This window comes from Vigna umbellata, chromosome 3, assembly GCF_029865625.1.
Source record: "Vigna umbellata cultivar VRB3 chromosome 3, Vumbellata_1.0, whole genome shotgun sequence".
Lineage (NCBI taxonomy): Eukaryota > Viridiplantae > Streptophyta > Magnoliopsida > Fabales > Fabaceae > Vigna > Vigna umbellata.
The window spans coordinates 47,368,941-47,511,841 of NC_142167.1; the positions used below are offsets into that span (position 1 = coordinate 47,368,941).

A 142,901-nucleotide genomic window follows, 5' to 3' on the forward strand; every position below is an offset into this window, starting at 1 on the left:
TCTGATGTTCACATCATGGATACTTCTTTAGCAAGGAATTCTGTAGTTTATCTAAAATCTTGTCAAGAAGTTTGTTTGCAAGATTTTTCCATTATACTTCAGAGTTAAACCAATTCACTTACGCAAAGAGATTATTAAACTATTGAAAGCACTCAACACCATGCGCATCTCCATTGCAGGTTGTGAGCAAATCCGCTAACATGTATCCCAAAGATCCAGAATTCCCACCTGCTGGTGTGGAAGATATGACAAGACTGGCATATCTGCATGAACCAGGAGTTCTTCAGAATTTGCATATTCGATATTCCCTAAATGATATCTATGTAAGATGTCAAATTTATATTTCGGATGTGCTTTCTTTTGCTGCGACACTCACTACAATGAACTTTTAACTTTTTGTGGTGGTGTTTGCAGACTTACACAGGAAATATATTGATAGCTGTGAACCCTTTTCAAAGGTTACCTCATTTGACTGAAACTAGTACCATGGCAAAGTATAAAGCTGCGGCTTTTGGTGAGCAGAGCCCGCATCCTTTTGCAATTGCAAGTTCTGCATATAGGTACCTTGTTGCTGCTCTCAGTTTTCTATGCTTTGGTTGGCGGCTTTAACCTGTTTCTATGCTTTGAAGACGATAACAGGTCTAGATAATTAAGAAACAAATAAGTTTGGTGTATCATGGAGCGCATACCATTTGAGAGTTTTTATTTTTAGCTTTTGCATGCAACTTTTGCCAGTATTAAGGTTCATGGCAATTGCCAACGATATAAAATAAAGAATAAGACATGTCTGCTTTCACTAACTAAGATAACTGTCTACAGAAAGATGATAAACGAAGAAAAAAGCCAATCTATTTTGGTTAGTGGAGAAAGTGGAGCTGGCAAGACAGAGAGTACAAAGATGCTTATGCATTATCTTGCTTTTTTGGGAGGGAGAGCAGCAACTGAAGGACGGTCTGTGGAGCAACAAGTTCTCGAGGTAAAAAACTAAATCATGACCTGCATTTTGATTATGTTTCTGCTTTTTGGTTTTCTTGTCCAACCACGGGTTTTTCCAAGCTCACTGGACCAGATATTAATCCCACTCACGGTATTATTATGATTGTCAACGGTCCGATAAGTTTAGTATACATTCTTGAGAAATTTAATTTTGGAGTATTACTTATTTTTCTTGTTCTTTACACTTGTGCAGTCCAATCCAGTTTTAGAAGCATTTGGCAATGCAAAGACAGTTAGGAATAATAATTCTAGGTACTGAGTTTGTTGTCCAGTAAGATCTTTTTTCCTCTTCTTTTCAATTTCCTCTGCACCCTCTTTTGCCTAAATTGATTTAAAGTCTGTCCTAAGCTTACATAGTATAATTTCAGTCGTTTTGGTAAGTTTGTGGAGATTCAGTTTGATCAAAAGGGGAGAATTTCAGGAGCTGCTATCAGAACATATTTGCTGGAACGATCCCGTGTTTGTCAAGTTTCTGATCCTGAGAGAAACTATCATTGCTTTTATATGCTGTGTGCTGCACCAAAAGAGGTACATTATTATTCTTCCTTGTTTTGGTACAACAATGACAAAGAGGTTTAAATTTTATAAGCTCAAATTATCCAATTCCCTCGTCACTACCTTGATCCAAGTAGCTTACAGGATTCATGGTTTCATAACAAAAAGTTCATGAGCATTCTCTACATGCATATGAGCTTCAAAAGTTGTGTTTTGAAGTTTATTAAGTTAGCTTATAAGATTCATTGTTTTTATTTGAGTTTTCCCATGTCTAGGAATCTGGTAAGTACAAATTGGGAGATCCAAGAAAATTCCATTACCTTAATCAATCAAATTGCATTGAGTTGGATGGGTTGGATGATTCTAAGGAGTACCTTGCAACTAGGAGAGCTATGGAGGTTGTTGGGATCAGCGGAGATGAGCAGGTACCCCTCAGTAACATTCCCATTGGAGAGTGTGTGTATGTTTCTTCTTTTTTCTTTTTATTGTTGTCATTAGAAAAATTCCTCATCCCTCTTCTCAGGATGCTATATTTCGAATAGTAGCTGCAGTACTTCATTTAGGAAACATTGAGTTTATTAAGGGTTCGGAAGATGAGTTGGATTCCTCTCAGCCCAAGGATGAAAAATCCATTTACCACCTAAAAACAGCAGCCGAGCTTTTGATGTAAGTGAAGTCGCCAATTTACTTGTTTCTTACGAAGATTAATCTTCAAGCTATTGCATCTATGGTTATTTGTTTGATTGTGGAAGGTGTGACGAGAAGTCCCTTGAAGACTCTTTCTGCAAACGTGTTATGGTGACTCGTGGTGACACCATAACAAAATCACTTGATCCAACTGCTGCAGCCCTCAGCAGAGATGCATTGGCTAAAATAGTTTATTCAAGGCTTTTTGACTGGTATATCTATGATGTTCAATAAGTTTACCTGTCCTTATAAAATCTAATTTCAATATGTTTAAGTTTTTGTAATTCGATTTGTGCAAACATTTGTTGATGTAGGATTGTGTGCAAGATAAACAACACTATTGGGCAAGATCCAGATTCAACTAAATTGATTGGAGTTCTTGATATATATGGATTTGAGAGTTTCAAAACCAACAGGTGCTCTTCCATTTGCCTTTTTTTCCCATCTGTTTCACATGAAGTGGGATTATTAACTATAGGAACTTCTGTGCTCTGTGTCAGTGAATTATGATACACAAGTTCATAAAGCCATTAATTTCTTTCTAAAGCATTAGGTTACAATATTCACGAATGTGGGTCTTGTCTTCTTTGGCTGCCATAGATTTTGTTTTGCTAGATGGACACAAGATAAATGGTTCAAAAGAACACTGAAGTGATAATGGGACAAGATTTAATGTAGCATGGCTTTAACTAAAGTTGTTGTAAAGATGACAAAAATAGTGTGTGTTGATAGTCATGTTAAGTATTGCTCTATTGTCAGTGTCTCTGTCACCATTCCGGAATTATTGTGTTTCTGATATTACACTCTATAATTAGTGATTATCATTTAATTTTTTGGATCGACCTTTTTATGTGCCTTGTTACTAACTTTTGGAACTCTTCTATCTAATGGTCACGCCCAGCTTTGAGCAATTTTGTATCAATTTAACAAATGAGAAATTACAGCAGCATTTCAACCAGGTTAGTTTCTTTTGTTTTCTCCATCTTGTTGGAATTCATTTTTGTGGTAAACAATTTCTGAAGGCTCAATTAACATTTCATTATGCAGCACGTCTTCAAGATGGAGCAAGAGGAGTATACAAAAGAAGAGATTAATTGGAGTTATATTGAGTTCGTTGATAATCAAGATGTTCTTGATCTCATAGAGAAGGTGTAATTTACACTTTCATCCATTTTTCAATTGTAGGAGAGTTTTATCAATTTGGCATCTCATGATTTTATAACATGCATTTTTATTCACATTTCGATGGCTTCACCATTTACATAAGACAATATTAGTGATGATAATACATGTATTGCACAACATTTTCATGATGTCTGTTTTCTAAAACTTCCCATCCAAATAAAAACTTATCAGTAACGTACATTTGTTGAGAATAGTGAATAGTCGTTATTGTATTAATGTTATAATTACATAGACTTTCTTATAAAATGAAGTAAATTTCTTTCATCTTACTAGCTATTTACAAACAGAGTGCATTGATTGCTTGTACATCTAACTTCACATGTATTTGAACTTTACCGAGATGTACTTGTTTGTTTGGATTCTACATTTCTAATTGATGTATTCCTATAATTTCAGAAACCTGGTGGTGTTATTGCTCTCCTGGATGAGGCCTGGTATGTATTTAATGACTGAATAGTTCAAATACCTGTCTTATGGTTATTCTTTTAGATATGGAATGACTAATCTGATACATTTTTCATTAATATTCATCTATATGTTTTGAGTAATGATATCTGCATATGCATATCCTCTGAGATTGTGAGGTTGTCCTGCTTATTCTTTGTAGTATGTTTCCAAGATCAACGCATGAAACATTTGCTGAAAAGCTATACCAAACCTTTAAAGACAACAAACGCTTCAGCAAGCCAAAGTTGTCTCGCACAGACTTTACCATTAACCACTATGCTGGTGATGTAAGTGAAATACATTTCTGTTTGCATAGTTATTACCATTAACAACATAGGAAAAAGGATTTATATATGATGATTTTCAATTTCAGGTCACTTATCAAACTGATTTTTTCCTTGATAAAAATAAAGACTACGTTGTTCCAGAGCATGCTGCTCTACTCAGTGCTTCGAAGTGCCCTTTTGTTTCAGGGTTGTTCCCTCCTTTACCCGAGGAAACTACAAAATCGACAAAGTTCTCTTCTATAGCCACTCAGTTTAAGGTCTGTTTTGTTTTGCCAAGCCTATAATGCAAATTATCTGCGTTGTACTTATCTGTATTATTCTTGATGCATGTTTTACGAAGCTACAACTGCAATCTTTGCTTGAAACACTAAACGCTACCGAGCCTCACTATATTCGTTGTGTAAAGCCAAATAATCTTCTCAAGCCTGGGATATTCGAGAACAATAATGTGTTGCAGCAGCTTCGGTGTGGAGTAAGTTCAATGCCATTTTAGCTGTGTTCTCTTGTCTGACATGATTATTCTGGCCAAGTGAATTGAGACTTTGTGGATGCCATTCACAGGGAGTAATGGAGGCAATTCGGATAAGTTGTGCTGGATATCCCACTAGAAAGTCCTTTGATGAATTTGTTCAACGGTTTACCATCCTGGAACCTTCAGTTCTGAAAGCATGGTATTTTCATCCCTTTCCATTTTCTGTTTTTCCTTTTCCATTCATCTTATATGAATCTGATTGTGGTTCATTCAAAACCTGAACCATGTATTCACAGCCCTGATGAGGTGACGGCTTGCAAGAGGCTTCTAGATAGAGCGAACCTTAAAGACTACCAGGTGCCAATTTATCCAACCGGAGTTTCTGTTGATCTCAGTTGTAACATTTAAATTTCTTGCTGGTTACATGGATGGGAATTAAATGTTTTTGAAGACTTTCTTTTTTCCTTTTCCAATGGTTTAATTAACACCATGGAGAAAACAGGAGAAAGTTACTCTTGCTGACTGAACTATTCCCATTGCAGATTGGAAAGACAAAAGTGTTTCTAAGAGCAGGTCAAATGGCAGAACTAGATGCATGTCGTGCTGAGGTCCTAGGATTGTCTGCAAGTGTTATTCAGAGAAAAGTCCGCACGTTTCTCTGTCGGAAACAATACGTCTTATTGCAGTTGTCGGCCATAGAACTTCAAAGGGTTGCGAAAGGTGTCATTTATGTGAATCCTTTAGGCCTTTTTCAAGTGTTTTACCATGTAATCAATGAAAGACAATTATGTGTTGATTACACATTTCTGTGCTCTGCATTTAATGCAGGACAACTTGCACGACGTCAGTATGAATGCATGAGGAGGGAAGCCGCTTCTATAAAACTTCAGAAAGATTTCCGCATGTATATTTCCAGAAAGTCTTACAAAACTAAATATGCCTCAGCGATTTGTATTCAAACTGGTATGCGAGGGATGGCTGCTAGAAATGATCTTAGCTTTAGGAGACGGACAAAAGCTGCAATTATTATTCAGGTAGGACAGAGGAGAGTTTTCTTCTTAGTTAAGAGGACTACTGTCTGAAATATTACCTTTGTTTTCTTTCAATCATGGGTATTAGGATGCAAACTTTTTACCCTCCATTGACACCATAATGGAAGGAACTTTGTTTACTGGACTCCCCATCATATATTGATATTCAATTTCTCTGTTAAGCAGATGTTCAACCCAAATGTGTCTTTTACTTTAAGCACTGGAAAGTGTTACAGCAATTGGTTGTCTCAACAGTGATCATATATTCCTACTATACGATATTTGGTGTGTTATACATAAAATATGATTAATTTAATTTGTTTTTTCCTTATCATAGGCTCGGCAAAGATGTCATTCGGCTCGTACTTATCACCTGAAGCTAAAGAAAGCAGCAATTTTTGCACAGTGTTCCTGGAGGAGAACAATAGCACGGAGAGAACTTCGAAAGCTTAAAATGGTGCTCCCTCTTCCCTCTTGATTACTTTACTTGATTCTTCAAACATTAGCGAACTTCAAGTGTTTTTCATTTTAAAAGTAACTGGCATTCTTAAACAATTTGATTTTATTGTCTCTCATAAATTCATCAGTTTTATTGCCATAAATTTCATAATATCACTATTGTATACTACTATATGTTGCTTTGCTCTTAGATTATATAATTTTGTAAAGAAGTCAGTTATGTGGCTATTCTTTGTATTATCTCATGCTTTTAGAGATAAGGGTTGAAACCAAGTTCAATTGGGCTTTGTAAGCTGACGATTGTCAGTTACTAGAGTTAGTTAAACTCCAGTTCTCTATTATACAGTAACTCTGACAGATGTAACCTAACAACATATATACTGTTGGGTACATATAAAGGCACTGACAACACTGCAACTTTTAGATTCCTCATTCTCTCTCTTTCAGAGTCCTCTCAATGCTGTAAACCAGTTAGCACCAACTAATTTAACTATGAATCTGTTTGAAATGATTTTAATGTTTGGAAAGTGTTATTTTATCCCTTTAAATGTGAAAATGCCGTGCTATATCGATTATACATGTGTATAAGATTGCAACAATGGTTTTGTATATGAAAAAGATCTTAATTTTAACTTACTGCAGGCTGCCAGGGAAGCTAAAGCACTTGAAGAGGCAAAAAATAATCTGGAAAAGCAAGTCAAAGAGTTAACTTCAAGTCTAGAAGAAGAAAAGGCGATGAGGGTAAATTATTTATAGTAAATGAAAATGCAGAAGCATGATACAGTTTCTTCATGCCTACTATTGCTAATTTGGTTATTTTTTTACCTATAAAGCATAGCTTTAGTGGTATTATTTCAACAACATTCTAAATGTTTCGGTTCATTGTGATATTGAGGAAGCCAAGACACGGGAAAATGAAAAACTACAGCAAGCTTTGCAAGAGAAGGAGCTTCAATTCCAAGAAATTAAGGAAGCCAATACAAGGGAAACTGAAAAACTACAAGAGGCTTTGAAAGAGATGGAGCTTCAGTTCCAAGAAATTAAGGAAGCCAAGACACAGGAAACTGAAAAACTACAACATGCTTTGAAAGAGATGGAGCTTCAGTTCCAAGAAATCAAGGAAGGCAAGGGCCAGGAAACTGAAAAACTACAAAATGCTTTGAAAGAGATGGAGCTTCAGTTCCAAGAAATTAATGAATCCAAGACACAGGAAACTGAAAAACTACAAAATGCTTTGAAAGAGATGGAACTTCAGTTCCAAGAAATTCAGGAAGCCAAGACACAGGAAACTGAAAAACTACAACATGCTTTGAAAGAGATGGAGCTTCAGTTCCAGGAAACTAAGGCAGCGCTCATTCAGGAACAAGAAGCTGCCAAGAAATTAGCTGATCAAAACCCAAGTATACAGGAGAAATCTGTTAATGATGTTGACAATGAATTGATCAGTAAGCTTACAGCAGAAAATGGTCAACTCAAGGTAACCATTGTATAAAAGGTGTTTGATAAATTTATGCTGCCAAGTGCGTCATAGTATTCAAAGTTATCATTATTCTGCATTCTTTACAGGAACTGGTTAATTCTTTGGAAAAGAAAACTTTGCAGGAGATACCTGCTAATGTTACTGACAATGAGTTGATCAGTAAACTTACTTCAGAAAATGAAAATCTTAAGGTATAAATTAAATGTTAAGTGTTTGAAATCTATGTACTATCCTTATTGTTATCATTATTATCATTATTTTCTCTGTTTTACAGGAACGGATTAATTCATTGGAAAAGAAAACTGTACAGGAGTTTCCAGTTAACCTTACTGACAATGAGTTGATCAATAAACTTACTTCAGAAAATGAAAACCTTAAGGTATAAATTATATATTAAGTGTTTGAAAGTTATGTATTTCCATTATTATTTTTATCATTATCATTATCATTATTTTTTCTGCTTTACAGGAACGGATTAATCTTACTGACAATGAGTTGATCAATAAACTTACTTCAGAAAATGAACATCTTAAGGTATAAATTGTGGTGCCACTATAGTCAGGATGGCAAACAACATAGTTATGCCTTAGCACTCTCATTTATTTTGAAAAAAGTGTTTGAAATTTACGTTGCATCATCATTGTTATTTTTTATGTTTACAGGAACGGATTAATTCATTGGAAAAGAAAAGGGTACAGGAGTTTCCTGCTAATGTCACTGAAAATGAGTTGATCAATAAATTTGACTCCGAAAAGGAAAATGTTAAGGTATGAATTAAATAATAAATGTTTGAAATTTGTGTTATGGTTATTTTTTTGCTTTGAGAGGAACTGACAAATTCATTGGAAAAGAAAACTGTACAGGAGTCTCCTGATGTTACTGAAAAAGAGTTGATCAATAAACTTGACTCAGAAAAGGAAAATGTTAAGGTATAAATTAAATAATAAATGTCTGAAATTTTTGCTACGGTTCTTTTTATGCTCTAGAGGAACTTACTAATTCATTGGAAAAGAAAACTCTACAGGAGTCTCCTGTTAACGCTACCGACAATGAGTTCATTAGTAAACTTAAGACAGAAAACGAACAGCTTAAGGTAAAAATTGATGAAACAGAGAGGAAATATGAAGAATGTAACAAGATTAGTGAGGAGCGCATGAATCAAATCATAGAGACAGAATCAAAGATGATTGAGATAAAGACAAATATGCAGAGGTTCGTATGTTGGTGTTTTTTTTTGCAGATATGCATTATAAGGAATATTAGATGCTCTGTTTGGTTTGATTTGTAGCTTACTTATGTGCTAGGCTTGAAGAAAAAGTGTCCGATATGGAAACTGAGAATCAAGTTTTGCGGCAGCAAACCTTGTTGAGTTCATCATCATCCAGAAGAATGTCAGGAAAGTTTTCCCCTGCTAGCGTTCCGGTAAATACAAGATCATTGCTTATTAAGTGATGTTGTTGGTACTCTTAGTTGTCTATATACATTCCCCATCAATTTACTTTTAATTCAAAATTTTCAAATTATCCTCAATTAAATCATTTTTGTTTAATGCTGGTCCTAACTCCTATGTAAATTGTATTCTTTGTTGTCTATTCACACCTTGAGGACAATTTGAAAATTTTCAATTAAACCAAGTTAATGAGTAATGTGAATTAATAATTCTTTGTCGCCACAGTCACTGACTATCATCCTTGTTTACCCTCACTGGAGATTATATTAATGTCTTTTTCTGCTCTTGCTACTGTAGCCTGCGGAAAATGGCCAGGTAATGAGGGCCTTATATTTGAAATCCCTTTTACTTTTCTTGTAATTTATGCGTTTTCTTTGTTTCAAAAAGAGAAAAGTTTTCCACCTGTCCTTTTATAAAGATTTTGAAGAAAAGTTTATTTTCTATAGGCGCAACAGACTTCTGCTCCTGCAAAAACATTTGGTTCAGAGGATAGTAAAGTAAGAAGATCTCTTATGGAGAGACATCAAGTATGCTATTGTAGAACAATTGTTTCTTAATAATGTATTTAATTATACTTTTATGTACTTTTGTAGCATTTATTCATATTATCTTTTTGTTTGATTTCTTTGTCTATAGGAGAGCATAGATGTTCTTTTCAAATGTGTGACAAAAGATCTCGGATTCTGTGAAGGAAAACCTGTTGCAGCATTTACCCTTTACAATTGTCTGCTACATTGGAAATCTTTTGAAGCAGAAAAAACCAGCATATTTGATCGTCTTATTCAGATTATTGGTTCTGAAATAGAGGTAATTTTTTATTTACTCAATCTATTTTTGCATTTGTCTTTCAGAGGTAAAGTTTAGCACATTTAGTCTTTGAAAATTAATTCAGCCATGACAATGAGAACCTTTAATAGTAGAAAGGATTTGTAGTTACTTCTTAACACCTACTCAAAGCGAATAATATTCAAAATACTGATGACTGACTTGTATTACTGTTGGCTATCCCAAAAAAGGATGATTACACTCTTGTATATAGAATACATTACATTTAATTAAGGAATTTGAAGAGATTAAAAATATGGACAATAATTCAGAATAAGCTTGATACCATGTCAGATTTCATTTTAAATTTGATTAGCACCAAGTGAAGTTGCTCAATAGTTATATAAGGCGGACGTTCCAAGAATTGAGGCTGATAATGTGGAACTTTCTAACATTTAGAACTGCCACTTTATAGAAAAAAAGTGATGTGTAGTTTATTTCAATGTGGTCTCACATGATATTCAACTTAACAATTTTGCAGGATCCAGACAAAAATGATTGTATGGCTTATTGGCTATCCAACACATCTTCTTTGTTTTTCCATCTTCATCGATGTTTGAGAGTACCAACAGCGCGGAAACCTCCCACTCCAACATCATTTTTTGGGAGGATGACGCAGGTATCAAGTTTCTTTATTGCTACCCAAGTTAACATGTCTTGAGCATAAGCTCCATATTGGGTAATTCTGCAGATCAATATTTCATTTGTAGATATGATTGTTTAGGTGCTATATATTATATGCTATTATGAAATTAATTAAACTGTGAATGAAGGTTGTCAATAGGATGTGGTTTTCTCCTTATTGCCTGTAGCATGCTACATGAATACACTTTTCTCTGAAGCATGTAAGTGTCTAAAGTTCAATACTAATAAAGGCCAAAGAAAATGAAAAGGAAACTATGCAAGAATTGCTACCCAAAATCAGTAAAATTTCAATTATATTTCTATTATACACCTTGTTCTAGGCTAACAACTTTCTTTTATACAAAAAGTAATAAATTAATTTCTTGGTCTGATTTTTGTCTCAAATAAGAAGCAAAAAGGACTATTCTTGTGCTATAGTATCATCCATATACATTGTTCTTTTCATTTTAAATAGACACCAATAAATAATGGTATTTTACTTAACAAATATTGTGACTATTGATTATAGAGATAATGCCCTTAAACTCACTATATGGAATTTGATGTTGTTTCTCAGGGTTTTCGCTCATCTAATAGTCTTTCCAGCAGTGCTTTTGATGTAGTGCATCAGGTTGATGCCAAGTATCCAGCTTTGCTTTTCAAGCAACAGCTTGCAGCTTACGTGGAAAAAATATATGGAATCGTTCGAGAAAATTTCAAGGCAGATTTGACACCTCTGCTTTCTTCTTGCATTAAGGTATGGAGGATGTGTAATTTATTATGGAATATTTCTTGGTATTCCTATTAGAAAGTGAGCTTTAAGCCTAACTCAACCCCACAAAACCGGCTTGTAAGGTGAGGTTTGCACCTCACTTATATTATAAATAGGCCTTATCTCTAGTCGATGTGGAACTTCCAACACACCCCCTTCACGCCGAGGTATAGACATCTCGTGCGTAATAGTAGAAATTAATGGGTGGTCCGATAGTGGTCCGATAACGGGTGGAAACAGAAATGCCCACTTAGAACTCGCTAGGATAGGCTCTAACCATGACTCTGATACCATATTAAGAAGTGGATTTTAAGCCTAACTCAACCTCACAAAACCGGCTTGTAGGGTGAGGTTTGCACCCACTTAACTCTAGTCGATGTGGAAGTCCCACATCGACTAGAGAAAAGGCTAATTATAATATATAAGTGAGGTGCAAACCTCACCTTACAAGCTGGTTTTGTGGGGTTGAGTTAGGCTTAAAACTCACTTTCTAATAATTCCTATGCATGTGGTGCCTGTGTGTAGCAAATTATAGGCCAGTAGGATCAGTAGGTGGAATTAAGTGGAGGTAGCAAGAATCTACATACTGTCAATTTCACTATGCTTATTCCACTTAATTTAGTTGACTATAGATCTATTTAGATAAATTTCACCTTAAGCATTTATAGGAGAAGAAGAAATGGAAATAATGTTTTGAAGAAGCTAAGAGAACTTCTGCAAATTAACTTTTCAAAAAGTTTACTTTCTTTTTTCTGTCTCAGAAGTACTCAAAAAGAAGTTTATCTACACTTTCACTATGCTTATTCCGCTTACTTATGATAATATGACTTCAGGCAGATAGAGAATCAAATGACAGCAGTCAACAAGCTGGTTCTTGGCTCAGCATTATGGAATGCCTTAATAAATATCTCAAGATTATGAAAGAAAACTATGTATGTGAAGGTTTGACAGTACAGTGAATTGGTATCTGTACAGCCCTAGACTTCCAAGTCCTTTTTAATGTTATAGAGCAAACTGATTTTAAGTCTTGCCCCAGGTCCCTACTGTTCTAGTTCAAAAGCTATTTAATCAAATTTTTCAATACATCAATGTGGAACTCTTTAATAGGTAAACATGTCTTGTTTCATTCAACCCTTTTTACAGTAATGGACTAATTATAGGCATTGCATCTGGGTTGACTTGTTAATTGGAAATGCTATGTTCTCCAGCATTCTTTTGCATGGAGAATGCTGCACATTCAAACATGGAGAATATATAAAATCAGGTTTGGCAGAACTAGAAGGATGGTGTACTGAAGCAACGGAAGAGGTACACTGTGTCCACCCTTTTATAACTTTCCATTGCACACTGAAGTCACTTACATTATGCGAACAGTGATTTAAGAGTGTCTCCAAAAGTGTCAGAGTGTGTTCTAGAACTCTAATTCTTATGTAGCTAATAACTATCTCTGTTGCAGTACATTGGCTCATCTTTGGATGAACTCAAACATGCAACACAAGCAGTTAAATTCTTGGTATGCCTAATGACCTCTTCTGTGATTGGAATACTTTTGCTTTTTAAACAGACTTCATACGTTGGATAAATTTAACCCAATTCATTAACATGTTACTCTAGACTTTCTCCCCTATTGAGAAAATAGTGAGATGACATTGCCTTGTTTCTATATTATTACTGCAAACATATACATGAGAATTGTCCTAAATCTACAAACACTCATTCCTCTCCCTCCTTTTAACTTTTTTGATGAAATCACTTTTCCAGGTTGCTGAAAAGAAGGAAGACCTATCTTATGATGACCTTACAAACGACCTATGCCCTGTAAGTGTTTTCGTCTTATATGAGTGATTGATAACAATCAATATGAATACACGATCGTGCTTGTGATATAAATATGAACAGCAAACACTCAATATCCAACATTATCTTATTACAAATCCAACCGTGATATGCAACTTTAACTTTGACTAAATCTTTTCTATATGAGCAAAAACTGGAAAAGATTTTTCTTTCTATGTCTCCTGTGTTTACAAAGAAAGCTTGTCTTTCTCTCAACACTTTGTATTACTGATTAAGAGGTGCACTTCAGCTTAATATAGTACCCTTAATAGTTATAAGACCAACAACCTTCTTGCCTTATCTCACTGAGATCAGCAACATGAATAAGACACATTGTACTCACCAAATATAATATAGATTTAATATTTCTTGATTCCTTCAAATATGGAAAATTTACTGTATTTGAAACAACTTTAGACACTTACATGCTGCAAAGCAAAGAGTACTTACTGTATTTGAAACAACTAAACTTTTACAAACCTGTAATATACATAACAACTAGGTGCAATGTTTCTGTCACTCTAACATGTACATATATGTGCTGAATTTAGGTCCTGAGTGCTCAACAACTTTATAGAATATGTACACTTTACTCTGATGATGATGATGACAAAAAACAAAGTGTATCAACAGATGTAAGCTGCATCTACCTATCTATCTATCCACATTTTTTCTTCTCAGTCATTGCTATGTAGCTATTGTGATCACTGCTATGTACCTGTGTAGGTCACTACTAGATTGAAGCTTCTGATGACAGATGATGCAGATGAAGATAGTAAAACCTACTTGTTGGAGGACAACACAAGGTAAACTCGCACATATACACTAGGATCAGTTACAAGAAAATCTACTTTAATTGAAACTGCACTCTTCACCTTTCACTGTTTCCAAACTGCAGCCATCCTATCATAGTTGAAGAGATTCCTTCTTCTCAAGATAAGAGCACTCCAAAAGTAAAACCGCCTGCAGAACTTCTTGAGAATGCAAACTTCCAATTTCTGCATGACTATTGCTAGTTCCCCTGTGATGCAGCTTAGCTTTTAAGGCTCAAAATGTGTTCTCCAATTCAACATCATGTTGTAAATCCACCCATTCTCACCCTGGCCCCTCCTCTTTTTTTCTTGTATTTTGTGAGCATTCATCCTGTATTGGTTGTGTTAGCAAAAAAGCAGGGTAGGTTTCATAACATCTGTTCACATTTTCTTTTCACCTCTTTTGTTATTAGATTATTTGGATGTTCACAAGGGGCGCAATTCTTTGTATTAGTGTGAAGAGAGAAAAGTTACCATTTGTAAAATAATGCTAGGAGTTGATCACTTAGATTTTGTTCTTCTGTCCTCAAATTTCACGTTGTAGAAATCATTATATTACCATTTTTGAAAGAGCATCATTCTTTGTACGTTTGTTAAACTTTGTCTCTTTCTTTTTGTTAATTTTAGATCTATTGTTAAACTTCATACATTTACTGTCATCGCTCCAGGGTTGTTCTCACAACTACTTGTGGACTCAATCACAAAAAGAAATATGGTTTTGTATTCATACACAAATAAGTTTTAATTATTGTTATTCTAATTAAGTATGTTCAATTGATTGAAATTCCGATGTTTATGACTTATTTTTATACTAAATTCTAATGAAGGATGTTTGTTCTTACAAATCTCTTTGACTTCAATATTCAAATATAGTTTTTACAAGAGAGGAAACTTTTATTTCTAGGCTTTAGAATTCGTCCAGTAGTCATAAAAAATAGGTAAAAGTAATGTGAACACAAGATTAAATAATCATTAGTGTGAACACAAAACTAATAATTACATTAGTATGAACATAACGGTGATCATTACACTATGATTACACAGTTAATTGTCTTAATCATTGTTATAGAAAATTCCAACATCATATGACTTTTATTAAGTGCTAAAAAAAGGTATATAAGCATGACTATGCTTCTTCTGAAGGACGATTGCTTAACAAACAACGGAACATGAAGATGCAAAGTGTTTTGTTTGGAAAACAATACAACACTATATAGTCTTATTTTGCATATGACAAAACACAAATGCTCTCTATTGATAAAGCACATAAAAGTGAACAAACCTTGTACTAAAATAAAAACACAAAAGATTATCATATGTTGCAAGGGATGTCTACCACATTAGAAGGAAAACAAAGAGCTAAAACTGATTTTTCTCACCAAATCCCTGAACAAAGCATTGTTAACTCTGGAAGAACCGTTTACTTCGTAGGGTGTTGGAGTTTAAGATAAATCAAGGTAAGGCACATTATCCAAGACGGAGATAAGTACATTCAACTATTGGAATGTTGCTTAAAGGAAGAAAGAGAATTTATTATTACATGGAGTGCATTAAATTCACCCATCACTATCAAATGAAAGGAATGCATTCAAAAGAGCTATCAAATTCACCCATCACTAAACTGCTACCTTGTCAAAAACAACTAATGTTGTATCCCTTCCCTTCACTAGTGTAAGCTGGAACTCAAGGAAGCATGATTGGACAAAAAAGAATGATTTTTAGACAAATACCCATTTTAAAGGCACTAGAATCACAACCAAGGCTGAAAAAGTGAAAAAAAGACTCACATGTAGGATGATACTGCCATAGACTGTCCTCGAAACACCAAAACACCACCATCGAGTGTCATGTTGGGCAAAAATGACAGCCTAAACCTACAATATTCAAGTCATTGGATGAAAATATGGCTCACGAGTCACAAATTGGAAAGCATTAATTTTTAGACCTCACTGAATGAGAATGAAGCTGTTAGGCGAGTCTATCATCGTAGCTAATGTTTTTTCGCTTAGTCACCTATTGATTTTAGTATTAAAGTACCTTTTGCAGGTATCATCCGAATAATTTGGAAACATGAGAGACTCCTCAGACTAAGCAACAGTTGGATTTGGAACGACCAGTTGGAAACCAACTAATTAACTTGAAGGCCGATTAGAGTTGACTAGTTGACATGAAGACTTGTCCACTCATCTCAAAATGTTATCTTTAGTAATTGCATTTGGCATTGGTAAGAGAAGTTTTATCATCCTTATTAATTAATGGTGTGACTACTTTTAGCTAAATCAATACACCGTACTTTTCTTTTTATATTAAAAAGGAGAATACATCTTTTGTGATATTAATCATTCCTAAAAATTAGTTTTTATTTTTTAAATATTTGTTGAAACCCTAATATAGGGATGGACAATAGTACGTAAGGCCACACAAATTAACAATGCTATACATTAAAACTAAACTCTTGTATTGCATGGAAATTCTTTATTTTTGTAATTGGTGTGATGAAGAGAAGCAAATTAAATAATGAATAGTTGCATTCATGAGTTGAGTCGAGATTCATACATACCATGCAATGCTATGCAAGTGCAACACAAAGGGTAAAAATTGAAAAGCAACGTTCGGATTGAAAAAATAGAGAGAGAAAGAGAAAGCGGCACAAAAACAAAAGGGAAGAAGGATCATAAAAACCTTCCCATTTGCTTCCAAATACTATACTCCTTCCTTCCAAAGCAACAACACTCTTTGGAACCAATTCGCCGTTCTCTCTCTCTTTCTCTCTCTTTGCATCTCTTCAACAAGTCTCAGATTCTCTACCTATTTATCTCTTCGCCATTGTCAATGCTGGCGGCCTCTCCGTGTGCGCCGCTGCTATAGCCGGAGATTCTGCGCCGGAGATTCTCGCGGTGGTTCCATCGGATTTTTCTAGGGTTTTCTGATCGTTCGGTTCGCGCTCCGTGGCATCAACGCCCTAATGCCTCCGCCGCGCCGACGCGGAGCGAACAAGGCGAAGGCCAATGGTCACTTGAGATTGGGCGATCTCGTGCTCGCTAAGGTTAAGGGATTCCCGTATTGGCCTGCCATGGTGCGCTTTCGTTTATCGAACTTTTTTTTCTCCGGATTGTCTTTTTCGAATTTTGTCTATATTTTTTAAATCTTCTTTATTCGATTCCGCACGGATGGGTGTAGTTTCGAGAAATTTTGCGTGTGAGGGTTTTTTCATTCTTGGTAGGGATTTTCTTTTCGTTGAGTGAGTGCGCGTACTTTTCATTTTTTTCATTTTCTTGGTACTTCGATTTATCCCTGATTTTTGTTTTCTCGTTATATAATTTGTAGTAGCGTTATAAGTATGCTTCATCTCTCTGTTTTTGGTGTTTTTCTGTATTGTTAAATTGTTAACTAACTTGCCGTTGAGGTTGAATTTTCGATTATTAGTTAATGCTGAGGTTCCTGATTTTGTTTATTCTGTATCTTCAGATAAGCAGGCCTGAAGATTGGGAGAAACCCCCTGATCCAAAGAAGTATTTTGTTCAATTTTTTGGGACCAAAGAAATGTGAGTCTCTTATTTTAGTTCAAGCATTTCTAGTTTACCACATGGTTTTTTAAATTGTAGTTGCGGCCCATTGTGGTCAATGTGGTTCGCAATAATCCCTAATGTGGCTACCACTGTAGCTGAGACATTACAGCCAAATCATGCAATGTAGTCCACAATTTTAGCAATTTTAAACATTACATTAACAACATGTGAACAGATAGGTTGTGAAGTTATTTAGTGGATGTTTTTAAACTCTTCAGTAGCTGATAATGGCTACGTTGTCAAATAATTGAATGAACGTTGACATATTCTGTAGTAATCAATAGAAAGGCCAGGCTGATGCCATGAAGCTCCCCACTCACATGGGGGCAGGTCCACTAAGTTGGTCTATATTAGCAGGCAACCTTACCTGATTCCATGATCTGAACTTGCAGCCTCTGAGTCACATAGATCTAATTCCAAATGTTGCACCCAGGCTATGATGAAAATGAGAAAAATGGTTATTATATGAGAACAGGAGTAATAATAAATGTTAGTGGACACTAATGTTGTTTAGAGCTGGAAAAGTAATACAAATGACTACTGGAGTTTGGAATTAACATCCTGACACTTGTTGGCTCACAGTTTCTCAAGTGGCTGTCTACTCTAATCTCTTTTGGTTATGATTATTGCTAGATGAAGCCCAAATACACAATTATGCCACACAAGAAAAATAGAAAGCCCTAGATTTTCTACGGCCTAGATATGTTAGCACAAGTTCATTAGAAAACTATACATTTTCCATATATGCACAATACTTGTGAAAAGACATTGATCATTTCTTATCAATGCATAACCATATCAGTAGATGATAATCAACAATCTACAAAAGGATGGTTGGGATCAGTAAAACAAACTTTAGCCCATACCCCTACCCATATCAAAAAATATTATTTGTTCAATAAACATGTCTCCAAAGAGTTGTTCCCAAGCGGTAGCATCTTGTAAGAGAGGAGGAAAGAAACCGATGGATACTATTAGTAGTTACGTGTGTGCTAATTAGGTTAGTTGAGCCGGGTGAGACAGTAGAAGAAACAAGGCATACAACATATATATAATAGAATCAAGAGCTTGGAGGAAAGAAACCGATGGATACTATTAGTAGTTAAGTGTGTGCTAATTAGGGTAGTTGGGCCAGGTGAGACGGTAGAAGAAACAAGGAATACAACATATAAATAATAGAATCAAGAGCTTCAATCTCAATAATTTTCAGAGTTCGGGTTTGTTCCTAATTCAACCGCAAAATTTAGCTCATGAGACGAGGGTTGCTCCTCACTTACATGCACTAGTTTGGTCAAAAATCTGCTCTTCAACACAACTCAACTTTACCTTTAAATTTTGATGCTTTAGAATTTTTTTAATGTGCTACTATGTGCATGTGTGGGCAGCACTAGTGTTTATTTTATATTTTAAATTAAATTGCTGTTTTTATTTAAGAGCACTTAGTTTTCCCCCTTCTATTTCCTTTTTGAGTTATTTTCTGTGTACAGAAAATGTGACTCATTTGAAAAATATGGCAACCCTCCCTTGCTTAAGTCTTAAGCACACAAATAGTACATTAGTCGGGCATTTCCAAGGTCATGTAATTTGTTTACCTTTTTCCAAATACCTGAGTAATTTGTTTTTATGATATCTATTATGCTACTTATTTTACATCACCGTTTATTGTTAATTAGATTGATCATCTTGCTTTTATCTTCTTACATTGTGTCTTTTTTTTCGTAGAGCTTTTGTTGCCCCCGCGGATATTCAGGCATTCACCAATGAGACTAAAACTAAGTTGTCTGCTCGGTGTCAAGGAAAGACAAAGTACTTCACCAAAGCCGTGAAGGAAATCTGTGCAGCATTTGAGGAGTTAGAGAAACAGAAAGTTAGTGGTGTGAAAGAGGACACTGATGATTCACATATTGGTTCGGGAACTCCTGTTGTAGGGGTAGTGGCTCACCCAAAGGATGCCACAGATGCTGTGGTACTAAATGTAGAAAAAACTGACACATATGTGGGAGATGTTGGCTCAAATTTGGAGCAATATACACAGAAATGTGAAGAAAGTGGTAGCCAAGATGCAAAACCTTCTCTATCTGGTCATCCAATTGACAGTGCGTCTCCAGTGTTGTCTCCTGTGATTGAAAGCAAACCATCAATTGGTGAAGAACTAAATAACTACAGTAGCAAATCTGGCCTGGATGAACAATCACATCGTAAAGTTGAAGACTCTGATATTGAGGATTTGTGCAATGTTAATGACTTAAAGCAAGCTGATTATGTACAGAGTGTTTCTACAAATGGGAACAACTCAAGAAAGATTGTTAGTGGCTCAAGGAGAAGAAAGATTGCAGATGATAGAAAAAGAAGTGGTGAAATTAGTAGAGCAGTTTTGAAGGATGAAAGCTGTGCAGGTTATGCTAGTTTTTCCAGGTCTGGGGAGAAATTGAAAGATAAAAAAAAGGGGAAAGATTCATTTTCTGTTAGGTCAGATTCTTTAGATGCTCCAAAATCAGACTCTGATATTAACAGTGGAAGTAAAAATAAGAACCTGCTGAAAGTTAAAACAAGTCTTAAGGTTAAAAAAGAGTTACAAGAGAGCTTTGAATGTTCTGAGGCTGAGAGAAGAAAACCTCTTAAACATAACAAAACCCATGTTCATGGAAAACGTAATTTGGGAACATATGAAACCTCACATGCTACCAAGAAGTTGAAGTTTATGGATAACAAAGACAACAAGACTTCAAAATCTCTCTCGGAAGATGGGAATAGTGTTTTTCCTAGCTCTCCTGACAAAGAATTCAAACAAATAGAGTTGAAAAGGTCTACATCACGTTTGAAATCAGAAAAAGGTTTGTCATCGAGGGGTCAGATCAGCATTGTAGGTTCTGATGATTCTGTTGGTGAACTGCTGCCCGAGACAAAACATCGTGTCCAAGTCCTGCAAGCTATGCCTGATTCTGCTAGTGTTGCAACTGGTGGACATACAGAGATAAGTTCTCTTGGATCGCAAGGTGACACAAATAATGTTGCAATTAAGCAAGCAAAGAGGAGACGAAGAGCTGTTTGCGTTTCTGATGATGATGATGAACCGAAGACTCCTGTTCATAGAGGAGCTGCTAAAGATATTAAATCAACTTCTTTTGTTTCAGAGGTTATGAAGAGCAGTGATACACTGCTAGAGAACACTGATGTTGCTCAGCTGGCTACCAAAAACCCTATTGCACTTGAGGATGTCCATTTTAAAGAATCCACTTCTGAATTACAAAATGACAATTTGTCAACTGGGCATCCTCAAAAAGAGACTGATGAAGTTATTCCTGTTCAATTACCTCATAGTCCTGGGAGATTAGGTTCAAAGCAACTGCCTCCCAAGGTGGTGGATAAATTGAGGTCCATCTCTCCTGTAAATTCACCTCGTTCTCTTCATACAACAAAGTCAAATGCTGAGCAAAATAAATCTTCCAAACGTATGCTTCAAGTTTCCAGTAATTCTACTCAAAAGAAGGTTGATAACGTGTCTTCAAAGAATTTAAATAGCTTCAGCTCTTCACCAAGTCAGGTCACTACTCATAAAAAGAAGCCTGCACCTTCAGCTGAAACTTCTAAAACTACACCAAAGACATTATCACAAGCAGTTGAAGTTCCAGTTACAACAGAAAATTTAAAGGAATTTGATGCTTTTCATGTTGATAGGTACATTTTTTTTTTAATTTTCTTTTGTTTCTATATTTTATTTTTTGTTTTTTTTGTTTCCACTTCTTTATTTATATTATTATAGAATTGTGGTGGGCATGGAAGAAGTAATGTATGTTTTGTTTCTAGGACTCCAGAAACTCCTAAGACTATGAAGAATCTTATTGCAGCTGCACAGGCAAAACGGAGACAAGTAGCTCAAGCTCAATTTCAGCCTCTTTCCACTTACTATACTCAAGGGGGAACACCAAGCCCCTCTACAATTCAACCATTTTTGTCTGCCTCAAGTAATTTTGATCAGGCTGATTGGCAGGAAGTTCTTGAACACCCAACATTGGCTTCTCCATCAACTAATGGGTATCAATCCATTTCTCAAAATGAACTTGATGCTGTAGAAAATGAGGAGAAAATAGTTAGTCCAGTGCAAAAGGATGTAAGGGGTTCTCTAAGTGGCGGTACTGATGCCGCTATTGCTCGTGATGCCTTTGAAGGAATGATAGAGACTTTGTCTAGGACCAAGGAAAGTATTGGGCGTGCAACACGTTTAGCTATTGATTGTGCTAAGTATGGCATTGCCAATGAGGTATGCTATTTCATATCCTTTCTATTTCTAAACCAATGAATCAGATAACAACTAAAAACTTTATTCCTTATCATCCACATCAAGTATGAGTATAAGATTGCTTTTAGTGTGCAAAGATACTGTCTCAACATTAGTTATTGCTAGCTCTGTTGGAGTGCTTTTCTACCAGTTGGTGGTATACCATAAGTCAGTATTGTCACATGGGTGAAGGGTAAGCTCAACTAATGTAGAAAGCTAACCCTCATGTTTTTTAAAAACGAAGTGTTTTTTGAGCATTGTATTATTATTATTATTATTATTATTATTATTATTATGATGATGATGATGATGATGATGATGATGATGATGATGATGATGATGATGATGATAATGTGAGTGCGTGTGTGTATTTAAAATTAAACTATTAGGTTTCTTGTGTGCTTCTGTGTTCAATTTGTACTTGTAGAATATGGCAATGCAGATTTTTGTACATTTTAAGAATTATGATGTGAATATATTTCTTTTAACAATGTTATTAGGCTTGTACAACTACTTTTTTCCTATGATTACGATATGCATATTGGATACAATATGTATCTTAAATGATGATATGATACAATATTCTAAATATATACAAGATACATAACATGTAAGATACATATCATCTTAGTATGTATGAAAATTCATAAAACATAATAGATATATGATTGAAATTCTACAAATCTTAAGAACAATAATATCACAAAAAAGTAAATCATTCTCATCTTAAGTTATTTCCTATTATTTTAAAATATAATAACACTGTCAATCTCATTCTTTCGGGAAACCATCCATAATGAGAACAATTTTCATTATTTGTTTATCATACAATGGACAATGCTTTCATGTTTCTATATTATACATGTTCATACTTTGTTGTATGTTTTGGTGAAGTATCCAAAAGTATCAATGTCAAATACATATCAAAATAGACATGTGAAGCAAATTGAAGTGCCAATTTTGGCATCAATTTGATTGTTATTTTAATTGTAGTGGACTTACCTTGAAGTTATGTTCAGGTTGTTGAACTTCTTATTCGAAAGCTGGAAAGTGAAACTAGTTTTCATCGTAAAGTGGATTTGTTTTTTCTTGTTGATTCCATCACCCAGTGCTCTCATAATCAAAAAGGTGGGAGTATGTACTTCATAGTAGACTGTTTAGTTGCATTTATTATGGCTATGTCTGCATCTCTCTTTTCTGTTACCTACAAATTTGCAAGTCTTAGGTAGTGTCTTTAATGATAACTTTGAACTGTAATCATAGATATACTTTTCAGGCATTGCAGGAGCCTCATACATCCCCACAGTTCAAGGAGGGTTGCCACGCCTTCTTAGTGCTGCTGCTCCCCCTGGGGCCAGTGCTTCTGAAAATCGTCGTCAATGTCTCAAGGTAAGCATTTTGCCTGCAAACATGTTTTATTTGAGAGGAAAAAAAAGCCAGTATGAAAAGGAATATAATTATACTTCAAAACAGAACAATAAAATCAATAATGTGAATCAATAATGTGAATTGCCTTGAAACAGCTACAAATCCTCAAGGTAAGCCATAATTACTATTTAGATCTGTCTTGCCAGACTATTTTTTATCACTTATAAACTACTTAAAAGTTAAATCTATAAATAAGAGTTTTACATTTAATGTTGAAGTTGTTTGGTATTTTTATAATTTTTAAGCTTGGAAGTTACTCTTTGGTAAAAAAATTCGTGTAGCGTGACTGTAGACCTGAAAATTTGGAATAAAGAGGGAGTGAGAGGGCAAAAGCTTATTTATCTTTATTATTTTCATTAAAAAAAACACTGTTTTGGACATCCTTTTTATTTGCCTAGCTTCTCCTTCTAAGGAAAAGAGAAGCCTAAAATGAGTGGGCCAAACACTACCTACTACCCAGTGTTTGATATGCTAAATAAATTGAAAAAAAGTGACAGAACTGATGTCAAAACAGTGAGAACATTGAATTTATTAGAGAATAAGAGGGTAAGATTTTCCTAAGAAAAACATTATATTATAAAGGATTCAATTTCAAAAGGATATACACATTTTCTTTTCTCCAATGTCAATTATCAAAAAAGGAATTATAATTGCATGAATCTCAAGTCAGAGTATCAAATATCAATTGGATAAAGGTCAAATAATTATAAAAAAGTGTAAAAATGATCAAATGTGTGTCCTAAATTACAAAACTAAGGACTAAGAAATACAAAAGTAAGAATATAAAGACGAGTTTTTGTGAGCAACAAGATTTCTAGTCATGCCTGTGATTCTTCCAAAATGTCCTCACTCCTTTTCTTCTGTATCCATGCACTCATCAATTAGAAAGATATAGCTTAGGTAAAGCTTATGAAGCTTTGACAATTCTCACCTTATAAGCTAGTTTTAGACTTAGGTTAAGTTTTAAGCCCAATTTCTCTGAGAAACCCATTTAATTTGACAACTCCTTTACTACAAATGTGAGACATCCTTAGCTGATAAAGGGCACATAAAGATGAAGAAATTTGCATGGTTAGAGAATCAATGAACCCCTACAAAAATAGGATCCTTGACCTTGGCTTTAGGAAGGCCATTATCTAGATGCATATTGCTCTTTTAAGTCACCGTATCTTTAGAAGTCTTAAGAAGTAGACTTTTAGTCTAATTGAATTTTACAAAAATAACTTCTAAGTTGAGGTTTGCATCTACTTATATATTGTAAATTTGTCTTATTACTAGTCGACATGGGATCTCCAACCCACACTCCTTACGTCGAAGCATATTCATCTCGAGCATGAGACTACATATTTATGGGAAGTCTAACAGCAGTTCAATAGCAGTGACACGATAGGCTCAACAAACAATAAATCTAGCTAGGATAGAATTTTAAATGGCTATGATATTATCATGAGAAGTGAACTTTAAGCTTAACTCAATTTTACAAAACTTGTTTGTAAGGTGAACTTTTTATCCATTTATATAATATAAATTGCTTTATTACTAATCAATGTGGGATCTCCAACAAGAAGAAGTGACTCTGGATCATCACCAAAATTTCCTAGTAAGTGGGAAGGTACCACAGTTTTTGGCACTCAGGGAAAGCAATGAAGGAGGGAAAGGACATTATTATTGTACTCACTTGTGCCCACAAAACTTTTAGCAATTGATACTCTGGACTAATTTTAGTATCAGAGAGAATAAAAGAATGTTCTCATACCTACCTCAATTGTTCTCAAAAGAGAAATGTGTCATTCACATACTAGGGTTAGACACCATAATTTGCTGTGAACCAACTCTGATCCCCTTGACAATCCTCTGTCAACAGTTATTAGGAACATCTGTTTCAAATTATCACCAAAGTAAGCTACAGTGTAAATTGCCTCTCCCAATCTGATTTCTTATTGTCTGTAGAATGAGGAGAGGATATTTTGTAGGATTATCTATTACTTGATTACAACTTTTTTTTATAGGATATAGACAAGGGTGGTTTTCTATAGGAATGTTTTTGTGCCAGTTTTTGGTAAGTGGGTACACTGTGTGCATGAGGGATATTAACTTGTTTGTTTTTACATTTATGTGTGTGGAATGCAGGTTTTAAAGCTGTGGCTTGAGAGGAAAATTTTCCCTGAATCAGTTCTTCGTCGTTACATGGATGATATGACAGTTACTTGTTCCTTTAGGCGTCCTTCTCGTGCTGAACGTTCTCTCGATGACCCAATTAGAGAATTGGAGGGCATGTTTGTTGATGAGTATGGAAGGTGTGGATGTTTTTAATTAATTGATCTTATTAGCTTGGAAGTTCATGTTTTGTATCTAATCTCATTATTATGAAGTGTTTTGTTCGTAAGAGTCACTTGTTATTTATAGACTATTGATCTAGCTTAAATCAACAAGCTATTGTGAATGTTAGATCCTTAAAGCAAGAAAACAGATGCAGCACAAAATGGAATATATCCATTTGGACTTATTGTATATCAATGAGCTTTACATTGTCATAAAAAGAAAGAAGTGGGTTGAAACTAGTGTGATTAGTCTGTATGAATTTAACTTTTAAATTGCATTTTTGTCAAAATTGTTTTGAATAAACAATCTTGCAGGATTTTCTCTTCTGACCTACTTTGACTGAAATCTAACTGTAGATTCTTGAATTACATGTTGATTGTCAAAATGGAGCTGAAAGATTCTGGTCTAGTGGCAGTGGACTGCACATCTAGACCCCACTGATAGAGGAATGATTTCGGTTGGAAGTAGAACACAAGGAAGAGAGAGAAGAATAACAAATCCTAGAAACTGTGAACTGCACTTCATTATCATTTTACTGTCTAAAATGTACAGCCACCCTGCTCTAATTAGTGCAGCTATCTCACAGCTTACCATTATAAAATCCTGACTAATAATAGCTGCCCAACTAACCAGTCAACATTCTTATTTATATTTATGCACCATGCCACTCTAATTACCATTATAGTGCAGCTATCTCACAGCTTACCATTATAAAATCCTGACTAATAATAGCTGCCCAACTAACCAGTCAACATTCTTATTTATCTTTATGCACCATACCACTCTAATTACCATTATAGAAAACAGGAAATTGTACATGGAACATATTTCATTTTTGTTTCTATTTGTAGTTTCCTATTTTATATCACTGGACTTGCAATTAATAATATCAGGAATCTCTTTCTTCGTTTTATGAAATAGAACTGTCATTAGTTGTTTTTTTATTCTATTGGTAAAGCTTTCTAATTCTAATTCTTCTTTTATATCTGGATGTGTACCAGTAATACATTTAAGCTGCCTGGCTTTTTATCTTCTTGTGTGTTTGAAGAAGATGAAGACAATGATTTTCCAAGTAATGCATCTCCAGCAGATGCGATGCGCATTGTTGGGGATTCTGAAACTTCTACGCTTACCCCAAGTGACAAGCGCCATTGTGTCTTGGAGGATGTGGATGGTGAGCTGGAAATGGAAGATGTTTCAGGTCACCTTAAGGAGGAAAGACCTTTATCACTGAACAGTCCTTCTGAAAAGGATTCTCAACTTCAGAGCTCGGAAAGGATTTTAGTTCCAGCATCAAACATTTCTGCTGAGATACCTGATGATATTCTTGAGGGCTCTCCTCCTTTGCCATTAGATTCACCCCCTTCTCCTCCACCTTTGCCTTCCTCGCCTCCACCCCCTCCTTTGCCACCCCCAAGCCCTCCACCTTCACTGGTTCCTCAATCATATGAGCCTGTTCAGCCTCCACTTTTCTCCCAGACAATAGTGCCACCTCAATTATCGCATCAGTCATCACCATTGTCAGGGTTTCAGCAGAGTGTACCTCATGATTTTAGTGGCTCAACCAATGTAAGATGTTTTGGCTTTCAAATATCACTGGTTTGTTTTGGATTTCTTTGCTTTGATGGTTTTGACAAATGGAGTCGTCCTCCCTACAGGGCAACCAAATAGGTCAAGTGGCTGGAAATTCTTTCCCTGGAAGTCACAATAGCTCAGTTGTCAAGAATGAAATATTACAACAGCCATCTGCTTGCTTTCCTGCAATGGCAGGCTGCAACTCTCAAGAACCTTCTGGTTTTAACCCTCCGAGGCAGTTAGAATATGGACAAAATGATATGTATCTAAATTCTCAAGGCCCTCAACCTAATATTCAATTTCAGCCAGCTAACCCACCATTTGCTCCAAGACATGTGCATCCTGCCCTACCCGAAAATTCATCCAATCAATACTCATATCCAAAGCCTACAATTCCCCAGCACCTTCCACATTCTTTCCTTCCCCCCTTCTCATTGCCATCAGTTCCAGATGGCCAGAGGCAATTTGGTGCTAATGAGCAATGGAGGAGACCATCAAGTGAATTTATAACAAACAATCAGCAGGGTCTATGGATAGGGAGAAATCCTTCATGTCCTGCTCCTCCCTTTGGGCAGGAAGGTATATTCAGCTTACTGAATCCAACTGATTATCAAAGTTATTGATGTTTTTTGCTGTTTAGTTAGTTTGTATTTCTTATTCTTGAATGTTTGTTATTAGCTTTAGTTTTTCATAAAGGCTTGCATCCATCTATTTTTAGTATTTCTGTGCTGTGAGATACAACTGAATGTTATAAATGCTATTTTAATGATGATAATGATAGGTTTTTTTCGGCCACCACTAGAAAGACCACCAATAAACAACGTAGGTTTTCAGCATGCAAATCCTAGCAACATACCTACTCATCCTATGACAGGTAGTTTTTGTTATTTTGCATTTCCTCACTGTTTTATTGGTTTCCCCTTTTGAGCTTCCTATTGTTAATAAACTACATTTATGAATCAAGATCATTAATTCTTTCTTCAGGACATGGTGTTCCTCAGATGTTGTCCTGTAGACCAGATATACCTGCACTTAATTTTTGGAGGCCTACCTGATGCTGATAGAAATATTGTAAAATTCATCTGTACAATTGGTGGGTAAGGATTGGTCATTGGATTCATATTTGTAGCTTGCTTGAAATGTTTACATAACTTTACGTTAAGAGGAAAATTATTTTGAATTAATGATCATTATACCTGTCTATTCATGGACTCAGTATCTTTCATAATAAGAAATTAGGTCATTACATATGTACTATTCTTTTTCTAGGTTTTTGGTCAATGTTTATTCTGAAGAAAAATATTATTTCTTAGTTCTTAGTTGCAATACTTAATGATGATTGTCATGCTACCTTTCAGTGTTGATGCTTGTGGATCAACTATCGAGGTCACACATTGTGGTTTGAAGTTAGATTCACTTGTGTAGAACATATGGACCACTACCCGAGGAAAGTTTTGAAAACTTGTGGAGGCTTTTGGCAGGACTGTGTATATTATAATTTTTCCTGACAATGTATCCCAAGAACATATGCTTCCAAGTTTAGGTCCTTGTTTCTGACTTGGTTAGTTTGTCTGTTCTCATCCTTTGTAATTATTACATAAGATTGCTCTCTTTATATTGATGAGTTTCATGCGCTCAATTTAAACTACAATAGTGGAATGTTAATTCTAGCCATTGTTTTCTCTTCTCAAATTTTATTCTCTTGATTCTTTTAAGTGTTTTGCAATTTTGAAATGTTTAGTGTGTTTCATCTGCTTCAGTGTCTGACCTGTCGGTATGTATCAATTGAGTTATGAACCATTCCAATGATACCAATCTTTTAATGGATTGAAAAGAAAAAGTGCACTAACTGATGACAAGTGTTATTACTTTGTTTTACTGAAATATTATTGCTGAATATTTGCTCCATTTAAAAATTGAGTCAATTCATATTCATTCATGCATACTACCTTTTTCTCCTGCTGTGCTCCCTGCAATTGCCATCTTAGAGGACCAATTCACATCTAAACTTAAATGATATTCAATATTTGATTCAGAATATTGCCCACGATGCCTATACTGGGAAACAATAAATAATATTATTGCTGAATATTCTGAATCAACATATATTTCCCATTATGTGTTGTATAAGACTAGTTTGGAAACAGTTTTCGAATTTCTATTTTTTGTTAGGCAGCTACCATCGGTGATGGTGACCGATCTCTCCCTTTACTAATGGATGAGACAGGGTTTTGTTGGCCTATAATTGTTGGGCTGAGTTTCTTCTTATATAGAGATTGCACAGCTTGCATTTTTTCAAGTTTGAGCTTCTTGAGCTAACTGCTTACTTTTTGTTTCTCTGCTTTGAACCATAATCTTATCCTTTTGAAATTTCCTTTTCTGTAATAATTTTTTCCCTTCCTTTTTAAAGGTTTTGGAGTAGAGGAAAGCTGGTAGGTTGTGGAGTTGATGTCTTTGCTGGATGTATGATTTGGTTTAAAAAGTCACATTTGATGATTGCTAACATATATCAAACATGGCCCTGTGATGTTTATGGATTTCGTGTTGCTTGAGCTAGGGTTACTTGGTAATGTGTTTAAAATATTAATTTCCTGGGTTAGGATGGTGTTTGGTTTGTTTTATATGTTCATATTTAGTTTCTATGTTGATACTTTTCTTTTGTTTCATGTTTTAAGGATTTTGTGAAGAAATAGAGAAAACAAGATTATATTATTTTGCCATCTTTTTAAAAAATATTTTTTGTACTTTATGAATAAAGCATCATTTCACAATTAAAACAACACAAATCTGATACATCACATATCCTTCAGATCTACGTGGTGTTGAAAGGGGAGAATCATATAAAAAAAATTGTGGGAAGTTGTCATCAAAGAGCCTTGCTGTTAAATTCCAACACGCCGATTTTCTATTGATTAGCTGATCTCAGAAATGGTATTTAATGCGCGTTTCATATTCTCTCTTCTTAAACTTGTGGATTGAAGGTATGAACACTGTAATGTTAATGATCATTTACATTAAGGGTTTGTTAGAACACTTACCGGATAAGAAAATAATAAGGGAAAATAAAATAACTTCTTTATAAGATAAAATTAGTTTATACATTAACTAATTTGCAAAAAATGGTCCTATGTTAGCCTTTTTTTGAAGTCTAGCTTTTAATTCCTGGATAAGTTAATCTTAGTTTATAGGATTTCTTTTTCAATTTTCTTTTCTTGGAGATGTTTATGGAAGAATTTCTCCGAGTAAGCTTTAAAATTATGACCATGAGTGCATGCTCACGTGTTTTTAGTAATTGAAGCTCAAGTGACTTTGAAACGCATATATTAGAAACTTCAATGCAATATAAATGTTTGTTTATAAACATTATTATGGTGAGAAATTTTACAAAGTGAACAAATTCTTTAGACATGTTAATTTATTGCACCTTATTTATTCATGGATTTTACAGAGTTATTGAGAAGAGCAGGTACTTGAAGTTTTGCTTTAGTACAAGAGCTCATTGCCATTGGTGAAAAACAGGTTGAACTTTTTCTGTTGTGTTTTCCTATCATAACCTTTTAAATTCAGGCATAGCCGTATTGATTGCTTTGCATGGATTGTTCCTTGAAATTGTGAATGATTGTGATAGGACAGTCATGCCGTGGCTTTGGATTGCGATACAATCATGGACACTTTTTACCTTGATGTCATGTCATACTCTTCAGTAAAATATATAGTCCTATTTTTGGGTTCAAGCACGTTATAATGCTTGAGTTGTCTGTTAACCTTTCTATATTGCTGAAGAGGAATTTTGAGTAACTTGAACATTTCAGGTTTTTCCGTAAGCGGAGATGGAGATTGGTTTACCTTTCTCATGTTACAATGTGGTTTCTGAACAACGAATAAGGTCAGACACTCAGATTCACATTGCATCCGAAACTGTAGATCTTCGAACTAGATAGTTGACATGGAGGAACATAATTTTTTGTTATGTATTATACATGAAATTTCGATGCGACGACATTTATAAGGATAGCTCTCATGAAGGGCTTAAAAAATTTAGCAAAATATTTCTGATTTGCACATTACAATGTTTAGATAGTTATACTGTGTAGCACTGATGCCTGCACATCTTCACAGTTCTAGTTATTTTGTATACACAAGGAAGAATCTTGAACAGAGAGCTTTTGGTACTTCACTGTAGAAATAATTTCTGATGCCTGGCATTCTGCCTTCCCCATCAATGTTGATATGCCAGGTCGATGATGATTTATTTACAGTCTCTTCAACGGATCATTTATTTTCAAGTACCTTATCTCATGCTTTATTATCAGAGTTCATTATAGGGAAGATAACAGAGATTGTTAGAATCATATTCTCGACTATCATATCAAAATTGCAAGAGGGTTTTCCTTATTTGAAGAATCCGATTTTTAAGCATCACAAAAGGAAGCCTGAGAATTGGTCTCTTCTGGGACCTTACATTTAAACAGTCTTTTTAGGGACCAACTTCATTCAAGTATATTTATTTATATGAATATTTTTAGTCTTGATTTGTTAATTAATATTTTTAATTGGATGAATGAAAAGGATTGGTATTTTTATGATGAATTATTCAATTAAATTAAATAATTGAAATTTATATGAAAGTGTCCATAATTTAAATGACAACTTTTTACGTTTGTATTCCTGAGACAATACAATTGAAAAACAATTATGGTCAAGGAAAATTCTCATAAATCTCTTTATATATAATAATAGATTCTTTCGGACATATCTTACCGCATTCTCATAATTGTATTTACATCTTTATGGTTTATGGGATGGTAAAATGATCAGTTTGCTTTTATCTTTTTTTCTTATCTTCTTTTATCTTCATATGGAATTTCATTCAATAATGTATGGATTTATGAGATCGAGATTAACGATCTTTCAAGTTTTATTCGTTCAATTAAGTTTTCTCATAAAGGTGCCTGAAAAAGACACAGAAAAGGTTGTTTCTTTTTACACACTCGTTTTTTTTCTTGCTATCCATGAAATTCAAATCTCAAATTATTTTTTAATAAATTATGAATTGTATATTTCAAAAATTACTTTCGAATATAAAAGCATATTTCAAAACATTTAGAAAATATATATGTATTTCGAATCATATCTGGATTTGAAAATATGTTATGAATTTTACAATCTAAAATATTTAAAAAAAAAATTACATTCTAAAATACATTTTGAAATATGTATCTCAAGATGCATTTAATAAAACTTTCGGAATAGGTGTAGGTAAAAAGGTGCAGGATAGAGAGAGATTAATCATTTAGGACTTTTAATATAATTTAAATGAGAGGTAAAATGGAAATATCAAATATTATATGGGTGCAGAAAGAATAAAGGAATTACGAGGGTATGAAAATCAATTGTTCAACTTAGAATGAACTTGAATTCTTGGAAAATTTTTGGAATGTTAACAGAAGTCTAATGGTAGGGATTAACATAATACGAATTAGTCCAATCGCACTTTTACTTTATATACTGTTGTACAATTATTTTGTCAGCAACAAGAGTTTTTACATTGAGCTTAACCCCAATGGTAGAAGAAGCAAAGAAGAATAACTAGCAAGAAAAATCCAACACAGGACAACAGCAACCTTCATTATTTAGCTTCCATTTCCATCTTCATAAACATCCTATAAGCGATCATCAAAAGAACTCCATGCCACAATTCAACAATCTTCCAGGCTAAGAATTTCAAATGAATTCACTATGTAACTTCAAAACGCGTACTCCCAAATAGTAAAAATATCCATTCTAAAGGATAATCCCTTACAGAATATTCAAATACGTTTCAGATTCTACGTTTTGAAATGGCTTTACTGGCTTCCGGAATTGCTCCTGCATCTCAATGATTTTTCCCAAAGGGATAAGTCTTCTGCAAAGGTGTTGAATTCTCTCTCGAATAGGTTTCCTGAAAGGGTTGTTGAGTTCTTCGGAGTTGATTGTCAGGGAACATGAAAAACTTGGGTGTTGCACCCTGTCAAATTTCTTTATCCATCCCATCAAAAAAGTTACCGAATTTTTTTTCCGTAACAAAGACGATTGCTATCCGAAAAATAAGTTCCAGAAGTGTAAGGATGCAGAAAGAAAAACGACGATGTGCTGGAAGCTATTCCCGTAAAATTTTAGTAAGAAACAGAAGTCTAAATTCATTTCATTTTTTTTTAGAGGTGCAGGCTGTGTAGGAAGAAATAGCCGTTCCAAACTTGTACATTCACCAATCTTTGTTTTTCCAAAACCCACAAAAGAATCACTACAACTAAAAAAATGATTATATGAAACCTAAGGTTGGGAACTCTGATCCTTTCAGCCCTGTATTTTCTTTTAAGATGGACAATAGGAAGCCAAGACATTTAAAAATAAATAAATAAATTGAAGTATTTTCTGGCATAAAAGCAATGCCCCTATTCGAAGAAATAAATGTGATATTTGATTTTTTTTATGTCCTTTCTACATTGTTTTACTTCCTCCAATCTATCCACTGGTGTAGCAGCTAATGATTCCATAACCTCTCAAACGGGGTCAAAATTGTGTTTGATATGGACACTATACATTAATCAAGTGCAGCTTTATTTTTTCGACCAGTTATTGGCTTGGGCAAGCCATCAAAGATTGGTTTTCCAATGGCTGCAGTTGAGAGGGCCTGCAAATCTGGTTTCAAATTCCACATTGAGGTTGGCCAAATGGATGAGGAGCCACTGTTATCTTGATCATGTAAACAGGAAGTACTTGATGATTTCCTCACCCTGGATGAACCTTCATTTAATGTAGCATCCCCCATACCCATTGCCGCAGGACTCAAACCATTTTGCTCGGCATCAGTTGCCAATGTAGTTCGGCTAGCTACTTTCTGTCTCAGAGCTAAGCCCTTTCCAGTTCTTGGTGGAAGAACACCAGTGCTGCTATTATCCTCCCTCAGAAGCAGCTCAGGTATCCTGCTAAAGTCCGCCACAGATTTCTGACGTCTCTGGACAAGATTGTAATTCCATTTGCTGGAGTCAACTTCCTTGGTTATTGCAGCTGATGCCTCATTTGATTTTTCCATAATCTCTTCCAAAATTACATTGACCAAGCTTTTAGATTTCCGGTGATGACTGAGAGGTCTGCCAGACGTAGGTAAGTTTCTGGGGAAACCATCTTCTGAGGGAATTGAGGACCCTTTAAGTCCATAGAAACCCTGTAATGAGCTCATGGCTGGTGAGACCTTCCGCTCAGATGACTTCATTTTAAGTGATGGGAATGAATCAAGCAGATCATGGTGTGCCTGAGTAGTAGGAGAATTGTGATCTGAATTACCGTATCTGAAGAGACAACATTTATGGCCATAAGTGATTTAAATGCTAATTGGAAAGAAATCACAAGGTAGTGATGATATAAAAAGAATATTGAAAACAGCATAAATAGTGCATATTATAGATCTATTATCTTTAATTACAAATTCTTCTGAAATTTCTACATAAGCCCCCAATTCCTGTTCACAGAATTTCATATGGTAAGAAGAAATTAATACAAATGACAGGTTACAGTCATAACAAGGCCCGAAGGATACCCAATTACAGTGTAATTAAGATAAAATGAAAATCTTAGGCAGCAAGTTTAAACAAAAGAAGCATTTAAGAAACAGAGGAATATATCTTCAAGCAGCAGAACAAATTTCAACACTATGATGAGCAATATTATCCACCATGTAAATTTCCTATGACTGATTAACATTACCAACCCATTTTACACTGCATTATAAGCAATCGTTATTGCCACAACCATGGCCCTAATTTATTCTTAAACATCCATCAGAAAACAGATTCTGTACCCAAGTCCAATATTAAGCCTGTTGAACAAATAAAGACCTGGCACCTCAAATGTATAACAACAAATTATACTCATACTGGTGAATTCACAGTCATCAAAATGACAATCTTTAAAACAAGTATACAGGATTCATCCATAGTAATTATCTAGAAAGCAAGTACACAGACATATTATAGAAGAAAACAAAGGAGCCATACATAAAGGAAGAAAAAAACATGATAAATAGAAGAACGTGTTCAAAAGATAACAAAGCAGAATAACAGAAATCTCAATGATATTATAGAAACAAGAAACTAAAAATAAACTGACCTAATGATGGAACAAAGCTAAGGATTTAATTTTGCTCAATTACAGCATACAAAATGGTTTTACAATGACAACGAATACAGTCTTAAAACTCCAGTATTGAATTTCATTCTAAATGTGTTATCAGTTTCTCACCTTAATCTTCATTTTCTGCTCAGGCTGTACAAGCATGCCCAAGAAATACACTAAACCAAAATATCAAACTCCCTATGAAAGCTCATATAAGGTAAGAAATCAGAAATTCCTCACCCACCACCTCCCTTTTGTTGTATACAAGATACTTTTCTCAAATATTTAAGTAGCACCAAAACGTATGAGGTCGCATTTGACACACAACTAAAACATACTGGAATATTTTTTATTACATTCTCCTTAGCTCCACCCGTTAAGAGGAACCAAAATATACTAAATGAGTTAAACTTATGTCCCCTATTCTATACTGTTTTTAAGATATACCAAATATAGAACATGACCAACATGTGATGCTCTGTCCCGGCCTAAACTGTTCATCAAATGCTCCCTAAGACTTAGTTTCTTGTATTTAATGCTTTTCCTCAATCCAACAAAGATAAACATACCCAGGAGTACTGGAACCATTTGATAAACAAGGTGATGGGGGGTGTCTTCCAGGTAGCGGAATGTGGAGAGTTTTAAGAGCAAACATTTGATGGTCCGTAACAAGGTTATTCAACCTTTTGACATCTGCAACCTACAATTTTCCAAATAAAATAGAGCAGAAGAAATTACATTTCATTGTACAACTCAAATTGATAAAAGAAAAAACTTCAGAAAAAAGAATTCAACACAGTGCTCCCACCAAAAGTGGTGCCAGAGAAAGGCAAGCAAAACGATAAACAGTTCAGCAAACATTCGGAACCGACTAAACCAAGGAAATCGACAAGGAAATAATACCAGTGCAAAGAAAAATACCATAAACCATTTAAAAACAGAAAACAACGTGAGTTTTCACCATTATTAATAGTATCTCTTCGTCTTACTTTTGCCTCAAATTTCCGGTCATTTAACTTTTTCTCATACACAAATGATGACTCTGCCCGAAACGTCTCAAGAGGAGATCATATCATATCACATCCATCTGCTAAATCCTAATTCAATATCCCCAGGTACAGTTTCTGATCAGAATTGAAATTTCAACTAGATAATCCAAATAACAAACCTTTGCATCAAAGGTCATGGTACATTATCAATCAAACTGCAATTCTAATTAGAAAACAACATCAAAAGCACCTAAAAAACTATATCTAAGTTTTTTCAAAACATAGTTTGCACCCCCATCTCACGCCACAAAATTTACGTGAATTTGACTTTTATAGCACCCTTTCATCACCGGATCCCCTCTTGCGTGAATTTGACTCATATGGTACCATTCCATCATAAAATTCCCGCTGGCACGAATTTCACTCATTAACGACCCTCTCTCATCATTAAATTCGTCCTTGCATGAATCTTACGCACACGGTACTTTTTATTCATCAAACCGCAACTTCCGTGAATTTGGCTGATTATGACACCCTTTGATCATCAAATTCCCCCTTGTACGAGTTTGACTCATACCCTAAAATCTTATGCTCAGCTTCCCGGATGGGGCAAGACACAAGCGCGTGCACTTAAACCATCAGCAACACAATTTCCAATAGTTTCTCAAGCAATCAGAATCAAGCTGATAGAGAGCAAAAATTATAAAAAGAACAAGTAAATAAAAGAAAAAAATTAAACAATAAAAGTACCTCAACACCGTACTTGATAGCTACACCAGCCAATGTATCGTATTTGGAAACATGGTGTTCAATGTATCCAAGTCTGGGAGGCGAAGAATTCAGCGAAGAAGGCTTAGCAGGACTACGTTCTGCGCTGGGTACCTCTCCGTCGTAATCATCTAACACAAACCTATCGTAACAGTATCCATTGGTGTTACTATAGTTATTGCTATTGCTATTGCAATTCTCTTTCCACTTTTCCCTTTCCATCGCGTATTTTCAACCCACGCTTCAACATCGCAAACCCATTTTCATATGAATTGGAATCGATCAATCGATTGATCAATCAACGAACGAACGAATGGACGAATGCCGCTTCGTTCGAATTCACGGATCTCTGTTTGTCAGCGTTTTCTTCCTTTTTCTCGGAAAACGAAGGAAATTTCTTTTCTCTCTCTTCTCTTTCTTTTTCTCAGTTTAAGTTAGAAAGATTTTTTTTTTGTTTTGTTTTAAATAATAAATATTCCAATTAATATTAAATTTAGAGAAACAAGTTTTTGAGGAAGAAAAATACAAAATTAGAATATAGATTTTCGGTCATTAAAATCTTCACTAGATATTACGTGCTAATTTGACCTTAGTTTTTTTACACAGCTTTAACGATATAATCATTGATAATTTTAAATTCTCAACATTTAGATTAACGAATAATAATTTAAATAATACACAAAATGTATTAAAAACAAAATAGAAGATTGTAATGATAGCAAAAAATAACATGGAAGTCAAAATTGAGTTTACGGAAAAGAGAATAGAAATTAAAATTATTTATGTAATTAATTATTTCTTGTTTTATACATCAATAGTTTTTAATTTATATTCAATTAAAGCCTGTTTAAAATAATATGCATATTTTACTATTAGTTAACAAACATAAAAAATTGTAATATTTACTATCATTTATTTTTATTTTATTTTATTCTTTAAATTACACAAAATAAGAATTCACTTTAATCAAACTAGTGAAAATATATGAGCCTGTGTGTTTTTACATTTTTATAATAAAAAATAATAAAATTATTGTTATTACTTAAAAGATTAAAATAGTTTTTCTAATTATTTTAAATAATTGTTTTTTTATTTTGTAGATAATTTTATGATTAAAAAATAATTAAATTTAAAATTATCGTCAAATAAAAAAACACTTAAATGAAACAATCACTTAAAATAATAATTTTAATCTAAATAATATTTATTTTTAATTTTATTGTAAAAAATATTTGTTTATTTTGTAAGTGGTTTTATAATTAAAAAATGATTAAGTTTAAGAAACGGTTAATTTTAAAGAAAATATAACTAGTAAAATTCATAAAATAATTATATTAATTTAGAAATAAAACATTTATTTAAATGGTAAAATTAGAAAATAAATATAGATTAAATGAAAACAAATCCTCCCTTACGTGCAACAATAATCATGCTTACAATTTCGTGTGAGAACTACTTCGTTCTTCCATCAACCACAAATCCTCCCTTACGTACAACAAACCCTAAATCCCTAATTTCTAGAAATCCTAATTCTCCAAATTTCAGAAACCCTAAATCGTCAACCATGAGAACTCCCAAATTCGCAAAACAATCTCTTGCGACTTTCGCCTCCGTTAGAAACCAAATCGCACTCATAAGAACCTCGCGAGCACCACCGCAAACCACTATTCTCCTTCAACCTTCGAGCAACACTATTCTCATGCAATCATCCTCTTCCACCATGAAATCGCACGGCAACAAAACTCTCAAATTGTGCTGCCACCATCATTGAGCTACAAACAACCACAAATAAACATACAAATTAAAACACAAAGGAACCCTAACCACTTTGAACACACCTAACGAAACTAGGGACCAAAATTGGTATTAAACCAAGTAAAAATGCTCTGAAAAATCAATCAGACATTGGATAGAAACATGAATTTGATATTAGTGGTAATGGAAGAAAAGTTAAATATAACCATTGCTCCAAGATTATGAGTGAATGCATATTTAGATTCAAACATCATCTTGTTGGAACAATGGAGGATTTTGAAGCTATATAATTTTATGAGTTTATTTGAATTAATATGTTATTCATATCATTTTTGTTTTCATGTAAATTAAACTCTTATGAGTTTATTAAACTCAACTCTTAAATTTAATAACTTAGGTGTTAAGGGACTGATATTTCCATTGACTTAAATGATGTATGCGTGTGGCTTCATGAAATATGAGTTAAAAGGATTAACATGTGAATGTGTAGTCTTTCTTGAGAGGAGAAAAATTACTTTGTGTATAATCATATTATGATGTATAAATAACAGTAGATGTGTGCTGCACATCATCCTACCTTTGCTACTTATTACAATCATGAAATAACTAGTTGGGTGAGTTAAGGAAGATTTATATCTAAAAGGTTGGTAATAACCATTCTCAAGTAGATTTAAATTTACACTACCATATGGTTGAATTTTTGATACAAAAGAATTATAAATTTATAAATGATAGGTGCACTATCTTTTTATACTAATTTATACATCGATTTTTCGAAGATTCTGTTTATGGTTAATTAAGATATGAACGAGTTTATTAGAAACTGAGCTTTAAATTTTGGTTGTATGAATTATAAGTGGTGTAGTTATATTCTAAATTTATAGATATGTAATTGGTTATTTTCTATTATTTGTAATTTGTGCAGTTATTTACTTGTTAATTTTATTATCTTTTTATTTAAAATCTTAAGTTTTTAAATCAAATTTTAGCTTATCCTTTCATTTTTTAAATGTATTTGTTTTTGGATGATCATGTGTAAATACAAGAGTAGAAGATATAGGAGGTGAGAGTCTCGACAGTGCTATAATTCAAGAGTAGGAAAACATTTCATAAAAATTATTTATAATATTGAAATACTTTATTATAATTAATATAAAACCATAGGAAATTTTAATTTAGTTAAAAAATTGATATTAAAATTTGTGCCTGGAAATTAAATTCATAATATTAACAGAAAGTTATTAATATCACTAAGTTTTCTTAAAAGAATTTTGCATATTAGTTTCACACTTTTTTTTTCATTTATGTAGCATTCTCCTTTTATAGTCAAATTTAAACTATTACTTTAATATCCATGTGAAATTTTGTAATAATATTTTAATACCCGTATGTAAACTTTTAATATTAATTTAATTCCCATGTTCAAATTTTAATATTATTTTAATATGTAAAACTATTTTAATATTTATGTAAAAACTTAATAATTTTTTAACACCATGTGTAAATATAATTAATTTAATTCTCATGCACAAATTTTAATATTATCTTAAACTTAGCTCATTTTTTAAAACTTTTAACTAAATTAAAATTTCCTATAATTTTACATTATAATAAAATATTCAATATTATAAATATTTTTATAAAATATTTCTTGGGTCTTATATTTTCTCCAACGATAAAAATTTGTATTCTCAAAAACTATTTATTCCAATAATTTATGAAAAGAATGTGCACTTTGATGAAAAACTTAGGTTTAATAGATTCGGAAGTCCTTATATCTGTGGGTTCGTTTCAATTGGGTCCTCCAATTTTGAAAGTGATCAATTTGGTCCCTAATTTAACAAAATTGAGTCAATAATACCCTTTTCGTTAAATGTAATGGACCGCGTTAACTTTTTAAACATGTGGCATGTTGAGGCATCCTTTTATTTGCAGGTTGCACAGTTTTATTTGAAGGATGCTTCAACATACCACATGTTTAAAAAGTTAATGTCGTCCATTGCATTTAACGGAAAGGGTATTATTGACTCAATTTTGTTAAATTAGGGACCAAATTGATCACTTTCAAAATTGGAGGACCTAATTGAAACGAACCGACAAATATAGGGACCTAATTGAAACGAACCGACAAATATAGGGACCTAATTGAAACGAACCGACAAATATAGGGACCTCCGAACCTATTAAACCAAAAACTTATAATATTTATGTTAGTTGTCATCCAAAAACAAGTGAATTAATGAATAAATTAAGGGGAGAAGTGAAAGGGTTAAATAAATCTAATACCACCAGAAGGAGGCTTTAAGACCCATTCAGAGAATATGGGTCACACCATATTTCATAGGCCCCGTGATACTAAACACGCATACTTTCATCGTAATTAAACAATTAATATTTGATTACAAGTAGAAGTTTCACATAATTAAACAATTAATATTCTATTACAAAGTACAAGTTTGAGCTATGAATATGAATTAGAAAGTATTAGAATATTAATAATTATGCTCTTACCTATCCTTCAATTATGTTGATCAAGTCCTCTCTTGAGATGTTCAATATGAAAGGTGGTTTGTAATGTAAGAAGTTATTATTTTAATATTGAAACATTGATCAAGACATACAAGCCTAAAACCATTTAATAAATTTTTCTTTCTTTCTAATATTTATTAATGTATTTTTATGGCCACAAAATAATTTTAAAATATTGTATGATGCTTAAGCTTGAGTTTGAGTCTCCTCACGTAGTTGTCATATTTTTCTTATTTTTTATTTTTCACTTTTGACTTCTTCAACTTTGGACAATATGTTTTCATGTACCCTGATTTTCTACATCCATAGCAGATAACCTCTTGATTGTATTCATCTTTTTTTTTTTACAGTTCTCAGGAGCTCATCCATGTGAGATTCTTCATGTCTGCACCTCCTAAATGGCTATGGTTTTGAGTTTCCCAGTCTTATATGTGTTTATCAATGGCTACTTTAGATATTTTTAATTTACTACGAATAATATATCTTAGTAAATGAATTTTAACTTAATTTTATAATTTATTTATAAGACAACATCCATTTATATATTTTTAATTTATTTTATTTTTAGTTGACGTGGAATTTTTAATAATAAATAAAATAACATATTTAAAAAAAAACAACAAATCTGGTTAAGATACATTTTAACAAATGATTCTAAAATCATGTTAAAAAGTAAATTATAAATTTAACTCAAATTTATAAAACTGAGTTGTAAAGTAAAATTTGTATCTATTTATATACTTTAAATTATAGCTGTCAAAATGGGTCACAACTTGTGGGTCAATTCGGTCCACTACGGATTCAAGCCGGATTCAGTTTGAAAAAATTGTATTTTTTTTATACGGGTCAGATTTCAATTCGGCTCATTTAAACCCGGCTCATGCGGGTTGAACCCATGGTGGGCCACCAGCTACCTAATTTTATTTTATTTAATTTTAATTTTATAAAAAAATATTTATTATTTTTTTTTCTTGAAAAAATTATTTAAATTTCTTATTTTCATAATTAATTAAAAACTCATGTTGCGAGTGAAATTTGTTTAGATTTGAATTATAGAAAGTTTGTAAATTATTTTTATTTAAAAAAATTGTAATTAAGTGAATTAGTGAGTCAACCCGTTTACCCACCAATCTGTGGTGGGTCGGGCCGTATTGGAATTTTTCTTACTCGCTAATAAATGATCCGGACTGGGTTGATTCACTAAGTGACCAACCCGTGGTGAGTCGGACTGGATGGCCCGTTTGACAACTCTACTTTAAATTTGACATTATTATAGTCAAAGTGAATTTCAAATAATATATATATATATATATATATATATATATATATATATATATATATATATATATATATATATATATATATGAAGTTTAAAATATTTATTTAAAAAATGAGTAAAATGATGAATTATATTTACATAACTCATTTTGGTTAAAAGTACGATAGGGATTAGTTTTTTTATTTTATTTTTTTGTGCAGAAGCTTTCAGGATAGTTTATATTATTTTGAGATCTTTTGGGGACTATAAGGTAAAAGGAATGAGAGGAAATTTGAGAAAAATGAGAAGGATTTGACGTGAAAGTGGGTGATTGCTTCTGTTAATTTGAAGAAAAAACGTGCTTAGTTATTAAGACAAGTTGACTTTTGATAAACTTTAGAAAGTAATACATAGAGGAGAAAGAAAAAAAATGCTTTGGTTTTTACCTTCCCACTTGCATAAGTTTCGCGTTATTCATCTAAAGTTGATGTCCTTTTAAAATTATAGGATTTGTGAATTAAAGATACTTAGTTATATATTTTGACTATAATATACTATAATATAATAATTGATAATAATTTACGTGTCTTTACTTACACAACAACTTGAAATTTGGATTGAAAGTCCGCGAGATCTCATTAGAGTGATTTGTTTAAATTTCAAAGTGACAGATGTTGATTACCTTTATAGTAAAATTAACAAGACAAAAATAAAAATGAAACTTGTAGACCAATTGGTTCTGACTAATTTGAAATATAACGGGTGAAAATTATATTTCTTCGTATATCAAGATATATAATATTGAGTTTATGTTTTTATTATCTATTTTGAAGATTTTTCGTATATTTAGACAACTTGTCATTTATGTTGGTCTATTTATTGTTGAGATCATTGTGAAATCCCGGTACTCTATTGATTTTGTATTTTGGTTGTGATACCTGTGCATGCTCTTATTTGGATTGATGAGAGTGTCTGCGATTTTTCTCTATTTTACGTTGGGTTTACCCACTTTGGTGTCTTTCGAGCTCAGCGTTGTCATGATCGGAGTGGTGAGAACGTCCTCAGGTTCCTTCCGCTCTATGATCGACTTAGTTGTTTAATCTTCTTGAGCTATGCGTTGAGGAGAGCAATTCTAGCTCCCACTTGAATCCCGTCAAGTTGACAAGTTGTCTCTCGTCTGAGAATTCCAGCCGTCCTTTTCTTGGAATCAAGGCGAGGTTTGAGGGATGACCTCTCATTCTCAAGGTTGGTCAACCTTTGTTAAAGCTTTTTTTGGTTCGTTTGTTGCTAGGTGCGTAGGGCCTCAAGCTCGACGTCATGTTGCCTGTGTTGTTCATCATGTTGTTGTATGAACAATTGTACTTGCTAAAGGATTGTCACACGGTTGACTTCCATAGCATGGGAGAGTTGTGAGAACCTTCGACTAGTGATCATATATAGGAGGCTAGGTCGGGGAAACGTTTTACCAAAACCCCATGTGGGTGCTAAATGATCTTATAAAGATCTTAATCGTGGATTTGCATACAAATGACAAGATCCTAAGTGTGATTTTGAGAGCTCTGGTTGTCTAGAAAAGGTCTCTTTACTGTTGAGAGGAGAAAAATTGACTTATAAAAAACTATTCAATGTTAAAGTGAGTAAGAGAGTTAGTATTTTTATAAATATTAAGTATATTAGTGTTTATAGTGAATTAAAAAATATTAATTGTATTTCTAAAATCATCATAAATTTATATTTTTATTAAAATAATATTTATCTAATAAATATACTAACATCAAACTGGTGAAATTTAATTATAATACATGAATATAACTCGACATAAATTTTGATTACTTTGTAATAAAATAAAAAGATTTAAAGAATTTTACTAAATCTTATATTTTTAACATAGCTATTGATTCAGACAATAATAAATGTCCATTTTTATTACACATGTTTATAAACTTATTTATTTATTTACCAATATTTTTAGTGAAAGAACATTGAAAAGATCTAATATAATTAATTATAATGATGTTTGACAATATGGTGGGGTCAAACAACACGATAAACAATATTTTAACGATCAAGACACACCAAGCGGTGATCATAATCTTGTAGATATCAGAACAGAACCAAACGGACAAATTAAACGTGTTATGAAAGGTTTTGACACGGTACATAAAAAAAATCAATTAAATATTTTATTAGTATTCAAAACTCCTTAAAGTAACTACACACGTTATTTTAGTTGTCTTTTCTTTTCTTTTACTTCAATTATTATAATTTAACTTTGGAGTTGTATATTATCTTCTTCTACCATTGTCTAATTTTAGTTATGTAGTCAAGTGTGACACTTGCATCAATTCAATTATATTATCTTTACAGTAGTATCAGATAATTCAAAATTACATATACCCGGATCATAACAAGAAAATCAATTTAACCAAACTGAAGTAGTAGCAACATAAAAAGGTAGATGCATTTTGAAGACAAGAGTAACATAATAATTTTACATATTCATGAATTAGAAAATTTATTTAATTCATCACATCAATTAAATCAGTTATGATTTTTCTTTTTACTTCCATTCACTTTTTATTTCTATTCTTTTTTCCTTTCAGTCCATCGAATCTACCGGTGGTCCAAACACACCCTAAAATATCATGAACTTACCTCAACTCTCAGTTATATATATTATATACCGAAAAACAATGAATGAGATCTGAATTATACAAGTTACTCTGCTGGATCTGCTGCACTTTCTCTTACACAACATATGAGATGGAGACAAACTCAACATTGTTCTTCACTTTCACAGCCCTTTTGATCACCATCATCACCTTTCTGAAAGCCCTCAAATCACTTTTCACTCCAAACAAAAGCAAATCAAACCTTCCACCAGGCCCTAAGGGTCTTCCTCTCGTGGGAAATCTCCTCCAACTGGGTGCCAAGCCCCACCAAACCCTGGCCACCCTGGCCAACATTCATGGCTCAATAATGAGCCTCAAACTGGGCCAAGAGACCACCATCGTGATGTCCTCAGCAGAAGCAGCCAAAGGGGTGCTCCAAATCCATGATCACTTTCTCTCAAACAGAAAGATCCCTGATGCAATGAGAGGTGCCAGCCATGACCACTTCAGCTTGCCCTTCATGCCAGTTTCACAACAGTGGAGGGAGCTGAGGAAGCTGTGCAATGAACTCTTGTTCTCCAACAAGAACTTGGACGCCACTCAGGGACTCAGAAGCAAGAAGGTTCGAGAGCTTTACAGTGACATTCACCATAGCAGCTTGAAGGGTGAACCTGTGAACATTGGAAGGTTTGTATATGTATCAAACACACACACACATAAAATTATTAGTTAGGAAAATTGTTTCCTTTTCAAATGTGTAATTTTACTTTTTGTGAGGTTTTGATCATATTAACATCAACTACATAATTTTCTCTTATTTCTTCATGTGTCTTCTTTATTTTCAATCTGTTTCTCTGTCTTTGAACCGTATTTTTCAGGTTGGCTTTCAAGACGACAATAAATCAGCTGTCAAACACAATCTACTCAGAGGATTTCCTTCAGTCGACTGAAAAAGCTGGGGAGATGAAGGAGTTGGTGACCAACATCATGAAAGAGGTTGGAAGGCCAAATTTGGCTGATTGTTTCCCAGTCCTGAAGATGATTGACCCTCATGGAATCAGAAGACGCACAGGAAGCTACTTTTCGAAGCTTTTGAACATATTCAAGAGCTTGATTCACAAAAGGCTGGAACTGAGAAAAGATACTGCTGGTTACTGCACCAAAAAGGACATGTTGGATGCCATGCTCAACGATGCTCAACATAAGATGGACATAGTTAAGATTCAACGTTTGTCATTGGTATTTCCTTTTCCTGCACTTAATCTTTCTTATATGTTCAATATTACTTATTTTCTTATTTTCCTTGTACTGTTCTCCCTTTTTACTTTCTTACCTGCAGAAGAAAATATTGAAGGTTTATGTATATGTTTTAACCTAAGAAATATATGAAAAAAACTTTTACATACAGAAAGAGGATACTTTTGCTAATATTCTATAATCATATCTAATGTTCTATTTTTGTAATAAGTGATGCATTTAATAAAACTCATTAGTAAAATAAAACTTTAAATTTGATTGAAAAATCATACCATGTGCATCTATATTCTTGAACTTTGCTTATTGAGAGAAAAGAACAGAGTATATGAATTTGTTAGTACAAGTTTCTAGCCACATGCAACAAAAATAATAAAATATCTTTTTCATAAATTAAAATTAACTTGTACACAAAACATTATGTGACAAAATCTTTATAAATTCATTACATCTAGTTTATTTTTTCTATATTTCTTTGATAAAATATTTAAAGAAATTTGTCCTATCAAATCATTATAAAAAAACATGCGCCAGTGATTCTTCTGATCTTTATCAGTAATGGTTGGCCCTGCCTTAAAGAGGAGCATTGGGTTGAAAACTATGGACAGGGAATTGATGACCCAGGGTGAAAAACAAGGTGGACCCAACCTGTTTGTGAAAATGACAGAAAATTTTTTGTAGGCTTAAATACAAATCTTCTGGTCAATGGTTTTGTCCGGACTAACCTTGCAAAAATGTGTATTTTGTCAGGATTTGTTTGTGGCAGGAACTGATACAGTGACATCTACGGTAGAATGGGCAATGGCCGAGTTACTTCACAACCCACATGTTATGTCAAAGGCAAAAGAAGAGTTAGAGAGGATTATAGGAAAAGAGAACCTTGTGGAAGAGTCAGACATAGCGAAACTCCCTTATTTGCAGGCAATAGTGAAAGAGACTTTCAGGTTGCACCCTGCAGTTCCACTTTTGCTACCCAGAAAAGCTGAAGTGGAATTTGAGATGCATGGATACACAATTCCAAAGGGTGCACAAGTGTTGATTAATGTGTGGGCCATAGGAAGGGACCCTAATTTGTGGGAGAAACCTAGATTGTTTTGGCCTGAGAGGTTTTTGGAATCAGAAATAGACTTCAAAGGAAGGAGTTTTGAGCTTACCCCATTTGGTGGTGGGAGGAGAATATGCCCTGGTTTGCTATTGGCCATAAGGTTGGTGTTCTTGATGTTGGGATTGTTCATCAATTCCTTTGATTGGGAGCTTCAGGATATTCAACCAGAGGATATGAACATGGATGAAAACTTTGGACTAACCTTGGAGAAGGCTCAACCTGTTTTAGCTGTTCCAATCATTCCAAAACATTAGATATTCATCTTCATGGTCATTGTATAATTTATTATTCAACTCTTATTACAAATATCTATTTCCACAACATTTGAGATGTTTATTTTTTACTTTTTAAAGTAAAAGATGTATTAAGAATTTCATATTAATTAAAATAATCTTAAATTATAATATATATATATATATATATATATATATATATATATATATATATATATATATATATAAATTATAAGTATTGACGGTTAGACGATTTATATAGATTGTTACACGCTTGATTTATAAGGTATTGTTTAAACCATAATGTTTAGAGATAAATTTTTTTAAGCGTTTAGTAAGACTGCAGCAATTAAGAAAGACAATTCTTAAGGAAATAGTGTCTGATGACAAGATCGTTTATCAATGGTTAATTTCATAAGCAATTGCACTGTTTATAAATGGTTAACTTAACTGAGCTAACTATCAAGTGTTTGAATTCTTTTCGGAATGTATAATAAATCAGATTGTTTACAAGTCTTAGATGATAACTCTCACAGAGATTATGTGTTTACAATGTTAGGAACAAGGCAATAAAAGATGAAAGAGAGAAATAAACGACACAAGAATTTAACGTGGTTCACTGTACAAATGCCTACATTCATGACTACACTAGGACGTATTTTTATGTTCGATGTATCTTTCAAGCTTTACAGAAAGTTTTTATATAGTTAAAAAGAGAACAACATCTCATAGTATTAAGTGATGTGAGACTAAATTAAGTTTCACAATACTAACATACAATACAACTCAACCAATAAACCTTGTAGGATTTTCTCTCTTCTTCTCGATGTAAGCTTATGACTCTATGAAGCTTGAGAGTGTATTTTTAGAATTTTTGTTCTTGCACGAGTGTGAGTTTCGCTTTAATCTTTTCGTTATTTGTATGCTTATCCTTTCTTTTTTTCCTTCTTTCCAAGGGATCTTCTAATTATAAGCTTCATGGGAAAAAATATGTTAGACAATTTTTGTCTTCAATCTTCATATCTTCGTAGCCTTTTTGTAGGTAGCAACCATATGTTGAAGTCAACATGTCAGACCAAACATAGGTTGTGTAAAATCTTCAACACGATTTTTCATGGAGAGAATACTCCATGAATGTCTTCTTTGTTTCTAACCTCTACTTCTGATATGGAGCATGTTGATACTTGTAATAGACATATCTACACAAAGTAAAGTAGAAATGCATATTGACAGATATGTTCTTTTTCTTATTACTTTTGTTGTTTGAAATGTTGTGCATTTAATGTTTTGCATTGCGTTTTCAAAACAACTTTGTCAATTTTTCTATACATGTAGTTTAAACACTTTTTGAAAAAATATTAGGTACTACTGATTCATAAAGGTTTCATTGTTGGATAAAAATATCGTTTTGTGTCAAGGTATCGTTTAACCTTTTAAAGACGTTTAGTAATATTTGTTTAGTATGAGAGTGCATTTAGGAAAATGTTACTCAACATATTGTTTTTGGAGCACTATTTATAGCTTTAGAGCATCATTGCATTGTTTAGAAAGTTACATAAGGATTGCGTTTAGTAAATATATCATGTATCATATTGATGCGTTTGCCAAAATATCATTTAATGGTGCGTCAATTATCACACTAGTGCATTTACTTAAATATCATTTAATAACACGTTAATGCAATTACCTTTTTATAATAAATAATCTTTTAATAATATTGCATCTACTAGGATATCACTTGGTCTTGGCAATTTATTGAAGTTTAAATGTCGTAAGACTTGTTTCATATTTTTCATTTAATGATATTATTTCTCTAAGATAATATTTTCAAATAATCGTTTCGTTTATGGTTGTTGGTTAAACTTTAAAATATAAAAAATTTATAAATCCTATGTTATAGACAATCTTAAAAAAAATACTCTTATTATATATAAACTACCCTCTCACATTATAAATATACGAGGAACTGATATTAAAAAACAGTGGTTTTTTAACAATTATCGAAGTGTAACATACACAGGAAGAAAAAGAATAAAATAATGATAAAAATATTATTTATAATTAATTATTATAGTTAATTTGAGTTGAAAAACATCGGAAAGTCAAATGTAAAATATCAAATAATTAGTTTTATGATTTATATATAATTAATATACATAATAAGTCATAGTGAAATTAATTATTTCATCAAAGCACTTTTCAGTTTCTACAGTTTATGTAATATACATGTAACGAAGATAATTTTTAAGTGTGTATATATAACTTTTTATATATCCCGTGCATGCTTTATAGATGACTCTAATAAAATAGTTATATGGTCTTTTCTCTTTGTTAGTTATGATATTTATAATAATTTGTTTAGTAATTATAATACTATTAAATAGATTATCATATTTATAAATTTGTTTAATAGTTTTATACTATTAAATAGGATGTTATATTAATAAGTGCAAAATTAGTTATAAAATGGATGTTGATTAGTGCAAAATTAGTAAGAATAATGTTGATGAAACTATAAATTTTGAACATTTTTATAATAAGGTGAAAAACTATGGTCATTTGGACAAGTTTTCTTAAACTTCTTTTTGAAAGGAAAATTAAAATTAGTTTATATTCAGCTTACTTAAGTTATGCATTATTCAAAAGTTTTACCTTTATATTTACACAAACTAATTTAAATTTATGAAAAATTTATTTTATTTTTTATCCTGTAAAAATATCTATAAAACTCGTCCAAATTAATATATTCTTAATAATAAAACTAGAAAAAAAAATTGAATAATCTTATAACATTTTATAATATTCATAGAAAAAAATGGTTTTATAATCTCATCCAAGGTCAAATTATTATAAAAATAAAATGGAAGTTACTACTCTGGGTAATTTGTAATTCATATTTTTAAGAGTTACCAGGAAAAATATTATATTTGGTAGTCAGAAATATTAATTAAGTTTGACATATTTAGTAATGAGATAATTAAGATTATTTTGCAGGGTGGTGGTTGTGCTATAAATAGGGTAGAGCATGTTGAAGTGTGAAGAAACACCAAATATCTGTTTCCTTGTTGTTATATGAAATCAATGGTGATGACTCAAAGCAGAGTCTTCATTTTCAGTGTTCTCATTTTCTGTTGTTTCGAAATTGATCATGTAGCCTCTGCTCATAATCATGATTACAAACAAGCACTCAGAAATAGTTTGCTGTATTTTGAGGGCCAACGTTCAGGGAAATTGCCACCCAATCAGAGAGTCACCTGGAGAGCAAATTCAGCACTTAAAGATGGCCATGATGCTGGAGTAATATTTTTTTTTCAAATTTGATTATTTTTTATTTGATTTTTTAAAATTTGATTGTTTTTTTAACTAAAATAATTATCTCTAATAATACCATAAAAATAATATATATATATATATATATATATATATATATATATATATATATATATATATAAATTATTAGATGAAGTAACGATATGCTGTTGAAAAAAAATGGTTTTATTAATATTGTTCGTTAAATTATTTTTGTGATAATTACATAGAAATATTTGTTATTTGTTATTTGTTATTTGTCAATTGATATACTAATTGTTTTGAATGTTTTAAAATGATTTTGTCCTAAATATTACTATTAACGTTTCCTTAATTATAAAAATAAGAACAAAATCACTGCGTAAAACCGCATTCAACATGACGTAAGTTACAATTAACTTAAAAATATTTTTATCTAATGCAAACATTATGATTTTTACTATCATTATTTCCTTATGTCAGTTTTCTTTTTTCTTTTAAAGCTTCACTCATTATTCAGCCTGTTCCTAAATTTAATCCATTGACTCAAAACGAGAACATAAAACGCATACGAAATAGTCCAAACATTTTCATAACTTGAATATCTCATGATAATTTTTATTTTATGGTTCATCAACTCATACAATTTTTTATCCCATGAGTGATAAGATTGAACACAGTTGATAGAAAACTATATGTATAACAGATTAATTCAATGTGTATATCTGATTTTTGGAAAAAGAAGAAAACTATACATAGCGTCCATAATAAGAACTGAATTAATTTATTCTTTTTATTATTATAATCTCAATTTTTTTTCTTTTAAGTTGAAAAAATTGTTGGACAAGAAATATTTTCTACGAAAATTATTAACTAATAATTTTTCCGGCAGATTGATCTTGTGGGAGGATATTATGATGCCGGAGATAACCTGAAGCTAGGGTTTCCACTGGCATTCACCATAACCATGCTTTCATGGAGCACGATAGAGTTCAAAGACAAACTTTCCCAGCAGAAGGAACTCCAAAACGCGCTCAGCGCCATCAAATGGGGCACAGATTATTTGATTAAAGCACACACAAGTCCTGATGTGTTATACGGCGAGATCGGAGATCCAAATTCCGATCATCCCTGTTGGATGCGGCCGGAAGATATGACAACTCCTCGGACTTCTTACAAACTCGACCGTCAGCATCCTGGTTCCGATCTCGTCGCAGAAACAGCTGCCGCCTTAGCAGCTGCCTCCATAGCGTTTCAATCCGTCGATAAAAAGTATTCCTCCACCATGTTACTTCATGCAACGCAGGTTCGTATACACATTAACCCTAAAAAAACTTTTACAAAACGTAAGCTATAATTTATTATGTTGAAGATATTTTATTTCTTCAAAAAAAAGTTAAATATACTATTACAAAATATATATATATTTATATATTACATAGTATAACTGATTTTTTAATTTATGGTTTTTGTTTGCAGTTGTTTGACTTTGCAGACACTCATCGAGGTAAGTATTCGGACAGTATCACACCAGCAAGGGAAACATATTCCAGTAGCGGCTTCGAGGTCTGTATAAATGAAATTATGTATATTTATTACTTTATTTTGATATTTAAGTAATAAAATATTGTATTTTATTATGTAAAACGTGGAAATTTATTTGATTGTTTTAATTACAGGATGAATTGGTGTGGGGAGCTGCATGGCTTTATCGTGCGACCAACATGAAGAAATACCTTGATTATCTGAGAGGAGTGAGAGATACTGGTGGTGTGAGATCAGTGTTTGGTTGGGATGATAAGTACGTGGGTGCACATATTCTTGTAGCAAAGGTATCATTCGATTATCATAAATAATATTCAATATTTGTTTAGTATGTGAATTTTGACTTTTTGCTTTTATTTTTCATGAAATCTATTTGGTTGATAGATGAAATTTGTTTTGAATGTGATGCAGCTTGTTTTAGATGGTAAAGTGGAGAAATCAGGGATATGGGCACAATACCGATCACAGGCAGAGGAATATATATGTTCCTGTGCTCAGAAATCACACCAAAATGTGCATAAAACAGCAGGGGGTCTCTTTTGGTTCTTACCATGGAACAATAATCAATACGTTGCTACTGCAACATTTGTGATGTCTGTTTATTCCAAGTATTTATCTTCAAAGGGTTCATCCCTCCACTGCAGTGGTGGTGTTGTCAGTCCTGATTATCTCACTTCTATTGTTCGATCCCAGGTACTTCATCTCTTCTTAAATTAAATCTTTAACTTTTTACCGTTAAATTAACACAAGTTTATCCGTCCTCAATCATGTATTTCTAGTAGTAAACAGTGTTTTTTTGTTTTCCTTATAGGTTGACTATATTTTGGGTTCTAACCCTAGAAGCATGAGTTACATGATTGGATACGGGTCAAATTTTCCAAAAAGAATTCATCACAGAGGAGCGTCAATTGTATCGATCAGAAAAGATCCTACTCCAGTAGGATGCAAAGATGGATTTCAGGAATGGTTCCATAAGGATGCACCAAACCCTAATGTGTTGGTTGGTGCAGTTGTGAGTCCAGATGGGAATGATAACTATCAAGATAGTAGGGATGATTATCAACTAGCTGAGCCAACAACTGTTACCATGGCACCTTTGGTGGGTGTTCTTGCTCATCTAGCTTAAGTTGTAGAGTTTCACCTTAATTATAATCCTAAAATAGTATATGTAATTGTGATAACGAAGGAAGCATTTTGAATAATATTGCCTCTCTTTCGTACCTCTTCGTTTACACCAGAATTTTGATATATGCAATTTAGTTGTTTTTGTTTCAGTTTGGAAACATATGTAAACACTACTATAAAAGTTTTTTATAGTTCTTTACGCTTGTTATTTTTTATTTTTGACGTCTTAGTTGGAAACGTCAATTTATTGGAGTAGAAAATATCATCGAATAATGTCAGTCCTAAGCCAAATTGATGTTTATTAACGATGGACACCAAGGAAATCGACGTCTAGGAATGTGGGGTGTACTTTTTTGTGAACAATTTGGCACTCGGTGGGAGAGGGGCATCTTGAGCTCGCTTTTTTATGAATGCTTTGGCACTCAAAAGGAGGGGACACTGCTAAGTGCACATTTTTTCAATGGAAATAGGGGGTTGACGTCGACTATGGTAAAAGTCGACATTAATTAACGTAGGTTTGACGTCCATGTTAGCTTTTTTTTTCTAATAATTTATTCGTTTTTATAATTTTACCAAACCTAAAAACAAAAAACCAGCACATTTGTATTGAATGTTTCCGACATACAGTTTGAAGATTAAAAACTAAAGTTATCAAAACTAAAAGAATTAAAACTAAACTAATGAATGTCCTCAAGAAAAATAAAATTGCTACTATAATGGGTCTTTGGTCCTAATTCCATCGCTCCAGAAGATACGTTGGTCACTCTTATCATATCTTTTTCATTGTGTCCTTCGTTATTAGTGATGAATTCTTGAAGCGTTGCAAAAATAACATAACATTAGTACAAATTAGGGTTTCTAATGTGTCTATTACACTTCAGTTTCAACAAAACCGAAGCATAAAAAGGTATAGTGACAATTTTGCAATTTTAGCGAACATATAGACCTCGATTCATCAAAAATCGAAGACATGGTGTTTTTGGCCTCGGTTAAATTAAAACCGAAGCCTAAAAGGGTGTGTCACATAAGCAAACCTTTTAATGTTAATGTCAGAGTAGGGCCTATGACATTGATTATTTACAGAACCGCTGCCATCAAGTCCCGTGAAACTGATAATTTGAGAAATTTAAGACTTTTCAACTAACAGAGCTTTATGCAAGGACTATGGCTTCAGTTCATTGCAGAACCGCTGCCATAGGATCCTGACGTTGTATGTTGTCTTTTCAATTTGTAGCCCTATGGACAACTCTATGACCTTGGTTGTTTTGAAAATTGGTGCCATAGACTCTTTATGCTTCAGTTATACCGCGAACCGAGACATAAAGTTTGAAACAAATTTCAAAATTATAACTTCATATATATATATATATATATATATATATATATATATATATATATATATATATATATATATATTCGAAAGACTTTAAGTAGCAGTTCTTAGTAGAACCAAAGCCATATTGCCATTATTGGTTCGATTAATAGAATAACTGAGGTAATATGTGTTTCCAAGGTTAAATTTTGCAAAATAACATAGCCTTCACATGCACATTTCTTCTTCATTTTCTCTTTGCGCTTTTTCTTCTTCTCTACTAAAACCCTTATAAGACGAAGCTTTCAACGACCATTATGACTAATTTTTCTTTACACAAATGTACATTGATTAACTACTATGGGTATGATTTTCTTTTATTTTGACTAATTAGTTTCGTGTACATGTACTCTTTGGAACATAAACATTTCCTCATAAGTAACGATTTATGTTGGCATTGAAACCACCTTCATGGTTAGTTTCGTTTTGGGCTTTGATGAACTTTCATTTTTGTTTGTTGTTCATACACCATATACATCCAAAAATAGATTAAAAGTGAGAATATATTCAAAAGACTCTAAATGACTTTGAAATTTTTTCAAAGCACCAAAATATCATGAAAAACCCTCACCAAAAATTTTGGATCAAAATTCAAAGTGTAAATATGTGAAATATTTTTGCAAAGTTTGAAAAAAACAAAATAAATTGATGAAAAATAGTAAACACCCTGTTTTGAAAATCTAGAAGGAACAACCGGCTATGCAAGCTCCCAGTGATTGAAATTTTTTTTCTATCCCAAATCAATACATAATACTGTCAAATCAGCCAATCAGAGCAAATGTTATAGTCGTTTAAAGATTTGCGACTATTTTTATTTTTTATTTATTTAGGAATTGCTGCCAAAAACCATTTTTTTATTTATTGTTCGGTTCTTTTGAACCGAGGCAAAATCATGACTCGTTTTTTGCTTTAGTTGTTAATCGAGACCAAAGCTCCCACTTTTTTATTGTGTCTGAATATACGTCAGTTCGAAAATCGTTATCAAATGTCGAAAATAACCGTTGTCGTAACTCTTTGATGCACTAGTCTAACTTCATTATTTTTGCATACTAATGTTTAAAGATTAATGTGATTTGTAATATGTAAAATGTATATATTATTACCTCATTCTAATAATCTCTAATTCTTTCTCAAATGATGGTTTTGATTCAAGACATGACATAGTAGCCACATCCCTAAATATGACTTCTTCTTACACTAAACATAATAAAGAAAATAATCACATATCCAGGTCATAAATTACTCTAAGCTTACTCATAACTCTAATTAAATTTGAAACATACGTTAATATTAATATGACTAAGTAGATGAAAAAATGTAACACTTACATTTGTAACATATATTTCAAGTCAGGTTTCATCCTCTGTGCAAGGTACAAAACCATACAACTGTACACTATCTTGGTATGATGACCATCAATTGACAATGAACTCTATCATAAATCACAAATAGTTAGTTGATTAATTATAATTAGTTGATTAATTAAACCTTCATAAAAATTTACATTTAGTAACACATACCCATCAATGTATGACCCAATGTACATCTTTTAACTAAAATATTCGTGTTTGCAAATATATTTGCTTGTGGTAAATTTTGTTTCTAGAAGGTTGAATGGTCTAAGGTTTAATAAATACATATGTCTTCTTATAGAACTTGAGATAACAAATATTTTTTACAAAAGGATTTCCTCCGTATAGATTTCAAGATCTTGTAGACAAGTTGAAAATGATTGATATTCATTTACCAACTTGAGGAAAAATGTTGTAATTAGAAAAAATAATTGATATTCATTTACCAATATAACCATGCCCTTCTACAAATTTGATTAGGAGAGGGGTATATTCCCACTAATAAGTAATAACAACTCCAACAATCCAAAACTCTAAAACTTGATCAACAAAAATCAAGGACTTTATTAATTCAATATTATAGAACAAAAATCATGCATATCTTAATGTGAATACCCTTTTAACTAGATATATGGAATTAGATTTATGAAACCAAAAAAATAAATATCTCTCAATCTTTTTAAATACCTTACTATTTAACCTAAAGAAAGTATTCATTATTATATTTAACATAGAGAAGGAAATGAGAAAAATATGATATTTTCACTAAATGAAGAAAAAGGAAAAAAAAAAGACTTTCTCTCACACCAAAAATGTACATTCCAATTCAAAATAAGGAGTGAATAAAACATAATTAAAATTAAAAAAAAAAAATCTGTCACAAGCGTTGTGACACAAGGAGGTTTAGGTCTGAGTGCTACCACATGAATTTTCCAGTAGCTCTATCGTCATTGTCTAGAAATGAAGACCAGTTCCAAAAGTTGAAAACGTAATGACACGCAAGCAAACATCACCGTCAATAAAATAAAAGCTACCCCCTCAAGTCTCTTGAAAGAGAGAACCCAACTACTCGAAAACAACCGCGAAATTCTTCTGACAACAAAATCACCAGAATAAAAGAAAGTTCTTCTCTCCTTTTCTCTTTTTCTATTCTCTCTTTCTCTTTCTGTTATTCTTTTTACTTGGACGATGAAACTGAATCAAAATTAAAACCTATCGCATCATCGGAATACCATAGTCTTCGTATGCGCAATCGAGCGCCGTAGAACAATGGCTCCGGAATCGATCTTTCTAGAAGATTTCGGGCAGACGGTTGATCTCACTCGCCGCATCCGCGAGGTTCTGCTGAACTATCCGGAGGGAACCACGGTCCTCAAGGAGCTCGTACAGAATGCAGACGACGCCGGCGCCACCACCGTCTCGCTCTGCCTCGATCGCCGCACCCACCGCGGCGACTCGCTGCTCACGAACTCTCTTGCTCAGTGGCAGGGACCCGCTCTGCTGGCCTACAACAACGCCGTTTTCACCGAGGACGATTTCGTCAGCATCTCCAAGATCGGCGGAAGCGCCAAGCATGGACAGGCCTCCAAGACCGGTCGCTTCGGGTACTTTCTTTTTTCGCCGCGGTCTTATCCAACTTGTTCAATTGAACTGTGATTATGTTGATTGATGTTGTTTATTTGTTTTGTGTTGATGTTTGGTTCAATCCAAGGATTTAGGTGTGAAGTAATTGTAGTTGTTGCTGGAATATAGCGAGAAGTGATGTGTGGTCGTTGACAACGGAATTGTGTTGTTATGTTCTATTTTTTTATAAGTGGTTTTGGTATTTTATGCGTGTTTGTGAGAAGTTAAAAAATGTAGTGCACTGGTTTTGGTGTAAAGTTTTTGTTGTTGCAGTTTTAACTGGAAAATATGGTGAGAGAAGTGATATGTGTTTTGTTCTAGATGATTGACGAAGGAGTTGTATAATTGTGAATTTTGATTGTTTTTTCTAGCTTATGCGTGCTCTGTGACAGCTTCAAAAATATAGTACGTTTGTTAAATTTTTTGTTGTAGTTGTAACCGGACATTATGGTGAGATAAGTGATGTGTGGTCGTTGACGATTGATGAATAGAGTTATGGAGAGTATGAATGCTTTTAGTATTTTATGTGTTTTGTGAGAATGTAAAAATGTAGTGCGAAGGTTTGTTTTTGTTGATCTTTTCCCTTTCATGTGCGAGTGAACTGTCGGAACTGAAGCTGGACTTTCTGTACTGCAATGTAAAGGCTCTGATAATGAGATTGACGTGTGAGAATGCCATAATGATTTTTATTCATAAACTGAATGGGGGATGTTCTTCATTTTAGTGTTTGTCATTTAGTGTACCTATATATATGGTTGCACTCATTTTTAAAAAGAAAAGGAGAGTTGTCCTAGGACACTTAAATGGTAATTCACATCTAGAGAGAAAGAGAGTAAAAAGAGAGAAGTGTAGGAATGATAGGAAGATAGAGATAGAGAGACGGGATAGGTGGTAATGAGGTGCTTGATTTATAGGAGTGTTTTTATACCATTACTCTTTCAAAATTGTCATTTTGTTCAGTAACCAACGCTGCCAGTTGCCAATTTCCCTTTCTCCGTCTATCATTTTTTTTTTTGGAAAAAAAGTCATATTAACCTGATGTTTGGGTTCTTTGCATTTCTCTAATTCTTGTTGTCATTTTGTTCTGCATATACATTTTAGGGTTGGCTTCAACTCAGTGTACCATTTGACAGATCTTCCCTCTTTTGTGAGCGGCAAATATGTTGTATTGTTTGATCCTCAGGGTGCTTATCTTCCAAGAGTTTCTGCAGCAAATCCCGGGAAGCGGATTGATTTCACTGGCTCATCTGCCCTCTCCTTTTACAGGGACCAGTTTTCCCCATATTGTGCTTTTGGTTGTGACATGCAAAGTCCTTTTTCTGGAACACTGTTCCGTTTTCCTTTGAGAAATGCAGACCAGGCAGTCAGAAGTAAGCTCTCAAGGCAAGCATATTCACCAGAAGACATTTCCTCCATGTTTGTTCAACTCTTCGAAGAAGGAGTTTTGGCACTTCTGTTTCTTAAGAGTGTGCTGTGCATTGAAATGTATTTGTGGGATGTTGGAGAATCTGAACCTAAGAAAATTCATTCATGTTCTGTCAGTTCAGTATCTGATGATACAGTTTGGCATCGACAGGCACTGGTCAGATTGTCTAAGCATTTAAATACTACAGCTGAAATGGATGCATTTCAGTTGGACTTTGTAAGTGAGAGAATAAGTGGTGATGAAGCTAAGAGGCAAACCGAGAGATTTTATGTGGTGCAAACCATGGCCGCAGCATCTAGTAGGATTGGCTCTTTTGCTACTACTGCATCAAAAGATTATGACATTCACTTGCTGCCATGGGCATCAATTGCGGCATGCATTTCTGAAAATTTATCGAATGTAATTTTCAATATCTTATCCTTTTGCTGTTGCCCCAACCTCTTCTCTCTCTCTCCCGTGCATACACATTGAATTCTTGTTACTATAAATTTAGATTTGCTTTTGGTTCTGCCCCATTATTAACTGTCATCTTAGTGTGGATGTGAACACAGTTGAAAGGCATGGACCATTTACGAACATTTTGGTTCATCCAGCCCTCCAATTAATTTTGACTCCAATTGATGATTGAAAGTAAAGCATGTAACTCTGTTTGAAGTATAAAAGGTTATTGGGCTCGTCCAATGAGTTTGAAAAGAGTTTACTCCTCTGGTCAGATGTTTTGGGAGATCAATGGGGTGGTTGTTTCAGAGAAAAATGCAATGAGGCTGTTTCTTGTTTGTGTTCTAGATTTGGCATTTAGATCAGTGATGTATCTTTAATAGGATATCAAGTGGATTAGAGCTCTATACTTGATGTGTTACAACTTTGTATGTTTTTTGGTCCTTTGCTTTCCTTTCTTTCCCTTTGTTCTTGTAGGATACTGCATCTTCGTGGTATGTTTATTGTTTAAATTCTTGATTGCTTTTGTGGTTCTAGATTTATTTTTAGTTTATTGCTTACAACAAATAGCCATCATGGTGAATTTATTATGATATGTTATGTTTTCCATGATGTATGATACGTCCATTGGAACTTGCTTTTATTTTATAGGTGTCCCAGTGTAAATAAGAATATGATCAAAGTGATAAAGTTACCTATGAAAAGATATCACATGCAAAATTTCATTTAGAAAGTAGGAGTTTATTGATCATAGAACTTGAATCTTTTACAGGCAATGTAGACTATAACAATGCCTTCTAGGTATATACGTCGGAGTGATGGTGCATCCCAATCTTTGAAACTATCTTATTTGACTTCATATACAATGCTACCTACTGTTCTACTGATAGTGTTATGATTTGCTTTTGGTACAAAATGGAGATCTTTTTCAAGATTTTTTGTTAGTTGTTTCCAGTTACATGAGATACTTCATTCCTGTGCCTCTTAACAAGCTTTGGATCTCTCTACACAACTTTTCTCTACTAACCTTCTTATGGACCGAAATTGTTATAATTTAGGGTAGAATAATTCATTTTTTATGCTGAGAATACAATCTATACATACAAGGCTAGAAAGCTATTTTAGGAAGTATAATAATAGCTCCTAGACAACCATATCCCTATGATTCAGGGATATCCCCATCATATACTGTAATTATAATCTCCTAAATAAGGAAACAATAAAACACAAATCCTAACAGAAATAATACAGCTAATAAAACAGATTCTAACAGAAATGAAGTGAATAGATATATTTTCTGATATCAACATGGCTTGGTCAACTATTTTAAATCATATACATATTAATATTTACCAAGAGGTATTTTGAAAGTGCAACTGAGAATGAGAGACAACTAAACATTCTCTGAAAGGAGAGATTGGTTTTTGTGGTTTGAACTACCAGGGGAAGAGAAAAAGTGTTTCTTCCTTTTAATTTGTATCTCAATCCTTTTGGGATAGATTTGAAACCCTTTAATATAGGATAGAAGACACAATAAAATAACATTTTGGTTAAAGACCCTTTTATGTCTTAATCATACATAAAAAAATTAATAGAAAGATAAAAAGGAAAATAAAATGGAACAAAAGTAAATTCATTAAATTGATTGAGCCATTTTTAATTGAATAATATACTAATGCTTTCATACATTCAAATCAGAGAAGTGAAAAGGTGATTGGTCGTCCAGGTTTTCAAGATAACACCGGGAAGTGCTCTCCCTAGTTACCCTTCTTCTCTTGCATCTAACTTATTATACGAAAGTTGACACAACTTTTGACCCTTTTCATAGAAGAACAAATGCAGTGTACACTATAGTTTTCACTTGCTTTTTTGGAACTCTTTGTTTATATACATTGTCCATTCCTCTTATTGCTGTATGTGTTTTTTTACAGAACAATATTCTTAGGACTGGTCAGGCTTTCTGTTTTCTTCCACTACCTGTTAGAACTGGCCTTAGTGTACAAGTCAATGGATTCTTTGAGGTCTCATCAAATCGACGTGGCATCTGGTTTGGGGATGACATGGATAGAAGTGGAAAAGTTCGTTCTACCTGGAATAGGCTTCTTCTGGAAGATCTTGTTGCTCCTACTTTTATGCATATGCTACTTGGTATTAAAGAATTGTTGGGCCCAACAGACCTTTACTATTCTTTGTGGCCTACTGGCACTTTTGAAGAGCCATGGAATATATTGGTTGAACAAATATACAAAAGTATTGGTCATGCTACAGTTATGTATTCAGATGTCAATGGAGGAAGTTGGGTATCACCAAGTGAAGCCTTTCTTCATGATGAAAAATTCTCCAGAAGTGAGGACCTTGGTTTGGCTTTGATGAAGCTGGGAATGCCAGTTGTGCATATACCTAGTTCATTGTTTGACTTGCTTTTACAGTATAGCTCAAGCAAGGTGGTTACACCTGGTACAGTACGCCAATTTCTTAGGGAAAATGGTAGACTTAATTATTTGAGCAGACAGTACAGGTTTCTATTGCTCGAATATTGCCTAGAGGACTTGGTTGATGATGATGTTGGAAAAGAGGCTTATGATCTTCCTTTACTTCCTTTGGCTAATGGCAATTTTGCATCATTTTCAGAAGCATCAAAAGAAGTTTCTTATTTCATTTGTGATGAATTAGAATACAAGCTTATGCAACTGGTTTCTGATAGAGTAATTGATCAGAACATTCCTCCCAATATATTAAGCAGACTATCTGCTATTGCGATGTCCTCAAAAACCAATGTCATTCTTTTTAGTATTCACCATTTTGCCCAGCTATTCCCTGCATTTATGCCAGGTGACTGGAAATATAAAAGTAAAGTGTTCTGGAACCCTGACTCTTGTCAAAAGCCAACATCATCATGGTTTCTGCTATTCTGGCAATACCTTGGAAAGCACACTGAAATATTACCACTATTTAGTGATTGGCCAATTTTGCCTTCCACATCAGGGCATCTGTTAAGACCTTCTAGACAATTGAAAATGATCAATGGAAGCAAAATCTCTGATATGTTACAGGGTATCCTTGTGAAAGTTGGATGTCATATATTGAATCCAAATTATGTAATTGAGCATCCAGATATATCTAGTTATGTATGTGATGACAATGCAACAGGTGTTTTGGAATCAATATTTAATGCAGTTTCAAGTCCTGAAGTTATGTATGCTTCACTTGATAGTCTAGCAACTGAAGAGAGAAATGAACTCCGGAGATTTCTTCTTGATCCTAAATGGTATGTTGGACCCTCTATGGATGAATTTAGCATAAGGTTTTGCAAGAGATTACCTATATTTAGAGTCTACGGAAGAGAGTCTGCTGAAGATTTCCAATTTTCTGCTTTAGAAAATCCTCGAAAGTACTTACCACCATTAGATGTGCCGGACATTATTCTGGTTGGCATTGAGTTCATGGTCAAATCCTCGAAAGTTGAAGAGGATATTTTGTCGAGATGTTATGGAGTCGAGAGAATGGGTAAAGCACAGTTTTACATGCAACATGTTTTTAATAGAGTTAGCGAGTTGCAAGCTGATGTTCGGGATAGCATAATGTTATCGGTTTTACAAAATTTGGCTCTTTTGTCCCTTGAAGATGCATATATTAGGGACTCATTGAAAAATTTGAAATTCATACCGACACTCACTGGTGGTCTTAAGTGTCCTTTAGTTTTGTATGATCCTTGTAATGAAGAACTATATGCATTACTAGAAGACTCAGATAATTTCCCTGCTGGTGCTTTTCGAGAATCTGAAATACTTAATATTCTACGAGGCTTGGGACTTAGAACTTCTGTGTCTCCAGATACTGTTTTAGAATGTGCTCGATGCATCGAGCGTTTGATGCATGAGGATCAACAAAAGGCATACTTAAGAGGGAAAGTGCTTTTCTCTTACCTTGAAGTTAATGCACTAAAGTGGCTTCCTGATCAAGTTGTTGATAATAAAGGAGCAGTTAACAGAATATTATCACGAGCAACAACTGCTTTTAGGTCTAGCAACACAAAATCTGATCTTGAAAAATTCTGGATTGACCTAAGGCTGATTTCTTGGTGCCCAGTTCTAGTCACTAACCCTTTTCAGTCATTACCATGGCCAGTTGTCTCATCAATGGTTGCTCCTCCAAAACTTGTAAGGCCACTAAGTGATTTGTGGCTTGTCTCAGCTAGCATGCGGATATTGGACGTCGAATGCTCTTCCACAGCTTTATTGTATGGTCTAGGATGGATGTCCCCACCTGGAGGAGGTGTAATTGCTGCACAGTTACTGGAGCTTGGGAAAAATAATGAGATTGTGTCTGATCAAGTTCTTAGGCAGGAATTAGCTCTGTCAATGCCGAGAATATATTCAATACTGACTGGAATGATGTCTTCAGATGAGATTGAGATTGTAAAAGCTGTTCTTGAAGGATGTCGATGGATTTGGGTGGGGGATGGATTTGCAACTTCTGAGGAAGTTGTCCTAGATGGTCCTCTTCATTTGGCTCCATATATTCGTGTTATCCCAATTGATTTGGCAGTTTTCAAAAAATTATTTCTTGAACTTGGTATTCGTGAATTCTTGCAACCTGCTGATTATGCTAATATTCTTCATAGGATGGCAGTTAGAAAGGGATCATCTCCTCTTGACACACAGGAGATAAGGGCCGTCACACTAATAGTGCATCATTTAGCTGAAGTTTACCATTATGAACAAAAAGTCCAGCTCTATCTGCCAGATGTGTCAGGTAGACTATTTCTTGCTAGTGACTTGGTTTATAATGATGCCCCCTGGTTGCTTGGCTCAGATGATTCCAATGGCTCATTTGGCAGTCCTCCAAATGTGGCTTGGAATGCAAAGAAAACAGTACAAAAATTTGTGCATGGAAACATTTCTAATGATGTAGCAGAAAAGCTTGGAGTTTGCTCTCTTCGTCGGATGTTGCTGGCAGAGAGCTCAGATTCAATGAATTTTGGCCTGTCTGGAGCTGCTGAGGCTTTTGGACAGCATGAGGCTTTGACTACAAGGCTCAAGCACATACTTGAAATGTATGCTGATGGACCTGGGACCCTATTTGAGCTGGTACAAAATGCAGAAGATGCTGGAGCTTCTGAAGTAATATTTCTTTTGGATAATTCTCACTATGGGACTTCTTCTATTCTTTCTCCTGAAATGGCTGATTGGCAAGGTCCTGCTCTATACTGTTTCAATGACTCAGTTTTTAGCCCCCAAGATCTTTATGCAATATCGCGTATTGGTCAAGAAAGTAAACTTGAGAAGGCTTTTGCAATTGGGAGATTTGGACTAGGATTTAATTGTGTCTATCACTTTACTGACATCCCTATGTTTGTTTCGGGAGAAAATATTGTAATGTTTGATCCCCATGCCAGTAATTTGCCTGGGATTTCTCCTTCACACCCTGGTTTACGAATTAAATTTGTGGGACGAAAGATTTTGGAGCAATTTCCTGACCAATTTTCCCCAATGCTACATTTTGGCTGTGATTTGCAACATCCTTTTCCTGGTACATTATTTCGATTCCCTCTTAGAAGTGCAGGTGTTGCCTCTCGGAGCCAAATCAAAAAGGAAATTTATACACCTGAAGATGTCAGATCTCTTTTTACTTCTTTTTCTGAGGTTGTTTCTGAAACATTACTTTTCCTGCGCAATGTGAAATCTATCTCTATTTTTGTGAAGGAAGGAACAATGAATGAAATGCACCTGCTGCACCGTGTATGCAGAACCTGTATAGGTGAGCCTGAAACTGGATCTGCTGAAGCCCAGGATGTGTTCAATTTCTTCAAGGAAAGTAGACGTGTTGGAATGAATAGAGTTCAGTTTCTGAAGAAACTAAGTCTATCCATTGGCAGAGATTTGCCTTATAAATGCCAGAAGATCATAATTACTGAACAAAGCACATCATCTCGTACTTCACACTATTGGATAACCACAGAATGTTTAGGTGATGGGAATGCTCAAAAGAAAAGATCTGAAACAGCCAATAGTAGCTATTACAATTTTGTTCCATGGGCATGTGTTGCTGCATATTTGAATTCTGTCAAGGTTGAAATTGACATGGTTGAAAGTTCAAAGGGGGAGAATGATTGCACGGTTTCTCCTGATCTGTTTCAAAGTGTTAGTTTGCCTAATCATCAGTTGGAGAATTTTGAAGGTCGTGCATTCTGCTTTTTACCTTTACCAATCAGTACTGGTCTTCCTGCTCATGTGAATGCATACTTTGAATTGTCATCAAATCGCAGGGATATCTGGTTTGGTTCTGATATGGCTGGAGGTGGAAGAAAACGCTCAGAGTGGAATATTTTCCTCCTTGAAAATGTTGTTGCCCCTGCATATGGTCGTTTGCTTGAGAAAATAGCATCAGAGATCGGCCCTTGCAATTTGTTCTTCTCGTTATGGCCAACAACATTAGGGTTAGAACCTTGGGCATCAGCAGTGCGGAAACTCTATCAATTTGTTGCTCAGTTTAATCTCCGTGTATTATATACAGAAGCTAGAGGAGGACAGTGGACTTCAACCAAACATGCTATATTTCCTGATTTTACTTTCCCCAAGGCAGCTGAGCTTGTAAAAGCGTTGTCTGGGGCTTCTCTACCTGTCATTACTCTTCCACAGTCACTTTCTGAAAGGTTTATGGAAATCTGTCCATCATTGCATTTTATGACTCCTAAGCTGTTAAGGACCCTTTTAATCAGAAGGAAGCGCGAATTCAAAGACAGGGATGCAATGATATTGACTCTTGAATATTGCTTACATGACTTGCAAAAATCCTTGCAGTTTGATGCCCTATGCGGCTTGCCTTTGTTACCAGTTGCAGATGGTTCCTTTACATCAATTGATATGAAGGGAGCTGGAGAAAGAGTTTACATTGCACGTGGTGATGAATACGGCCTTCTGAAAGATTATATTCCTCATCAACTTGTAGATTGTGCTATTCCTGAAGAAGTTCATAGAAAACTTTGTTACATTGCCGAAACGGATGGAACAAACATTTCTTTCCTGTCATGCCAGTTGCTTGAGAAACTTCTTGTGAAGTTACTTCCTGTAGAGTGGCAACATGCTCGGCAAGTAAGTTGGACTCCTGGTATTCATGGCCAACCAAGTGTAGAGTGGTTGCAACTACTGTGGAACTATCTGAAATCATATTGTGATGATCTTATCATGTTTTCTAAGTGGCCTATATTGCCAGTTGGGGATGACTGCCTGATGCAGTTAGCACAAAAGTTGAATGTGATAAGAAATGATGGATGGAGTGAGAAGATGTCTTCTTTGTTAGTGAAGGTTGGATGTTTATTCTTGAGACATGATCTGTTATTGGATCACCCTAAATTGGACTGCTTTGTGCAGTCAGCAACAGCAAGAGGTGTACTAAATGTGTTTCTGGCTATTGCTTTGGAACCACATAAGATTGAGGGGATCTTTACAGATGTATCTGAAGGGGAGCTTCATGAACTAAGAAGTTTTATTCTCCAAACAAAATGGTTCTCCGAAGAGCAAATTGATGACATGCATATTGAAATCATCAAACACCTTCCAATATTTGAGTCTTACAAAAGCAGAAAACTAGTTAGTTTGAGTAGTCCTATTAAATGGCTTGGTCCTACTGGTGTTTGTGAAGATCTCTTAAATGATAATTTCTTAAGAACTGAATCAGAAACAGAGCGAGTCATTATGAAAAGGTATTTAGGAATGAAAGAACCAACTAAAGTGGAATTCTACAAGGATTACATTTTCAATCACATGTCAGAGTTCGTTTCAAGGCAAGAATTTGTTTTGGCCATTCTGCATGACGTGCAGCATTTGGTTGAAGAGGATCTCTCTCTCAAGTCTTCATTCTCGTGTGCCCAATTTGTTCAGGCAGCCGATGGATCTTGGCAACAACCATCAAGGTAATATCCTATTTTTTAAAATAAAATTACAATATCTATCAATAAGTTATCTTCCTTTATTGTATTTTAAGGTGCATGCATTTTCTGTGATTTTTCTTCTAAATGGTCAGTACCAGAATAAATTTTTCTTCGGTTAACTGAACTGTGAGTGAAAAGAGAGAAAGAGAACTGAACACGAAATGAATTTTTATTATGTATTTTCACATCTGAAGGTATGAGTACAAGATGTATTTATAGGCACTGCTTACTAACAGCTATATAAGAACTAAAAGCCGTACAAAGTAGCTTACAAATAAACCTATAGCTGTTCAAAGAAAACTTACTATTAATACATCCACAAACTATACAAACTGACTTGCTTTGCTCCTAAGAAACACAAAACGAGTTGAAGACAGAGTCTTGGTTTGAACATTCACCTATTGATCAAGAGCTGGAATATGATAAATAATAGTTGCTTGGCCATAACCTTCTCTCTGACAAAGAAAACATCATCTCCATGTGCTTAGTTTGATTATGAAAAACTGGATTATGAGAACAGACAACACCTTGACTGTCACAAAAAGGAGTTGTAGTAAAAGGAAATTGCAGTTCAATAAGCAACGTAGTAATCCATGATAGCTCATCAGAAGTTTGTGCTAAACTTCTATATTTTGCTTATTGGAATGAACAATAACTTGCGGCTTGTGAGACTGCCAGGATATCAAATTAGAACCAAGAAAAGTTGTTGCTCCTGACATATCTTCTATCATCAATACCTAATGCCCAATTGGCATCACAAAAGGCTTTCAAAGATATAGAATGTCCCAGTGATAAAGATTGAAGGTGTAATTTATGAAACAATGTTCCTTTAAGGTACCTTAGAATGCGTTTAACTATAGCCGAATGAGAATCAAGTAGGTTAGCCATAACTAGCAAACATTGTTTACAACAAAACTAATTTCTTGCCAAGTAAGATTGACATATTGCAAAGTACCAACCACTGAATGATATGAAGTAAGATTTGAAAAAAGATCAGCACCATGTTTAGACAACTTGCAACTGAAGATCATAGGGTCTGAAATTGAATGAGATTCAAGCATATGTGTTTTATGAAACTAGTATCTTATATACTTTGTCTGTGTCATGAGAATAGAATAATCAGATAAATATTTGTTCTGAAGGCCAAGAAAATAGTTCAGTTGACCAAGTTTCAAGGAAAAAATTGTAGAAGTCTGGCTGTAATATTCTGAATGAGAATAACAGAGCTTCCAGTTATGATTGTATTATCAACATAAACCAAAAAGTAGACAACATCTGATTCCATTTGTAGATGAAGAGAGGTATCTCTAGTGCTATTAACAAAACCAAACTGATGAAGAGTAGTTTGTAAATGATTGAACCAAATTTTCGAGGCTTGTTTTAATTTATAGAGTGCTTTATTCAACATACAAACAAGAGATTTATCACTTGCTTTAAAACCATGTGGTTGTTGCACATAAATTGTTTTAACAAAATAACCATTCAAAAAGGCATTATTGACATCAAGTTGAAGCAATTGCCACCCATGAGAGAGAGCAATAATAAGAATAATTCTGATTGTAACAGGTTTTAGTTTTGGAGAAAAGGTTTCATGAAAATTAAAAACCATGGACTTGATGAAAACCTTTTGCTGCAAGATGAGCTTTATACTTATTTATTGAGCCATCTGCATTTTCCTTGCTTGGAAAACCCAGTTACAACCAACAACCCTTCTATTAGAGGCTAAGGGTATCAGATCCCAAGTCTTTTGTTTCATTAGAGCATCATATTCTTGTAGTAATGCAACCAGCCAATTTCATCTTTAAGAGCTTGTTTGACACTGGTAGGATTAGAATGAGATAACAAGGATGGATGAACTCTGTTTTGAAAAATACCAGATTTAGGTTGAGTTTGCATAGGATGAGTATTAAGTAAAGGTGCAATAGGAGATACTAATTCAGAAGAAGATGAACTAACACTAGTAGACATAGAGGGTGTTGCACCAAAATTTGATGTGAGGGAAGTACTGGACACTGGATTTACAGATGGTTGAGGTGGTGATAGATTTGAGTTTAAACTAAAATACTGGCTAAGACCTTTGATAGAGATTGGTGTAGAAGGAAAAAGATCAAAACAAGTTATGGATAGTTACTTGATATAATTGTAATTAGACATCAAAGCATCTGTAAATTGTTTCAAGTAATTTATGTAAATAAACACTGAATTTTCAGCTGCAGCTTTCTTGTACTGATGTTTTATCCTTGAATAGTTAAGCTTCTTGATTAAGTGTTTTACTTATATAAAAACTGACATTTGGATTGCTGACTAGAATGTTATTGCAGGCTTTATGATCCTCGGGTTCCTCACCTTAAAAAGATGCTTCATGGAAATGCTTTCTTTCCTTCTGACAAATTCTTTGATCCCGAAATTTTGGATGCTTTAGTTTGCCTTGGACTTAGGACAACTCTAGGATTTACTGGCTTGCTTGATTGTGCTAGGTCAGTTAGCCTCTTGCATGATTCTGGGAACATTGATGCCTCCAAACATGGTGGAGAGTTACTGCATCTTTTAGATACATTAGCCTATAAGCTCTCAAATAAAGTTGGAAGTAAGAATGATGATCAACAAGGTGGTGTGGCTCTGGAAAGTAGCAGCATAACGGATGATGCTTTTGTATATGATGGTTTCCCTAAAGAAGAGACCTACCTGACTGATATTGATTTATTTTGTAGCAGCTCAGCATTTGATATGGTAGAAGAAGAATTTTGGTCTGAATTGAAGCTAATCTCTTGGTGTCCAGTAATTTCTAATCCAGCTGTTATGGGACTTCCGTGGTTAAAATCCAATAACCAAGTTGTTGCACCCCCTACTAGTGTGAGGCCTAAATCACAGATGTGGATGGTATCTTCCTCAATGTTTATTTTAGATGGTGAATGTGACACTACATATCTACAAACTAAACTTGGGTGGATGGATTGCCCAAATGTTGGGGTTTTAACAAGGCAGTTAGTTGAGCTATCTAAATCCTATCAGCAGCTTAAGATAAATTCACTGCTGGATCCCAGTTTTGAAGCTCAGTTGCAAAAGGAAATACCTTACCTTTACTCAAAATTGCAGGAATTTATTAATACTGAGGATATCAATAACCTGAAAGCAGGGTTGGATGGTGCTTCATGGGTTTGGATTGGTGATGATTTTGTATCACAAAATGCACTGGCATTTGATTCACCTGTAAAATTTACACCTTATTTGTATGTTGTTCCATCTGAACTATCAGAGTATAAAGATTTGTTGATAAAGCTGGGAGTTAGATTGAGTTTTGGTATTTCAGACTATCTTCAAGTATTACAAAGGTTGCAGAATGATGTGCACGGGGTTCCTCTGTCTACAGATCAGTTAAATTTTGTCCATTGTGTCCTTGAAGCCATAGTAGAGTGTTGCTTGGAGAAGCCACTTTTTGAGACTTTTGATAGTCCCTTGTTGATTCCTAATGATTTTGGAGTTTTGATGCAAGCAGGAGATCTTGTATATAATGATGCACCTTGGCTGGAAAACAGCTCCCTTATTGGTAGACATTTTGTGCATCCAGTTATAGGCAATGATTTGGCTGACAAGCTTGGTGTACAGTCAGTTCGATGCCTTTCTTTAGTCAGTGATGATTTGACTAAAGATCTGCCCTGCATGGACTACAATAAAGTAAATGAACTTTTGGCGCTGTATGGAAACAATGAGTTTTTGTTGTTTGACCTTCTTGAGTTGGCAGATTGCTGCCAAGCCAAGAGATTACACCTGGTTTATGATAAGAGGGAACATCCTCGCCAATCCCTGCTGCAGCACAATTTAGGTAATTTTTATGTTTTAGAAAATTTGGATATTTTTGTTTAGGTAATGTATAGTCATTTGTTTCAACAAAATGACTGTTATTTTTGTCGAGGAGGTCATGTGAGGAGGAATGATACACTGGCTAACAAGAGTAGTCAATAATTTTGGTTTTCTATAGTGGAGAGATAATGGGCTGCTGCCCTTCCAGCCCACCATGCCTAGTGAGTCAACCTACTTGAACCATAAATTTTTATAAAGGACTACCAAAGACTTGGTTCATTGAATAGGAGGATATTTCTCGATTGATGTATCATGTTTGGATGTTCTTCTAGAGCTCTAGGTGAATTTTCCCTTCTCATCAAGCAGTTAGGTTACTGCATTGTGCATTGTGGCATCAAGTTCGAGTCCTAGAAACAACTTCCCTGCTCAGTGGGTTAGATTGTTAGAGGCTGCTTATCCTGACTATCCTCAGACTCCAGAATTAGATGTGTGCACAGGGACTTATTTTCTTACAATGTTTCCAAATATCATTGGATGCCAATGTTGGCTAGCTTAACTTATGGAATACCCATAGATAGTCTCTGTTGAGTGTGAGATGACCATACTGTGTTTAGCTGTTTTGGATTACTTTTCTAAATTGCAGTTAACATGGTATGATTTCTTTATACAGGTGAATTCCAAGGGCCTGCCCTTGTAGTAATCTTCGAAGGTGCTTGCTTGAGTCGAGAGGAATTTAGTAATCTCCAGCTCCGTCCTCCATGGAGATTGCGTGGCAACACAATTAACTATGGTTTGGGATTGGTTAGCTGCTATTCCATCTGTGATCTTCTCTCAGTCATGTCTGGTGGCTTCTTTTATATGTTTGATCCTCGTGGCTTGGTACTTGGTACACCTTTGGCAAATGCCCCGTCAGCAAAGATGTTTTCTTTGATAGGTATACTGTGCGCTAATCATCTGAGTTAATGCAAAATAATTAAATAGTTTCTAACGTTTTCCATTTCAGACCCATTTACTATCTTTCACTTTTCTACTACTGATAACTTTATGGAAGTGTACTGTGAGTACTCTAGGTTGATCTCTTGCAGACATAGTTTACTATGTCAGATGGTAGGGACTGTTTGACTGGAGAATTGTAGAGCACACAACTTGTATCATGTGCTTTTATACCAAAATGTTAAAAAGTCGTATAAGTATCATTTTCCCAATAACAGAGCCAAGTCAGAGAAGAGAAAATGCAAGACTAATGGCAATAGTTCATTGAAATATTTTCTGTTCTCTTTACCCGTCCGTCAAGTTCATTGAAGCCCTCAAAGTTTATACTTTATTTGTCTTGCAAAAATCTTTGTTAAATTATTTTTTTCTTTTGGAATTGAATAATCCCTGACTTGGTTAATAATGTTCAAACAGTGGTTAGTGAGTAGCTGGTTATTGTCATGGTTAGTCGTGCAAAGGTTAATTGTTCCTAAATTGTAAAGCAACTTCCAAAACTTTTGTTTTTTGAGTAATATTCTTTGATCCTTTTCATGGTGGTTAGTTAATGGTTACTTATGAGAGGTACCCTATTGGCTATGCTTCAAGATTGGAAAGCCTTTTGGTATCAGTATCCTTGATTTAAGTTTATTTTAATATGCATTTTCGTAGTGTTACTTTTGTACTTCTCCCTTATGTGGAGTATTTTTTTATAAAATAAAAGTTCATAAGTATTCTCTTATTTAATTTTGAAATCTAATAGCCAAATTCCTATACAATTGTAGAACATAAAGTTGTTTACTCTTGAGGTTGCAGGTAATGATCTGACTCAACGATTTTGTGATCAATTTAGTCCAATGCTCATTGAGCAGACTGACTTGTGGTCATTAGCTGATTCTACCATTATTCGGATGCCTTTATCATTTGATTGCTTGAAGGATGGACCTGACCTTGGATCAAACAGAATAAGGCATATTATTGACATATTTATGAAGCATGGATCTAGAGCACTCCTGTTTCTGAAGTCAGTTTTACAGGTAAATTTAGTACTGTTCTATTCTTCATGCAGCAAGGCAGAACAAATGGGATTTAACAGGTTGAAATTAGATTTTCTTTGGGATTCGGGATAGAACTTGGGGAATTAAATGTTCACATGGAATGTGGGGAAATATTTGTTTGGAGGTATTTGGTTGAGTTGAGGTTTATGGGATGTGAATGAGCCATGCATGCTAGATTAGGTTGTGACAAATTCAAGCAAGAAATTCTGGTGATTTGATGTGGTGAAAATCTAATGCTCTTTGGGGGGAAATGGATTTGGTTTTTTATGAAACTTACAATGTGAGGAAGGAACTCACTTGAGTGTTCAAATGTGATTTGGGAGGTGAAAAGGAGGAAGATGAGCAAATATACATGGAGAAAGACCCACATACCCATCTATTAAGGTTTTGGGTATAGAGTGGTGTCTTGGTGCCTTGTGAGGTTGGTTCCTAGCTCTTTAGTCAAGATCTCGCTGATGGTTCCCTCGAAGATCCCAAAAATTGGCAATGTCTATGGGGAAAATGTAGGAGAAAAGTCTTCCAGTGGGGTGAGGTTACAATGTGTGAAAGGGACTAATAGTTAAAGGTGAAAGTTGTTGGTTTTAAGTGAGTTGGAAGTCTCACACGTTTATTATGCTCCATAGTCTATCTTATCCATACCATATATTAGAGATGGGAACTTTATGTATAAGTGCTTTTACATTATATTTGCATTTCACTGTTAACTCCTTTAGATTTTCTGTTGGATTTAGTTAGCTATCTGTTAATTTGTTAGCTTCTTCGTCAGCAACTCATATGTACAGCTACTAACACCTACATTAAATACCAACTACATATATATAATACATATTCTAACAAGTACTAATTACATGGCTAATTAACTGTTTAACTACAGATCTGATCAAGGACTACTTTTTTAGGGAAGAAATAGTCAAGAAGTAATTATGATTCTTGGTGCATGTGCATGTGTCTATTTATATATGTGGATGGCTTATCTCTATTATTGAACTCATTATCATCTACTATTGTTAGAAAATTGTTCATACAAAACACCTGTATACTTAATATGTCTTACTTGTAATTTCTACCATATGAGAGGACTCTTGTCTGGAACATTTTCATGATTCTATTGAGCCAGAGTGAAATTGCATTTCTTCTAGGTATCCATATCAACGTGGGAAGAAGGACATTCTAATCCAAGGCGGAATTTTTCTATAAGCATTGACCCATCATCTTCTATTTTGAGGAATCCATTTTCTGAAAAGAAATGGAGAAAGTTTCAATTATCAAGAATATTTAGCAGCTCCAATGCGATGATAAAGATGCATGTAATTGATGTGAATTTATATTCAGAAGGAACTACAGTCATTGATAGATGGCTTGTTGCACTCAGCTTGGGTTCTGGGCAAACCAGAAATATGGCTCTTGATCGGTATGGTTATATTTGAATTGCATGGATGTCAAAAACTCATGTTGATGTCTTACAATAACTTTTGTATGATCTGTGTCAATGCTTTACAATAACTTGGTTGCCATTTTCCTTTTATTAACTTAAAAACCTTTTTACTTATCGATGGCGCAGTTTGAGGATGCATCCAGCACTTTTTCTCTCTAAAATACAAAAGAGCCATAGAAAACACAGAAGTTTATGAATGTGGAAGCTATTTTCCATGGTTTCTTTATTTCTTGCAAAAAACTCCTTGGCTTTGCACATTGCTTCTTTGTCTTGATCTTAAGGGAGGGTTCATACTGAAGCTTTTTCATTCTTTATTCCTCTTTTTCAGTTAGAGTTGGAAGGACAGTAAAGAAGTCTTAGTTTATATTGAAACTCATTCAAGCGTAATGATTGAAGTTTTATGTTCCATATGTTATGTTTATCTCATGAAAGTTTTGTTTTGTTTGGTAATATCTATCAAAATTCAATTTTTTTTTTCTGTTCAGGAGGTATCTTGCATACAACTTGACTCCCGTTGCTGGAATAGCAGCACTTATATCCAGCAATGGCTATCATGCCAATGATTTCTCAAGGAGCTCAATTATGGCCCCTCTTCCTTTGTCTGGTTGTATAAACTTACCTGTCACTATCATAGGTTGTTTTCTTGTGTGTCACAATACGGGTCGTTATCTCTTTAAATACCAAGACAGAGGGGCTTCTACTCAGGGACACTTTGATGCCGGAAATCAATTAATTGAATCTTGGAACAGAGAGGTGATGTCTTGTGTATGTGATTCCTATGTTGAAATGGTTTTGGAGATTCAGAAGCTAAGAAGAGATATTCCAAGCTCATTATTTGATTCGAGTGCCTATTCTGCAATCAGTCGCTCTTTGAAGGCTTATGGAGATCAAATCTACTCCTTCTGGCCTCGATCTTGTGAGAGGAAAGTTCTGATTGATCAACAAGCTAATCATGATGACAACCCTCCAAGTCCACCAAGAGTTGTTCTTAAAGCAGACTGGGAATGCCTTAAAGACCGGGTAATACATCCATTTTATTCTCGTATTGTTGACCTTCCAGTATGGCAGCTGTACTCAGGAAATTTGGTCAAGGCTGACGAAGGCATGTTTCTTTCACAGCCGGGGAATGGATTGATTGGTAATTTGCTTCCAGCTACAGTTTGCAGCTTTGTAAAGGAGCATTATCCTGTATTTTCAGTACCGTGGGAATTGGTGACTGAAATCCAAGCTGTCGGTTTTTCAGTGCGAGAAATTAGACCAAAAATGGTTAGGGATCTCCTAAAGGTTTCTTCAAAGCCATTTACTCTGCAATCAGTTGACACGTATATAGATGTTCTTGAATATTGCTTGTCTGATTTTCAGAAAGCAGAGTCATCCACCTCAGCCAAAGATAATGATCCTGATACTTCCAATGCTTTTTCCCGAGAAATTGATATCCACAGAATCACTTCTTTTCAGCGTAATATTCCAGGCTCCACTACTCGGGGAGAAGCCAGTTCTGGAGATGCATTGGAAATGATGACAAGTTTAGGGAAGGCTTTATTTGATTTTGGTCGGGGTGTTGTTGAGGACATTGGTAGATCAGGAGCACCTGGGTCTTACAGTAATGCTATGACTTCCATTGGTCAAAGTAGGGACGAAAAGTTCATATTAATTGCTTCAGAACTCAAAGGCTTACCATTTCCAACTGGAACTAGCAATTTAAAAAAGTTGGGCTTAAATGAACTTTGGATTGGGAATAAAGAGCAACAGTCATTGATGCTTCCCTTGGGAGACAAATTTATTCATTCTAAACTAATAGACAGGCCTCTCTTAGGTGGCATATTTTCTAATTTTACCCTCCAGTCTCTATTAAAGCTGCAAAACTTCTCCCTTAATTTACTGGCCAATCATATGAAACAAATTTTCCATGAAGATTGGGTGAACCATGTAATGGGATCGAATATGGCTCCATGGCTTTCTTGGGAGAAACTTCCTAGTTCTGGAAGTCAAGGGGGTCCTTCACCTGAATGGATTAGAACATTTTGGAAAAGGTTTAGGGGCTCAGAGGAAGAATTATCCCTTTTCTCTGATTGGCCCCTAATTCCGGCATTTCTTGGTAGGCCAGTCTTGTGCCGTGTTAGAGAGCGGCATCTGGTATTCATTCCTCCTCTTTTGGAGCACTCAAATTCGACAAGTGGGATTTCAGAAAATGAATCTGCTGAAAGTTATGTGAGTGGTGTTAGGGTGCCAAGGGATAATACTTCTGAAACTGACTTAGCAGAGTCCTATATTTCAGCTTTTGAAAGATTCAAAACCAATTATCCCTGGTTACTGCCAATGTTAAACCAGTGTAACATACCCATATTTGATGAGGCATTTATCGATTGTGCTGCTTCAAGCAATTGTTTTTCTATGTCGGGTCAATCTTTGGGCCATGTCATTGCATCCAAACTTGTGGCAGCTAAGCAAGCTGGGTATTTCACTGAACCAACTAATCTCTCAACTTCAAATTGCGATGCACTTTTTTCACTCTTTTCTGATGAATTCTTCTCCAATGACTTTCATTATACCCACGAACAAATTGAAGCTTTGCGTTCTGTCCCAATATATAAAACAGTTGTTGGTTCTTATACTAAGTTGCAAGGTCAAGATCAATGCATGATCCCTTCAAATTCATTTTTAAAACCATATGATGAGCGTTGTCTTTCATGTGCCACTGATTCAAATGAAAGTTCATTTCTTCGAGCCCTTGGAGTGCTGGAGTTGCATGATCAACAGATCTTAGTACGCTTTGGCTTACCCGGCTTTGAAAGAAAATCTCAGAATGAGCAGGAGGAAATATTAATACATATTTTTAAAAATTGGCATGATCTTCAATCAGATCAGCTGGTGGTTGAAGCTTTGAAAGAAACTAAATTTGTTAGAAATTCTGATGAGTTTTCGACTGATCTGTTGAAACCATTAGATTTATTTGATCCTGGTGATGCTATCTTAATCTCTATATTCTTTGGTGAGAGAAGAAAATTTCCAGGAGAAAGGTTCAACACAGATGGGTGGCTTCGAATACTAAGGAAACTTGGGCTTCGGACTGCTACGGAGGTAGAGGTAATAATTGAATGTGCCAAAAGAGTTGAGTTTCTTGGAATTGAGTGCATGAAATCAGGTGATTTGGATGATTTTGAGACAGACATAATAAACAGTCATTCTGAAGTTTCACCAGAGGTGTGGGCATTAGGAGGTTCTGTAGTTGAATTTGTTTTCTCCAACTTTGCTCTTTTCTTTAGCAACAACTTCTGTGATCTTCTTAGCAAGATTGCATGTGTACCTGCTGAACTGGGGTTTCCTAATGTCGGTTGCAAGAGGGTGCTTGCTTCGTATAATGAAGCTATTTTGTCTAAAGATTGGCCTCTGGCTTGGAGTTGTGCTCCTATTCTTTCCAAACAACACACTGTTCCTCCAGAGTACTCGTGGGGGCCTCTGCATTTACGGAGTCCTCCTGCTTTTTGTACAGTTTTGAAGCACTTGCAAGTAAAAATGATACTTTTGGTTTATGTTTTATATTACATTACTTACCTACACGTATTTTATGCTAGCTTTCTTTTTCCTAGGTAATTGGGAGAAATGGAGGGGAAGACACTCTTGCTCATTGGCCCATTGCTTCAGGAATGAACATTGAGGAATGTACCTGTGAAATTTTGAAATATTTAGACAAAATTTGGGGTTCACTTTCTTCCTCAGGTTCTTCTCTATTCTCATGTTATTCCATTTTGCTAAGGGTTGAGTAGAAAGGGTGTGACTGATATGTTTTTTGTATTTATCTCTGATTCTTCTTACTCAATGCACTTAATATATGACCAATTGGCTTACCATATTCCTGTGAACCTCCAATCATTCTGTTCATTTGATTAAGCAGGTTTGCTTAGGTTGTTACATGGAATTTCTAATTACTTGTGCTATTGCAGATGTGGCAGAGCTACGCAAAGTGGCATTTCTTCCTGTTGCAAATGGAACGCGCCTTGTGACTGCTGATGCTCTTTTTGCTCGTCTGATGATAAATTTGTCTCCATTTGCTTTTGAGCTTCCTACTGCATATCTCCCATTTGTAAAGATTCTTAAAGATTTGGGACTCCAGGACATGTTAACACTCTCTGCTGCAAAGGGTCTTCTATTACATCTTCAGAAAGCTTGTGGATATCAGCGACTAAACCCCAATGAGCTCCGTGCAGTGATGGAAATTTTGAATTTCATCTGTGATCAAATTGTTGAGGGGAACACATTGAATGGGTCAAACTGGAAATCAGAAGCCATAGTTCCAGATGATGGCTGCAGACTTGTTCATTCAGGATCCTGTGTCTATGTGGATTCTTATGGTTCTCGATATGTAAAATGTATTGATACTTCCAGGATTAGATTTGTTCATGCAGATCTTCCTGAGAGAGTATGTATCATGCTCGGCATCAAAAAATTGTCTGATATTGTCGTAGAGGTAGCAAGATTTCAGGAGCATTTTCCTATTTATTGTTATCTAACTTTTGTCTGCCATAGGCTTTTACTTACTGGAATGTTTCTGTTTGGTTACAGGAACTAGATGAGGATCACGCACTACAGACTTTGGGTTCTCTGGGGTCTGTTTTCCTGGTGACCCTCAAACAGAAGTTATCGAGCAAGTCTCTTCAAACTGCTGTCTGGACCATTGTTAAAAGCATGGGCAGTTACATTCCTGCATTCAATAGTTTTTCATTAGATACAATAGAATGCATATTGAACTCTACTGCGGAAAAGATGCAATTTGTTAAGTGTCTTAAAACAAAATTTCTGCTATTGCCCAATTTAGTAGATGTTACACGTGCAGGCAAAGATTTTAGCATCCCTGGGTGGAAGAATGATTCTGCACATCAAACTCTTTATTTTTTGAACCAATCAAGATCCTGTATTCTAGTTGCTGAACCACCAACTTATATTTCTCTTTTTGATCTCATTGCCATTATAGTCAGTCAGGTATTAGGCTCTCCAATCATATTGCCTGTTGGGCCCTTATTTGGTTGTCCTGAAGGATCTGAGATTGCTGTTGTTAATGTTTTAAAACTCTGCTCTGATAAGAAAGAAGTTGAACCTATAAATGGGAGTAGCAATATGGTTGGCAAGGAAATATTGCCACAGGATGCACGTCTTGTGCAGTTCCATCCACTCAGGCCCTTTTATTCTGGTGAAATAGTAGCTTGGCGGTCTCAACAAGGTGAAAAGCTGAAGTATGGTAGGGTTTGGGAAGATGTTAGACCATCTGCAGGTCAAGCTCTGTACAGAATTAAAATTGAAGTTGCGCAGGGGGATACACAATTTTTCCTTTCATCACAAGTATTTTCATTTAAGAGTGTATCAGCTAGTAGTCCTCTAAAAGAAACACTGGTGCATGATAGCCCTTTATTGAGTAGTAACATGCCCAGTGTTGATTTCCCAGAGAGCTCCTCAGGAAGGGGAGAAAGCTATTCTCAGGTTTATCCCTTGGAACTTTTCACTAATTACTAGTATCATGTATCGTAAATTTGCATTTATTACAGGCATTGCAATTTGTGATCCATCATCCTATGCTTTCCATTAAAGCATGAATAATGTGTCAGCAAATGAGAGATATTTTTGGAGCTTTTAAGGTTGGGATGAAACCAAAAGCTTGAAATTAAGAAACTTTTTTTGTTTAGTTTGTGGCTTATTCTCAATGCTATCTACCTTTAACTGTCACATATCTTGTTACCATTTAAAAATAAGCATTCTGTTAGGTTTTTTGGTGACAAGAAACCTAAGCTCTATTTCAGTTTAAGAAAAACAACACAGATTTAACACCAACAAGGTAGGTCAGTGTTTTATTGGAATGGAAAAACAGAAAACTACATTCAAGGGAAGAAGTTCCCTTTACACAGAGCAGAACCTGTTACAAAATAAAATACCCACCACTAACCTCCATACACGCTCCCCCTTAAAAGAAAACCAACATAGGCATTTTAACTGCCTAACTGGTGTTATAACTGCCTAATTTAGTCCCTCCTAACTGTCTAACCCCCTTCTCTCCTTACTAGTAACTTCTATGTTTAATTTCTGCCTTTGTTCCTAACATAAACCTTGAGAGTTCTATCACATTCTGTTGGTTCATTTTGTATTGCTCATGTCAATTTTCTTAAATGAATGAGAAGTATCTTCTTGCGAATAGGTGCAGCCAGTGAGAGAGCAGTCTGGCAAGGTTTCATCTGCGGAACTGGTGCAGGCAGTCAATGAAATACTGTCTGCTGCTGGGATCAAAATGGATGTGGAGAAGCAGGCTCTACTTCAAAGAACATTAAATTTGCAAGAAAATCTAAGAGAGTCTCAGGCAGCTCTTGTGTTAGAGCAGGTTGGTGATTTTAATTTTTAGTTCGATGATTTCATAGCCTCGTTGTGTTATACCATTATTAATATTTTTCTTTCTGAATGGTAATTTGCCGTGTTGGCATTCTAATTTCACGATCATTTGAAAACTCTTTATGGTTTATTTGAGCATGTCATATGAACCCGTTGTTAGTTTGACGCATCACACTTGAAACTTTTGATATCTTAAACATAGGTTTCTTGTTGGAAATTTTTGGATATCCACTTACGAAACTCCTCCTTAAACTTATCTACCAACGATTTTCTTACATATGTATGTATTGGTGCAGTCAGATATTACAAGGGACAAAAGGGTATCCATTTTTAATTATCAATTGAAGCAATGAAAATTCTATCTATGCTGCATTACAGTTGTATAAGCTTTGGGGATAGTTTTACTTTTATAGCGTAGGACACAGTAATGATTGAACTAAAGTAGGTACCTTGATGCTTTATAATGCATATCTCTTAGAGTTAACCTTTATGATAAGTTTGAAATAACATTATACATTGTACAGGAAAAAGTTGAAAAGGCAGCAAAAGAAGCTGATACAGCGAAAGCAGCATGGATTTGTCGGATTTGTCTGAGTTCTGAGGTTGATATAACGATAGTTCCTTGTGGTCACGTATTGTGTCGTAGATGTTCTTCTGCAGTGTCCAGATGTCCTTTTTGCCGGCTTCAGGTTACAAAAGCTATCAGAATTTATCGTCCATAATTTCTCCATTGCTTTTGGACACCCTCAGATTTCCATTCGCCAATTATTAATGTTTTAAATGATTAATTGGCTGCATTGGACTCTGACATGAATATCATCTTTTGTGATTGAGCCCCAAAATGGGTACTGCTGGTTTTTTTTTTCTGTATATTGGCCTCAATGAAAAAAGGTTGTCAATTACCCTGTACCTTTCAATATTCTCACATTTTTTACCACTAAATCCTGAAAAGGTTAGTGAAAAAATATCTAGGCTTTGTCCCTACGCATCACAGTTAAATAACAAAATTGACCTTTTAAAATTCTAAAACATCCCGGAAAATTTTACGCAGAACGTAATGAAATACTTTTTATATTTTACATTTTGACAGCTTTAGGAAAAAAATTCTACATATATAATTCAGTATTGATTTTCAACTATTAGAAATTTTTAATTCCAGGCTAATTTAAAATATATTCTAGGTTTTTTTTTATAAAGTATTTTTTTAAAAGCTTTAGATTCCATAGCGTAGTATAAATGGAAGGAGAGTAGGAGGAATTACAGGGGAATCTGGTTTTAGGGTCTCTCCCACATTATTATTAAGTTCATATGAAATTGATACCTACTTTTACACTTGAAAATATAACAAAAATGTTATTAGGTGTTATTAACTATACATGAGTTTCTTCGACATGATATACAAATCATGATTTGCATCTTATCATAAAATTCATTTATGCCTTAACATGATTGAGACTAATGACAATTAAAAGTTTCAGCTTGATCTAATTGGTTGCCTGAAAAGTTTATAAATATAAATTGAGCTAAGAAAAAAAGTGCAACTTAAATTAAACCAAACATTTTCTAATCTTACTCATTTAGTCAAATTAAACTATAATCTATTTGAAAAACCAAGTTAACTCAACACACTTTTTTATTTTATTAATAAGACATGATTGGTCGTGTTAATATAAATAATAACAATAACATTAATGTGAGTGAGAGTAGTCTCTAAATAAAAACTTATAATAAGACAAAAATTAAAAATTTCATAACATGTTAAAACTTTCTTATTGCTTTAATTTTTTAATAGTGACTACGTTCATGAAAAGCTTTAAATATATTTATAATAATATTGATCACTTATCTAAAAATTAGTTAAATAAATCAATTTAAAAATCACACAATTAACCTTTTAATTTTGTTTATCTATCACAATTACAATAATCCATTAAACCTAATTTTTCTTATATTCTGAATAAATTATTTTTTATCAAACAAACTGTTAGACCTAAACGTCAAAGGTGATTTAAAATATATCTCAAACTTACCTATGTGGCTTATTGAAATGGGTTGAAATTTTCATTTGGTTTAATCCTTTTCGACATCCCTATTTATGTACGAATGTCTCAATTGGGTCCTTGTTTTCTAAAGTGTATCAAAATGGTCCTTAATTTTGAAAATTGATATCAATTGAGTCCTATCTGTTAAGTTGGCTGGACGGCGTTAAAAAAATTGATGAGTGGATGCTGAGATGACGAACGAACGCTCATCTACCAGCGAACGAACGCTCGTCTACCAGAGAACGAACGCTCGTCGACCTCTTACTGCTGGACGACCGTTCGTTCGGTGGTCGACGAGCGTTCGTTCGTTGATGGACGAGCGTTCGTTCGTCATCTCAGCATCCACTCATCAATTTTTTTAACGCCGTCCAGCCAACTTAACGGAAAGGACTCAATTGATATCAATTTTCAAAATTAAGGACCATTTTGATACACTTTAGAAAACAAGGATCCAATTGAGACATTCGTACATAAATAGGGATGTCGAAAAGAATTAAACCTTTTCATTTTTACAAATACAGGTATGTCCAAAATACATTTGTCTTAATTTTTGAAGCCAATATTAAATACATATGTCTAATTAAAACAGATTTAAATCTACATAATTTACTCTTTTTATAACACCATTGATAAAAACCATATACTGTAAGTACAGCATCACCAGCATAAAGTACAAGGATGGACCATAGAAAAATGGTCAACACCTACCAAAAGAAAAAGTGATAATTAGATAGCAGCCTCGTGCGCGAGCCTCCGTATCCCACCAACCCATTTGGCAACAAAACAATTATTATAAGACATTTATACAGCGAGAAAAATGAAAGAGGATATTACACAATGTTAAACGAGATATGATTTAAATTTAATCACATAAGAAATTCATGTCACTTTCTATCAAAATCCTTATTAATAAGTCTTTAACTTTATATAATGTTCTTTTTTTTCATTTTTATTCAACATAAAACTTGTATTTTCCAATAAGATTTTACTATACTTTTTTAGTTTTTTAAACTTTTATTCAATACAACAATAAAGTTCGCTGTTAATATTTTCAAAATATTTAAGTTTTATATTATATTAACATATTTTAGTCAAAGAGTTTGATCAGCCGAAATTTGAAACTTATATTCCAACATTGAAGATGACGATTATGTCTATATAAACATGAGAAAATTAAAGAAAGTAGAAAAGAACTAAACAGCATAGAGAATGGGTTGTAACTCGAAAGAGAGTGAAATTCCCTTGGAAGTGGAAAAGGAGGATGATGCATACCGTTCTGCTGTGTTGCTGTGTTTCAGCAGAGTCCTCCCTGCAATTCTAAACGCTGCTATAGACATAAATCTGTTCGATGTCATAGCAAAGGCAAAGAGTTCTTCCGATGACTCAAGTTTTTCTGCTTCTGAGATTGCTTCTTTGCTTCCAAATCAGCACCCACAATTGGCTAATAGGCTTGAAAGAATGTTGCCACTCTTGGTCAGTTACTCTCTTTTACGTTGCTCTATTCGCACCGATCAAGATGGTGAGAGAAAAAGAGTTTATGCTCTCACACCAGTTGGACACTACTTTGCTTATGATCATCAAGGAATCTCTCTCGCTCCACTCTCAACCTTACTTCATCGCGGATTTCATGACCTTTGGTAATCAATACTTTAATTTAACCTCTAATTTCTCTCTTTAATGTTCATTTAATCTCTAATCCAACAATTGACTTGTATTGTTTAAGGATTCATTTGCCTTTATATTTATATTAAGATACAAAGTTCACAAGATTAAGTGGTACATCAATATTGTAAATCTACGATTCTCATAAAAATAGAAAGCTAAGTATTTTACAGGAAGAAGACCTGTATATCATTAGTTTAAAGTTTTAACATCATTGTTTTAAAATTTTGGTTAAAAGTGGTGTAAGTACTTTATGTTTCAGGTATGAGTTCGAGTATCTCCACACAGTACACATTCATGCTTTTACTCTAATTTAGATTAGGTAATCCTATATGTCTTTAGTCAAAGTTCTTCATTGCTTGCAATTCAAACTGTCTGAAATACTTGTCAAAGACACTCTGATGTTTACGTCAATAATTAAATTGATAGAAGATCACAACAAAGACTCAAATTTGCAATAAATGAATTTATCTAGCTCCTTACCTTTGACATCTATTTATGGTTTTTTATATGAGCTTAGAGTAGTGAACCTTAATCATGGTCCAATCATGGCCGGTTAAGTAATACTTACCAGTAATCTTGATTTATGATAGTGTTTAGGTATGTTTACTTATAGGGACGTCTGTCTGGTCTATAACCATATTCGACCGGCCAGTCTTCACATTGCCTATCTGGATTCTCTGGGTTTAAACCTATGTGGCCTATCGTTTCCTTCTGGTGGTCTCTTCCGCTTAGTTCTATTCATGTAGCCATCTGGTCGTATAATACACTTTGTATAAATTGGACTCATATTAGTGTTGTGTCTTTTTTTAATCTTCCATTGGAAGACTCGCAACTAAGTAGTAATTATCATACTTCTGTCTTTTGAATAATTAAGTTACAACCAGTTTTCATGAATTAAACCTGTTGTAGTATTTTCGTCATGACTTTTCATAAGCTTTAACGTTGTTTGTGCTCTTAATAGGAAGGATGCAAAAGGAGCATTTCTAGACCCTAATTGCAGTAACCATTTTGAAAGTGTCTTTGGAATGCTGTCATATCAATATATGGAGAAAGATGCAGAGTTGAATCAAATGTTCTACAAAGCAATGGCTCATGCTGGTCCAATAGAAGTGAAAAGAGTACTCAAAGTATATAAAGGATTTGAGGGATTGTCAACACTGGTTGATGTAGGAGGTGGAGTAGGAGAGACCCTGAAACTTATTCTCTCTGCATACCCTTCAATCAAAGGAATTAACTTTGATTTACCTCAGATGATTCAAGATGCACCTCCTCATCCAGGTACATTATTTATACTAATTTCTCTTGCTCTATGTATAAAGAGGTTACAAATATTTTATAAGTTAGAGAAAATTTTCAATCAGCAAGCTAACACTCATTCTGCATGAAGGTGTGGAGCATGTGGGAGGAGATATGTTTGAAAGTGTTCCAAGTGGGGATGCCATTTTAGTGAAGGTTGGTGCATTACATAGAATTTAATTTTGTATTTCGAAAAGTTCAATATACTATGTAAAATTTGTAATTGTTGGGAATCCAAGTATAAATCATCTCACATTGAATAAAAATAAGAAAGTAGAGTAGAATATAAAGATGAAAGACTCGTTAACTTATTGTCTTAAGGTTTTTGGTACAGAGTGGTGTCAGTTCTTAGGTTCAGATGTGATTGGTATTTGTGTCTCCAAGGGAATCTCTTCCTCCGTTGATCTCATTTTTTTTCTTTGGTTTTGGTCATTTCAGTCTATATGTCACAACTGGGGAGATGAAGATTGTATAAAATTTTTAAGAAACTGTCACAAAGCTTTGCCACCACATGGGAAAGTGATTGTTTTGGACTATATAATTCCAGAGGTTCCCAATTCAAGTGATGCATCTAAACATAGTACTATTGTGGACAATCACATGCTTTTAGCACATGGAGGGAGGGAAAGAACTGAGACTGAATTTGAGAACCTGTGCAAGAGCTCTGGCTTTTTCAAGTTTCGTGTTGCATGTAATGACATATCAGCTACTGTGGGAGTGATGGAGTTCTACAAGTAGAGTTTTTCAGTAATTTTTTTTTTATGCAGAATAGAGTTTTGGATCAGAAATTAGTATACGTAAGCAATCTTGAATAAGAAAGTTCTGGAAAAGTTATTGTAGCAATTTAATAAAGTGACATGTAATGTTTGACTGGTAAAAATTGATCAGAATTACAACTATATGTTAATCGTGTTATTGATAAAAAAACCTATAGCATAATGTTACTAAACAATATTTACCTTTTTAACACGTGAAAAATTACTGATTTTAAGTTGTCCAACAAATTTTACTAATATATTGTGTGACAATCTTATTCATTTTTTAAATAAATGTGTTTTTTTTTATAATTTGATTTAAAAGATAAACATTATTTATCTTTAAGAAATAAGAAATTAAAGTACATGATAAGAAATAATACTTTAAAAGTAAAAACAAGTTTAGAATTGAGAAATTGAAACTCATGATTTATCTTTTATGATTAGGTTTAAATATAATTTTATTTTATATATTCAAACCTAATTTTTATGTTTAATAAGAAAACCACATCATGTAACATCATATTCTTAGCATGTTACACTAATAAAACAATTTTTTTTCAAACTATATAGACATAATATTAATACAGTTATAAAAAATAATCATAATAATAAATATATTTAAAACAACAAAAGATAAATATTAAAAGATCAAGAAAAAAACTTTATTGTATCACCGTCTTCCACTAGAGATGTTTCAACATATATATCTCATTTGCTTATACCAATAAGGTGATCATCGAAAAAGAAACAAACATAAACACAAGAAACACAAAGAAATAACAGGATAAGCTAATGTACAAAAGAGTTTTCATAAACAATTAAATCATCTAGATACACATAAAGTAAGCTAGCTGAAAATATAAATCGTACCAAGACACCTAATAACATGTTAAATTTCATCACACAACTTTCACACATTCATACATGAAATCAAACTTTTCTAGACTCATTTATCTGAATATGTGCACTTGAGTCAGTTTCGTGAACCCATACACTTGTGGTGGTAATAGACCACTCTACCGAGCTACCACTCACAAGATTAATCCTTATCATGGTCATAAGAACCTTGAGATTTTCCTTATGTCAGGACCTCATGTCACGCTCACTAACTAACCATTCTCCTCTACATGAGCATGGAAGATTATAGTAGAGTTACGGATAGCTTCAAATGATAAAATAATCCTTACCTTAATGCATACAATGCTCATATCCATTAACAATCTTATCATCATGACAATATCATACATCCCATGCACATTTGTCCATAAATCTATCAACCATTCTCACCAAAACTTCATAAACTAGCTATCATTTTAACATCCTATCAATACAAGTGTAAGTGTAGACTCTAGGGTTGAGAATTCAAATAAGGATGGCAAAAAAATGTGTAATAGAGGATATGTATAAGGTAAAATCTCTAATATATGGATACCTTTAATAAGTAATAGGTATGATAATTTTTATTACCTTATTGATAGGATGATACATAGTATCAACTTGTGAACACTCATTACCTTATAATTATTGATACTGAATTTTATTTGAGTATTTTAAGAAAAAAGGGAGATAGAAAAAATTATTAGTGAGAGAAATATTAATCGTTATTTAGCATTTGATTTTATATATTTAATTTTTTTTATTAAACTTATGAAAATGGAGTTAATTTAAAAAAGAGAAACTTTTTAAAACTTATATGTAGTATCTTTTTAAAACGTGAGTAATAAAACATATCTTTGTAGATGGATAGGTAATAAGTAAAGAACATATCTTTGAATTGGAGAAAAAGAAAAGAACCAATTGTTAGCTGTATTAAAGAAAAAGGTATATAAGGTTGTTAGAGTGTTTCGAAAGTGTGGTTTTATTCTGTTGTGTTGCGTGTTGGAGTGATTCAAGCAATGCATTACTTTCATCTCTCTATCTCGAGCTATCAAGAAATTCTAATCCTTTTCTTTGCAATGGAAGAAGCTCTACTTATCATCTCTTTCTCTTCATCTTTCTCTTTCTCTTTCTACACTAACTCACCAATTCTCCTATCTCTCACTTCAAGCAGGTAATGTAAACTTATCTATCTTTCCTCATTTTCACTTCCATCATTATAAATTTAATAAATTCTATGTTTTATGAGATGCATATTACTAAAATTACCTATTATCTTACATTTTTAGTTTCAACAATTCTCCTACTATGATTAAGACAACAAAACTTATATCCCTTTGATTATTTTCATTTTGGGTAATCAATGAAAGATCTATTGATTATTCTTACATCTACTTTCTGTTCTTGCAGATTTTAAATCTTAATTTCTGTTTGACACCCCAAACGTTAGGGTGTCTTATAGTGGTTGTCCTATCAATTCACAATTAAAAAGGTATGTTAAGAATCACTTTACTAGAAATCTTGTTTAACAAATACATGGTTATTTTTCAAAGCATGCATCTATGACTATTTTTCAAAGCTTGCATCCATAAAAGCATGGTTATAGAAAAATTACTTAACATACTTCAAAATATAAACCATTCAAATTCATCTTACGTAAAGTATCATAAAAAATTCCAGTACCAATGAGATGATTGTGCTTAAAGAAGTTAAAATATCCATTAACCAAATTAAAAGAGTATATAGTAACATCAATTTTAGATTATATATAAACTAAATAGCCTATACCTAAATGATAATGAGTTCAAAATAAGCTGCACAAGGAAGTTCTCATTCATACCTATTTCCAATGCCTTAAGTCTTACTATAATGTTTAGGTTTTTTTTTCATAGCCGCTAGGGTCAATAATAATATGATTTGTTCATTCCAATAAGAGAAATTATGCCCATTAAACATTGACACAAATGTTACACGAAAATTCGTTACATTAGAATCGATACTTCATAATGAAATTTCACATAAACATTGACTAATAAAATACATAATTTACTCGTAACAATCAAACCACAATTAACGTATATTGGCATTCTCCTTTAAGTGATACATAACATACCACACATAACATTATGATGCTAATTATAATATGTATTAGTTAGAATCACATACTGCATTTGGATATATAAGTAAAAGTAATGAACATATAAAATTGTGTACAATTATATTCATTACTTATAAAATAAAATAATAAACCCTTGAGTGATCTGTAAATGTCTTTTATTAATGAATTTCAATATACATATAAACTAATACACATATAGTGTAGCATCTTTTATTTCATGAATAATTTACATAAATATCATTAATTTGGAACAACATAAACATAAAACCTTTGTCTCCTTTGGCGACTGACAAATTCATCTTACATTTAATTTCAAACAAATATAATACCCACTAGCACTTTCATATATATATATATATATATATATATATATATATATATATATATATATATATATTTGTTTAATTTTTTTCTCATGTAAAAAAGAAACTATTTCATTAAAACACTAAAAAAAACATAGGATAAAATTTATTGGCTTTTAAATACAACACCAGAATGGGATCTTAAAATTACATAATTCTCATCTATATTAAATGAGGGTATGTATACCTTTCTCCATGAGAAATTAGCCTTTAGTGTTCTAAAGATTCAATGAGAGATGAATAAGTGTCAGCCTTTTTCTCTTTAATAGATTGTTCTTCAATGCAGTGTTATGGAGATTCAATTTGATGGATGTAGGACAAAGAAACTTTTACATACTTATAAACGTTCTCGGTCAGAGGGTTACTCCCTACACCACCCCACATTGTTCCATGCACCACCACATTATTTTTAAATTCCAAAACTATCTTTTATATTTTAAAATATCCTACACCCCACTTCTTTGCTTAGACGGATGTCGACATCCGTTTAAGAAAAAATTCTTAAATGGATGTGCCACATCCTTTAACGAACGTACCACAACCGTTGAGGTCTTTTTTTTTAGTTTTTAGTTTTTTAATTTATTGTATTTTAAATTAATATATAAATATCATTTAAATTTTTTAATATTATTAATTAATTATTTATAAATTAATTTTATTTTATTTAATAAAATAATAATTATTAATTTAATTTATGTATTATTATTTAAATAATAATTAAAATATTTTTTAAAAAATTATTAAAACGGATGTGCCAGTTAACCAATGTGGCGACATCCGTTGAAGTTTTTTTTTTAGTTTTTAGTTTTTTAATTTATTATATTTTAAACTAATATAAATATTATTTAATTTTTTAAAAATTATTACTTAATTATTTATAAATTAATTTTATTTTATTTAATAAAATAATAATTATTAATTTAATTTATGTATTATTATTTAAATAATAATTAAGAAATTTTTTAAAAATCTATTAAACGATGTGCCACATCATGTGGTCACATCCGTTGAAGATTTCCTTTTTTTTACTTTTTAGTTTTTAATTTATTATATTTTAAATTAATATAAATATTATTTAATTTTTTAAAATTATTACTTAATTATTTAAATTAAATTCATTTAATTTAATAAAATAACTATTATTAATTTAATTTATGTATTATTATTTAAATAATAATTAAAACATTTTTGAAAGATTTATTAAATGAATGTGCTATATCCGCCGTTAACAGATGTGATCACATCCATTGAAGATTTCTTTTTCTTTTTAAATAAAAGCAATAAACTAAAATATAAAATATGTAAAAGGATGTCAACATCCCCGTTGAAGGTGAAACGGATGTTGATATCCGTTTTATAGCAAGAGCAAAATAGATATGGAGTGGTGGAAGGAGCATGTGGTGGTAGTGGAGAGAGCAACAGTCCCTCAGTCATCATTAGAAAATTGCTCCTTATTAGTCCAATTATTGGTTTGCCTTTACTTATTAATTTATTTACTTATTGACTATTTAATTATAATAAGTTATGTACACGGGACATAAAACCTCACTTATACCATATTATAAATGAATATGATACATGTTGTTAAGGTAGTGTCGAATCGAGTGCATAAATGGGGATTGATAGTGGAAAATATAATAGACCCAAGTAATCTTGCAATGATATACTTTTGGTATCATATTATATATGATAGTGAAATATAGATCTAACTCAACTCTATATATTATATTTTGTTAGTTTGACATACTAATTTATTAAATTTATTGATATATAACAGAATGCGAAAAATGCCACCTTAGTAAGAGAAAATTAATATTGATGAACGAAATAGAGGAAAAAATTATTTTATAGTCTAATAAAAAAAACTATAAGGAATTAAAGTGAAGTTTTCTATTTGAAAGAAAAAAATTGAAAATTAAATTATGGATAGGAAATAAAGTAACAAGCGTTGAAGACATGAAAGTAAGTGTGGAATTCTTCTTACTCACGAGGTCAATCTCTTCATGCATATAATAACTTGATTTATAGAATTCTCTATAACAATTAACATTTTACAGAATTACATATTTTTTGTTCATTTCCTATTTACAATTTTTTTCTAAATTTGATACGATTTAAAAGCGTTTCTATAAATATAAACAAATATCAACAAAATTAAACTTAAAAAAAATGTAATGTTAATTTTGTATATAATGCATGTTTCAGTTCAAATTTTGATCATATATATTTTGCACTCTGTTGACTTTCTGGCAAGTGTACCAAATCGTTCTAAGTAATAAAACCGGTAAGACCGGATATCGTTTCCCAAGAGACTCGTGTCACCAAACAATCGTATAATTTCCAACTAACTTAGACTAGTACGGATTGTGCCCTGCATACACTAGAGACAACAATACTAGAGCACCAAGTTATCCAAAAATAAAAGAAAACAAAAATTATTCACAGTAAAAAGAATATAAGAATAAAGCCTAAGTTGGTTAGAAACACACAAAAGTATAGTTTTAACCACGAATCCCCGGCAACGGCGCCAAAAACTTGTTGACTTTCTGGCAAGTGTACCAAATCGTTCTAAGTAATAAAACCGGTAAGACCGGATATCGTTTCCCAAGAGACTCGTGTCACCAAACAATCGTATAATTTCCAACTAACTTAGACTAAAGAATGCTTCATAATTTGTGTTTTTGTGCAATTAAAGTAAACATGAAACATAATTGATAAAAGTGATCTTAGATACTCAAACACTTGGAAATGGAAAGATTAGAAATGATATGGAATGGTATTGTTGGGGTATGATTTCACCTACTTCACTCTTATGTATAGAAAATCACTTCCTCTTCATTAATATGCCAATGTCAATCTACTAAATTACTCAAACTCAATCCCTTGGTAGAGAAAGCCTAGACTTCCTTATTAGGCTCCAATCCCTTGGAAAACCTAACAATTATTTCTGCATTAAGAATTGAGATCTAAGACAACCAAAGGTCCTAGCTCTATCCCTAGATACTATTTCCTTTAGGTGTTTAATCCAAGTCCAGATTTACCCAACATTTCCCAATATCAAGCAAACCCTAAAATCATATAATGGGTAGCTATTTCACAACAAACATTAAGAAAAGGAATTTAACACTAACAATCAATGAAAGAGGCATAAATTCATTCAAAACATAGTATTTTACATAAGATTTCAGTGGCTACATCAATCCCCTAACAATAATGAAACTAGCTCTCCATGAATGGAGAGCTCAAGCTTACAACAACGGTGAAAATGGAAGAAGGAGGAAGACCCAAGGTTGAAGAAGGACTGTTCCCACAGCTCCTAGCTTGCCTCCAAGAGCTCCAATTGAGAGAAAACGTGTCTGGGCAGCCAAAATTCCCAAAGCCCTTCACGTTTCTAGGTTAAATAAGTTGTCTGCCACATCAGTAAAAATCGCGCCCGGTGCCCCCTGTGTTTCACGCCCGGGCGCGAGACTCTCTGGAAAAATCGCGCCCGGCGCCCTTTCTCGCGCCCGGGCGCGAACCTCTCTGGAAAAGTCACGCCCGGGCGCGAACCTCTCTGGAAAAGTCACGCCCGGGCGCCCCTTTTCTCACGCCCGGGCGTGAAACTCTCTGGGAAAGTTCGCGCCCAATGAAAGTGGACGAGCGTCCGCTTCTCGTTGCCGAGCGTCCACTCAGCGCCTCTGGACGAGCGTCCACTTCTCCTGGGCGAGCGTCCTCTCTAATCGTCTTGGACGAGCGTCCTCTTCTCCTGGGCGAGCGTCCGCTGAGAGTCTTCTCTGGACGAGCGTCCTCGGGCGTCCAACCTGGACGAGCGTTCGTGCTCTGGGAGACGGGCGTCCGTTAGCTGGGTAACGAGCATTTCTGCATGTGTGCTTGTTCCTTGTGTTTTGGTTCAGCCCTACACATTGTTGGAGACTCTTCCAAGCTCATTATTAGCTACAAAATAAGAGATTATTGAAGAAAGTATAACGAAGTAGCCTAAAACACAATTATTCAGAAAACAAGACAAAAGAAGAGGATTAAACATGTTATAAGTTATAAAGGAGTTGATTTTGCTACTAAAATGATGCTTAGATAATGGTAAAAATTAGCATTATCACACTCCTATACTTTTTTTTTACTTAACAAATATTTTGATTTACATACTTGTGTGTCATTAAGTACACGTTTGGATATGATTATTTTTTTGTTGGACGGAGGTTAAAACTTTTTCAAAACATAATGTTATTTAAGAACTAAATATTTTCGTTAAAATCATGAAAGAGATGAAAATGAAAACATATTTTAAAACACTTATCTCACCTAATATTTTAAAACTAAAATTATTAAGAAGTTGTTTATCTTTAGTGTATCAAATAATTGAATATTTATAATATAAAGCATTAAATTTAATTACTATGCACAACTTGAGAATTTATTTTTACAATAAAAGAGAGTTAGTAGAACCTATAATAAATGATCTTAAAATAATTTTTTCATCTAATACCTCCTTTGTTGTTCAGGTTAAAGAAAGTTGCATTTGGTGGAACAAATTGATGGACTGCCTTGTGGGCTTGGCATCTTCTGTTTCAAGTGATTTAGTGTGTGGCGCATTAAATCAATTGCGTTATCTTCACTCCTTTAACAATTCTGTCAAAAAGCTTGAGCAAGAAAAGGGCGATTTGATTGTAACAAGAGATGATGTCCAAAAACATGTTGAACATGCCAAGAGAAAAACTAGAGAGACTACTGGAGTTGTTGACAAGTGGCTGCAAGATGCTATCAGTAACATAGGCAAAGTGAATCAGTTGCTAGAAGAGGCAAGAACAAAAAACATGTGTTGCTTTGGATATTGTCCAAATTGGATTTGGCGATATCGTATGGGAAAAAAGCTAGCAAATAAAGTTTTTCACCTTGAAAAGTTCATAGATGAAGGTAAAAAATATGTGCCATTTGATCGCACCGCTACGCTTCCTTCAAACACCCTTGATATGCTTTCAGAAAAATGCATGAATTTTGCGAGTAGACAATCTGCATACGAGCAACTACTGGATGGAGTGAAAAATAATGATGTTTCCATGATTGGGTTGTATGGAATGGGAGGTTGTGGTAAAACCACATTAGCAATGGAAATTAGGAAGTTCGTAGAAGCAGAGCATCTTTTTGAAAAAGTTCTTTTTGTGCCTGTTTCTAGTACAGTGGAAGTTGGCAGGATTCAAGAGAAAATAGCAAGTTCACTGCAAGTTGAATTTGAAGAAACCGAAGAAATGGAGAGAGCCCAAAGATTGTGCTTAAAATTAACTGAAAAGAAAAATTTTATAATTCTAGATGATGTGTGGGAGAAGCTTGACTTTGGCCGTATTGGAATTCCTTCTTCTGAACACCTTAAAGGCTGCAAGATTCTCATTACCACTAGATCAGAAGCAGTTTGTACTTTAATGGATTGTCAAAGAAAGATTTCCTTGCCAAATTTAACCGATGAAGAAGCATGGACTCTTTTCCAAAATAAAGCACTTATATCAGATGCCACCTCTGATACCTTAAAGGATATGGGAAGATTAATTTCCGATGAATGTAAAGGATTGCCGGTTGCCATTGCAGCTGTTGCTTGTAGTTTGAAGGGAAAAGCTGAGACGGTATGGAAGGTTGCATTGAATAATTTGAGACATTCTAAGCCAATAAATATTGAAAGAGGTTTGACTGATCCCTACAAGTGCTTGCGGTTGAGCTATGATAATTTGGATTATAAAGAAGCTAAATCACTTTTCCTGTTGTGCTCTGTGTTTCCTGAAGACTTTGAAATTCCAATTGAAATCTTAACAAGATGTGCAATAGGATTAGGTGTAGTTGGAGAAGTTGACTCATATGAAGAGGCAAGGAGTGAAGTGATTGCAGCTAAATTTAAGCTTGTTAGTTGTTGTTTATTGTTGGATGCAGATGATGAATTTGTCAAAATGCATGACATAGTTCGTGATGTGGCCCACATAATAGCAAAAGATGAGAATAAGATGATCAAGTGTGAAGTGGAAAAAGATGTTAGAGTGGAACAAAATTCTATAAGATATCTATGGTGTGCGAAATTTCCAAATGATTTGGATTGCTCCAATCTTGAGTTTTTATACTTAGAGACAAAGATGAAAGAATTTGATGGGATTTTCAAAAGAATGGGAATGCTCAAAGTTCTGATTCTTAAAAACGATGAGGATGGAACAACACGATTGTCAACAATATCTTTCAAAACATTAACAAATCTTCGTTGTCTATTCATTGCGAATTATGAATTGAGCGACTTCTCATTTTTAGGCGGTATGAAGAATCTTCACAGTCTCTCGTTATTTGGTTGTTTACTACCTTCATTTCCTGAATTACAAACCGATGTTGCGATTACACTAAAATTGTTAGAGTTAAATGAATGTAACATTAAAGTGAAGGATTTTGAAGTGATTAAAAGAATTCTGCTTTTGGAAGAGTTGTACATCATTGAAGGAGAATGGGATGCTAACAGTGAAGACAATATTGAATTCTTTAAGACGTTTAGCATTCCCGAAACACTGCAAAGGTATGGAATTGTATTAGGATATGATAGTTTTGACGATTTTCATGTTAGAGATATTTACATGGGCAGAACTTTATTACTTGAGCATTTTGACATATCAAATGAGGTAATAAAGGGTTTGGCAAAAAGAGCAAAGGATCTATTTGTGGCAACTATTCATGGAGGTGCAAAAAATATCATCCCTGATATATTTCAAATTGAAGGAGGAGGTTTGGATGAGTTGAATAAGTTGGAGATACGTGATTCTGAAGAGTTAGAATGTTTGATTGACACTCGTAGTCACTCGAGTGAGGTGGTAACTCTCTTATCCAAGTTGGAGAAGCTGTATTTAAGTGATTGTCCACGACTGACATCTCTCTTCACGTATGTTATTGCTCGAAGTTTGGTAAAATTGAAAATATTAAAAATATCAAGATGTGATAAACTGAAGTATATATTAGCAGATGATGACAAAACGGAGGAAGGTGAAGATGAATTCACCACAGGGCATCCTGTACAAATTTTCCAAAATCTGCAGGATGTAAAGATAAATAGCTGTCGAGAATTAAAACATATATTCCCAGCCAACATTGTTGGAGACTTAACTCAATTGAAAGTTGTTGAGATAGAAGAATGTGACAAGCTAGATCAAATAATTGGAGATATTGTTCCATCAACAGACCGTGATAAAGTAATAGAGGAAGGTAAGCATCCATATTTCTATAGCCCTTCAATTCCAACAACAGTTGTGAAGCATAGCCTAGTTACATTACATGGTATTCCTTTGTTAAAAATGGTGACACATATGTACCTTCCAACTTATATATTGTTTCATTGCCATGTTATTTTCCGTTAGTAAGGTTCAAACTCGAGACACTACTGATCTACGTTTACTTAAATCAATTACTTGTTAATACACTAAAACCAAAATTGGTCTCATTGAAAATTAAAGACAATTATATTGCATGTGGAGTTGTTTATTAAATGTTAAATTATTTAAAGGAAACTGTGTTGTGCCATTATTTTCATCATTATTAACTGATCATTTGACGCTCTAGATTGTGGTTTTAGTTCCAAGAAAACAATATAATTTTAATTTATAATTGCTTTCAGGAACATATTGTGGAAAGTTAGGATCAATTTTTACAGCATCTACAGCTAAGACCTTGACTTCTTTGGAAGAATTTTCAATAATAGGGTGCAAAAGTTTGAAGTATATAGTAACTCACGAAAGGATCAACAAAAATCAGGAGGAAAGCATTGTTGAGGATGAAAATGATTGTCAGAGTGATATTTCAATCTTTCAAAGTTTGAAGATGATACATATCAGTGAATGTGAGTTATTGGAGGGTATATTCCCTGTTTCTTTTGTTGGAGAATTGAATGATATAACAAATAAAGAGGCTGCAGATTTGAAAGACTTCTCTAGTCGAAATAATACTCAAATTGAGCTTCCTGCTTTACAAGTACTTCAACTTCATCATATTCGGAACAAAACCATTGTTGGTAGTTATGATGTGATATGTCCATCTTTAAGAACACTATCATTGGATATTGGGAGATATGTTGGGTTTTTCAACATAAATTGTTCAAGCGATGGTTCAGAAGCTACAAAAAGGGATTGTATTGCAATCAAGGTATGAAAAACCATCATTTACATTGTTTCTATCTTTGTGAATTTACAAAAATTAATCTAAATATTTGAATTTCAAGATGATGTTGTGTAAAAAGTAATAAATGGTCTTACATGCCCTGCCACTTACTAGTGACCTGAGTTCGTATCAATAGCTGCAACATAAATTTTTAATATGTAAGTATTGGGATAGATTATTTGGAATAGATTAACTTTGGAAAATTATTTTTTTTAATAGACTAAACAGAAAGCAATTATTTTTGCGAAGAAACAAGTGAATCTAAATAATTATAGACATTGCTTAAACTTTTATCTATACGAACAATACAATAGAAATGGAATACGTTAATAATCAGAGATAAAATAATATTTAGTTTGGTTTAAGAAGTATTTTGGTGTATAAATTGCAGATATCGAACTCAGATTTTGATCCGCCGGTTGAAAGTGTTGAATGTCTTTCAAAACAACCACATGGTTTGAACTTGATTGTGACACACAATATTAGAGAGATTCAACTCAAAGGCTTTGATAAGGCAAAGTACCTTTTTAAACTCTCCATTGCTTCATCATTGACGATGTTGGAAATTTTGAGAATTGACGAATGTCTTGGACTTGAGCACATTATAGACACTGATGATGAATATGGCAAAGAGAATATGAAAGCTATCTTTCCTAACTTAAAACAGCTCTTAGTGTATAAGTGTTTCCAATTGAAATATATGTTTGGGCAATATGACGTAGCTAATAAGGATTATAAGGAGATTCATATTCAATTCTCAGCATTGGAAATACTCTCTCTTCGGAATCTACCAAAGTTTGTTAGCATTTGTTCTACCAACAATCTCATTGTGACGTGGCCATCTTTGAAGGACTTTGAGTGTTACGCATGTTTGTATCCATTTTATCGTTCAAGAGTGCCTATTATCAGAAGTACGAAGGTAGTCTTGTCTTTTTTTTCTTTTTATGATTATTAATTAATTTTTCATTTTTCGTTTATGTTTTTACATTTGCTCTTAATGTCCTACAGGATCCGAAAGGGATTCAGAACCATCTCCCCACTTTGCAAACTCTAAACATAATGGATTCTGATGCAGAACGTATTTTTTGTCTTAATGAACATGAAATGATTGGCCAACAAGTGGGTCCCAACAATTCACTTACTCTCCAACATCTTACCACATTAAAAATATGGAATTGTGGAAAGTTGGAAGTAATCTTTCCAAAGTCTGTTGTAAGATTCTTACCAGAGTTGAAGCTTTTGACGATTAAAAAATGCAACGAATTAAGACAAATAATTGAAGGGGATAGAAATTTGTCTAATATTGTTTCTCCTCAACCATGCTTCCCAAAACTAGCAGCATTGCATGTTGATGATTGTCACAAGTTGAAAAGATTATTCTCTGGATCTGCTTCTAATGACCTTCTCAATCTTCATTTTCTGGTCATAAATGAAGCCAATGAACTAGAAGAGCTTGTTGGATGTAAACAAGGAAAGATTAAAGTTGAGCTTCCAAGACTCAAACTTTTAATATTTATGCATCTGGAAAACTTCAGTCAAGAGATTGAATTGCATAATGTAAAGAATTGCATTGTCTACAAATGTCCAAAACTCTCTTTGACTTCAACAACTACATTTGAGAAGCTCCGTGAAGATTTTCCTTATAAAGGTAATTCTTTTCTACATAAATGTTGGTCTTAACTCGTATACACTCTCAAAAAGGAAGTTTATGAGTTTCAAATTAAATGTAATTTTATCTCACTTTTATTCAACAACGAAAATATATTAATTATTAGACTCAAATTATTTTAAGAAATTAACTCTTTTTTTAGTTATTTTCACATTTTGTTTGCACTATTACAATTTAGTTATCTATGTAATTTAATCTATCTTAGTGTACTATTACAATTTATTATTTTTTAATTTTTTTATGATGTCAAGAAATATTAAATAATTGTTATGTTAACTAAATGCTTTGAAATAAGTCTTGCATATGTATATATTGGCATGGTTTCCAATTCCCAACCGAGTACCACCAGAATTTTTTAAAATTAGAACGTTAACTTAATTTTTGCTGCAAGTCTTTTAATTTTTTAGTTATGAAGACGTAGAGTCGCCACTTTATTTTGATGGGTGATAAAAAAATTCCCAACTTTTTATATCTGTTTCTTTTTATTTTTAATTGTACTGATATAATGATCCATCTTGGAAAGTTGAGGTTGTATTCCTTTTTGTTATGAATTTCATTTTCACGTGAATTTCCTAATATATACATATATATCTTTCTACAGATTTCGTAAACACTGAAGTTGGTGGTTGGGAATTTCAAGACATAGTAAGATCCATATACGACTATTCAACTAGTAATGATGGCAGTGAGGTCACTTCATCAGAGGTTAGAACCAACCAATCTATGAATATGAATATAAATAAAATAAAATAAAAAAGTCGATAATGTCTCATTATTAGAATAACATTTTTCAATATAGCATATTTAGCAATACCAACTACTGCTTTAGAATTTAGAAGCCCACCTCTAAAAGGAAAGTTGGTGTATGAGGAATGAAAGAGTGAAGGAGGTTTTCCATACCAATATGCACTTGAAGAATCAATAGTAATTGTAATAGGGCTCCTTTCAAACTTTAGAGCCACTCACTCAATCGTACTTTTTCCAATTTGTAATACACAGAAGATTGAGGACGTAGGAAATGAGAGCATTAAAGAGGGCCCTTTAGTTGAAGACATTGGCATTGAAGGTGGTGTTGCAACTCACGTTGAGTCTGGTGGTGAGGACAAACTTGCGCTAGATTCCAAGGTAGTTGAACAAGATGATAAATTGAATGAAGGCAAGGCAGGAACAGTGGCAAGCCAAGGAATCCAAGTACAAGAAGGGTTGAACCTTTTGCATAAACAAGAAGGAATAGATGTTGTTCCTAACAACAATATTGACATTTCTTCAGGTTTCTGATTTCTTATTTTCTCGTTTCCATCCTATATTTCCATATCATCCTCTCAAACTTTTTACAGCTTCTGCAGATATCCGTACAAGATTGGGAGCATATAAACATTTTGTTGATCTGGATGATGCACAGATTTCTCTTCTGGTGGAGGCAATAACAACATATCCTCATCTCTGGAATGCTTCCAAGAAGTTTAGTGAGCGCTTTCAAGCTTGGAGGTTGAAAATTTTGGCAGATATGTTGTTGTTACTGCAGAAGGAAAGTGTCCATAGTGTTATTCCTCAAAGAGAAAAAGAGTTCAATAAACTATGTGAAGAAGCTATTGAAGTTGGATTTGAGAGTTCATGGGTAGAGGAAATGCGTCAACGTGTTGTGGCGAGGGATCCTAAGCTGGAAGAGGACATTGCTAAGAGACAAATAGATGACAATTCTATGAGGTATGACTATTTTGTTAGATGAGTATACGTTTGGTGAATTTTTACAAGATTGATAGCATCAGTTTGAGATTTTTTGTTCTTTGGTGAGAAATTTAAGTTTGTTACACAGGTGTAGTAGTGAGGACATGGTACGAGATTCCCAGGCTGTTGAAGAAGGGGATGGGCCTAAGATTAGCTTGGAAGAAGGTTCTGACTTGGTTAATAAAGAAGGTGAAATAGGTGTTGTTTCTAATGACCACATTTTGGCTCCAAGAAATGAAGAACCAGAGCAGGAATTTGTTGCAGAAGTTTTCACTTCAGAAATACCAAGAATAACAACATCATTAACAAACTCGCAAACAGTTGAAAAGCCAACACCCTCAAATGTGAGTCTAATGAATCTTTTTATGAGTATTGGATGAGACTATTGTGATTTTACACCTTTTTATTACTTTGTTTAGCCATTGGTGGACACTCAACAGACTAGTGAACCGTGTCTGATGAAGCAGAAAAAACCACTTGGTGAAATTCCTAAGGTAAATGACAAACAAAAATACCATAAATTATTCTAAATTAATATGCATGTCCACTTGCTATATATCAACAATAACCCTGCTAGTATAATTCATTAAAAGAAATCAAGTCTACAATTTATTACACCACAGCTACATATCATTCGTTCTTGCGCAGAGTACTGAGCAAGTTGCTTTAGTGGAAACCATAGCAAAGAACACCAATATGGAAGCTTCATCAATTCTTTCCGAATCCGCCACCTCTAAGTTGGATCCAACAGTTACTTTACAACGTAAATCACATCTACATGTAAGTTTATTTTATGCAATTCACATTTTCAATATATTTGGTCAGAACAAAAATGATGTCACCATTTTGATTTATCATTGTCGCATGAGTGGAATTGAAAAACAAAAAAATACTGAATTTCTATGTTGGAATTTAAATTTAATATTTTGTTACTGATCATACTTAGACTAAAAGTATAATTCCTAATAAAATAAATAATTATACTGATAATATATATATCAATGATACCATCAAAATGGCATTTTGTTGATAATATTAATTTAATATATTTTGATTTAAACTACTTTTTAGAAAATATTTCAGTTTTAGAAATATTTTTCAATCTTAGAAATTAGTTATTATTTTGATTTAGAAAATATTTGATATTTTGTTACATTTTATTTATATATAGAGTTCATAAATAAAATGAAATAACAAGTTTTTTTCAAAAAAAACTCATTCTCGAGAGAAGATTGTAAGAAATAATCTGTAAGTATAAGTGTGAAGTCCCACATTAAGTAATGTTAGAAAATGAAACTTTTTCAAAATACTCTAAAATCTAATTTCTTGTTTGTCAGATTGATAGTAATTATAAATCTTGTGATGTGGGGAAGTTGATTGTATGATTAATGGTTAAGTGAGAAAGAGTAACAGCATTTATTGTTTCTAGGTTTACATCTCTTATAAATAAGAGAGATACCTTTTTTGTAAAATATAAGCCACTGCACACATATATTGTAAAATACAACAATAACTCCCTTATCTGTTTTCTCTCTTGTTTTACAACCTTCATAATATAAACACCGTATAAAAAAGAAAACGCATAAAGTCACGTTTATATAATTTCTTCTTTATAACCTCTCGAAAGAAAAACAACAATAACAACACAATTTAACTTCTTCTACTTGCACTTATATGACTCATCCAAAATGGTATTATGAAACTAAAGCTTTATAACTATTGTGGTTTGATGGTAACGTTTTATATTTTCTTATTCCTTCCAGAGTGAAATTAGGAGTAGCAAAAATGAGGCACGCATTAGTAAAGAAAGCGAAGGCCATCCTGAACTCATTAAAGACTTTGGGGGCAATGATATGATACCAATTGCTTTGGGGAAAGAGGGTGAAGATAATATAGTTGTAAAGACCCTTGTTGAGCTGGAAAAGTATCTCAAGATGTCTCTCAAGGACATAGTTAGTTCTGAGACTAACACTCTCCGTCTTTTTTCTACTCTTAATTTTCTGTCCGACCTTCCTTTCAAAGATGTGACTCTGTCAGATCGACTCAAACGTATTATAGAGACTATGCACCAACACTTTCCAACCATTCTATGCTCCTTTAAGCAACGCTTTGCTACCACTCGCAAGTTGGCAGAACTTGAAGCTCGTCAGAACGAGGTGGCCATTAAAATTTCTGAGGCAGAGAATTTCAATGATGAAGCTCCACTCAAGGAAGTGGTTTTGAAGGAACAAATCGTTAGGTTGAAGGAAGAAATAAAAGTTTGTGAGGCTGCCTTATCATCTCTGGATGAGGGAAAAAATAAATGCATTGCGGAAACTATAAGGTACAAAAAGGAGCTTGAAAATGTGAGAAAAAACAAATCTCAAACGGAGGAAGATCAAAGAAAAGTTGAGCAAGAATTGTTTGAAGTGGCTTATAAATGGTCAGTTCTTTGTAGTGAATATGAGCTCGATCGCATGGCTGCTAGAAATCCCTCGTGAGGGTTTTCGTTGTTCATTGTCATTAAGACTTTCAACTATACTATAATGTTGAGACTTCCATCTTTTTCACGTAGCTTGGTGTCCTGAATAAATTTAACGTACGTTTGTTACCTTGTTTGTTGTGTAAGTGGCTTCTCTTGGTGAGACAAAGACAAAACATGTGTTATGAAAAAACAAAAGTACTATTTGTTTTATTATGTAACTTATAGTTTAATTGTTTCCCTTCCTTCAATAAGTGCCTTATATATTCTGTGTAAGGACTTCCAATTCTACAATTCTACTCCTATCAGTGTGTCACGGCAAAGCATCTGAGGGATAATTTTTTAGCATTTCTGTTTAAGAGAAACAAGCAGAGGACTTTTGGAATGGAACAAACCAATCCAATCCATTTGAAGACTTTTTCCAAAAGTTTAGTGAAAAAAACATCATTGAAGACTATTAGAGCAAACCGATTTACATAAAGAAAAAAAGCATAAAAAGGGTAAATGCAAATGGTAATGCAAGATTAAGTTTAGAAACATTAAATGGGTAAATCTGTCCTTTTAATTAGTAGCCACCGACAACAATAATAAATAAACGACAATACTTTAAAAAGATATAAAAGTGGAAGTGAAAGCATCCTCAATCATGCAGAGTATTAATAAAAGGATGTTGAAAAGAAGTATAAAAAGCTGTGCTTTAATTCTTATATGTGTGGAGTTTGAGCATTGTATCACATACTCTGTAATCGATTCAAGCAATGGAGTGCATTCGTCTCTGTGGAGGTAACAATCACTGTGGAGTTATGTTTTTGTTTTTGTGTTTGATTTGAAATTCTAATCGTCTCCCTTTGTTTTTGTGTTTAAACAGTAACTTAACTTAACGTTTGAGCGTCTCTGTTTGAAGAGATGGACGACCACTTGTTTCTTTATAGCCAATTCTTCCATTCTTCTCTGCATATCTGTTAAAGGAGGTAACCTAAGCTTTCCTATTTCTCCTCATTTTTTCACTTCCAAATTAGTTAGATATCAACTACATCTGCTTCTTCTTATAGATGCTATTTGTTCTTGTTATATCTCACTCTCTTTTTTATTCGTATTAACTTCAAAAATAGCATTAAATACTTTTATTCAAACAACTACAATTAATTTTAACTATCTATTTATTGACAACACATGCATGTGTATCATGCTATCTAATATATAAATATTCTTTATCTACTAGTAATTCTTATTAATTTTTATTTGAGTTTTTCTTTTTAAAAATTAAATTATCAAAATAAAGTTATTAATGACAAAAATATTAATTATTATTATTATTATTTTAAATTTGATCTTTATATCTATAATTTTTTTTATCAAGAATAAAGATTAAGTAAATATGATATAACGTTTTATATATTTAAATGTTTTAAATTCAAATCTATAAAGTTAAATTCATTCATAAAAATTAAGTTGTAAACCTTATACTTTAATTCAGCTTATTTATATTTGTCTTTAAAAAAAGGCTAAATTTTTTTGCATTAACAATTTAGTGTATAATTTTATTTGAATTATATTTTAAAATTAATAATTTTACCTACATTTTTATAAATTCACGAGTATAAAAAATAGTTAATATATGAAGTTTTATTTGTGTGTTTGTCAAAAAATAAAACTTAACTAAACATTGTCTTAAAATAGTTTTCTTTAAACAAGTTTTTTCTTCTAAAGTGTTGTGTTATATGTAAGTTCAATTAGTTTTATTAATGGTTTTTAAACGGTCACTCTAAAGAGAAGAATCATCAATTCTATTTTTATTTACTTTTTATAAAATTGAATACAAAATTCAATTTTCTCTCGTTTACTTTTTATAATGCATTTTAAATAATATCTTTCAAAAAATATAGGAATTTTAAAAGGACGTTTTGTGTACTTTTCATTTTTACACTAGATTTTAGGCTGAATTTTAAAATGTAAAGTGACTACAAAATGAAAATTATTAAAGAGAATTTTACTGTTTATGCATGATTTTCTCATAGTCGACATGCACGTGGACAGCTGTTGATGATCTTTGACATTGTTAGAAATTTCTTTATCAATTTTTGTGATCACAAAATTTTCTGGTAAAAAAATTATAAGAAAGTTTAAGGATTTATTAACACGTGAGATATAAAATTATAAAATTACATATGACAATAAGCAAAGAAAGACGAGGAGCAAACAAGATTTACATCATCCACTTAACAACATAACCCATTTAGCTACCACATCAAATATATAATTAATAACAGAATCAAACTATAAAGAGTTACTTGAAATATATAATTTTATTAAATACTCAATAAATTATAAAAGTTTATTTGAGAGTTATTAAATTAATCATAAATTCAAAACTTATTTAAACCTCTTTTTTTAACTTTAAAAAGCCAAATACTCAGACTTTACAAGGTTATATATAACCACATAACCAAATCGTATTGTTGTGTGTTATTTAGTGAATTAAGTAAACTTTTTTAGATGCAAATTAATTTTTCGAACACGCAAATTTTGCAAAAAAAGATTAAGTTTACAAGATTTGAATCGGTAGGTAGCTCGGTAATAGCACCCACCACTAAAAAATAATAAATAAACGACCAAGACTTTTGAAAGACATACAAGTGGAAGTTACAGCCTCAATCATGCAGAATTAATAATAATAATAATTCTGAATTCTGATACAATATAATAAATAAATGAAGACTTCTCGAAGACATACAAATGAAACTTATAGTCTCCCTCGATCACGCAGAATTAATATTAATAATTGGTAGTGTTAGAGAAAGGGTGTGCTTTCATTCTTATCTCTTGCATCAGTAATGAGATTCAAGCATCGGACTACATTCATCTCTCTGAAGGTATGTAAAGTTAACTTCTGTTCTGCTCTTATTTGAAATTTTAATCGTTTCCTTTTCAATGAAAGTTGTAGATAATGTGTTTGTGTTTATGTTTGTATTTGCAGTAACTTAACGTTTCAGATCTCTTTGAAATAATGGATGACCACTTGTTTCTTTCTCGCCAATTCTCCATTCTCCCTCTGCGTATTAGTTAAATAAGGTAAAGTAATCTTTTATCATTTTCCACTTTCAAATTAGAAACATCATCTTTATTTCACATCCCATTATCAATTATGCATCATATATGTAAAACATGAACATTTTTAACATCATATATGTTCATTAGTGAATTTGGAGTCAGCAATTTCTGCCTTAGAGACATGGGCGGTCATGCTAGGAGAAACAATTTTCTTAGGAGCGATCTTTTTACTGTATGTGCATTGAATATGTCCTCGTACTCCACGTTCTCTTCCTCGTGTGACAACCATAGCAGACGGTTCCATAGGTTCATGAACTTCCTTGCTTTGAGGTGTTAGAACTCTAAGGAGACTTGTGGTCAAACTTTCCATGAAAAGGATCTCATGATGGGTTAATAGTTGATTTCTAAGATGATCAAAGTCTAGATGTAGAGAACGGAGGATCATCATCATATAGTAATTGTCAAGTTTCTTTTTTATTTAATCCAAAGACTACTTCCAAAAACATCTTTATTTTTATTCAATTGCGGACTAAGCTTCAGTCATGAAGGATATCATATCATGGTCAGTTTGTTTAAGGGATGCAAGTCTATTTATGAAGTCAGAAACATTGGATATCATTGCATAAATATTTTGAGCTTTCTTCGAAAAGAAGTGACAAATTTTAAAAGTTCCAAGGGAAACCAAAATCTTTGGTTCCACACACGACACACAATTGAAAATCAACTTGCTTCCATTATTCAATTTTCTTAAGAGGTTTCGTTGCTTTCCATTTTGGTCAAGGTGGTCATGATGACCTTGGTTAAGGAACTATATTTCAATAATGCTATAATTTTTTTCATTTAGTTTTTCAATAGTAATGGTAGGATTTTTAAAAATGATAGGTCTAGTAGACATTTTAAAAACAGCTTTTGAAAACAAAACCATAGTCTTTAAAGGCAAAAACTAGGTTCTATAGAAAAAACCTTCAATCCACAAGAAAGTGTGAATCTCTTTGTGACTAAGAGTCCACCAAATGACCTCTAAACAAGACACGTGGAAGGAACGTATTGGGGTTACTTCAGCGAGTCAGATGGTAGTCATCTAGAGAAGATCAGATGATTAGGCGATGGTGTGTGGGATTCACGCACCTCGAAGCACTCTATAATTGATGTGCGTGACGTTGCTTGGAAATGTTTCTCGTTATGATTCTAATAGGGGTGATCGTTGCTTGAAGAGACGATCTCGGTCTGGTGGTCATCGATGAAAACTACGACGATAACTTATGACAATAGAAGACTGCAAAAAATGCACCGAAAATTACATAGACTAGCAACATGTTTTGATACCAACTTAAAATTAAAACAAAAAGAAATTATGTATTTGGAAGTCCTAAAGATCAACTAATTAATATTATGTAATCATTGAAGTTTGTATTTTCCTAATTGATTCAGTACCACGAGTTGATATTTTCATGACTTTCTCATAAGATTCTTGATAGTTTTATTTAATCCCTTTGTCAATAATTAACTAGTCTTATAAATGGCCTCTTAGATAAGTTACATTTCCTTATAATAGAAGTTCGGATAAATTATGATACACATGGCACCTCACTCAAAATTTCCGAATAGATGCAAAAAACTGTTGAAAAAAATTAATTTAGTCTTCAAGAAAATAAGGAATTAAAGTGAAGATTTTGTGTTGGAAAGAAAAAATTGAAAATTAAATTATAGATAAGACAGCAAAGTGTCTTATATTAACGGAATTTTTTTGAAGAGAGGGTATACGATAAACTTGATCTTAACTATTTAAGTGAGGAAAACGGTGAATTAATATATTTCATTATAATAAATTAATACAAGTAACAGAAGGTGAAGACTCGAAAGTATAGTTTTGCATAACGAATTGTTTATAGAGTGATTTTCGGTGTAAAGTGTAGAACTCTTGTTACTCATCAAGTAACCAATCGGATCATGCATATAATAACTTAATTCCCAGATCCTCTGTCACAATTAACATTTTAAGGAATTATGTATTTTTGTTCTTTTTCTATTTTTACATTTTATCTAAAATTGATATAATCTAAAAATGTGGATATAAATTTAAATAAATATAGAAAAATTAAACTTACAAAAAAAGTATAATGTTAATTTTGTACACAACGCATGTTTTAGTTTAAGCTTTTGTTAAATATATTTTGTACTGGTACACTTTTCTTTTTCTATTTAACACATCTTCTCATCTACATACTTGTATGTTTGAACATGATTTATGTTTTAATGGTGGGAGGTTAAAACATTTATAAAACTTATTTTAAGAAAAAAATGTTCCACAAAATTATCAAAGTGACGTAAAATAAATTTAAAAACTCTAATCAAACCTAAAAATTTTAAGCAATGATTAAAGTTATTAGATTTTTTTTATTGTGTATCCCATAATTGACTATTTAGGATAGAAAACATTAAATTTAATTATTACGCTTGATAACTTTTTACGTACTGAAAGATGAAATAAATTATTTTAAAATCTTTTTATTATCTAATTCATCTAAATATAATTGCAAGACTTACAAATGCGTTTATCTTTACTTGTTCAGGTTTAAGAAAGTTGTATATGTTGGAATAAATTGATGGAGTGTCTCTTGGGTTTTGCATCTTCTGTTTCAAGAGATTTAGTGTGTGGAGCGTTAAATCAATTACGTTATCCTTGTTGCTTTAAAAATTTCGTCAAAAAGCTTGAAGATGAAGAGAGCAATTTGATTATAACGAAAGATAGTGTCCAAAAATTTGTTACGCACAACAAGAAACAAGCGAGAAAGCCCAGTGAAATTGTGGACAAGTGGCTGGAAGATGCTATCAATGATGTACACAATGTCAATCAGTTGCTGGAAGAGGCAAGAACACCAAAACATTGTTGCTTTGGGCACTGCCCAAATTGGATTTGGCGATATCATGTTGGAAAAAAGTTAGCAAACAAAACTATGAACCTCGAAAAGGTCATTGAAGAGGGTAGAAAATATGTGCCATTTGACCGCATCGCTACGCTTCCTTCAAACACCCTTGATATGCTTTCAGAAAAATGCATGAATTTTGAGAGTAGACAATATGCTTATGAGCAACTACTTGATGGAGTGAAAAATAATGATGTTTCCATGATTGGGTTGTATGGGATGGGAGGTTGTGGTAAAACCACATTAGCGATGGAGGTTAGGAAGTTCGTAGAAGCAGAGCATCTTTTTGAAAAAGTTCTTTTTGTACCTGTTTCTAGTACCGTGGAAGTTCGGAGGATTCAAGAAAAAATAGCAAGTTCACTGCAATTTGAATTTCCAGAAACCGAAGAAATGCAGAGAGCCCAAAGATTGTGCTCAAGATTAACTGAAGAGAAAAATATTTTTATAATTCTCGATGATGTGTGGGAAAACCTTGACTTTGGTCGTATTGGGATTCCTTCTTCTGAACACCATAAAGGATGCAAGATTCTCATTACCAGTAGATCAGAAGCAGTTTGTACTTTAATGGACTGTCAAAGAAAGATTTACTTGCCAATTTTAACGGATGAAGAAGCATGGACTCTTTTCCAAAATAAAGCACTTATAACAGAAGCCACCTCTGATACCTTAAAGGAAATAGGAAGATTAATTTCCAATGAATGTAAAGGATTGCCGGTTGCCATTGCAGCTGTTGCTTGTAGTTTGAAGGGAAAAGCTGAGACGGAATGGAGGGTTGCATTGAATAAATTGAGACATTCTAAGCCAATAAATATTGAAAGAGGTTTGACTGATCCCTACAAGTGCCTGCAGTTGAGCTATGATAATTTAGATACTAAAGAAGCTAAATCACTTTTCCTGTTGTGCTCTGTGTTTCCTGAAGATTGTGAAATTCACATTGAAATGTTAACAAGATGTGCAATAGGATTAGGTGTAGTTGGAGAAGTTGACTCATATGAAGAGGCAAGGAGTGAAGTGATTGCAGCTAAAATTAAGCTTGTTAGTTGTTGTTTATTGTTGGATGCAGATGATGAACGTGTCAAAATGCATGACGTAGTTCGTGATGTGGCCCACATAATAGCAAAAGATGAGAATAAGATTATCAAGTGTGAAGTGGAAAAAGAAGTTAGAGTGGAACAAAATTCAGTAAGATATCTATGGTGTGCGAAATTTCCAAATGATTTGGATTGCTCCAATCTTGAGTTTTTATTCTTACGAACAAAGATGAAAGAATTTGATGGGATTTTCAAAAGAATGGGAATGCTCAAAGTTTTGATTCTTGAAAACGATGAGGATGGAAAAACACGATTGTCAACAATATCTTTCAAAACATTAACAAATCTTCGTTGTCTATTCATTGCGAATTATGAATTGAGCGACTTCTCATTTTTTGGCGGTATGAAGAATCTTCAAAGTCTCTCGTTATGTAATTGTTTACTGCCTTCATTTCCTGAATTACAAACCGATGTTGCGATTACACTAAAATTGTTAGAGTTGAAAGGACGTGACATTAAATTGAAGAATTTTGAAGTGATGAAGAGAATCCCGCTTTTGGAAGAGTTGTACATTATTGATATTAAAGTAACATGGTGGGATGCTAACAGTGAAGACAATATTGAATTCTTTAAGACGTTTAGCATTCCCGAAACACTGCAAAGGTATGGAATTGTATTAGGGTCTATTTACTTTGATCATTATAGTGATGGAGATATTTACCATGGGAGAACTTTATTACTTAACCATTTTCACATATCAAATGAGGTAATAAAGGGTTTGGCAAAAAGAGCAAAGGATCTATTTCTGGCAACTATTCATGGAGGTGCAAAAAATATCATCCCTGATATATTTCAAATTGAAGGAGGAGGTTTCGATGAGTTGAATAAGTTGGAGATACGTGATTCTGAAGAGTTAGAATGTTTGATTGACACTCGTAGTCACTCGAGTGAGGTGGTAACTCTCTTCTCCAAGTTGCATACGCTTCGAATTGAGAACATGAGAAATCTAAGAGTTATATGGCATTGTTTTCTTCCTGCCAATGGGCCTTTTGAGAACTTAGAGAAGCTGTATTTAAGTTATTCTCCAGAACTGACATCTCTCTTCACGTATGTTGTTGCTCGAAGTTTTGTAAAATTGAAAATATTAAAAATATCAAGATGTGATAAACTGAAGTATATATTAGCAGATGATGACAAAACGGAGGAAGGTGAAGATGGATTCACCACAGGGCATCCTGTACAAATTTTCCAAAATCTGCAGGATGTACAGATATATAGCTGTCGAGGATTAAAACATGTATTCCCAGCCAACATTGTTGGAGGCTTAACTCAATTGAAAATTGTTCACATAGAAGAATGTGACAAGCTAGATCAAATAATTGGAGATATTGTTCCATCAACAGACCGTGATAAACTAATAGAGGAAGGTAAGCATCCATATTTCTATAGCCCTTCAATTCCAACAACAGTTGTGAAGCATAGCCTAATTACATTACATGGTATTCCTTAGTTAAAAATGGTGACACATGTAGCTTCGAACTTATATATTGTTTCATTGCGATGTTATTTTCCGTTAGTAAGGTTCAAACTCGAGACACTACTGATCTACGTTTACTTAAATCAATTACTTGTTAATACACTACAAGCAAAATTGGTCTCATTTAAAATTATAGACAATTATATTTGCATGTGAAGTTGTTTGTCAAATTTAAAATTATTTTAAGGAAACAGTCTTGTACGATTATTTTAGTTCCTAGAAACCAATATTTTTTTAATTTATAATTGCTTTTCAGGAACTCTATCCAGCCTTGCAAACCTTACGATAACATATTGTGGGAAGTTAGGCTCAATTTTTACAGCATCTATAGCTAAGAACTTGACTTCTTTGGAAGAATTGTACATACGAGGGTGCAAAAGTTTGAAGGATATAGTAACTCACGAAAGGGTCAATAAAAATCAGGAGGAAAGCATTGTTGAGGATGAGCCTGATTGTCAGAGTGATATTTCAATCTTCCAAAGTTTGAAAATGCTACATATCAGTGAATGTGAGTTATTGGAGGGTATATTCCCTGTTTCTCTTGTTGGAGAATTGAATGACATAACAAATAAAGAGGCTGCTGATTTGAAAGACTTCTCCAGTCGAAATAATACTCAAATTGAGCTTCCTGCTTTACAAGTACTTGAACTTCGTCGTATTCGGGACAGAACCATTGTTGGTAGTTATGATGTGATATGTCCATCTTTAAGAACACTATCATTGGATATTGGGAGATATGTTGGGTTTTTCAACATAAATTGTTCAAGCGATGCTTCAGAAGCTACAAAAAGGGATTCTATTGCATTCAAGGTATGAAAAACCATCATTTACATTGTTTCTATCTTTTTTAATTTACAAAAATTAATCTAAATATTTGAATTTCAAGATGATGTGTAAAAAGTAATAAATGGTCTTACATGCCCTGCCACTTACTAGTGACCTGAGTTCATATCAATAGCTGCAACATAAATTTTTAATATGTAAGTATTGGGATAGATTATTTGGAATAGATTAACTATGGAAAATTATTTTTTTTAATAGACCAAACAGAAAGCAATTATTTTTTCGAAGAAAAAAGTGAATCTAAATAATTATAGACATTGCTTAAACTTTTACCTATACGAACAATACGATAGGTAAAAGTATTTTGGTGTATAAATTGCAGATATCGAACTCAGATTTTGATCCGGCGGTTGAAAGTGTTGAATGTCTTTCAAAACAACCACATGGTTTGAACTTGATTATGACACACAATATTAGAGAGATTGAACTGAAAGGCTTTGATAAGGCAAAGTACCTTTTTAAACTCTCCATTGCTTCATCATTGACGATGTTGGAAATTTTGACAATTAACGAATGTGAAGGACTTGAGTACATTATAGACACTGATGATGAATATGGCAAAGAGAATATGAAAGCTATCTTTCCCAACTTAAAAGAGCTCTCAGTGTGTGAGTGTTTCCAATTGAAATATATGTTTGGGCAATATGACGTAGCTAATAAGGATTATAAGGAGATTCATATTCAATTCTCAGCATTGGAAATACTCTCTCTTTGGAATCTACCAAAGTTTGTTAGCATTTGTTCTACCAACAATCTCATTGTGACGTGGCCATCTTTGAAGGACTTTGACTGTTACGAATGTTTGTATCCATTTTATGGTTCAAGAGAGCCTATTATCACAAGTAGGAAGGTAGTCTTGTCTTTTTTTTCTTTTTATGATTATTAATTAATTTTTCTTTTTTCGTTTATGTTTTTACATTTGCTCTTAATGTCCTTCAGGATCCGAAAGGGATTCAGAACCATCTCCCCACTTTGCAAACTCTATACATAATGGATTCTTTCCAACATCTTACCACATTAAAAATACGGAATTGTGGAAAGTTGGAAGTAATCTTTCCAAAGTCTATTGTAAGATGCTTACCAGAGTTGAAGAACATAATGATAACAGAGTGCATGGAATTGAAGCAGATCATGGAAGAAGACGAGTCAAATCTTCTTCGTATAGATGGAGGCTGTGAAGTAGAGGACATTATTGGAAGTGATAAAGAAGCTTCAAACAATTATTTTGCCTTCCCAAATCTTGAAAAACTAGAAATATTTGGCTGTGCGAAATTGGAAGTAGTCTTTCCAAAGTCTGTTTTAAGATGCTTACCAAAGTTGAAGCTTTTGACGATTAATGAATGCAAAGAATTAAGACAAATCATTGAAGGGGATAGAAATTCGTCTAATATTCTTTCTCCTCAACCATGTTTCCCAAAACTAGAAGCATTGCATGTTAATGATTGTCACAAGTTGAAAAGATTATTATCTGGATCTGCTTCTAATGACCTTCTCAATCTTCATTTTCTGGTCATAAATGGAGCCAATGAACTAGAAGAGCTTGTTGGATGTAAACAAGTTAAGATTAAAGTTGAGCTTCCAAGACTCAAACTTTTAATATTTACGCATCTGGAAAACTTCAGTCAAGAGATTGAATTGCATAATGTAAAGAATTGCATTGTCTACAAATGTCCAAAACTCTCTTTGACTTCAACAACTACATTTGAGAAGCTCCTTCAAGATTTTCCTTATGAAGGTAATCCTTTTCTACATAAATGTTGGTCTTAACTCGTATACACTCTCAAAAAGGAAGTTTATGAGTTTCAAATTAAATGTAATTTTATCTCACTTTTATTCAACAACGAAAATATATTAATTATTAGACTCAAATTATTTTAAGAAATTAACTCTTTTTTTAGTTATTTTCACATTTTGTTTGCACTATTACAATCTAGTTATCTATGTAATTTAATATATCTTAGTGTACTATTACAATTTATTATTTTTTAATTTTTTTATGATCTCAAGAAATATTAAATAATTGTTATGTTAACTAAATGCTTTGAAATAAGTCTTGCATATGTATATATTGGCATGGTTTCCAATTCCCAACCGAGTACACCAGAATTTTTTAAAATTAGAACATTAACTTAATTTTTGCTGCAAGTCTTTTAATATTAGGTTCTGGTAATTTTAGTTATGAAGACGTAGAGTCGCCACTTTATTTTGATGGGTGATAAATAAATTCCCAACTTTTTATATCTGTTTCTTTTTATTTTTAATTGTAATGATATAATGATCCTTTTTGTTATGAATTTCATTTTCACGTGAATTTCCTAATATATATATATATATCTTTCTACAGATTTCGTAAACACTGAAGTTCGTAGTTGGGAATTTCGAGACATAGTAACATCTATATACCGCTATTCAACTATTAATGATAGCAGTGAGTTCACTTCATCACAGGTCAGAACCAACCAATCTATGAATATGAATATAAATAAAATAAAATAAAAAAGCCGATAATGTCTCATTATTAGAATAACATTTTTCAATTTAACGTACTAAATTTGATCTCCTTTTTATTAAAACAAATCAATGTGATCCATTAAAATTAATGTACCATCAAAGTTCTTACCAAACCTAGCTTTTGCATTGTAAATATGAAACTGACAACATTTATTGGAAAAAAGTTATAGCATATCACTCATAGACTAGCAATTTACAATACCTCTAATTTGTAATATTACTAAACATAAAAATGGATTTTGTAATATTAAGACTAACTCCTAAAAGGAAAGTTGGTGCATGAGGAATCAAACAGTGAACCAATATGCACTTGAAGAAGCAATAGTGTTTCTGCTGAATGGGATCGGGGAAAACGCCTCCTACCTCCGTCCGGAAACACTCCTCCTTCACCGATCGGTCCTTGTCCCTTCGCTCTCCTCGCGCTTCTTCTCAACACAAATGGGTTGACCTGCAGCAAACATTCCGACGCTCAAGTCAGAATGGGCTTTTGCAAGTCTATATAATTATCAAAGAACAGAGAGTTTACCTTCTCCTTTGACTGCTATTTATATGATTTCAGGGAATATTACCCATTAATTTAGCTTTCAATGCGCATCTTAAATACTCGACAATGACCGTTACCTCATCAACTACACATTCATGAGCCTTCAACTGCTGTCTCCAGTCCACAGTTTTAGATATATGCCCGACCGGACATATTGCGCTTAATAGATCCGATCGCACATATCAGGCACCCGATTGGACATATTAACCTTGCTTCTACCCGTTCGGCATTGTCTAAACCTTCCCGGTCGATTGCCTGCCCTCGGTAGTAACAAATAGTAATATATAGGATTTTATATATTGATAATAGTGTGATCGTAAAAGTGGGATAAAGACTTATTAAACCTAAAAGGATTTTAATGACACTAAATAAGTGATGGTAGGGAGATATATTAGTGATATCATATTCAAGGTAGCTTTGGTAACTGACTTAGATAAGTACAGAATGAAAAAAGATGTTAGATGTGAAAATTTTAACTTATGTCTCATTGGTTTCCACTTCTTTCTTTCATACACTTTAGTGAACTTTCCCTTTGCCTTTTTTTCTATAGACTTATATTCGTATCATTGTTAAATCTTCCAACTAAATTATTCGGTTGAAAATCCATCAATTACTTCACTTAAGAACATGTCCATTGTATTTACACCAAGTCATAGGATTAAAACCTCTCATTCGAGTACATTGTAGTTGAATCGGATAACTTATTTTTTCGTATTGCTGATCATTTCGTCATCAATAATAAAGTTGATAAACATTTATAAAACATAACATACAAAAATGTAAAATGTAATTAATAATAACAACCACATTAAAAGAGTGCTTATATAGTGAATAGATTAAGTTAATATTATTTTGATTGAGTTGGGTTAAGTTGTATGATCCAACTCTAAATGAAAAGATATATATATATATATATATATGGATTCTAAAAACATATTTTTCGTCATTGAAAACAATATCACTGAAAGAAATTAGTGGATGATAGTTACCTTACCAAATTTAGGTTTAGCATTGAAATTGTATTGGTGAAAATGACACATTTATTGGAAAAGTTCTAGCATCAGTGATAGACTAGCAGTACCCAACTACTGTTCTAGAATTTAGAAGTCCATCTCTATTTGTATGGCAACTTCTCTGCATAAAATACCTAAGCATATAAGTGCAACAATTACTGAACATAAAATTGGATCTTTTCATATTAAGACTAACTCTTACCTTGCTTGTTCAATAATTCAAATCAAAGTTGGTGTATCAGGAATCAAACAGTGAAGGAGGCTTTCCAGAACAGCATGCACTTAACGAAATAATATTAAGAAAACCACTAAAAATAGCTCATACTACCACGTGATGAACATTAAAAGAAATGGTGCTTTCAAACTTTAGAGCCACTAACTCAATCATATGTTTTCAATTTGTGATACACAGGAGATTGGGGACGTAAGAAATGATAGTATTAAAGAGGGGCCTGCAGCAGAGGGTGCTAAGACAAAATCTTTGTCAACTGGTGTTGAAGACATTGGCATTGGAGGTGGTGTTGCAACTCACATTGAGTCTGGTGGCGTGGACATACTTGCACAATATTCCAAGGTTGTTGAACAAGATGATAAGATGAACGAAGGAAAGGCAGGAATACTGCCAAGTCCAGATTGCACAGAAGCTGTTGAAATTGGATTTGAGAGTTCATGGGTTGATGAAATGCGTCAACGTGTTGTCACGAGGGATCCTAAGCTGCCAGAGGACATTGCACAGAGACAAATAGAAGAGAATTCTAAGAGGTATGACTATTTAAATTTTGAACTGTGTAATGTAAAGAATGAATATTACTGACTTTATTGATGCCCAATTAAAATGTATATATGTTTCTCTTTAGATATACATTTGGTGGCATATGAAATTTTTACAAAATTTCATATGTTTTAGTTTTTTTTAGCATCAGTTTCTTAGTTTTTTTTTCTTTGGCGAGGAATTTAAGTTTGTTACACAGGTGTAGTAGTGGGAACATGGTACAAGATTCTCAGGCTGTTGAACGAGCTGATGGGCCTAAGATTAGCTTGGAAGAAGGTGTTGCTTCTAATGACCACATTGGGACCCTGAGAAATGAAGAAGCAGAGGAGGAATTTGTTGCAGAAGTTTCCACTTCAGAAATACCAAGAATAGCAACAACATTAACAAGCTCACAACCAGTTGAAAGGCCAACTCCAAGTTGTTTGAATATGCCTCTACGTGAAACACCCGAAAATGTGAGTCTAATAAATATTTTTCGGAGTATTTGATGAAATAAAAGTATCGAGAGTATAGTTATTTTACACATGTTCATTACTTCGTTTAGGCATTGGTGGACAAACAGTGGATTATTGAACCGTCTTTGATGAACCAACAAAATCCATTTGGAGCAATTGTAAGTAGCCCCAAGATTCCTCTGCTAAATGACAAACAAAATACCATCAATTGTTTTAAATTAATATGCATGTCCACCTTCTATCAATAATGGCAAACAAAATACCATCAAATGTCCACATCACAGAAAGTAGTCATGTATGCAAAGCTACATATCTTTTTGTTCTTGTGCAGAGAATTGAGCAAGTTACTGTGGAGGAAACCATAGCAAAGAACACCAATATGGCAGCTTCATCAATTCTTTCTCCACCTGTTAACACTCAGTTAGAACAGAAAATTACTTTCCAAAGTAAATCACATCCACATGTAAGTTTATTTTAAACATTTCACGTCTCCAACCTGTTTTTGGTCAATATAAACATGATGTGGTCATTCTGATTTATCATTTTTCGCATAAATGAAATTAAGAAAAACAAAACACACTGAATTTCAAATTGGGATTTAAATTTAATAAATCTGTTACCATCACGTTCATAGTTTAACTTCTACTCCTTGCATTTTTATGATTTTATCAAAATTGGTATTAAGAAACTAAATGCTTTGCAATTATTATGGCTTGATGCTAACGTCTTGTCTGTTATATATTTTCTTCTTATTCCTCTCAGAGTGAAATTACGAGCAGCCAAACTGAGGCAGGCACTGCTAAAGAAATTGACCATCCTAAAATTATTCAGGACTTTGGGACCAACGATGTCATAAGCTTATTTGCATCAGGAAAAGAGAGTAAAGATAGCCCAGTGGGAAAGACCCTCGCTGAGCTAGAAAAGTTTTTGAAGATGTCTCTGAAGGACGTAGTTAGCTCTGAAACTGACACTCTTCGTCTTTGGTCTACTCTTAATTTGCTGTCCAACCTTCCTTTCAAAGATGTGACTCTATCAGATGGACTCAAACGTATTATAGACGCTATGCTCCAACACTTCCCAACCATACTACGCTCCTTTAAGCAAGGCTTTGCTGCCACCGACAAGCTGGGAAAGCTTGAAGCTTGTCAGAATGAGGTGGCCACTACTCTTGTTTCCAAAATTTCTGAGGCAGAGAATTTCTACAATGAAGTTGAACTGAAGGAAGTAGCTTTGAAGGAACAAATAAAAGTTTATGAGGCTGCCTTATCATCTTTGGAGAAGGAAAAGAATAAATGCATTGCGGAAACTATAGGATACAAAAAAGAGCTTGAAAATGTGATGAAGGACAGATCTCAAATGTTGGAAGATAAAAGAAAAGTTGAGCAAGAGTTGTTTGACGTGGTTTACAAATGGTCTAATTTGTGTAGTGAATATGAGCTCAATCGCATGGCTGCTATAAATATCCCGTAAGGGTTTTCGTTGTTCATTGTTATTGTTTGCTGTTGTGTAAGAGGTTGCTCTTGGCTACAAAGACAAAACAAGTGTTACGAAAAATCAAAAAGGCTATTTGTTCTTTTATGTAACTTAATATTATTTTTCCTTTAGACCTAAATAATAACATATCTTCACTAAAAGGAGTAATGAGTGTTGCCGCAACGGGTTTGATTTCCGACGACATCGCTGATTGAATTAAGCAGCAAAAACAGCACCCAACAGGACCTCTCACAAACAGTTTGGTGCTTGGAATTCCAAAAATTTAAACTTACGCAATAAACGAGCTATCAAGCAGGGAAGCACTCAAAAAAATGAACCTAAGATAGGTGCTAGAACTGATTAAGAAAGTAAGAAACAGAAACAAGTTTCATTTGAATCGAAATTAAACTCAGATAAAATTTTGTCGAAACTTTTCTACGAAATGTCTAAGAGAAAAATCCAGTTTCTGGTGAAAAGTTGTGGTTCTGATGCTTCCAGATTTCGAAAATGAGTTGCACTAGTATTTTGACTTTTTAAAATTATTGTAATAACCCTTTTGTTGGTTGTTTCTTTTTAAAATTGACTAACCAAGCTTTTGCTACAACTCCTACTCAGATTCACATGCACCAAATCCAGAATTCAGAATGCAGCCAATGAAACAGCAAGTTGTCTTATGAAAATGGTCAAAATTTTGGTGGTTCAAATAGTGAAAATACATAGGACAACTAAAACTTGTAGTTTTTTTGCTTCATTAAGTTGGAAGCACTGAAACAAACTTGTTAGCATAGCAACTGGATGCAGAAACGTGCAATTCCAAAATCTAACTCAGCCAACCCTTATATTGAACAACTCTAACACCCAAATTTTGACTTAATGATTCAAATAGCCTTAAAACAATTTACTGGACTCTGGAACACCAATTAAAACTTGAAAAAAACACTAGGAGATTAATGTAAGATGTTCAACAAGGATCTATAAGGTAAAATCTGTAATAAATGGATACCTTTAATAAGTATTGATAGGATGAGTATAGATACATAGTATCAACTTGTGAACACTCATTATCTTGGTGGAAAAGAAAAGAACCAATTGTTAAGAAAAAGGTATATATGGTTGTTAGAGTGTTTCGAAAGTGTGGTTTTATTCTGTTGTGTTGCGTGTTGGAGTGATTCAAGCAATGCATTACTTTCATCTCTCTCTCTCTCGAGCTATCAAGAAATTCTAATCCTTTTCTTTGCAATGGAAGAAGCTCTACATCATCTCTTTCTCTTTATCTTTCTCTTTCTCTTTCTCTTTCTACACTAACTCACCAATTCTCCTATCTCTCGAGGTATTTCTCTCTCTGTTCATGTAAACTTATATATCTTTCCTCATTTTCACTTCCATCATTATAAATTTAATAAATTCTATGTTTTATGGGATGAATATTACTAAAATAACACATTATCTAGTCTAATCATTGTTATACCCTCTACTGTATTACATGTATCATTTATCTTAAAAGTGTTTTAGTTAAAATATAAAAAAAGTATGCTCGCTCAAACCTTTTTTTACGGTATTTTATAATTTCTTTACTAATTTTAAATCGATTTGGCTAAATCTTCTAATTTCTTTACTGAGCTTGCCATCTTTTGTTTCCTATAAATATCTCAAATCTTACATTTTTAGTTTCAACAATTCTCCTACTATGATTACGACAACAAAACTTATATCCCTTTGATTATTTTCATTTTGGGTAATCAATGAAAGATCTATTGATTATTCTTACATCTACTTTCTGTTCTTGCAGATTTTAAATCCTAATTTCTGTTTGACACCCCAAACGTTCGGGTGTCTTTGGTTGTCCTATCAATTCACAATTAAAGAGGTATGTTAAGAATCACTTTACTAGAAATCTTGTTTAACAAATACATGGTTATTTTTCAAAGCATGCATCTATGACTATTTTTCAAAGCTTGCATCCATAAAAGCATGGTTATAGAAGAATTGCTTCAAAATATAAACTATTCAAAGAGAAAAAGAGTTCGATAAACTATGTGAAGAAGCTATTGAAGTTGGATTTGAGAGTTCATGGGTAGAGGAAATGCGTCAACGTGTTGTGGCGAGGGATCCTAAGCTGGAAGAGGACATTGCTAAGAGACAAATAGATGAGAATTCTATGAGGTATGACTATTTTGTTAGATGAGTATACATTTGGTGAATTATTACAAGATTGATAGCATCAGTTTGAGTTTTTTTGTTCTTTGGTGAGAAATTTAAGTTTGTAAAACAGGTGTGTGTAGTAGTGGGGATGTGGTACCAGATTCCCAGGCTGTTGAACAAGGTGATGTGCCTAAGATTAGATTGGAAGAAGGTTCTGACTTGGTGTATAAAAAAGGTGAAATTAGTAATATTTTTCAGTGTTAGAAATTAGTTATTATTTAGATTTAAGAAATATTTAATATTTTATTACATTTTACTCTGTATATAAAGTATATGAATAAAATAAAATAACAAATTCCTTACTACAAAATATCTCTTATATATTTCCAAAACCCTTAATCATAACCGTTGATTCATCTTGATAAGTAGCTTAAATGCTTATGACAACAACACAATCCAACACCGTAATTAACAATTGCAAGTATAAGCAAAGGTCACTATAAATATATCATATAAAAAAGACTCATTTAAGGGATTCATCATTGAAGAAGAGATTGTTGGAAATAATTTTAATGTGAGTCTAAAGTCTTTAATTAGGTGGAAATAATAAAATTAAACACCATATAAGAAAAAAAATCTATAAACTCATTATCTTAAAATTTTTTTTGCATTAACAATTTAATGTATAATTTTATTTGAATTATATTTTAAAATTAATAGTTTTAGCTAAATTTATACTTTAAAAATTTGTTGTTAAATAATTTTATTTAAAAGTTAAAAAATAAAATAAAAAATATATTCGATATGTATGAAGAAAAAAAGTCATGGTGCTTTTTTACAAATATCTTTTTAAACAAGATAAGTAACAAGTATTCAATATCAATTCCTACCTTAATCTGTGTTACTGTTTATTTTGTAGATAATGTGTTTGTGCTTATGTTTGTATTTGCAGTAACTTAAAGTTTCAGAGTCTCTTTGAAATAATGGATGAATACTTATTTCTTTCTCACCAATTCTCCATTCTCTATCTGCGTATTAGTTAAATGAGGTAAAGTAATCTTTTATCATTTTCCACTTCCAAATTAGAAACATCATCTTTATTTCACATCCCATTATCAATTATACATCATATATGTAGTGAACATTTTTAACATAGGCAGTTTTTTTTTTTAAATTATATATATATATATATATATATATATATATATATATATATATATATATATATATATATATATATATATATATATATATATATATATATATCATAAAACTGGATAAATTTTTATTAAGTGAAATTTTTAATACATTATCTTGAGGATATTCGGAATGGTAAAGAGGTAGGTTTGGTATACTTAACTAATTTCACTAAGACAAATTTTTAACAACTTTAAAATTGTATTAAGGTAGTGGTACTTAATTCTAACTTAATCTTATAAAATTAATTTATTAAGGTGAGATTTGCATTCACTTATGTATTATAATTTGTGAATATCTTTAGCTAATGTGAAATTTTTAACACACATCACGTTAAAGATATCAAGCATTCACATATCTCATTAATGCAGCTCTGAAGGTGAGCTTTGTACATACTTATACATTATAACTTGATCATATATATAGTTGGCATGAGATTTCTGTAACATTCCAATTTTTTAGATGCTCGATTACGAGAAAAAATTTAAAATTTTTAAAATCATAATATCATTATGGAAATCAACTTATATAATACCGAAATTAATAAAATCAAGACGAAATAAAACAAACCCTATTACATTATTTCTAAAATTATAACTAATTATGCTACAGTTTACTTTAATGATTATTTTTTCTTTTTAAATAACGATTCTAATAACTATCACCTTTTTCAAATATCTAATTTTCATTGAGTTTTACATATTATACTATGTACATAAACAAATAAATACAAAGTTTGGAGTCATAAGATAATAGAGAATCATGTAAGTTATCCTTTTGAAAACCATGAATATGTGGACGCTTATATTTTATTATGTTCAACTTTCTTTGAAATAATAAATATTGTCAAACCCTCGAGGTTGCTTATAGTAAAGTACATATTTTTAATTTTGTGAGAGTGCTCATTTTCACTCTTGTTCAACCTCGGCACCACCATATTGTTTCCGTTGCCATTAAATCGTCACCAATTTCAGTCCAGCACTCTCAAGAAACACATTCTAATGTAAGTTCAAGGGTTCATTATTCTTCATGAACCCTTACTCTTGATGAATGGAACCCTTACTATTAAAACTTTTGAAAATAGTGAAAAGAATTGAAAAATGTCCAAAAATAATAGAATAAAATAAACTGTTAAATATTATTTTCTTTTATTTGCTTCTTGGATTGTTACAAATGGTTGCTATCAATGTCAACATTGTTAGAATAAAATTAGTATAAATTGCACTCCCAATTTATCAAAATAAAAAATTTGTAAAACAATTACTAACCATCTTTCTATCTATTTTTGTGGGTAAATCGTATATTAAAACAATTAGAATTCAAGAATAAAAGTAGGTTTCTTAAAATTAAATGTTAGAATAACTCTTTTCTCATCATAATTTAATTAGCATGTTGTATGTATTCTAACTTTGTTTTCCAGGTTATTGTTTATTCAATTGCGGGTGGAATCTAACTCTTTTTATTTAATGTTATATTACCTAATAAAAATAGCATATCGCACTCGGTATAATAATTTAATATAATAAATAATTAGTTTTTCTATTGAAAATGCTTCGTTATTGTTTTATTCATAAACCACTTATTTAAATATGTTAAAGAATATTTCTGACCAATTATTACACATATTTTCTAAAAGAGCCTTCTTGTGATTGGTAGACAGTTACTTCCTAAGACAGAAAGGAACTTTGTTGATACCGTTAGCAGAAAAAATGTTCGTAATACCCGCCACAGTTTACCCATCCATATCAAGACCGACATCACCTATGACAACATATCAATTATGTAACAACTCTACAGCTAGTCGTGAGAATCAAAACAAATTCACACAAAAGGCCAACACTAGCCGCTTGATCCATCAAACATTCTCTCTCTCTCTCTCTGTGAATGTACATATATGGGTGAGTGATCCATATAGTGAACATTCATTCATTCACTCACTCAGAAAGAGGGTGTGAAAAAATGGCTCAGGTTCCGTTTCCCTCGAACCTTTTGCCAGTAGATGGAAGCCCTGAATGGATGAGTAGGGCAGACAATGCATGGCAGCTTGTGGCGGCAACGCTGGTGGGTCTGCAGAGTGTTCCAGGGCTCATAATATTGTATGGTGGAGCTGTGAAGAAGAAATGGGCAGTGAACTCAGCATTCATGTGCCTCTATGCTTTTGCATGTGTGTTTTTCTGTTGGGTTGTGTGGGGATACAGAATGTCTTTTGGTGACCCACTTGTTCCTTTCTGGGGAAAGCCTGCTATGTCACTTAATCATGTATATCTCTTCGACAAGGCCTTTCTGGGGGCCTTCCCTAATGCCACAATGGTGTATTTCCAGTGTGTGTTTGCAGCCATTACTCTGATTCTCATTGCTGGGGCTGTTTTGGGGCGCATGAACTTCTATGCTTGGATGCTGTTTGTGCCTTTGTGGCTCACGTTCTCATACACCTTCACAGCTTTCAGCATATGGAGTACAAAGGGCTTCTTGTCCAAAATGGGGATTATAGATTACTCAGGTGGATATGTCATCCATTTGTCTTCTGGGGTTGCTGGTTTCACTGCTGCATTTTGGGTAAGCATCAGGTTTTTTCTATCTATATTTGCATGTCCAATCACTGAAACTACGTGTATATATGAAGTGATTTGAATCTACATGTATATGAAGTGATTTGAAACTTCATGTATATGAAGTGATTTGAAACTGCATGTATATGAAGTGATTTGAGTGCATGAACGAGTGTGTGTATGGTTTGACAGGTTGGGCCAAGACTAAACAAGGACAGGGAAAGGTTTCCTCCAAACAACATCCTTCTGATGCTGGCAGGTGCAGGGCTGTTGTGGATGGGGTGGACAGGGTTCAATGGAGGAGATCCATACACAGTAAATGCAGATGCTTCACTTGCCGTCCTCAACACCCACGCTTGCACTGCCACCAGCTTGCTCGTTTGGGTCTTTCTTGATGTCATCTTTTTCCGAAAACCTTCTGTCATTGGAGCTGTTCAAGGCATGATCACTGGTTTGGTCTGCATTACTCCTGCTGCAGGTTTCTTTCTCATCTTTTCATTATATATACCCACACATGTATACTTCTTTTTGTGCACTACAATGTAGAAACTAGTTAGGTTGTTAGCTGGAAATCTTATTTTACAGATCGATTTTGTAAGTTCAAGTTAAGTTTAAAATTCACTTCATATTAGAATCATGAGTTTAAAGTTATCCTAATAAGATTTGTGATTTGCTAGACCTATAGTGCCATCACTATGGAGCTGTATATATCTTAGTACGAGAGATTATGTTAGTATAAGCTATCCCATACATGTTCTATCCTAACTAGTGTTTATTATCATATTCAGGAGTTGTGGAGGGATGGGCAGCACTTCTAATGGGAGTGTTCTCTGGGTCAATACCTTGGGTCACCATGATGGTGATCCACAAGAGATCAAAGCTACTGCAGAAGGTTGATGACACAATGGCAGTATTCCACACTCATGCCATTGCAGGAACCTTGGGAGGACTACTCACTGGACTGTTTGCCGAGCCAAGACTCAACACATTGTTCTATGGAGCTGCTAATCAATACGTTGGCTTTTTCTATGGTTTCCATTCCAAAAGGATACACACAGGGTTCAGGCAAATGGGGGTACAAATCATCGGGATTATCTTTGTTGTCTTTGTCAATGTTGTGTCCACAAGCTTGATATGCCTCTTCATCAGACTTTTTGTTCCACTGAGAATGTCTGAAGAGGATATGGAGATTGGTGATGAAGCTGCTCATGGGGAAGAGGCTTATGCCATCTGGGGTCAGGGTGATAAACTTGAAAATTCAAGTTCAAAGTATGGAAGTTCATTGTATGATGATGTTGAAGCTGGGGCACACAAGAAGAAACACGGTGGCGTGGTTGAGATGATGTAGAACTAGTTAAATACATTATAGTCTGATCGATGTCGTTGTCTAGTCTTGTTTTCAAAAACATGCACACACACATATATATATAGTAAAATAAATGTTGTGTTTCATTGTAGTCTGGGTCATTCAACAACAACGTTATTTTACTTTCCCTATGTTCATTCTTCATAATAACAAATGAACAAGATCGGTGATGGAAAGAAGTGTTCTTGTCATGTTTCTTTAAGTTGACACTTCTTTCTATGACATGTTTTCTGTTTTTTCCCTGCTCAAGTTTGTGTTTACGCCGGTGGACTACTTCACCAAAGATAAGATTCTCAACGTTTCTATCCTGAGAAAAAAAACAAGAACTATTTTCAATTACATATTCTGAAATTGCATTCAATAGTGAGATTTTAATTATCTATTTCATTGACCACCCTTTTGGTCGTATATTTTATCCTTTTTTTTCAAAGTTGGCACATACAATGTATTAAATGCATCTTGTTAGTTTTAGAAAAAGAAAACATGAAAACCAGACACCCTCAATTGAGATAAAGAAATATAAGCATTGTTTAAATAGAAAGAAAAATGTTTTTTTAACAATTTTTTTATAACCTTTTTACACTAGATTATGTGACAGTTCATGATTGATCCGTTTTAAATATACATAGTCTATTATAAAAAAATTGGTAAAAAAAGTTATTAAGGTAATATCGTCTTTGTTTCAAACATGTGAAGGTAACATCGTCTTTGTTTCAAACATGTGAAAAGATTTTTCTCTATAAGAAAGAACCATGTTAATCACTTTTTAAAAATAAATTAGGTGTCATTATTTTATTGATCTAGATATTTAAAACGATCTCAGGATAACTCAAACGCTATGAGACCTACGCACTAGCCAACTGCACCACCATCCCAATTTCTTACGTGTGTCTGCTATTCCTGAAAATTAATTATATTACTGTCATGTTAAATATTATTTTAGTTTTAGTAAAACGAGTTAATTTTAATTTTAATTTTAATTTTAATTTCTATGACGTTGAAAAATAGTAATTTTCAATCCTAGTATGTATGATATCATATAACGACTTATATGTTGAAGAAAAGTCAAGTGACTGATTTTAATTGGTACATAATAATATTGTCAAACAATATTAATATGTATATTAAATTTAAAAAATATTATTTACTCGATAAATATTAGAAACTGAAAGTAGGGTTTTGAAACGTTTTTGGTGTGAACATATTCAAACTTAACTCATTAATTCTACATAATCTAAAATTATATTTGAATCTGAACGAGTTATATTTAAACCTTGTTATTAAAAATTTGTTTAGACCTCCTAATTTGTAGCCATTTTCCTTCTATATTATGTGTTACTCGTTCGTACCATTGTCACCCTTCTCTAATATTCTTTTTGAACTTATTATATATTTCTTCTTTCTGTCTTTCAATTGTGCTTTTTTAAGTTTATTAAAACTATTTTTTTATGTTGTCTTATTTATGTGAGTATGTATTTATCTTATAATATATTTTTTCTCTTTTTATTTCTTTGAGGATATATGTTTTCAGAAAAACAAGAATTGTTATTCACTTAACTTTCTTCTTGGAAATTAGTGATATACAACTTTCTCGTGTATGAGTTATATTAGGTGCTATTAAGATCCTTAGGAAATAGACTCAATAGATTTACTACTTATGAAGTATGAGTTGTGTTATAGAAGAAATTTGACATCACTTCCTCATTGAATAACTATGCAATAGTGAAAAAGAAAGCTAATAAAGGAGAGAAAAGAGAAGCCAGAGAAAAGTAGGCTGAGAAAGATATCAAGTTTTCATTATGTGGGAAGAGATACAGGAAAAGAAATATATAGGAAAGGAAATTGAAACAGAATGACAGAAACTAAAACAGAATAACAGAAACTACAATCCTAACTGTAAACCAAGCAGTGCAGGTCAGTGAAATCGATGTAATGAATCAACACAACCGAGCGGTTCAGGTTATCACTTTCAATATAAAATTTTAACATTCAAGATTTGCAAACATTTTTTATCTATATTACAGCTAAGATCATATTGTACTAGCTGAGATTATGTCATATTAGTCATGTTACACTAGTTGAGATCGTATATTATACTTAACTAGTATCATCATGCATTTAAGGCAAATAATACATCAATCTAACGTTGCAATATGAAATTTAATGTGATGTCCACGTATTATACATTCTTAAAATAGATAGCATATATAAGTTAGTATCTCTTAATGATATTAATCAATTTTCCTTACTTTATTTGAAGAACAGGGTTGATTGGTTAAGTTTCGTCTTCTTATTTATAGTTTGGGATTTTATTTGTTCCCTTTAATATAATAAGCCATATAGATTCTAGAGTAATATTATCACAATTAACTACATTTTGTTGAGATTTTTGTATTATATCATGTTTATCTTAGAATATTTTGAAGAATCTTAACTGGAATATTAATTTGTTGCTTATTTCACCTATTTTCTTAAGTAATTATTGTTGCTTAACAGCTATGACAATTGAGAATAGTAAGAGAATTGATATCGTTCATCTAAAAACTCAAATATTAATTAAATGTCTTTTCAATAACAATAAAAATCATAACAAATCAAATATAATATTATTAAATATTTAATGTTAAAATGATAAATATTTTTTTCATTACGAAATATTAAGAAAAATTAAAACGTAACTTTGCCACTAAATTATTGGGAGAGCAATACGGTTTCTTTTAATGAAACGTAATCTTTATTGAATGGGAAAGAATTGTAACAGATAAGTATTTAATTTCAAATAGTTAATACAATTAATTATTTAAGTTTTAATGCGAATCTGTGTATTAAATTAGAATGGTCCAACATCAGCTTATCTTTAATTTATTTTCATTTAATAAATCATAAAATCTTAGTTTTCTTTTTTATGAATTGTATTCTATTATATTTAAGATCTATAATTTATATTTAAGTACAAAGGTTTAATAAGATTTCTTTTATTTTTTAATACTTATATTTGAATTTGTTGTATAAAAGAATTAAGGTTAATGTTCAATATAGTAAAATAATTTACCTGAGTTGAATATATACAAAATGATTCTATTTATAATAATAAAAAATATAAATATAAATAAAAAAATAATGTCAAGATAAAAGATAAAGTTAAAATATCTAATAATTAAATATATTTAACTAAGAGAAAAATAAAATAAAATATTTTTTTATATTCTATAATTTAATTAGGTCTTAAATTTTTTCTATCAACATATTTTAAGAAAAATTTAAAATTTTTAATACGATCCTTATAATAAAAATGTCCTTAATTAATCTAGAATCTTAGGTAGAATAGAAAATGCGAACATAATGGTAATTTGGTTTTTAAAACAAAAACACAACAATAGTGAAGTTTTATGTTATAAAGAAAAATAGGATAAAACATGTTCTCACGAAGACTCTATTTCATCATACAAAAGTATGCTATTACTTTGAGTGTTTCATTTTATTTCAAATTATTCATCATTTAAAAAAAACTACATTGTCTATTTTTTTTTAATTTGTATATTTCATTGTTTTTCTATTCAATCAAATAGGTATATTAAAGAGTGTACCATCCAATTTTTTATTTTATCAAAAATAGATTATATTATTAAATATTTTATCTTTATCATTTATTTTTAATTAATTTATTATTATTTTTATTTGTATTTTAAATTTAACTTATATTTTTTTCTATTATAAATAGAATATCTTATATGCATAAACAATATCATATTTATATATTATAATTAAATATAATTTGGTAGGTTAGTTATTATTTATCATTCTGATATATTTATTATATTATTATATTATACTATAGATAAATATTATTTTGATAGAAACAGATTCTTATGGTCGATATTAATCTTATTAATATAACTACTGTTCTTCGTCAAAAAATACTCATTCTCACAATCTATTATAAATATTGATACTCTTCGTTATACAAATATCTTAATTTTTTTACTGACTTCAGCGAGTCTTCTTGTAGAAAATCTTTTTCTTTCAACAAAAAGAAGAGTCTCTCTTGTAAACAAAAGGAAGAATCAAACTGCTCTTAGGATTTCATCTCTCCCAAGTCCAGGAGAGATCCAGGTAAGATCACATTCGATAAAATACATAGAAGATAGGTTATGAAACGTAAGAAAATTATATTATCATCTAATCACAACCATCATACATTTTTTTTTTTGGATTTTACAAGTAAACTGGCAGTGATTTCTGACTGAATAACTGTGCACTGTTTTCTATATTGGTAATGCGTAGTTATTACATTCTAAAATAAAGATATCAATTAAAACCTGATCATAAATTTAGTATGAAACAATTATATTCCTTAAAAGAGTAAAAGGTTACGGTTGGATATTCAAGTGTACAAGGAATACTTGGTCCATGACTAAAGTAATCTCTGTAATGAAAACTTTTCAAAACAAGAGGTTAATCAATCCCCATCAATCCTTCCCATATGGTAACCCCTTGATTCCCTTATCAAAAATTGTAGTAAATAGAAAATAATTGATTCTGTAGACTTTCCATTGATAAATAAACTGCACCACAATTTGCTGAATGTGCTTACCTCATATACACTTTGTCCTGATTCACCATTCATTTGAAGGGGTGAAAGAAAGTTAACAAAGCATTGATTGCATTGTGTTTTGGTGACGATCTCTAGACATGGAAGAAGAGGGTAACGGGAAGGGTGAAGAGGCATTCAGGAACACAAGGGTGCCACCATGGACAAAGCAAATCACAGTGAGATCAGTGGTCACAAGCTTTGTTCTCAGTCTTCTTTTCAACTTCATTGTCTGCAAACTCAACTTCACCACAGGGATCATTCCATCCCTCAATGTAGCTGCTGGATTGTTGGGGTTTGCAGTGATCAAGTCCTACACTACCCTTCTCAACAAATGTGGCCTTCTCAGAGAACCTTTCACTCGCCAGGAGAACACTGTCATTCAAACCTTCGTTGTTGCATCTTCTGGAATTGCATTCAGCAGTGAGTTTTTAATTATCTCTTTCATTGACCACCCTTTTGCTCCTGTATTTTGTAATTACTTTTCAAAGCTGGTATATATAACACAGCAATGAATGCATGTTGTTAGTTAAAAAAAAAACCATGAAAACCAGTATATTAGGTTCAGGGTAACACATTAAATAATAGGACTTCTGTATATAAAATCTTTGTTTTCTTAATGAATTCGCCTTGAATCTTTTGTTTTCCCCAATTTTTGACTAATACTGAGTTGTTGGCTTTGATTACTGCATAATATGTTTTACTTATATTTAATATTGGTGTGAAAAGGTGGCATGGGAAGTTATCTACTCGGGATGAGTCCATACATTGCTGCTCAAGTTGATGGGGGGAACACACCAATCAATACAAAAAGTCTCTCCCTTGGTTGGATGTTTGGTTTCCTCTTTGTTGTTAGTTTTGTTGGTCTCTTCTCTATAGTTCCCCTGAGAAAGGTAGGTTGAAACAAAACTATAGCAAAGTTTTACAGTTTCACCTTCATTCATGTAAATTTCATTGCAGTTTATTGAACCTAAAATTTCAATTGACATTTCACAGATGATGATTTTGAAGTACAAACTAACATACCCTAGTGGAACTGCCACAGCTCTTCTTGTCAATAGCTTACACACACCAAAAGGAGCAAAACTAGCAAAGTAAGTATGGTTTTGCAATTCATATGTATACATAAACAGACAGTACACCATATGCAATAAACTGATCTTTTTCTAACTTTTTGGCGTACTTAACTTTACCATTCTTGTGTAAACAGGAAACAGGTTGCTTTGCTTTTCAAAAGTTTTTGTGGCAGCTTTGCTTTTGGTTTTTTCCAGTGGTTTTTCACTGCAGGAGATGGTTGTGGGTTCAGCACTTTTCCCACATTTGGTCTCCAAGCCTACAGCAAAAGGTATGCATATATGTCTTCCAGCCAAATGTATCTTGTCTTCTTTTATTTAAGATTGATTGGCATATCACTAGAAATCAAGACAAATCAGATTACTGAATTTTCCATCTAGCAACATATTTCTTTAATTAGACTATAATCCTCATGTGGTAAGACTTATAGTGAGAGTATAGTAATTCATACTGTGCATATTTCCCAACACTCTTTTCTCCCTATGACTGTATTGTATTTAAGTAATAAAATCAATAATCTGAATACAAAATTTACAGGTTCTACTTTGATTTCTCATCTACCTATGTTGGAGTTGGAATGATTTGCCCTTACTTGATAAATGTATCTCTGCTTCTTGGAGCAATAATCTCATGGGGAATCCTATGGCCTTGGATTGAGCAAAAGAAAGGAATCTGGTATAGTGCAGATTTATCTCCTAGCAGTCTAAGTAGCATCCAAGGATATAGGGTAAGCATATATATCCACTTAGCAAGCTTCATAGTTCATAGTTTGTAACATGTCATTTTGAAGTTAAAATTTGTTTACAACATTTAACTGTGTAGTGCTAATCATAAGAAAAATCCATGAACAGGTCTTCACTGCAATTGCTATGATGCTTGGTGACGGTCTTTACCATTGTGTCATCATGCTGATAAGAGTTGCCTATAGTCTTATCACGGAACACCTTAAGAAAAAAGAGTCACTCCATCCAAACCCGGACGATGTTGATAAAATCCCAAGTGCAGATTTAGATACTCAACGTCGCACTGAGTATTTCTTGAAAGATCAGATTCCCTCTTGGGCAGCTTTCAGTGGCTACATTGTTCTTGCAGTTATTTCCATCATAACAGTGTCACACATCTTTCCTCAGCTGAAATGGTATCATGTACTAATCACTTACCTCATGGCTCCTATTCTAGCCTTCTGCAATGCCTATGGATGTGGCCTCACTGATTGGTCTTTGGCATCAAACTATGGCAAAGTTGCCATAATTATATTCAGTTCATGGGTTGGCCTTGAGAATGGAGGCATCATTGCAGGCCTTGCATCATGTGGTGTCATGATGAGCATTGTTTCAACAGCTTCTGATTTGATGCAAGACTTCAAAACCGGGTACCTCACTCTTGCATCTCCAAGGTCAATGTTTGTTAGCCAAGTTTTAGGTACTGCCACAGGGTGTCTTGTGTCCCCTTTGATGTTTTGGTTCTTCCACAAGGCCTACAAACTTGGTGACCCTGAAGGCTCTTACCCTGCACCCTATGGAGAAGTTTACCGTGGAATGGCCCTTCTTGGGGCAAAAGGTTTCTCTTCTCTCCCCAAACATTGTCTCCAACTGGCTATCATATTCTTTTTCTTGGCTGTGTTTATTAACATAGTGCGTGATTTGTTGGTGCATTATGAGACCAAGTATAGGATATATAGGTTTGTTCCTAACGCCATGGCTTTGGCCATCCCATTCTATCTTGGTGGGTACTTTGCTATTGACATGTGCATTGGGAGCTTGATTCTGTTTTTGTGGGAGAAAAAGAGCAAATCAAAAGCAAATGATTTTGGTCCTGCTTTGGCATCTGGACTTATATGTGGTGATTCTTTGTGGAGTGTTCCTGCTGCTATACTGAGTCTTGCTGGAGCCAGTCCACCAATTTGCATGAAGTTCTTGTCTAGTGCTGTCAATAAGAAGGTTGACACCTTCTTGAATGGTGGTCCTTGATGCTTCTTTGGTTGGATGATGATGTTCATATGAAGTTAAGGAATGATCAAACATTGTATTTGGATTTCTTGTTATACAACTTCGCTTTTCTGAATAAATATGGAGGCTTGTTTATGTAATTGTACATGTTGCACTGCTTTTTTTTATCTTTGTAATAAGATTTCTTTCTTTTATATCTCTACAGAAGTATGAAACCATTATTTAGCATTTCTGGTTATATTTCCTGAACAGCACGTCTCAACGTAGAACATAACAAGAGAGTTACATAGAATAGAGGAAGGGTACCCAATTTTATTCTTCTTAAGACAAGATCGTCTAAAAATCTTTTATTTTAAAGTTTAACAAAACCGTCTAACAAAATAGTTTTTATCAAATAAATCGTCTAAGCTAAAATGCTAAATGTAATATATGTCTAAACAATATCCTAAATGTTCTTTACTGTTCTAAAAGATAAAGAAAACAGACTATATTAAACATTGCAATATAATGTTTGCGTAACTCCTACAAATAACATCTACTACTAATTGCAAAAAGTTTTTAAACTTTATTTAAATCTCCCTAAGTTTGTATGTTATTTCAATCGTATGTAATGTTTATAAATGATTTGATTCCTAAATGATATAGCAAATTCACAATAATATTCCACAAATATATGTATGTTGAAGTATATGCTTATGCTCCAAAGTTGATTAACAAGTTTTCTTAAGGTGAAGGTCTTTCAATAAGATCTAATTGTGAAGATGTTAAAGAGGGAACAAAATCTTCAAAAACAAAATCACATCATTGTGAGTAGAATTTTTGAACTTAGTTAGTCCAAAGTTAAACTCACATGCAAGATTTTTTTACAAAAATATGCAAAAATGGTGTGATATTTACGTATGTGGGCAATTTTATTTTACAGAAATAGGCAAGTTGTGTTGTTTCAAAACGATTTCATATGAAGAAGTCGTGCAAGGGGTGCATGATTTTACCTTTGACACACAAGAAAAAGTGAAGTCATGCACTCTTCACACGTTTTTAGGCTCTCATAGTGCCAAAGTCATGTAAGGGACACGACTTCACTTATAATCGATTACTTGAGCTGTAATTCAAAAAAAATCCTCGAGTAAGGTAATCGATTACCAAAGGTTATAAGTGTAAAAACTAAGAGAGTTTTTGTGTTTCTTCACCATCTATCTTCTTAGATGAAAATCTTGTGTCTATTATTTATCTCTTAACATGTGTAACAACTTGTGATGACTCATCAAAGCTACTATAGTGAATATACATGTCACATTCTAACAACATAATTAAATGTTGCATTTAAGTTTTTTTTTGTCCTTTCTTAGATCTTTTATATGCACAACTAACATTATACACTTATTTATAATGGTCACATTTTTCTTTTGTTCTCCCTCAAAGTAAGGTGATTGTTGACTTACTAAACTTTTAGTTATGTCAAACAACATTGAATTCTCGTTATGTTTAATTATGTTAACATTTGAATGATATACTAATTGAACAATCAACTCATGATAATGACTCTCACGTATTACCTTCACAATTCACTCTTCTCCATCATGTACTAGTTTACTATCATAATTTAAATAGATAATCACATTTTTGTCTTCTAGTTACATTGAAATGTAAGTTCTTTTTTATCTCTTATATTTATAATTTCTTTCAATTAACTATATATATATATATATATATATATATATATATATATATATATATATATATATATATTCTATGTTCTCTGTAAGAAACTTCAATATCACAATTACAAATATAATCTGAATGCTACCCCATAAGCCATAAAGTAAGTCAATTTGCATATCAAGTACTTAGATAAATACATTACAACATAATCATATAACATAATCATATATGATGTGTCACATTTTTACACAAATAATAACAAATTTTACTTACATCATCTAATGTGAAAGTTGTAACATAATCCTTTTTAACTAATTCATCTTCAATTATCTTAAATTTCACAATGTCAGACATTTAATAGCATAAAAATAAACTTGGAATTTTAAATTTATGGGGCTGTACATGGAAACCATGGAGTGCAAAAAGAAATGTCCTCGGTTCATATGCCAGGAATGGTTTTGAACCGAACCGGTTTTGGCTAGTGTGGGAAATGGTGAACCGAACAGCATTTGTTTGAATTGCGTCATCGTCACGTGCGATTTATTGAGATGAAAAACAAAATTGAAAACCCCTTCGTCAAGTTTGTTCGGGTTCTAACTTAGCTTCCAATTCTTACTGTTATGGATTCTTCTTCTTCGACCCAGGTTGGTTCCACATCATACCCGTTTTCATCTTTCGATCGTTTTCTCTTTATTTGTTTATTTGGATTCTATTCTTTGTCTTTTATTTGTTTGTCGATTATCATCGTTTCTTTTATCAGTTGTTAAATCAAATCATTATTTCTGTTATATCTGAGTCTGACCGTGTATTCAAACTTTAACCCCGAACCGAAGATGTATTTTTTTGGTTAAATAGATAGTGGCCTGCGTTTAATCTCTTGAAATGTGTTTCATTGACTAATATTATGAAAGGGAGGAAAGAAGAAATCATGTTTATCACGTTTTTTTTTTGTTATTATTGTTTTAATTACTTTAGTCGAAGTTTTGTTATTTGATGTGGTACTCTTGCAAGTGTAGTTGTTGAATTGAACGGAAAATCAGATGTTAAATTGCTTTGTCACAAAATCAGGTTGTTAGGAAACACTCTGGATTTTTGTTCTCGAATACCCTTTTTAATTTTGAGTGAGGAAGTTTTTAGAATACCAAGAAAAGGAATGGCACGGGGTCAATAGGAAATTGCCCCTCTGGAGCAGGGAGTAAAATGTTAGTTTTGCCCTTGTTATGATGTAAATTGTTGTGGATGTGGTTGTTTGAGAAGGTAAAAAGTAGGGAACTTAGATCAGAGTGGGATTGTATGGAAAGGTTTGGTTTCATTCCAGAATGAGTTCATATTGACTTCATACCAAAACATGTTTTTGTTGTATAAAACCAGTGGAAAGTGTTCTTTTTCTATTCCAAGTTTTCTAGTACACAACATGCTCAACTTTGCAGGACATTTAATGGATCCTTATCTGTGAAATGACAAAATGTTAAACTGAAAGAGATATCAATCTATCACACCTTGTGCGTTTCAATTAGCTTATTTTGGGGAAAGGAAAAACAATTCTTTTTGGTGGAAGCTGTGTGAGATAGGTTTTAAGAAAATGCCATTCTTTCCCTAGAAAATGTTGAAACAAAAACATATTGTTAAGACAAGGGAGTTATGGCAACTGTGCACAGCCTAGCACAACTGTATCATTCATTCTTAGAAATTCCCTACATCAGGATGGATGCAAGTTGGCATATGAGACTTAACCCTTTAATTTCAAATATTATGTCGTGCTTATAATCAAATCCTTTGCCCCCAAATGGAAAGCACACATTAATTCGATGTGAACAAAATATCTGAAACTGGGTATTTGAGTTTGCTTATGTGTGGGTAATCAATTCCTTTAGCCGTAGGTTGGAGCTCTGTAACAAATAGTAGTGGAGTGGGTCATGGAAATGCTCTTTCGGAGATAACACAAAATGTGGCAGCTGATTCATGAAATGAGCAAGAGAGGAAAAGGGTGTGACTAGGCTAACCAACACATGTATGAGGGATTTTGTGTGAGCCAGAAAATAGAATATATTTCAATTAGGGAGAGAGAGTGGGGGTATGAGTGAATTTCTGACCTCTGACCCTCTTATTCTGTTTCTTCTTTGTAATCCTCTGCTACCAAGGTAGTGCATGAAATCCATCATTGCTGAATTATACAACAAATACAGAGAATTCTACTTCCCCTTCAAATTCCACTTTTAGTCAAATTACAAGCTCCTTAATGTATTATCATTCTTATTATTATTTATCAGACAAAAAATTGTGAATCTTTAACATTGGGAAAAAGAATAATGTATAATTATATTTTGTTTTTGTTTCTTGTAGTAGTAATTGAAGTTTGTAACATCTCTGGAAATCATATGATTTTGGACATCATTATTGTTAGCCCTTACGATTTCACGGTCTCAGTCATTTAGTAAATAGATGAGTTCATGGCTGTTATTGCTTGCCTTTTTTTTCTCTCTACAGTTTGAAAATTTTGTAGCTTCCTTGGTTGCTCATGTAAGTCACATATAGGAGCAATATGTAACTGAGGTTACTGAGAATTATGAGACAATATGCTGGGGTTGTGGACTGCGTGTTTTGCTTCCATCATGTGCATCTGCTTTCAAATGTGGCTGGTGTGGGGCTATTACAGATCAGAACAAAAAGAAACGTGACCAGAGGTGCATCAGGTGGAGAGTAGTGCGTGATCGATGCTTTGTTTCTGTTGTCCTCGTATTTATATTTTTTGTAATATGTAAGTCTCTGTTGTTCCTGTTGTTTTCTACTTTTATCTATTGTCACAATAATGAGCAGACTTGTTTTTATTTTTGTCAGGGTAGGTGTTATTTTAAAAAATTTCCTCCTTTTCTTTGTTTTTCTCTTCCTGCCAACATATTTTTATCAAATATCTGCCTAGTGTCAGAAGATTGTTTGATAGATTCAAATTGAGAGATGGTGTACAAGTCTTCTGTTACTACAGTCTAGTGCTTTGGTCGTAGTACTTTGGGTGACTTATAAATATACGTGATCCGAAGGTTTAGAGTATGAGATAAGCTAAATGAAAAGAAAATTCAACCAAAATAATTCAGAAAATCTACAGCGTACAAGAAAGGCACATCAGACAAACAAATTTAAGCAATCTTTTTACATCTCTACAAGTGAAAACCCTCTTGAATAAAATTAGGCAGAAGCCCAGAAAAATCGCTTTATCCCATACAAAAATGAAATTATGAAATATTTTGTAAAAGGCCTGGCATTCTTCTGCCATAATATTATGTTTTCCTCTTTCTTTATCTTTCCAATAAAATATTGCCTTCCCTTTAAAAATGGGAAAATCACTAGTAATGAATTGTTTTTACAATTTTTTATTTAGAAAAATTAGTCACTAAATAGTTACTCATTAAGCACTCCTTGTGCTAATTGTTCGTAAACCAGAATATGTAATTTCTTAACAAGAACTCCTCTTTCGTTTTTATTTTTAACATTGTTTCTGAAATATAATTTAATTTCAGATTCATATTTCTTGGCTCTTTCAAGATTCCATCTTGTTTTCTTATTCTTTCCTTTTCTACTTTTTGTTTGAGCAAAGGAAAAAAATTCCACTGTATTAGAAAATGCCCTCTCCATTTCCCAGCAGTGTTTTTGAATACCTAGGTTTTCTGGTTAGTCAAGGAAGCCTTTTCTTTACTAATTTATTATTTATCTGATGGAATTCGGGCATCTATATATTTTTCCCGATATAAAAACCAATCTTTGTGCTTATATATTCAGCTTTTATAATAGGCAAGAATAATATGTTGGAAATCTCAAAAAATAAGCTAGTTTGACACTCTGAGAATTTAGAGAGATATCTTGTTTGTAATTTATTGCTAAATCAATAAACTGTGAATACCTTTGGTATAGATCTGGTCTGCTTTGGCGTGTAGAGACCATATCCTGCAATTTTAAGTTTTGATCTGCAATCTACTCACTAATTTGCATTGTGACTAGATTAAGATTTTATATGCCCGATGACATAAAAAGATGATTTTATTACATTGTTTTATTGAGTTTGGATTGGGTATGTAAAGAGTGCATGGATTTGATGTTATAGTTTTAGTTGTAGTTGGTGCTTTTAAGGATCTTGTAGTGCCGAGGAAATTGTTCTTTGGTTTATTATTTATTTTTCTCCCTAGGAATGTCAAACTATAACAGATCATCCTATCAGCAGTACTTCTTTAAATGTTTTATTGTCAGTTAATCCTTGTTCTTCTAAAAATGGACTGAATTATTTTGTTATTTTCTTGTACATGTTTCTTTGTGCAGTTGGTGGGGTTTGGGCAGTTTATCCTGTTGTCTTTTCTATCAGTATTCTTTGTGGAGTTTTTCACTCAATCGTTACAGCAGCACTGTCCATTGCCACCGTTTCCTTTTTCAGCTTTTCAGCATTTAGGTGTGCTGGCGCACCAGCAAATGTGTTATGGGGAAGCTACCCTGCTGTAGGGAAAGGTGACCTTGAAAATTATACTTTTTGTCACTACTGCTCGAAACCAAAGTCACCTAGAGCTCATCATTGTCGTTCTTGTAGAAAATGCATCCTGGACATGGATCATCACTGCCCATTTGTAAGTTTTCACTTTCCATCATCTTCTAGTTATGGAAATATCAATTTCATTGTTGCAATCAGCACTTCAAGTTTTGATTTATATAGTAATTAATGCACACCTTCTTTAATTGTACAACTTTTAACCATGGGTTTTTAGGTATATTGATAGGTCTTTGAAGGTTTACATTAGGAAAAATAAAACATAGAAGTTAGTAAGAAGTGGTTAGGGGTAGTTAGAAAGAGTTTAAATAGCAGTTAGGGAAAGTTTTTACTGGTAGTTAGGCGGTTTCTGTCTTTTAAGGAGGGAGGCGTACTAGTTCTGGTTGTTGAGTGTTTCATTTCTGAAGAGGGACTGTTCTGTGTAGAAGGGAATGTTTTCCTTTGGAGGTTGTTGATTGTTTTCAGTATTTTCCATTCAATAAACTGCTGCCTCAAAGTGAGGATTCAGTTCTCTGTTTGTGATTGTTTATTTTGAGATAGAATCTAGGTTTTTTGTCACCAAGAAACCTAACATATATTGTATACATTCCAAGTTTTAGCTGTATACTTTTGTATGGATCTTAGTTTGGCTGTTGCTAAAGAGTTTCTTTGTTGTTGTGAATTGTTTGTTTAATTACTCATGTAAATCCTTTTCTTATATATAATTCAAAGTATAATAATATAGAAACCTGATAGGTTTCTTGATAGCAAGAAACCCGGGACACACTCAGGTTAGCACACTGAACACGGACAACACTCAATCTCACAAAGGAAAAAACTGTATAATTATTCTTGTAACACAGAATGATGTCCGTAAGCATCCAAGAGAGAATTCTCCCTTCAGGCATGAAGATGACTGATTTTTTTGGCTCTCCTGTAATCTTTACCTACCAACTGTTCTAGAATGGAGGATTTTTTGGTGGTTAGAGTGATACAATAGCATTATAAACTTGCTTTGTCTTAATGCTGGTTTGGTCATAATTCTTTGGCAGATTGGGAACTGTGTTGGTGCAGCTAATCACCGGAGCTTCATTGGCTTTCTGATTTCTGCAGTGTTGAGTACAATCTATGTCTCTATCATGT

At 33.2% G+C, this 142,901-nt stretch overlaps 12 protein-coding genes across 29 annotated transcripts in view; 11 read left to right on the top strand and 1 right to left on the bottom strand.

The window, feature by feature from the left end:
* The first annotated feature begins 200 nt into the window (after positions 1–200).
* LOC124822994 (myosin-8-like) lies at positions 201–14,290 on the top strand. Its single transcript, XM_088109219.1, has 39 exons — positions 201–323; positions 415–560; positions 820–976; positions 1,190–1,248; positions 1,365–1,524; positions 1,767–1,916; positions 2,015–2,157; positions 2,244–2,390; positions 2,493–2,594; positions 3,080–3,137; positions 3,226–3,327; positions 3,760–3,797; positions 3,971–4,097; positions 4,184–4,354; positions 4,438–4,569; positions 4,659–4,768; positions 4,866–4,926; positions 5,112–5,289; positions 5,398–5,603; positions 5,938–6,057; positions 6,702–6,800; positions 6,955–7,536; positions 7,626–7,730; positions 7,814–7,918; positions 8,612–8,751; positions 8,844–8,961; positions 9,287–9,304; positions 9,436–9,486; positions 9,629–9,796; positions 10,296–10,433; positions 11,016–11,195; positions 12,044–12,142; positions 12,247–12,317; positions 12,419–12,518; positions 12,667–12,723; positions 12,972–13,028; positions 13,598–13,681; positions 13,773–13,852; positions 13,945–14,290. The coding sequence occupies exons 1-39, from the start codon at positions 201–203 to the stop codon at positions 14,060–14,062; spliced, it is 4,860 nt and encodes a 1,619-aa protein (XP_087965345.1). The 3' UTR covers positions 14,063–14,290.
* Positions 14,291–16,437: 2,147 nt separating this feature from the next.
* LOC148202756 (ENHANCER OF AG-4 protein 2-like) lies at positions 16,438–31,310 on the top strand. Of its 9 annotated transcripts, none has more exons than XR_015785215.1 (15): positions 16,439–16,934; positions 17,327–17,403; positions 19,150–21,105; positions 21,235–21,688; positions 22,726–22,834; positions 22,983–23,095; positions 25,265–25,431; positions 26,458–27,025; positions 27,115–27,610; positions 27,813–27,905; positions 28,016–28,128; positions 28,390–28,592; positions 29,842–30,012; positions 30,480–30,550; positions 30,665–31,310. XR_015785215.1 is itself a non-coding variant. In XM_088110704.1 (12 exons), the coding sequence occupies exons 1-11, from the start codon at positions 16,824–16,826 to the stop codon at positions 28,084–28,086; spliced, it is 4,215 nt and encodes a 1,404-aa protein (XP_087966830.1). In that variant the 5' UTR covers positions 16,439–16,823; the 3' UTR covers positions 28,087–28,128; positions 28,390–28,723. The 9 variants fall into 9 exon arrangements, 2 of the variants coding, with proteins under 2 accessions (XP_087966831.1, XP_087966830.1); XR_015785213.1 differs by having other exon boundaries at positions 30,844–31,310; XR_015785214.1 differs by having other exon boundaries at positions 29,842–29,962.
* Positions 31,311–33,349: 2,039 nt separating this feature from the next.
* Positions 33,350–37,384, bottom strand: LOC148202757 (uncharacterized). The gene is made up of 3 exons (XM_088108119.1): positions 36,925–37,384; positions 35,755–35,885; positions 33,350–34,362 (listed from the first exon to the last, which is right to left on the bottom strand). The coding sequence occupies exons 1-3, from the start codon at positions 37,162–37,164 to the stop codon at positions 33,615–33,617; spliced, it is 1,119 nt and encodes a 372-aa protein (XP_087964245.1). The 5' UTR covers positions 37,165–37,384; the 3' UTR covers positions 33,350–33,614.
* A 7,782-nt stretch (positions 37,385–45,166) lies between these two features.
* LOC148202758 (geraniol 8-hydroxylase-like) lies at positions 45,167–47,778 on the top strand. The gene is made up of 3 exons (XM_088108201.1): positions 45,167–45,783; positions 45,975–46,335; positions 47,101–47,778. The coding sequence occupies exons 1-3, from the start codon at positions 45,182–45,184 to the stop codon at positions 47,707–47,709; spliced, it is 1,572 nt and encodes a 523-aa protein (XP_087964327.1). The 5' UTR covers positions 45,167–45,181; the 3' UTR covers positions 47,710–47,778.
* A 2,982-nt stretch (positions 47,779–50,760) lies between these two features.
* On the top strand, positions 50,761–53,748 carry LOC148202759 (endoglucanase 13-like). The gene is made up of 6 exons (XM_088110397.1): positions 50,761–50,985; positions 51,869–52,282; positions 52,456–52,542; positions 52,656–52,808; positions 52,933–53,214; positions 53,333–53,748. Exons 1-6 carry the CDS (start codon positions 50,761–50,763, stop codon positions 53,645–53,647), a joined length of 1,476 nt encoding a protein of 491 aa, XP_087966523.1. The 3' UTR covers positions 53,648–53,748.
* Positions 53,749–57,438: 3,690 nt separating this feature from the next.
* LOC124848719 (uncharacterized) lies at positions 57,439–82,334 on the top strand. Of its 3 annotated transcripts, none has more exons than XM_088110706.1 (13): positions 57,439–57,974; positions 59,095–59,818; positions 61,789–67,772; positions 70,112–71,613; positions 72,262–72,525; positions 73,377–73,597; positions 74,758–75,029; positions 75,539–78,563; positions 78,644–78,773; positions 78,998–79,521; positions 79,617–80,528; positions 81,238–81,417; positions 81,950–82,334. In XM_088110706.1, exons 1-13 carry the CDS (start codon positions 57,640–57,642, stop codon positions 82,145–82,147), a joined length of 14,271 nt encoding a protein of 4,756 aa, XP_087966832.1. In that variant the 5' UTR covers positions 57,439–57,639; the 3' UTR covers positions 82,148–82,334. The 3 variants fall into 3 exon arrangements, with proteins under 3 accessions (XP_087966832.1, XP_087966833.1, XP_087966834.1); XM_088110707.1 differs by having other exon boundaries at positions 81,244–81,417; XM_088110708.1 differs by having other exon boundaries at positions 59,127–59,818.
* Positions 82,335–84,665: 2,331 nt separating this feature from the next.
* LOC148202760 (isoliquiritigenin 2'-O-methyltransferase-like) lies at positions 84,666–87,349 on the top strand. The gene is made up of 4 exons (XM_088110709.1): positions 84,666–85,104; positions 86,094–86,410; positions 86,520–86,584; positions 86,867–87,349. Exons 1-4 carry the CDS (start codon positions 84,677–84,679, stop codon positions 87,164–87,166), a joined length of 1,110 nt encoding a protein of 369 aa, XP_087966835.1. The 5' UTR covers positions 84,666–84,676; the 3' UTR covers positions 87,167–87,349.
* A 7,699-nt stretch (positions 87,350–95,048) lies between these two features.
* Positions 95,049–104,818, top strand: LOC148202761 (uncharacterized). 2 transcript variants are annotated; one of them, XM_088110717.1, is made up of 11 exons: positions 95,049–97,854; positions 98,174–98,691; positions 99,098–99,625; positions 99,715–100,354; positions 100,977–101,080; positions 101,375–101,645; positions 101,722–102,082; positions 102,192–102,447; positions 102,523–102,597; positions 102,752–102,883; positions 103,867–104,818. In XM_088110717.1, exons 1-11 carry the CDS (start codon positions 95,076–95,078, stop codon positions 104,581–104,583), a joined length of 6,381 nt encoding a protein of 2,126 aa, XP_087966843.1. In that variant the 5' UTR covers positions 95,049–95,075; the 3' UTR covers positions 104,584–104,818. The 2 variants fall into 2 exon arrangements, with proteins under 2 accessions (XP_087966843.1, XP_087966844.1); XM_088110718.1 differs by having other exon boundaries at positions 95,049–97,758; positions 98,168–98,691; positions 101,713–102,082.
* A 617-nt stretch (positions 104,819–105,435) lies between these two features.
* LOC148202762 (disease resistance protein UNI-like) lies at positions 105,436–120,836 on the top strand. 5 transcript variants are annotated; one of them, XM_088110711.1, is made up of 12 exons: positions 105,459–105,535; positions 107,558–107,636; positions 110,189–113,000; positions 113,367–113,920; positions 114,276–114,803; positions 114,893–115,688; positions 116,298–116,401; positions 118,434–118,783; positions 118,981–119,248; positions 119,338–119,406; positions 119,580–119,711; positions 120,011–120,836. In XM_088110711.1, exons 3-12 carry the CDS (start codon positions 110,222–110,224, stop codon positions 120,716–120,718), a joined length of 6,288 nt encoding a protein of 2,095 aa, XP_087966837.1. In that variant the 5' UTR covers positions 105,459–105,535; positions 107,558–107,636; positions 110,189–110,221; the 3' UTR covers positions 120,719–120,836. The 5 variants fall into 5 exon arrangements, with proteins under 5 accessions (XP_087966838.1, XP_087966837.1, XP_087966836.1 ...); XM_088110710.1 differs by lacking the exon at positions 105,459–105,535 and adding an exon at positions 107,330–107,437 and having other exon boundaries at positions 107,542–107,636; XM_088110713.1 differs by lacking the exon at positions 105,459–105,535 and adding an exon at positions 107,330–107,437 and having other exon boundaries at positions 107,542–107,636; positions 118,993–119,248.
* A 2,164-nt stretch (positions 120,837–123,000) lies between these two features.
* LOC148202763 (ammonium transporter 2 member 5-like) lies at positions 123,001–128,066 on the top strand. Of its 2 annotated transcripts, none has more exons than XM_088110715.1 (5): positions 123,001–123,098; positions 123,816–123,911; positions 125,717–126,616; positions 126,802–127,087; positions 127,398–128,066. In XM_088110715.1, exons 3-5 carry the CDS (start codon positions 126,020–126,022, stop codon positions 127,955–127,957), a joined length of 1,443 nt encoding a protein of 480 aa, XP_087966841.1. In that variant the 5' UTR covers positions 123,001–123,098; positions 123,816–123,911; positions 125,717–126,019; the 3' UTR covers positions 127,958–128,066. The 2 variants fall into 2 exon arrangements, with proteins under 2 accessions (XP_087966841.1, XP_087966842.1); XM_088110716.1 differs by having other exon boundaries at positions 125,721–126,616.
* Positions 128,067–132,595: 4,529 nt separating this feature from the next.
* Positions 132,596–135,729, top strand: LOC148202764 (putative metal-nicotianamine transporter YSL7). The gene is made up of 6 exons (XM_088109950.1): positions 132,596–132,989; positions 133,296–133,459; positions 133,563–133,660; positions 133,777–133,911; positions 134,178–134,367; positions 134,492–135,729. Exons 1-6 carry the CDS (start codon positions 132,668–132,670, stop codon positions 135,608–135,610), a joined length of 2,028 nt encoding a protein of 675 aa, XP_087966076.1. The 5' UTR covers positions 132,596–132,667; the 3' UTR covers positions 135,611–135,729.
* Positions 135,730–137,744: 2,015 nt separating this feature from the next.
* Positions 137,745–142,901, top strand: part of LOC148202765 (protein S-acyltransferase 11-like) — a 5,671-nt gene continuing 514 nt past the window's right edge. For both annotated transcript variants that reach the window (XM_088108231.1, XM_088108232.1), the window contains exons 1-4: positions 137,745–137,895; positions 139,787–140,009; positions 141,560–141,858; positions 142,811–142,901. The exon at positions 142,811–142,901 is cut by the window's right edge. In XM_088108231.1, the coding sequence (XP_087964357.1) occupies positions 137,872–137,895; positions 139,787–140,009; positions 141,560–141,858; positions 142,811–142,901 (637 nt within the window). In that variant the 5' untranslated portion in view covers positions 137,745–137,871. The remainder of the gene's footprint in view (positions 137,896–139,786; positions 140,010–141,559; positions 141,859–142,810) is intronic.

Coding starts and splice junctions, on each gene's coding strand:
- LOC124822994 (XM_088109219.1), top strand. CDS start 201: ATGTATCCCAAAGATCCAGAATTCCCACCTGCTGGTGTGGAAGATATG. Junction 4,355..4,437: donor CTATAGCCACTCAGTTTAAG/GTCTGTTTTGTT, acceptor TGTTTTACGAAG/CTACAACTGCAATCTTTGCT. Junction 12,519..12,666: donor GTACTGAAGCAACGGAAGAG/GTACACTGTGTC, acceptor TCTCTGTTGCAG/TACATTGGCTCATCTTTGGA.
- LOC148202756 (XM_088110704.1), top strand. CDS start 16,824: ATGCCTCCGCCGCGCCGACGCGGAGCGAACAAGGCGAAGGCCAATGGT. Junction 22,835..22,982: donor GTGCTCTCATAATCAAAAAG/GTGGGAGTATGT, acceptor TATACTTTTCAG/GCATTGCAGGAGCCTCATAC. Junction 27,906..28,015: donor ACCTACTCATCCTATGACAG/GTAGTTTTTGTT, acceptor TTCTTTCTTCAG/GACATGGTGTTCCTCAGATG.
- LOC148202757 (XM_088108119.1), bottom strand. CDS start 37,164: ATGGAAAGGGAAAAGTGGAAAGAGAATTGCAATAGCAATAGCAATAAC. Junction 35,886..36,924: donor CTATCAAGTACGGTGTTGAG/GTACTTTTATTG, acceptor GGAAAATTGTAG/GTTGCAGATGTCAAAAGGTT. Junction 34,363..35,754: donor AATGGTTCCAGTACTCCTGG/GTATGTTTATCT, acceptor TTGTCTCTTCAG/ATACGGTAATTCAGATCACA.
- LOC148202758 (XM_088108201.1), top strand. CDS start 45,182: ATGAGATCTGAATTATACAAGTTACTCTGCTGGATCTGCTGCACTTTC. Junction 45,784..45,974: donor GAACCTGTGAACATTGGAAG/GTTTGTATATGT, acceptor CGTATTTTTCAG/GTTGGCTTTCAAGACGACAA. Junction 46,336..47,100: donor AGATTCAACGTTTGTCATTG/GTATTTCCTTTT, acceptor GTATTTTGTCAG/GATTTGTTTGTGGCAGGAAC.
- LOC148202759 (XM_088110397.1), top strand. CDS start 50,761: ATGAAATCAATGGTGATGACTCAAAGCAGAGTCTTCATTTTCAGTGTT. Junction 50,986..51,868: donor AAGATGGCCATGATGCTGGA/GTAATATTTTTT, acceptor TTTTTCCGGCAG/ATTGATCTTGTGGGAGGATA. Junction 53,215..53,332: donor CTTCTATTGTTCGATCCCAG/GTACTTCATCTC, acceptor TTTTCCTTATAG/GTTGACTATATTTTGGGTTC.
- LOC124848719 (XM_088110706.1), top strand. CDS start 57,640: ATGGCTCCGGAATCGATCTTTCTAGAAGATTTCGGGCAGACGGTTGAT. Junction 71,614..72,261: donor CCTGCTGCAGCACAATTTAG/GTAATTTTTATG, acceptor TTCTTTATACAG/GTGAATTCCAAGGGCCTGCC. Junction 72,526..73,376: donor AAAGATGTTTTCTTTGATAG/GTATACTGTGCG, acceptor TTGAGGTTGCAG/GTAATGATCTGACTCAACGA.
- LOC148202760 (XM_088110709.1), top strand. CDS start 84,677: ATGGGTTGTAACTCGAAAGAGAGTGAAATTCCCTTGGAAGTGGAAAAG. Junction 85,105..86,093: donor CGCGGATTTCATGACCTTTG/GTAATCAATACT, acceptor TGCTCTTAATAG/GAAGGATGCAAAAGGAGCAT. Junction 86,585..86,866: donor GGGATGCCATTTTAGTGAAG/GTTGGTGCATTA, acceptor TGGTCATTTCAG/TCTATATGTCACAACTGGGG.
- LOC148202761 (XM_088110717.1), top strand. CDS start 95,076: ATGGACTGCCTTGTGGGCTTGGCATCTTCTGTTTCAAGTGATTTAGTG. Junction 99,626..99,714: donor CTATTATCAGAAGTACGAAG/GTAGTCTTGTCT, acceptor AATGTCCTACAG/GATCCGAAAGGGATTCAGAA. Junction 100,355..100,976: donor TGAAGATTTTCCTTATAAAG/GTAATTCTTTTC, acceptor ATCTTTCTACAG/ATTTCGTAAACACTGAAGTT.
- LOC148202762 (XM_088110712.1), top strand. CDS start 110,222: ATGGAGTGTCTCTTGGGTTTTGCATCTTCTGTTTCAAGAGATTTAGTG. Junction 113,921..114,275: donor GGGATTCTATTGCATTCAAG/GTATGAAAAACC, acceptor TATAAATTGCAG/ATATCGAACTCAGATTTTGA. Junction 116,402..118,433: donor GTGAGTTCACTTCATCACAG/GTCAGAACCAAC, acceptor TGTGATACACAG/GAGATTGGGGACGTAAGAAA.
- LOC148202763 (XM_088110715.1), top strand. CDS start 126,020: ATGGCTCAGGTTCCGTTTCCCTCGAACCTTTTGCCAGTAGATGGAAGC. Junction 126,617..126,801: donor GTTTCACTGCTGCATTTTGG/GTAAGCATCAGG, acceptor ATGGTTTGACAG/GTTGGGCCAAGACTAAACAA. Junction 127,088..127,397: donor CTGCATTACTCCTGCTGCAG/GTTTCTTTCTCA, acceptor TATCATATTCAG/GAGTTGTGGAGGGATGGGCA.
- LOC148202764 (XM_088109950.1), top strand. CDS start 132,668: ATGGAAGAAGAGGGTAACGGGAAGGGTGAAGAGGCATTCAGGAACACA. Junction 132,990..133,295: donor TTCTGGAATTGCATTCAGCA/GTGAGTTTTTAA, acceptor TGGTGTGAAAAG/GTGGCATGGGAAGTTATCTA. Junction 134,368..134,491: donor GTAGCATCCAAGGATATAGG/GTAAGCATATAT, acceptor ATCCATGAACAG/GTCTTCACTGCAATTGCTAT.